This window comes from Oncorhynchus clarkii, unplaced genomic scaffold (genome assembly GCF_045791955.1).
Source record: "Oncorhynchus clarkii lewisi isolate Uvic-CL-2024 unplaced genomic scaffold, UVic_Ocla_1.0 unplaced_contig_11132_pilon_pilon, whole genome shotgun sequence".
Lineage (NCBI taxonomy): Eukaryota > Metazoa > Chordata > Actinopteri > Salmoniformes > Salmonidae > Oncorhynchus > Oncorhynchus clarkii.
Genome location: NW_027258010.1, coordinates 1,540 through 145,718, shown reverse-complemented (window position 1 = coordinate 145,718; position 144,179 = coordinate 1,540). Strand labels below are relative to the sequence as shown.

The 144,179-nt window shown below is 42.3% G+C and overlaps 1 protein-coding gene across 2 annotated transcripts; it reads right to left on the bottom strand.

Moving 5' to 3' along the window:
• Window positions 1–46,868: 46,868 nt before the first annotated feature.
• Window positions 46,869–142,443, bottom strand: LOC139394483 (ATP-binding cassette sub-family C member 12-like). 2 transcript variants are annotated; one of them, XR_011629827.1, is made up of 30 exons: window positions 142,271–142,443; window positions 140,546–140,693; window positions 140,187–140,423; window positions 138,328–138,501; window positions 137,763–137,910; window positions 113,358–113,506; window positions 111,765–111,872; window positions 110,771–111,019; window positions 108,596–108,667; window positions 108,282–108,406; window positions 97,083–97,155; window positions 95,174–95,377; window positions 89,317–89,442; window positions 88,707–88,800; window positions 88,306–88,374; window positions 87,341–87,430; window positions 85,995–86,098; window positions 84,500–84,682; window positions 82,169–82,395; window positions 80,082–80,219; window positions 76,202–76,391; window positions 58,538–58,627; window positions 57,943–58,132; window positions 57,087–57,246; window positions 54,022–54,100; window positions 53,475–53,588; window positions 52,087–52,251; window positions 51,423–51,561; window positions 49,191–51,345; window positions 46,869–48,679 (listed from the first exon to the last, which is right to left on the bottom strand). XR_011629827.1 is itself a non-coding variant. In XM_071142557.1 (28 exons), the coding sequence occupies exons 1-28, from the start codon at window positions 142,405–142,407 to the stop codon at window positions 51,469–51,471; spliced, it is 3,936 nt and encodes a 1,311-aa protein (XP_070998658.1). In that variant the 5' UTR covers window positions 142,408–142,443; the 3' UTR covers window positions 51,365–51,468. The 2 variants fall into 2 exon arrangements, 1 of the variants encoding a protein (XP_070998658.1); XM_071142557.1 differs by lacking the exons at window positions 46,869–48,679; window positions 49,191–51,345 and having other exon boundaries at window positions 51,365–51,561.
• Window positions 142,444–144,179: the final 1,736 nt, after the last annotated feature.

The window sequence follows — 144,179 nt, the reverse complement described above, 5'->3', positions numbered from 1 at the left end:
ATCAGGTCCCAAAATCGACCCCTCTGTGGGACACCTTTAGTGACATCCAGGTAACTTGACACCATCCTGTCAGATGCCACTATATATATACAGAAGTATGTGGACACCCTTTCAAATGAGTGGATTCGTGGCTGAACGGGAAGTGGATAGGTCACACAAGTTGACAGAATGAGACCAGCGAGTGCTGAAGTTTGTAGCGTGTAAAAATCATCTGTCCTCGGGTTGCAACACTCCACTACCGAGTTCCAAACTGCCCCTGGAAGCAACGTCAGCACAAGAACTGTTCGTCGAGAGCTTCATGAAATGCCAAGCGTTGGCTGGAGTGGTGTAAAGCTCGCTGCCATTAGACTTTGAAACAGTGGAAACGATTTCTCTGGAGGGATGAATCATGCTTCACCATCTGGCAGTCCGACAGACTAATCTGGGTTTGGCAGATGCCAGGAGAACGCTACCTGCCCAAATGCATAGTGCCCACTGTAAAGTTTGGTGGAGGTGGAATAATAGTCTGGGGTTGCTTTTCATTGGTTCGGGCTCCTTAGTTCCAGTGAAGGGAAATCTCAAAGCCCTTTCCTGTTTCAGCATGACAATACCCCCGTGCACAAAGCGAGGTCCATACAGAAATGCTTTGTTGAGATCGGAGTGGAAGAAGTTGACTGGCCAGGACAGAGCCCTAACCTCAACCCCATTGAACACCTTTGAGATGAATTGGAACGCCGACTGCGAGCCAGGCCTAATCGCTCAACATCAGTGCCCGACCTCACTAATGCTCTTGTGGCTGAATGGAAGCAAGTCCCCTCAGCAATGTTCCAACATCTAGTGGAAAGCCTTCCCAGAAGAGAGGAGGCTGTTATAGCAGCAATGGAGGGGACCAACTCCATATTAATGCCCATGATTTTGGAATGAGATGTTCGACGAGCAGGTGTCCGCATATTTTTGGTCATGAAGTGTCGTTCTCGAAACTACTTGCCTGGTCGAGGCACATTTCAGACAACCTTTGAATGAGTACGGGGATTTTGGACAGTATCTAAGGCTTTTATAAGCACAGCGATTCCTATGATCTCTTTGTACACATAATTTAAGTCAAGAGTAGTAGCTGAAAGAGTTTTGTGTCTAAACTCACGCGGACATTAAGATTAACATTTGAAGTTTAAAAAATGAATAAAAGTTCTTCGCTGAGAGTTTGCCAGTGATTCTAATATTTGTATTTTTTTTGCAAGGCAAGATAGTTTAGAAATAGGGCTGTGTGAGGTTGTATCTGTCCCAACAGTATAGATTCTGTCCAACTCTCCATCATTCCTGCTCAACACTGCGTGTGTTGCATTGTGTCGGCTAGAACCCCAAAGACCAAACATCAACTCAAACATCACGTCTAGGCCAAACAGGGGCATTGCAACAGATCTCTCTCTCTCTCTCTTTCTACATCTCTTTTTCGCTCTCTCTCTCCCTGTTCTCCAACCATCTCCCTTGGCTTCCCTCTGTCCTCTCCTCCCTCTCCCTCTCTGAGGAGGGCAGGGGCCCCCGGGCTGCGTTGTGCATTGTGGGTGCGTTGAGCAATCTGGAAGCGTGCTGGGTCCGTGCTGGGTCCGTGGCGTGTCCTGGCCTCGTGCTGCCTGGCCCTGTGTGGCCCTCTCTGGCCCTAGACCTGCTCCCTCCCTGTCTCCCTACCTCCCTACCTCCCTGTCTCCCTGTCTCCCTGTCTCCCTGCCTCCCTGTCTCCCTGTCTCCCTCCCTGTCTCCCTCCCTGTCTCCCTGTCTCCCTCCCTGTCTCCCTGTCTCCCTGTCTCCCTGCCTCCCTGTCTCCCTGCCTCCCTGTCTCGCTGTCTCCCTGCCTCCCTGTCTCCCTGCCTCCCTGTCTCCCTGCCTCCCTGTCTCCCTGTCTCCCTGCCTCCTGTCTCCCTCCCTGTCTCCCTGTCTCCCTGTCTCCCTGCCTCCCTGTCTGCCTGCCTCCCTGCCTCCCTGTCTCCCTGTCTCCCTCTCTGTCTCCCTGTCTCCCTCCCTGTCTCCCTGTCTCCCTGTCTCCCTGTCTCCCTCCCTGTCTCCCTGCCTCCCTGTCTCCCTGTCTCCCTGCCTCCCTGTCTCCCTGTCTCCCTGCCTCCCTGTCTCCCTGCCTCCATGTCTCCCTGTCTCCCTGCCTCCCTGTCTCCCTGCCTCCCTGTCTCCCTGCCTCCCTGTCTGCCTGCCTCCCTGTCTCCCTCCCTGTCTCCCTGTCTCCCTGCCTCCCTGTCTCCCTGTCTCCCTGTCTTCCTGTCTCCCTGCCTCCCTACCTCCCTGTCTACCTGCCTCCCTGCCTCCCTGTCTCCCTGCCTCCCTGCCTCCCTCCCTGCCTCCCTGTCTCCCTGCCTCCCTGTCTCCGTGCCTCCCTGTCTCCCTGCCTCCCTGTCTCCCTCCCTGTCTCCCGGCCTCCCTGTCTCTCTGTCTCCCTGCCTGGCTGGCTAAACAGCCCTCCGTCGGTCTGTCTGAACTCTCCACCAGTTGTTGCAGGGAGACTCGGGAGGCTTGGTCTGGACACCTCTCTCTCTCTCTCTCTCTCTCTCTGTCTGTCTGCCAGTGTCTGTTCCTATGTGTGTAACTCTGACCCCAGCGAGGTCGGATGAGGCTGGGCTGGATGCCCTGGCACCCCTTTCAGACATACCTCTGCAGGATGCTGTCCTGACCTTTCCATCGTCCATCCATGGCCTGGCTGGGACTCTCTGTTTACAGGGCTGGATGAGGGGAGGGGTGAGGGGGGAGGAGGTGGTGAGGGTGCGAGTGGTTAGGAGGAAGTAAATCACGCCTTGGCGTCGCGTTATCAGGGTTCCAGTCAACTCCCCTCCACCCCTTCTTTCTCCACCCTCTCTCCTCATTCGCCAAGGGATTATAGCCCTGGTACAACTCGATGCAGATTTGGAGGGCAGAAGTCATGGCTGTGTCTGACAAGTCCATTAGTGATGCTGTGGAATTCTGCAGGGGATTCCATCCTGATATGACTGATTCTAGAATGTGTGGAGAGAGAGAGTGTGTAGTGTGGACTGAGGGAGGGAGGGAGGGAGGGAGGGAGGGAGGGAGGGAGGGAGGGAGGGAGGGAAGATGCCGTGTCAGCTAGCGGGCACTAGGGGAGAGACGGGGGCGCTAATACAACGGGACGTGGTTGATGAAGGCCTCTTATATCTTCATCATCTTCAGCTTACTGAGGTTAAATAGATCATAGTGTGGGGACAGAAAGAACACTGCTCACAATCAAAATAATTCACATTTATTTGGCATGATCATAATCTTTAATCGGTACATTTTGTCAAAGCAAAAAACTCATGACCGTAGTACTTTCTATCCGTTTACTCTGCCTTCTCTACCTCATTGCTCAAATATTTGAAAATGCAAGATAAATGTTATAAGGAGAACATGAGAACACCTTCTTGTCCTTTCGATAACCCTGAACTAGACCATTACATGCCTCCTCAATGGGACCCTACGTCCTACGTAGTGCGCTACTTTTGACCAGAGTCTTCTGCGTCCTGGTCAACAGTGGTTCACTACGTACGTAACAGGTTGCCATTCTTGACACTACATTCAGGTTCACACAGATACCTTTTTATCTGCTCTTATCTTAATTAAACATTTGGCTACGTTATCCTGCTGTCGTCACGGTAACCTTTGACTTCACCGTAAGTCTGAGTTAGTCATGAATAAAACAACGTGTCCCACTTCAGTGCTTCAGTACAACTGACCCAGCCACGGCTCAAACAGTCACCCAGCCACGGCTCAAATAGTCACTCAGCCACGGCTCAAACAGTCACCCAGCCACGGCTCAAACAGTCACTCAGCCACGGCTCAAACAGTCACTCTGCCACGGCTCAAACAGTCACTCAGCCACGGCTCAAACAGTCACTCAGCCACGGCTCAAATAGTCACTCAGCCACGGCTCAAACAGTCACCCAGCCACGGCTCAAATAGTCACTCAGCCACGGCTCAAATAGTCACCCAGCCACGGCTCAAACAGTCACTCAGCCACGGCTCAAAAACTCACTCAGCCATGGCTCAAACAGTCACTCAGCCACGGCTCAAACAGTCAGCCAGCCACGGCTCAAACAGTCACCCAGAAACGGCTCAAATAGTCACTCAGCCACGGCTCAAATAGTCACCCAGGCACAGCTCAAATAGTCACTCAGCCACGGCTCAAACAGTCACCCAGCCACGGCTCAAACAGTCACCCAGTTACAGGTGAAACAGTCACTCAGCCACGGCTCAAACAGTCACTCAGCCACGGCTCAAACAGTCACTCTGCCACGGCTCAAACAGTCACTCAGCCACGGCTCAAACAGTCACTCAGCCACGGCTCAAATAGTCACTCAGCCACGGCTCAAACAGTCACCCAGCCACGGCTCAAATAGTCACTCAGCCACGGCTCAAACAGTCACTCAGCCACGGCTCAAACAGTCAGCCAGCCACGGCTCAAACAGTCACCCAGAAACGGCTCAAATAGTCAATCAGCCACGGCTCAAATAGTCACCCAGGCACAGCTCAAATAGTCACTCAGCCACGGCTCAAACAGTCACCCAGCCACGGCTCAAACAGTCACCCAGTTCCAGGTGAAACAGTCACTCAGCTACGGCTCAAATAGTCACTCAGCCACGGCTCAAACAGTCAGCCAGCCACGGCTCAAACAGTCACCCAGAAACGGCTCAAATAGTCAATCAGCCACGGCTCAAATAGTCACCCAGGCACAGCTCAAATAGTCACTCAGCCACGGCTCAAACAGTCACCCAGCCACGGCTCAAACAGTCACCCAGTTCCAGGTGAAACAGTCACTCAGCTACGGCTCAAATAGTCACTCAGCCACGGCTCAAACAGTCACCCAGCCATGGCTCAAACAGTCACTCAGCCACGGCTCAAACAGTCACCCAGCTACGGCTCAAACAGTCACTCAGCCACGGCTCAAACAGTCACTCAGCCACTGCTCAAACAGTCACCCAGCTACGGCTCAAACAGTCACTCAGCCACGGCTCAAACGGTCACTCAGCCACGGCTCAAATAGTCACCCAGCCACGGCTCAAATAGTCACTCAGCCACAGCTCAAACAGTCACCCAGCCACGGCTCAAATAGTCACTCAGCCACGGCTCAAATAGTCACCCAGCCACGGCTCAAACAGTCACTCAGCCACGGCTCAAAAACTCACTCAGCCATGGCTCAAACAGTCACTCAGCCACGGCTCAAACAGTCAGCCAGCCACGGCTCAAACAGTCACCCAGAAACGGCTCAAATAGTCACTCAGCCACGGCTCAAATAGTCACCCAGCCACGGCTCAAACAGTCACTCAGCCACGGCTCAAAAACTCACTCAGCCATGGCTCAAACAGTCACTCAGCCACGGCTCAAACAGTCAGCCAGCCACGGCTCAAACAGTCACCCAGAAACGGCTCAAATAGTCACTCAGCCACGGCTCAAATAGTCACCCAGGCACAGCTCAAATAGTCACTCAGCCACGGCTCAAACAGTCACCCAGCCACGGCTCAAACAGTCACCCAGTTACAGGTGAAACAGTCACTCAGCCACGGCTCAAACAGTCACTCAGCCACGGCTCAAACAGTCACTCTGCCACGGCTCAAACAGTCACTCAGCCACGGCTCAAACAGTCACTCAGCCACGGCTCAAATAGTCACTCAGCCACGGCTCAAACAGTCACCCAGCCACGGCTCAAATAGTCACTCAGCCACGGCTCAAACAGTCACCCAGCCACGGCTCAAACAGTCACTCAGCCACGGCTCAAAAACTCACTCAGCCATGGCTCAAACAGTCACTCAGCCACGGCTCAAACAGTCACTCAGCCACGGCTCAAACAGTCACTCAGCCACGGCTCAAACAGTCAGCCAGCCACGGCTCAAACAGTCACCCAGAAACGGCTCAAATAGTCAATCAGCCACGGCTCAAATAGTCACCCAGGCACAGCTCAAATAGTCACTCAGCCACGGCTCAAACAGTCACCCAGCCACGGCTCAAACAGTCACCCAGTTCCAGGTGAAACAGTCACTCAGCTACGGCTCAAATAGTCACTCAGCCACGGCTCAAACAGTCACCCAGCCATGGCTCAAACAGTCACTCAGCCACGGCTCACACAGTCACTCAGCCACGGCTCAAACAGTCACCCAGCTACGGCTCAAACAGTCACTCAGCCACGGCTCAAACAGTCACTCAGCCACTGCTCAAACAGTCACCCAGCTACGGCTCAAACAGTCACTCAGCCACGGCTCAAACGGTCACTCAGCCACGGCTCAAATAGTCACCCAGCCACGGCTCAAATAGTCACTCAGCCACAGCTCAAACAGTCACCCAGCCACGGCTCAAATAGTCACTCAGCCACGGCTCAAACGGTCACTCAGCCACGGCTCAAATAGTCACCCAGCCACGGCTCAAATAGTCACTCAGCCACAGCTCAAACAGTCACCCAGCCACGGCTCAAATAGTCACTCAGCCACGGCTCAAACGGTCACTCAGCCACGGCTCAAATAGTCACCCAGCCACGGCTCAAATATTCACTCAGCCACGGCTCAAATAGTCACCCAGCCACGGCTCAAATAGTCACCCAGCCACTGCTCAAATAGTAATCAGCCACGGCTCAAACAGTCACTCAGCCACGGCTCAAACAGTCACACAGCCACGGCTCAAATAGTCACTCAGCCACGGCTCAAACGGTCACTCAGCCACGGCTCAAATAGTCACCCAGCCACGGCTCAAATAGTCACTCAGCCACGGCTCAAACAGTCACTCAGCCACGGCTCAAATAGTCACCCAGCCACGGCTCAAATAGTCACTCAGCCACGGCTCAAATAGTCACCCAGCCACTGCTCAAATAGTAATCAGCCACGGCTCAAACAGTCACTCAGCCACGGCTCAAACAGTCACACAGCCATGGCTCAAATAGTCACTCAGCCACGGCTCAAACGGTCACTCAGCCACGGCTCAAATAGTCACCCAGCCACGGCTCAAATAGTCACTCAGCCACGGCTCAAACAGTCACTCAGCCACGGCTCAAATAGTCACCCAGCCACGGCTCAAATAGTCACTCAGCCACGGCTCAAATAGTCACCCAGCCACTGCTCAAATAGTAATCAGCCACGGCTCAAACAGTCACTCAGCCACGGCTCAAACAGTCACACAGCCATGGCTCAAATAGTCACTCAGCCACGGCTCAAACGGTCACTCAGCCACGGCTCAAATAGTCACCCAGCCACGGCTCAAATAGTCACTCAGCCACGGCTCAAACAGTCACCCCTCCACGGCTCAAATAGTCACCCAGCCACGGCTCAAATAGTCACTCAGCCACGGCTCAAACGGTCACTCAGCCACTGCTCAAATAGTCACCCAGCCACGGCTCAAATAGTCACTCAGCCACAGCTCAAATAGTCACCCAGCCACGGCTCAAATAGTCACCCAGCCACTGCTCAAATAGTAATCAGCCACGGCTCAAACAGTCACTCAGCCACGGCTCAAACAGTCACACAGCCATGGCTCAAATAGTCACCCAGCCACGGCTCAAACAGTCACCCAGCCACAGCTCAAACAGCCACTCAGCCATGGCTCAAACAGTCACTCAGCCACGGCTCAAACAGTCACTCAGCCACAGCTCAAACAGTCACTCAGCCACGGCTCAAACAGGCACTCAGCCACGGCTCAAACAGTCACCCAGCCACGGCTCAAACAGTCATCCAACTACAGCTGAAACAGTCACCCAGATACAGCTCAAACAGTCACCCAGCTACAGGTGAAACAGTCAGTCAACTACAGCTGAAACAGTCGTCCAACTACAGCTGAAACAGTCATCCAACTACAGCTGAAACAGTCATCCAACTACAGCTGAAACAGTCATCCAACTACAGCTGAAACAGTCATCCAACTACAGCTAAAACAGTCACCCAGCCACGGCTCAAATAGTCACCCAGCCACGGCTAAAATAGTCACCCAGCCACGGCTCAAATAGTCAACCAGTCACGGCTCAAATGGTCACTCAGCCACGGCTCAAACGGTCACTCAGCCACGGCTCAAATAGTCACCCAGCCACGGCTCAAATAGTCACTCAGCCTCGGCTCAAATAGTCACCCAGACACGGCTCAAATAGTCACCCAGCCACGGCTCAAATAGTCACTCAGCCACGGCTCAAACAGTTACTCAGCCACGGCTCAAACAGTCACCCAGCCATGGCTCAAATAGTCACCCAGCCACGGCTCAAATAGTCACTCAGCCACAGCTCAAATAGTCACCCAGCCACGGCTCAAATAGTCACCCAGCCACGGCTCAAATAGTCACTCAGCCCCGGCTCAAATAGTCACTCAGCCACGGCTCAAATAGTCACTCAGCCACGGCTCAAATAGTCACCCAGCCACGGCTCAAATAGTAACTCAGCCACGGCTCAAATAGTCACTCAGCCACGGCTCAAATAGTCACTCAGCCACGGCTCAAATAGTCACTCAGCCACGGCTCAAATAGTAACTCAGCCACAGCTCAAACAGTCACCCAGCCACAGCTCAAATAGTCACCCAGCCACGGCTCAAATAGTCACTCAGCCACGGCTCAAACAGTCACCCAGCCACGGCTCAAATAGTCACTCAGCCACGGCTCAAACAGTCACCCAGCCACAGCTCAAATAGTCACTCAGCCACAGCTCAAACAGTCACCCAGCCACGGCTCAAACAGTCACCCAGCCATGGCTCAAATAGTCACCCAGCCACGGCTCAAATAGTCACTCAGCCCCGGCTCAAATAGTCACTCAGCCACGGCTCAAATAGTCACTCAGCCACGGCTCAAATAGTCACCCAGCCACGGCTCAAATAGTAACTCAGCCACGGCTCAAATAGTCACTCAGCCACGGCTCAAATAGTCACTCAGCCACGGCTCAAATAGTCACTCAGCCACGGCTCAAATAGTAACTCAGCCACAGCTCAAACAGTCACCCAGCCACGGCTCAAATAGTCAACCAGCCACGGCTCAAATAGTCACTCAGCCACGGCTCAAACAGTCACCCAGCCACAGCTCAAACAGTCACCCAGCCACGGCTCAAACAGTCACTCAGCCACGGCTGAAATAGTCACCCAGCCACGGCTCAAATAGTAACTCAGCCACTGCTCAAATAGTCACTCAGCCACGGCTCAAATAGTCACTCAGCCACGGCTCAAATAGTCACTCAGCCACGGCTCAAATAGTAACTCAGCCACAGCTCAAACAGTCACCCAGCCACGGCTCAAATAGTCACCCAGCCACGGCTCAAATAGTCACTCAGCCACGGCTCAAACAGTCACCCAGCCACGGCTCAAATAGTCACTCAGCCACGGCTCAAACAGTCACCCAGCCACAGCTCAAATAGTCACTCAGCCACAGCTCAAACAGTCACCCAGCCACGGCTCAAACAGTCACTCAGCCACAGCTCAAACAGTCACCCAGCCACGGCTCAAATAGTCACCCAGCCACGGCTCAAATAGTCACTCAGCCACGGCTCAAACAGTCACCCAGCCACGGCTCAAACAGTCACCCAGCCACGGCTCAAACAGTCACCAAGCCACGGCTCAAACAGTCACTCAGCCACAGCTCAAACAGTCACCCAGTTACAGGTGAAACAGTCACTCAGCCATGGCTCAAACGGTCACCTAGCCACGGCTCAAACAGTCACCCAGCCACAGCTCAAACAGTCACCCAGTTACAGGTGAAACAGTCACTCAGCCACGGCTCAAACAGTCACTCAGCCACGGCTCAAACGGTCACCCAGCCACGGCTCAAACGGTCACCCAGCCACGGCTCAAACAGTCACCCAGCCACGGCTCAAATAGTCACTCAGCCACGGCTCAAACAGTCACTCAGACACGGCTCAAACGGTCACCCAGCCACGGCTCAAACGGTCACCCAGCCACGGCTCAAACGGTCACCCAGCCACGGCTCAAACAGTCACCCAGCCACGGCTCAAATAGTCACTCAGCCACGGCTCAAATAGTCAAGCAGCCACAGCTCAAATAGTCACTCAGCCACGGCTCAAACTGTCACTCAGCCACTGCTCAAACGGTCACCCAGCCACGGCTCAAATAGTCACTCAGCCACTGTTCAAACAGTCACCCAGCCACGGCTCAAACAGTCACCCAGTTACAGGTGAAACAGTCACCCAGCCACGGCTCAAACAGTCACACAGTTACAGGTGAAACAGTCACCCAGCCACGGCTCAAACAGTCACCCAGTTACAGGTGAAACAGTCACCCAGCCACGGCTCAAACAGTCATCCAACTACAGCTCAAACAGTCACCCAGCTACAGGTGAAACAGTCAGTCAACTACAGCTGAAACAGTCGTCCAACTACAGCTGAAACAGTCATCCAACTACAGCTGAAACAGTCATCCAACTACAGCTGAAACAGTCATCCAACTACAGCTAAAACAGTCATCCAACTACAGCTGAAACAGTCATCCAACTACAGCTGAAACAGTCATCCAACTACAGCTGCTGAAACAGTCACCCAGGCACAGCTCAAACAGTCACCCAGCCACAGCTCAAACAGTCACCCAGCTACAGGTGAAACAGTCAGTCGACTACAGCTGAAACAGTCATCCAACTACAGCTGAAACAGTCATCCAACTACAGCTGAAACAGTCATCCAACTACAGCTGAAACAGCCATCCAACTACAGCTGAAACAGTCATCCAACTACAGCTGAAACAGTCATCCAACTACAGCTGAAACAGTCATCCAACTACAGCTGAAACAGTTGTCCAACTACAGCTGACACAGTCATCCAACTACAGCTGAAACAGTCATCCAACTACAGCTGACACAGTCATCCAACTACAGCTGACACAGTCACCCAGCTACAGGTGAAACAGTCATCCAACTACAGCTGAAACAGTCATCCAACTACAGCTGAAACAGTCATCCAACTACAGCTGAACCAGTCATCCAACTACAGCTGAAACAGTCATCCAACTACAGCTGAAACAATCGTCCAACTACAGCTGAAACAGTCATCCAACTACAGCTGAAACAGTCATCCAACTACAGCTGAAACAGCCATCCAACTACAGCTGAAACAGTCATCCAACTACAGCTGAAACAGTCATCCAACTACAGCTGAAACAGTCATCCAACTACAGCTGAAACAGTTGTCCAACTACAGCTGACACAGTCATCCAACTACAGCTGAAACAGTCATCCAACTACAGCTGACACAGTCATCCAACTACAGCTGACACAGTCACCCAGCTACAGGTGAAACAGTCATCCAACTACAGCTGAAACAGTCATCCAACTACAGCTGACACAGTCATCCAACTACAGCTGACACAGTCATCCAACTACAGCTGACACAGTCATCCAACCACAGCTGAAACAGTCATCCAACTACAGCTGAAACAGTCATCCAACTACAGCTGAAACAGTCATCCAACTACAGCTGACACAGCCAGCCAGCTACAGTTGAAACAGTCATCCAACTACAGCTGAAACAGTCATCCAACTACAGCTGACACAGCCAGCCAGCTACAGTTGAAACAGTCATCCAACTACAGCTGACACAGCCAGCCAGCTACATCTGAAACAGACTGAATCCACTTGCCTGGGAAATACTGAGTCAGGGTTTGGAATGGTCACCTCTGATATGGCTGAATGGAGGGGAGACTGACTGGCTAAGGAGGCTTCTTTTTAAAAATGTATTACTATTTAACCTTTAACCTTTAACCTTTAACTAGGCCATGGGATGACTCAGAGCCACGGGATCTATAGTAAAACAGCTAATCAGTGTCAAAGTCTCTCAGTGGCTCACCGGCATGTTCTGTGTCTACAGTGGTTGTGGAAACTGCCATCTTCCTGGATCCACAGGGGCAGGGATAAATTAGTTTGGGTTTCCACTAGTTCCCACAGACACAAAGTCGAAATTGGCTATGTCATAAAAATTTATGAAAACAAAAATGTGCTTTTGGGTCTTAATTTAAGGTTAGGGTTAAACATGAGGTTAGCCATGTGTGGTTAAGGTTAGGGAGAGGTGTATAATCCACATTTAAGAAGAGAACATTTTAGAAATAGGTGTGGTTTATGACTTTGTGGCTGTGGTAACTAGTGAGAACCCTGAGGTGGGAAGTTCTGTAAGGCGTGACGGGTAGAACACCCCTGGCCATGTGGTAATGTCATGTGATCACCTCGTAAGGTATAGCCGACCAATCCCAGCACAGCATTTGGGGAAGATTGTTCTCGTTCTTTTTCCCAGCGTGGAAACCTACTGTAAACCTACTTGACTCCGGACACAGGGCAGCTGGGTCTCAGCCCACCAGTGTAAAGTCCACTAGATTCATCAGGAATTGGTCATGGGGAACATCAGCTGCTGTGTTTGACACCTGTTCTGTGTCTCATTATGACATCATCACCCCATCAGGGAGAGTTTACAGCATCTCTCACCAGGTGAGTCAGAATTAAAGTCCCCAATGGCACCCTATTCCCTATATAGTGCACTACATGGCACCTTATTCCCTATATAGTGCCCTACATGACACCCTATTCCCTATATAGTGCACTACATGGCACTCTATTGCCTATTTAGTGCACTACATGGCACCCTATTCCCTATCTAGTGCATAGAGTGCCAGAGCCCTATGGGGAATAGAGTGCCAGAGCCCTATGGGGAATAGAGTGCCAGAGCCCTATGGGGAATAGAGTGCCAGAGCCCTACGGGGAATAGAGTGCCAGAGCCCTATGGGGAATAGAGTGCCAGAGCCCTGTGGGGAATAGAGTGCCAGAGCCCTATGGGGAATAGAGTGCCAGAGCCCTATGGGGAATAGAGTGCCAGAGCCCTACGGGGAATAGAGTGCCAGAGCCCTATGGGGAATAGAGTGCCAGAGCCCTATGGGGAATAGAGTGCCAGAGCCCTGTGGGGAATAGAGTGCCAGAGCCCTACGGGGAATAGAGTGCCAGAGCTCTATGGGGAATAGAGTGCCAGAGCCCTATGTGGAATAGAGTGCCAGAGCCCTATGGGGAATAGCGTGCCAGAGCCCTATGGGGAATAGAGTGCCAGAGCCCTACGGGGAATAGAGTGCCAGAGCCCTATGGGGAATAGAGTGCCAGAGCTCTGTGGGGAATAGAGTGCCAGAGCCCTATGGGGAAAAGAGTGCCAGAGCCCTATGGGGAATAGAGTGCCAGAGCCCTACGGGGAATAGAGTGCCAGAGCCCTATGGGGAATAGAGTGCCAGAGCCCTATGGGGAAAAGAGTGCCAGAGCCCTATGGGGAATAGAGTGCCAGAGCCCTATGGGGAATAGAGTGTCAGAGCCCTATGTGGAATAGAGTGCCAGAGCCCTGTGGGGAATAGAGTGCCAGAGCCCTACGGGGAATAGAGTGCCAGAGCCCTATGTGGAATAGAGTGCCAGAGCCCTGTGGGGAATAGAGTGCCAGAGCCCTATGGGGAATAGAGTGCCAGAGCCCTATGGGGAATAGAGTGTCAGAGCCCTATGTGGAATAGAGTGCCAGAGCCCTGTGGGGAATAGAGTGCCAGAGCCCTACGGGGAATAGAGTGCCAGAGCCCTGTGGGGAATAGAGTGCCAGAGCCCTATGGGGAATAGAGTGCCAGAGCCCTATGGGGAAAAGAGTGCCAGAGCCCTATGGGGAATAGAGTGCCAGAGCCCTATGGGGAATAGAGTGTCAGAGCCCTATGTGGAATAGAGTGCCAGAGCCCTGTGGGGAATAGAGTGCCAGAGCCCTACGGGGAATAGAGTGCCAGAGCCCTATGGGGAATAGCGTGCCAGAGCCCTACGGGGAATAGAGTGCCAGAGCCCTATGGGGAATAGAGTGCCAGAGCCCTACGGGGAATAGAGTGCCAGAGCCCTACGGGGAATAGAGTGCCAGAGCCCTACGGGGAATAGAGTGCCAAAGCCCTACGGGGAATAGAGTGCCAAAGCCCTATGTGGAATAGAGTGCCAGAGCCCTACGGGGAATAGAGTGCCAGAGCCCTATGGGGAATAGAGTGCCAGAGCCCTACGGGGAATAGAGTGTCAGAGCCCTGTGGGGAATAGAGTACCAGAGCCCTATGGGGAATAGAGTGTCAGAGCCCTATGGGGAATAGAGTGCCAGAGCCCTATGGGGAATAGAGTGCCAGAGCCCTACGGGGAATAGAGTGTCAGAGCCCTATGGGGAATAGAGTGCCAGAGCCCTATGTGGAATAGAGTGCCAGAGCCCTACGGGGAATAGAGTGCCAGAGCCCTATGGGGAATAGCGTGCCAGAGCCCTACGGGGAATAGAGTGCCAGAGCCCTATGGGGAATAGAGTGCCAGAGCCCTACGGGGAATAGAGTGTCAGAGCCCTATGGGGAATAGAGTGCCAGAGCCCTATGGGGAATAGAGTGCCAGAGCCCTATGGGGAATATAGTGCCAGAGCCCTATGGGGAATAGAGTGCCAGAGCCCTACGGGGAATAGAGTGTCAGAGCCCTATGGGGAATAGAGTGTCAGAGCCCTATGGGGAATAGAGTGCCAGAGCCCTACGGGGAATAGAGTGCCAGAGCCCTACGGGGAATAGAGTGCCAGAGCCCTACGGGGAATAGAGTGGCAGAGCCCTATGGGGAATAGCGTGCCAGAGCCCTTTGGGGAATAGAGTGCCAGAGCCCTATGGGGAATAGAGTGCCAGAGCCCTATGGGGAATATAGTGCCAGAGCCCTATGTGGAATAGAGTGGCAGAGCCCTATGGGGAATAGAGTGCCAGAGCCCTATGGGGAATAGAGTGCCAGAGCCCTATGGGGAATAGAGTGCCAGAGCCCTATGGGGAATAGAGTGCCAGAGCCCAACGGGGAATAGAGTGTCAGAGCCCTATGGGGAATAGAGTGCCAGAGCCCTATGGGGAATATAGTGCCAGAGCCCTATGGGGAATAGAGTGCCAGAGCCCTACGGGGAATAGAGTGTCAGAGCCCTATGGGGAATAGAGTGCCAGAGCCCTATGGGGAATATAGTGCCAGAGCCCTATGGGGAATAGAGTGCCAGAGCCCTATGGGGAATAGAGTGTCAGAGCCCTATGGGGAATAGAGTGCCAGAGCCCTATGGGGAATATAGTGCCAGAGCCCTATGGGGAATAGAGTGCCAGAGCCCTATGGGGAATAGAGTGTCAGAGCCCTATGGGGAATAGAGTGCCAGAACCCTATGGGGAATAGAGTGTCAGAGCCCTATGGGGAATAGAGTGCCAGAGCCCTACGGGGAATAGAGTGCCAGAGCCCTACGGGGAATAGAGTGCCAGAGCCCTACGGGGAATAGAGTGTCAGAGCCCTACGGGGAATAGAGTGTCAGAGCCCTGTGGGGAATAGAGTGCCAGAGCCCTATGGGGAATAGAGTGTCAGAGCTCTCTATTGAGAGTAAGAATAGTAGAATACAAAAGGTGACATTTCTAAATGCAGTTGTGATTGATACATTTTCTCTTGTTATGTCAGTCAGTGACAGGCACTAAATTAGCCATGTCAGCTAGGCATTATTAGATTGGTAAATTAATCTAGCCTGCTACCTAAACTTGTAGTAATCATGCCAGAATACTGACCAGGCAGGAGCCCTGACCTCCAGGGGCCCTGACCTCCAGGGGCCCTGACCTCCAGGGACCCTGACCTCCGGGGGCCCTGACCTCCGGGGGCCCTGACCTCCGGGGACCCTGACCTCCGGGGACCCTGACCTCTGGGGGCCCTGACCTCCGGGCGCCCTGACCTCCGGGGACCCTGACCTCCGGGGACCCTGACCTCCGGGGGCCCTGACCTCCGGGCGCCCTGACCTCCAGGAACCCTGACCTCCGGGAGCCCTGACCTCCAAAAAAAAAAGAAGTTTGGGGTGACTTAAAAATGTCCTTGTTTTTGAAAGAAAATGTTAAAAAATTGGGGGGTCAAATTAAAATAACATCAAATTGATCAGAAATACGGTGCAGACATTGTTAATGTTGTAAATGAATATTGTAGCTGGAAACGGCTGATTTTTAATGGAATATCTACATAGACATACAGAGGCCCATTATCACCAACCATCACTCCTGTGACCTTTAGACCAGTTGAGTATCTGGAGCATCAGCATTTGTGGGTTCAATTACAGGCTCAAAATGGCCAAAAAACTTGTCAGTTTATTCTTGTTCTGAGAAATTCCATGTGAGAAATTGCCAAGAAACTGAAGATCTCGTACAAAGCTGTGTACTACTCCCTTCACAGAACAGAAGAAACTGGCCCTAACCAGAATAGAAAGAAGAGTGGGAGGCCCCGGTGCACAACTGAGCAAGAGGACAAGTACATTAGAGTGTCACGTTTGAGAAACAGATGCCTCACAAGTCCTCAACTGGCAGCTTTATTAAATAGTACCTGCAAAATACCAGTCTCAACGTCAACAGTGAAGAGGCGACTCCGGGATGCTGGCCTTCTAGGAAGAGTTCTTCTGTCCAGTCTCAACGTCAACAGTGAAGAGGTGACTCCGGGATGCTGGCCTTCTAGGAAGAGTTCTTCTGTCCACTCTCAACGTCAACAGTGAAGAGGCGACTCCGGGATGCTGGCCTTCTAGGCAGAGTTCCTCTGTCCAGTCTCAACGTCAATAGTGAAGAGGTGACTCTGGGATGTTGGCCTTCTAGGCAGAGTTCCTCTGTCCAGTCTCAACGTCAACAGTGAAGAGGTGACTCTGGGATGCTGGCCTTCTAGGCAGAGTTCCTCTGTCCAGTCTCAACGTCAACAGTGAAGAGGTGACTCCGGGATGCTGACCTCCTAGGCAGAGTTCCTCTGTCCAGTCTCAACGTCAACAGTGAAGAGGAGACTCCAGGATGCTGGCCTTCTAGGCAGAGTTCCTCTGTCCAGTCTCAACATCAACAGTGAAGAGGTGACTCCGGGATGCTGGCCTTCTAGGCAGAGGTCCTCTGTCCAGTCTCAACGTCAACAGTGAAGAGGTGACTCCGGGATGCTGGCCTTCTAGCCAGAGTTCCTCTGTCCAGTCTCAACGTCAACAGTGAAGAGGCGACTCCAGGATGCTGGCCTTCTAGGCAGAGTTCCTCTGTCCAGTGTCTGTGTTCTTTTGCCCATCTTCATCTTTTATTTTTATTGGCCAGTCTGAGATATGGCTTTTTAGCAACTCTGCCTAGAAGGCCAGCATCCCAGAGTCTGGTTATGACTTGGTCACTAGGAAGACTACTGTTTATACCACTGGTTTATAACTATAGATGTAGAAGGGTGAATGGTCTTTAACTGTGGGATATCACCACTAGATGGCAGACCATGTTACTAGATATTAATGTCTATATCACCAACAGGTGGCAGACCATGTTACTACCTATTAAGGTCTATATCACCACTAGATGGCAGACCATGTTACTACATATTAATGTCTGTATCACCACTAGGTGGCAGACCATGTTACTACATATTAATGTCTACATCACCACTAGGTGGCAGACCATGTTACTACCTATTAAGGTCTATATCACCACTAGGTGGCAGACCATGTTACTACCTATTAAGGTCTATATCACCACTAGGTGGCAGACCATGTTACTACCTATTAAGGTCTATATCACCACTAGGTGGCATACCATGTTACTACATATTAATGTCTATATCACCACTAGGTGGCAGACCATGTTACTACATATTAATGTCTATATCACCACTAGATGGCAGACCATGTTACTACATTTTAATGTCTATATCACCACTAGATGGCAGACCATGTTACTACTTAATGTCTATTTCACCACTAGATGGCAGACCATGCTACTACATATTAATGTCTATATCACCACTAGGTGGCAGACCATGTTACTACATATTAATGTCTATATCACCACTAGGTGGCAGACCATGTTACTACATATTATATATTTTATTTGAATGAATACTTTTGCAAGCCACTGTACATTAAACTTGCCAGCGTATTAATTAACTAGCTCTGCTAGGATGAGTAAAGGGTCAGAGTGAGGTGTTCTCTCATTTGTGTTATGAAGTAGCTAGCAAGCTTGCCAACGTTAGCTTGGGTGCTTGACTGCCGTTGTGAGGTCAGAATGCTCAAATCATCCCTACTCCGCGGCCCGAGCGTCCAGTGTGTGCTCCGAGACTACAGACAATCAAACACTACAGACAATCTGACAACGCTCTGAATTTACAAACAGACAATCTGACAACGCTCTGAATTTACAAACAGACAATCTGACAACGCTCTGAATTTACAAACAGACAATCTGACAACGCTCTGAATTTACAAACAGACAATCTGACAACGCTCTGAATTTACAACCGCACTTTGGCACTCCATATTGAATTTAAGAACACACCTAAAGTCGTAAAATGTCTAGCTAGTAGCTTGTAACGCTAACTAGCTAGAAAGAGGTTGCATAGCAACAGCATCAACTTCCGGTAGACAGGCGAAGAGCTAGAACGCTCAACTGAAAGCATACTGTTCGTTTACAGTATACTAAAATTAACTAATAGTGTATAGTATGTAGTATATACTCATTACGTATGTAGTATACAGTAAATTAGTATGAGTATTCAAACACAGCTTAGGTCTTTATGAATGATTGAACTGAAAGAATATGACCTATGACCCCGGAAAGGGTGGGACCTAATACAATATCCAAAGTAACATGCTCTGACGCCATCCAACTAGAAATGACTAATTCTTTTAACAGGCCAAATACACTGAAAAGGCCCACTAATGTGCTATAATACCCATAAGGCCCACTAACGTGCTATAAGACCCATAAGGCCCACTAACGTGCTATAAGACCCACAAGCCATTAGACTCCTGAACAGCTAATCAAACGGCCCCATTAGACTCCTCTGTAACGCTGCTGCTGCTCTCTGTTTATAATCTATATGCACAGTCACTTTAACTCTACCTACATACTGTATTACCTCGACTAACCGGTGTCCCCTTGTATAAAGCCTCGCTATTGTAATTTTACTGCTGCTGTTTAATTATTTCTTACTTTTATTTTCTATTTTTTATTTTTTACTTATCTATTTTTTGCCTTAACTTCTTAAAGCTGGTTGTTGGTTAAGGGCCTGTAAGTAAGAATTTCACTGTAAGGTCTACTACACGTGGCAAATGAAACTGTATTTTTATTTGATGTGATTAGTTTGATCCCTAATGGTCGACTGACTGGTCGTTAATGTGGATAGACTCCTTAAGAAGCCACAGGGGTTTAGTTTAATCCCTAATGGTCAACTGACTGGTCGTTAATGTGGATAGACTCCTTAAGAAGCCACAGGGGTTTAGTTTGATCCCTAATGGTCGACTGACTGGTCGTTAATGTGGATAGACTCCTTAAGAAGCCACAGGGGTTTAGTTTGATCCCTAATGGTCGACTGACTGGTCGTTAATGTGGATAGACTCCTTAAGAAGCCACAGGGGTTTAGTTTGATCCCTAATGGTCGACTGACTGGTCGTTAATGTGGATAGACTCCTTAAGAAGCCACAGGGGTTTAGTTTGATCCCTAATGGTCGACTGACTGGTCGTTAATGTGGATAGACTCCTTAAGAAGCCACAGGGGTTTAGTTTAATCCCTAATGGTCGACTGACTGGTCGTTAATGTGGATAGACTCCTTAAGAAGCCACAGGGGTTTAGTTTGATCCCTAATGGTCGACTGACTGGTCGTTAATGTGGATAGACTCCTTAAGAAGCCACAGGGGTTTAGTTTGATCCCTAATGGTCGACTGACTGGTCGTTAATGTGGATAGACTCCTTAAGAAGCCACAGGGGTTTAGTTTGATCCCTAATGGTCGACTGACTGGTCGTTAATGTGGATAGACTCCTTAAGAAGCCACAGGGGTTTAGTTTAATCCCTAATGGTCGACTGACTGGTCGTTAATGTGGATAGACTCCTTAAGAAGCCACAGGGGTTTAGTTTAATCCCTAATGGTCGACTGACTGGTCGTTAATGTGGATAGACTCCTTAAGAAGCCACAGGGGTTTAGTTTGATCCCTAATGGTCGACTGACTGGTCGTTAATGTGGATAGACTCCTTAAGAAGCCACAGGGGTTTAGTTTAATCCCTAATGGTCGACTGACTGGTCGTTAATGTGGATAGACTCCTTAAAGAAGCCACAGGGGTTTAGTTTAATCCCTAATGGTCGACTGACTGGTCGTTAATGTGGATAGACTCCTTAAGAAGCCACAGGGGTTTAGTTTGATCCCTAATGGTCGACTGACTGGTCGTTAATGTGGATAGACTCCTTAAGAAGCCACAGGGGTTTAGTTTAATCCCTAATGGTCTACTGACTGGTCGTTAATGTGGATAGACTCCTTAAGAAGCCACAGGGGTTTAGTTTAATCCCTAATGGTCGACTGACTGGTCGTTAATGTGGATAGACTCCTTAAGAAGCCACAGGGGTTTAGTTTGATCCCTAATGGTCGACTGACTGGTCGTTAATGTGTATAGACTCCTTAAGAAGCCACAGGGGTTTAGTTTAATCCCTAATGGTCGACTGACTGGTCGTTAATGTGGATAGACTCCTAAAGAAGCCACAGGGGTTTAGTTTGATCCCTAATGGTCGACTGACTGGTCGTTAATGTGGATAGACTCCTTAAGAAGCCACAGGGGTTTAGTTTGATCCCTAATGGTCGACTGACTGGTCGTTAATGTGGATAGACTCCTTAAGAAGCCACAGGGGTTTAGTTTGATCCCTAATGGTCGACTGACTGGTCGTTAATGTGGATAGACTCCTTAAAGAAGCCACAGGGGTTTAGTTTAATCCCTAATGGTCGACTGACTGGTCGTTAATGTGGATAGACTCCTTAAAGAAGCCACAGGGGTTTAGTTTGATCCCTAATGGTCGACTGACTGGTCGTTAATGTGGATAGACTCCTTAAGAAGCCACAGGGGTTTAGTTTGATCCCTAATGGTCGACTGACTGGTCGTTAATGTGGATAGACTCCTTAAGAAGCCACAGGGGTTTAGTTTAATCCCTAATGGTCGACTGACTGGTCGTTAATGTGGATAGACTCCTTAAGAAGCCACAGGGGTTTAGTTTAATCCCTAATGGTCGACTGACTGGTCGTTAATGTGGATAGACTCCTTAAGAAGCCACAGGGGTTTAGTTTAATCCCTAATGGTCGACTGACTGGTCGTTAATGTGGATAGACTCCTTAAGAAGCCACAGGGGTTTAGTTTAATCCCTAATGGTCGACTGACTGGTCGTTAATGTGGATAGACTCCTTAAGAAGCCACAGGGGTTTAGTTTAATCCCTAATGGTCGACTGACTGGTCGTTAATGTGGATAGACTCCTTAAGAAGCCACAGGGGTTTAGTTTAATCCCTAATGGTCGACTGACTGGTCGTTAATGTGGATAGACTCCTTAAGAAGCCACAGGGGTTTAGTTTAATCCCTAATGGTCGACTGACTGGTCGTTAATGTGGATAGACTCCTTAAGAAGCACCAAACGGCCTTCAGAGGGACCCAGTGCAGGGATGAAACACAGACGGCTTCCAAAACACATGGACATGGTTTCCACATGTATGGGTTAGAGGTCACAGCAGATAAAGAAGACAAGGAGGGAGAGACAGACAGAGAGAGACAGAGAGGGAGAGAGAACGAGAGAGAGAGTGAGATAGAGGGATAGAGAGAGAGAGAGAGAAAGCGAGAATAGAGAGAGAGAGTTGGAGAGAGACAGAGAGAGAGAGAAATAGAGAGAGAGAGAGACAGAGACAGAGAGGGAGCGGGAGAGAGAGAGAGACAGACAGACAGAGCGAGAGAGACAGAGAGAGAGAGAGAAATATAGAGAGAGACAGAGACAGAGACAGAGAGAGAGAGAGAGAGAGAGAGAGAGAGAGAGAGAGAGAGAGAGAGAATATATAGAGAGAGAGAGGTCACAGCAGAGCACAACCAGGCATCAGATATCCATCACTCTGATACCATTTGTTCCTGTGTGTCTGGCAGAGACAGACCTGATTATGACAGAAGTAGCGAACTCTAGCAGTACCCCCCCTTATGGAAGAGATAGGCTGCTTCAGAAGTAGTGCACTATATAGGGGAAAAGGGTGTCATTTGGGATGCGGACCATACTCGCGCAGTCATTCAACTGATGAGGAAAGATACCGAGTCAACGTCTCTCATACGACTAGAGATTACACATGTTATACTGCCTTTAGCTGTTCACTATCTGTTCTTTGACACACTATCAGTTGGGAGAAATATCTCGTTTTTAGTCTAGAGATCCCAACGCACTGTGTTGAGATGGTGTGTGTGGACAGATTGATGCATTATCTCTGGCTTTAATCCAGTGGGGTAAATTCATGCTTCTGGATTGTGTACTGGTTGTCATGGTGACTGTGCCCCCTTGGCGATCGCATCAACTGAACAGTCCTTCCCTGTACAGGTGGGAGTCAGTAAACAACCAAAATCAACCCTGTTGCCCTCTGCCCACAGAACCCCAGCCTGTAGGGCCAAGGTTAGGGGACGGTTGTTGGTACTGAACATGTACTGTATGTCAGAATAAATAGAGGGAGATGGAGGGAGATGGATGGAGATGGAGGGAGATGGATGGAAATGGAGGGGTTAGGGGAGATGGAGGGAGATGGAGGGAGATGGAGGGGGTGGGGAAGATGGAGGGAGATGGAGGGAGATGGATGGAGATGGAGGGAGATGGATGGAGATGGAGGGAGATGGAGGGAAATGGAGGGAGATGGAGGGAAATGGAGGGGTTGGGGGAGATGGAGGGAGATGGATGGAGATGGAGGGAGATGGAGGGAAATGGAGGGGTTGGGGGAGATGGAGGGAGATGGATGGAGATGGACAGAGATGGAGGGAGATGGATGGAGATGGATGGGGATGGAGGGAGATGGATGGGGATGGAGGGAGATGGATGGAGATGGATGGGGATGGAGGGAGATGGAGGGGGTGGGGGAGATGGAGGGAGATGGAGGGAGATGGATGGAGATGGATGGAGATGGATGGAGATGGATGGGGATGGAGGGAGATGGAGGGGGTGGGGAAGATGGAGGGGGTGGGGGAGATGGAGGGAGATGGAGGGAAATGGAGGGAGATGGAGGGGGTGGGGGAGATGGAGGGAGATGGAGGGAAATGGAGGGAGATGGATGGAGATGGATGGAGATGGAGGGAGATGGATGGAGATGGATGGGGATGGAGGGAGATGGATGGGGATGGAGGGAGATGGATGGAGATGGATGGGGATGGAGGGAGATGGAGGGGGTGGGGGAGATGGAGGGAGATGGAGGGAGATGGATGGAGATGGATTGGGGTGGATGGAGATGGATGGGGATGGAGGGAGATGGAGGGGGTGGGGAAGATGGAGGGGGTGGGGGAGATGGAGGGAGATGGAGGGAAATGGAGGGAGATGGAGGGGTTGGGGGAGATGGAGGGAGATGGATGGAGATGGAGGGAGATGGATGGAGATGGAGGGAGATGGAGGGAGATGGAGGGAGATGGAGGGGGTGGGGGAGATGGAGGGAGATGGAGAGGGTGAGTGAGATGGAGGGAGATGGATGGAGATGGAGGGGGTGGGGGAGATGGAAGGAGATGGAGGGAGATGGATGGTGATGGATGTAGATGGATGGGGATGGAGGGAGATGGATGGTGATGGATGGAGATGGAGGGGGTGGGGAAGACAGATGGAGATGGAGGGAGATGGAGAGAGATTGATGGAGATGGAGGGAGATGGATGGAGATGGACGGAGATGGAGGGAAATGGAGGGGGTGGGGGAGATGGAGGGAGATGGATGGAGATGGACGGAGATGGAGGGAGATGGATGGAGATGGATGGGGATGGAGGGAGATGGATGGGGATGGAGGGAGATGGATGGAGATGGATGGGGATGGAGGGAGATGGAGAGGGTGGGGGAGATGGAAGGAGATGGAGGGAGATTGATGGAGATGGATGGGGGTGGAGGGAGATGGAGTGGGTGGGGAAGATGGAGGGGGTGGGGGAGATGGAGGGAGATGGAGGGAAATGGAGGGAGATGGAGGGGGTGGGGGAGATGGAGGGAGATGGATGGAGATGGAGGGAGATGGAGGGAGATGGAGGGAGATGGAGGGGGTGGGGAAGATGGAGGGGGTGGGGGAGATGGAGGGAGATGGATGGAGATGGAGGGGGTGGGGGAGATGGAGGGAGATGGAGGGAGATGGAGAGATGGAGGGAGATGGATGGTGATGGATGTAGATGGATGGGGATGGAGGGAGATGGATGGTGATGGATGGAGATGGAGGGGGTGGGGAAGATGGATGGAGATGGAGGGAGATGGCGGGAGATGGATGGAGATGGAGGGAGATGGAGGGAGATGGATGGAGATGGATGGGGATGGAGGGGGTGGGGAAGATGGATGGAGATGGAGGGAGATGGAGGGAGATGGATGGAGATGGATGGAGATGGAGGGAGATGGAGGGAGATGGATGGAGATGGATGGAGATGGATGGAGATGGAGGGGGTGGGGGAGATGGAGGGAGATGGAGGAGATGGATGGAGATGGATGGAGATGAATGGAGATGGAGAGGGTGAGGGAGATGGATGGTGAGGGAGATGGTGTGTGTGTGTGTGTGTGTGTGTGTGTGTGTGTGTGTGTGTGTGTGTGTGTGTGTGTGTGTGTGTGTGTGTGTGTGTGTGTGTGTGTGTGTGTGTGCGTGTGTGTGAAGACAACAGGCCTGTGTCATCTGGTACAGGGAGACAAATGAAATTAGAGTTTGAATGATCCTCAGGTCCAACTGCATGCTAAGACAAGACAGACAGACAGACAGAGAGACGGACGGACAAGACAGACAGACAGACAGACAGACAGAGTGCTGGGCTTTGTGGGGTGGCTGTAAACTCACCACGAAACATTGCGATCTGAGCACCACACACACACACACACATCATACATGCACACACACACAAACACACACCCTGTGTGAAGAGCTGTGATCTGATCTGCCCCGGGAATGATCTCTGCGTTACCGTGGCAACACGTCAACACAGTCAAAAGAATAAAGCAGTAGAGGTGTTTTGTAATTCTTTATGTCTCCAACAGACAGATCCCCAGCTATCTACCATCCCAGATACCACTATCTACCATCCAGCTACCACTATCTACCATCCAGCTACCACTATCTACCATCCCAGAAACAACTATGTACCATCCAGCTACCACTATCTACCATCCCAGAAACAACTATGTACCATCCAGCTACCACTATCTACCATCCCAGAAACAACTATGTACCATCCAGCTACCACTATCTACCATCCCAGAAACCACTATGTACCATCCAGCTACCACTATCTACCATCCCAGATACCACTATCTACCATCCCAGATACCACTATCTACCATCAAGATACCACTATCTACCATCCAGCTACCACTATCTACCAGCCCAGATACCACTATCTACCATCCAGCTACCACTATCTACCATCCAGATACCACTATCTACCAACCCAGATACCACTATGTACCATCCAGCTACCACAATCTACCATCCCAGATACCACCATGTACCATCCAGCTACCACAATCTACCATCCAGATACCACTATCTACCAACCCAGATACCACTATGTACCATCCAGCTACCACAATCTACCATCCCAGATACCACCATGTACCATCCAGCTACCACAATCTACCAGTCCAGATACCACTATCTACCAGCCCAGATACCACTATCTACCACCCGAGATACCACCATGTACCATCCAGATACCACTATCTACCATCCCAGATACCACTATCTACCATCCCAGATACCACTATCTACCATCCCAGATACCACTATCTACCATCCCAGATACCACTATCTACCATCCAGCTACCACTATCTACCATCCCAGATACCACTATCTACCATCCCAGATACCACTATCTACCATCCAGCTACCACTATCTACCATCCAGCTACCACTATCTACCATCCCAGATACCACTACCTACCATCCAGCTACCACTATGTACCATCCAGCTACCACTACCTACCATCCAGCTACCACTATCTACCATCCCAGAAACAACTATGTACCATCCAGCTACCACTATCTACCATCCCAGAAACCACTATGTACCATCCAGCTACCACTATCTACCATCCCAGATACCACTATCTACCATCCCAGATACCACTATCTACCATCCAGATACCACTATCTACCATCCAGCTACCACTATCTACCAGCCCAGATACCACTATCTACCATCCAGCTATCACTATCTACCATCCAGATACCACTATCTACCAACCCAGATACCACTATGTACCATCCAGCTACCACAATCTACCAGTCCAGATACCACTATCTACCAGCCCAGATACCACTATCTACCACCCGAGATACCACCATGTACCATCCAGATACCACTATCTACCATCCCAGATACCACTATCTACCATCCCAGATACCACTATCTACCATCCCAGATACCACTATCTACCATCCCAGATACCACTATCTACCATCCAGCTACCACTATCTACCATCCCAGATACCACTATCTACCATCCCAGATACCACTATCTACCATCCAGCTACCACTATCTACCATCCAGCTGCCACTATCTACCATCCCAGATACCACTACCTACCATCCAGCTACCACTATGTACCATCCAGCTACCACTACCTACCATCCAGCTACCACTATCTACCATCCCAGATACCACTATGTACCATCCCAGATACCACTATCTACCATCCCAGATACCACTATCTACCATCCCAGATACCACTATCTACCATCCCAGCTACCACTATCTACCACCCCAGATAACACTATCTACCATCCAGCTACCACTACCTACCATCCAGCTACCACTATCTACCATCCCAGATATCACTATCTACCATCCCAGCTACCACTATCTAGCACCCCAGATAACACTATCTACCATCCAGCTACCACTACCTACCATCCCAGATACCACTACCTACCATCCAGCTACCACTATCTACCATCCCAGATACCACTATCTACCATCCCAGATACCACTATCTACCATCCCAGATACCACTATCTACCATCCCAGATACCACTATCTACTATCCAGCTACCACTATCTACCATCACAGCTACCATTATCTACCAGTCCAGCTACCACTATCTGCCATCCCAGATACCACTATGTACCATCCCATATACCACTATCTACCATCCCAGCTACCACTATCTACCATCCCGGCTACCACTATCTACCATCCCGGCTACCACTATCTACCATCCCAGATAACACTATCTACCATCCCAGATACCACTATCTACCATCCAGCTACCACTATCTACCATCCCAGCTACCACTATCTACCAGTCCAGCTACCACTATCTACCATCCCAGATACCACTATCCCAGATACCACTATCTACCAGCCCAGATACCACTATCTACCATCCCAGCTACCACTATCTACCATCCCAGCTACCATTATCTACCAGTCCAGCTACCACTATCTACCATCCCAGATACCACTATGTACCATCCCATATACCACTATCTAACATCCAGCTACCACTATCTACCATCCCAGCTACCACTATCTACCATCCCGGCTACCACTATCTACCATCCCAGATAACACTATCTACCATCCCAGATACCACTATCTACCATCCAGCTACCACTATCTACCATCCCAGCTACCACTATCTACCAGTCCAGCTACCACTATCTACCATCCCAGATACCACTATCCCAGATACCACTATCTACCAGCCCAGATACCACTATCTACCATCCCAGCTACCACTATCTACCACCCAGCTACCACTATCTACCATCCCAGATACCACTATCCCAGATACCACTATCTACCAGCCCAGCTACCACTATCTACCAGTCCAGCTACCACTATCTACCATCCCAGATACCACTATCCCAGATACCACTATCTACCAGTCCAGCTACCACTATCTACCAGCCCAGCTACCACTATCTACCAGTCCAGCTACCACTATCTACCATCCCAGATACCACTATCCCAGATACCACTATCTACCAGCCCAGATACCACTATCTACCATCCCAGCTACCACTATCTACCATCCAGCTACCACTATTTACTGTTTGGGAGCTGTACCCAGGAAGGTACAGAAAACTATACTTTGATGGGTGCTTACATTTGTCCTATTACTTGTGAATTTCACGTGTGAGTTTCTTGAATATACCAACTCCCCCTGAGAGTGGGGTCACGGCCAGGGTCACCGTTGTCCAGTGCCCCTGGAGCACTAAGGGTTAGGTGCCTTGCTAAAGTGCACATTGACAGATTTCTCACCTTGTTGGCTGCGGGATTCAAACTGGCAACCTTTCTTTTACTGGCCCAACGCATTGTTGTTAGGATGGAAGAGTAATGACGAGACCCCTGGTGTAATCTGTATCAGGCTCTATCTCCCTGTAGGGGACGTTGATAGGATAGAGAGGTAATGAAGAGACCCCTGATGTAATCTGCATCAGGCTCTATCTCCCTGTAGGCGACGTTGATAGGATAGAGAGGTAATGACGAGACTCCTGGTGTAATCTGTATCAGGCTCTATCTCCCAGTAGGGGGCATTGATAGGATAGAGAGGTAATGAAGAGACCCCTGGTGTAATCTGTATCAGGCTCTATCTCTCTGTAGGGGGCGTTGATAGGATAGAGTGGTAATGAAGAGACCCCTGGTGTAATCTGTATCAGGCTCTATCTCCCTGTAGGGGGCGTTGATAGGATAGAGAGGTAATGAAGAGACCCCTGGTGTAATCTGTATCAGGCTCTATCTCCCTGTAAGGGACGTTGATAGGATAGAGAGGTAATGAAGAGACCCCTGGTGTAATCTGTATCAGGCTCTATCTCCCTGTAGGGGACGTTGACAGGATAGAGAGGTAATGAAGAGACCCCTGGTGTAATCTGTATCAGGCTCTATCTCCCTGTAGGGGACGTTGATAGGATGGAGAGGTAATGAAGAGACCCCTGGTGTAATCTGTATCAGGCTCTATCTCCCTGTAGGGGACGTTGATAGGATAGAGAGGTAATGAAGAGACCCCTGGTGTAATCTGTATCAGGCTCTATCTCCCTGTAGGGGGCATTGATAGGATAGAGAGGTAATGAAGAGACCCCTGGTGTAATCTGTATCAGGCTCTATCTCCCTGTAGGGGGCGTTCATAGGATTGAGTAGTCATGAAGAGACCCCTGGTGTAATCTGTATCAGGCTCTATCTCCCTGTAGGGACGTTGATAGGATGGAGAGGTAATGAGAGGTCATTGTTTCTCTGATTGGTAATCTATTGTATTATACATTCAGGTCATTACTGTGGAGGTCCCTGTCTACTACTGTGTTAATATGTAGCTGTTGTCCAATATCTAGACAGAGGGGTCTAATAATGGCCCTGGATAGAGCCTCTCCGTCTGTCTCTCTGCCTGCCTTCCAAAATGGCACCCTATTCCCTATACTGTGCACTACTTCTGACCAGGGCTCTGGTGTAAAGTCGTGCACTATGTCGGTAGTAGGGTTCCATTTGGGACAGAACCTCTGGGTTTACCCAGCGTCTGTTTGCTCAGGTTAAATATTGTCTGAAGGACTAGTGGAGACTAATGTGGTTTATCACAGAACCCTGGGCCTGGGCTGATTCTTTGGCAGTTTGTGTGTGTGTGTGTGTGTGCGTGCGTGCGTGTGTGCGTGTGTGTGTGTGTCTGTGTGACGGTGTCAGAGTGTATCCACTGGACATGCTACAGAACAGGGTCCTATTGGTCCACTGGACATGCGACAGAACACAGTCCTATTGGTCCAGTGGACATGCTACAGAACAGGGTCCACTGGACATGCTACAGAACAGGGTCCTATTGGTCCACTGGACATGCTACAGAACAGGGTCCACTGGACATGCTACAGAACAGGGTCCCATTGGTCCACTGGACATGCTACAGAACAGGGTCCCATTGGTCCACTGGACATGCTACAGAACACAGTCCTATTGGTCCATTGTGACACCTGGTCCTTCTTGTCGAAGACTTAGAGTTATTCCTCAAAACAAGTGAAAACACTTTCCCAGAAAGCCTGACTTAAGTCCCCAATGACTGCCATCCTTGATAAAAAAATAAAATAATAATAATAATAATAAATAATTCTAAGGACATTGTTAAATAATATAGAACTAGTAGAGAACTAGTAGAGAGCTCCCTTCCAGACTATTCTATCAACGGGACCTGAATAGAACTGGACCAGCTCTCTTCCAGACTATTCTATCAACGGGACCTGAATAGAACTGGACCAGCTCCCTTCCAGACTATTCTATCAACGGGACCTGAATAGAACTGGACCAGCTCTCTTCCAGACTATTATATCAACGGAACCTGAATAGAACTGGACCAGCTCCCTTCCAGACTATTATATCAACGGAACCTGAATAGAACTGGACCAGCTCCCTTCCAGACTATTCTATCAACGGAACCTGAATAGAACTGGACCAGCTCCCTTCCAGACTTTTCTATCAACGGGACCTGAAGAACTGGACCAGCTCCCTTCCAGACTATTCTATCAACGGGACCTGAAGAACTGGACCAGCTCCCTTCCAGACTATTCTATCAACGGGACCTGAAGAACTGGACCAGCTCCCTTCCAGACTTTTCTATCAACGGGACCTGAAGAACTGGACCAGCTCCCTTCCAGACTATTCTATCAACGGGACCTGAAGAACCGGACCAGCTCCCTTCCAGACTTTTCTATCAACGGGACCTGAAGAACTGGACCAGCTCCCTTCCAGACTATTCTATCAACGGGACCTGAAGAACTGTAATATTCTATGTTTCTTTAGATTCGTAGCTAAACAAAGGACATGGGATAATAAATATCTGGCTTGTTTTTCCATGCGTGGTCAAGACCGGATGGCAGGCTCAGGTAAGGTTAAGGGGGAGGGGCGGTGTCTCTTTGTTAACAACAGCCTCAGGTAAGGTTAAGGGGGAGGGGGGGTGTCTCTTTGTTAACAACAGCCTCAGGTAAGGTTAAGGGGGAGGGGCGGTGTCTCTTTGTTAACAACAGCCTCAGGTAAGGTTAAGGGGGAGGGGGGGTGTCTCTTTGTTAACAACAGCCTCAGGTAAGGTTAAGGGGGGAGGGGGGGTGTCTCTTTGTTAACAACAGCCTCAGGTAAGGTTAAGGGGGAGGGGGGGTGTCTCTTTGTTAACAACAGGCTCAGGTAAGGTTAAGGTTAAGGGGGAGGGGGGGTGTCTCTTTGTTAACAACAGCCTCAGGTAAGGTTAAGGGGGAGGGGGGGTGTCTCTTTGTTAACAACAGCCTCAGGTAAGGTTAAGGGGGAGGGGGGGTGTCTCTTTGTTAACAACAGCCTCAGGTAAGGTTAAGGGGGAGGGGGGGTGTCTCTTTGTTAACAACAGCCTCAGGTAAGGTTAAGGGGGGAGGGGGGGTGTCTCTTTGTTAACAACAGCCTCAGGTAAGGTTAAGGGGGAGGGGGGGTGTCTCTTTGTTAACAACAGGCTCAGGTAAGGTTAAGGTTAAGGGGGAGGGGGGGTGTCTCTTTGTTAACAACAGCCTCAGGTAAGGTTAAGGGGGAGGGGGGGTGTCTCTTTGTTAACAACAGCCTCAGGTAAGGTTAAGGGGGAGGGGGGGTGTCTCTTTGTTAACAACATCCTCAGGTAAGGTTAAGGGGGAGGGGGGGTGTCTCTTTGTTAACAACAGCCTCAGGTACGGTTAAGGGGGAGGGGGGGGTGTCTATGTTAACAACAGCCTCAAGTAAGGTTAAGGGGGAGGGGGGGTGTCTCTGTTAACAACAGCCTCAAGTAAGGTTAAGGGGGGGGGGGTGTCTATGTTAACAACAGCCTCAGGTAAGGTTAAGGGGGAAGGGGCGTGTCTCTTTGTTAACAACAGCCATAAGTAAGGTTAAGGAGGGAGGGGGGGTGTCTCTTTGTTAACAACAGCCTCAGGTAAGGTTAAGGGGGAGGGGGGGGGGGTGTCTCTGTTAACAACAGCCTCAGGTAAGGTTAAGGGGGAGGGGGGTGTCTCTTTGTTAACAACAGCCTCAGGTAAGGTTAATGGGGAGGGGGGTGTCTCTTTGTTAACAACAGCCTCAGGTAAGGTTAAAGGGGAGGTGGGTGTCTCTTTGTTAACAACAGCCTCAGGTAAGGTTAAGGGGGAGGGGGGGTGTCTCTTTGTTAACAACAGCCTCAGGTAAGGTTAAGGGGGAGGGGGGTGTCTCTTTGTTAACAACAGCCTCAGGTAAGGTTAAGGGGGATGGGGGTGTCTCTTTGTTAACAACAGCCTCAGGTAAGGTTAAGGGGGGAGGGGGGTGTCTCTTTGTTAACAACAGCCTCAGGTAAGGTTAAAGGGGAGGGGGGGTGTCTCTTTGTTAACAACAGCCTCAGGTAAGGTTAAAGGGGAGGTGGGTGTCTCTTTGTTAACAACAGCCTCAGGTAAGGTTAAGGGGGGAGGGGGGTGTCTCTTTGTTAACAACAGCCTCAGGTAAGGTTAAGGGGGAGGGGGGGGGTCTCTTTGTTAACAACAGCCTCAGGTAAGGTTAAGGGGGAGGGGGGTGTCTCTTTGTTAACAACAGCCTCAGGTAAGGTTAAGGGGGAGGGCGGGTGTCTCTTTGTTAACAACAGCCTCAGGTAAGGTTAAGGGGGGGGGGGGTCTCTTTGTTAACAACAGCCTCAGGTAAGGTTAAGGGGGAGGGGGGGTGTCTCTTTGTTAACAACAGCCTCAGGTAAGGTTAAGGGGGGGGGGGTGTCTCTTTGTTAACAACAGCTTCAGGTAAGGTGAAGGGGGGGGGGGTGTCTCTTTGTGAACAACAGCCTCAGGTAAGGTTAAGGGGAGGGGGGGGGTGTCTCTTTGTTAACAACAGCCTCAGGTAAGGTTAAGGGGGAGGGGGGTGTCTCTTTGTTAACAACAGCCTCAGGTAAGGTTAAGGGGGATGGGGGTGTCTCTTTGTTAACAACAGCCTCAGGTAAGGTTAAGGGGGGAGGGGGGTGTCTCTTTGTTAACAACAGCCTCAGGTAAGGTTAAGGGGGAGGGGGGGGGGTCTCTTTGTTAACAACAGCCTCAGGTAAGGTTAAGGGGGAGGGGGGGTGTCTCTTTGTTAACAACAGCCTCAGGTAAGGTTAAGGGGGAGGGCGGGTGTCTCTTTGTTAACAACAGCCTCAGGTAAGGTTAAGGGGGGGGGGGGGTCTCTTTGTTAACAACAGCCTCAGGTAAGGTTAAGGGGGAGGGGGGGTGTCTCTTTGTTAACAACAGCCTCAGGTAAGGTTAAGGGGGGGGGGGGGGTGTCTCTTTGTTAACAACAGCTTCAGGTAAGGTGAAGGGGGGGGGGGTGTCTCTTTGTGAACAACAGCCTCAGGTAAGTTTAAGGGGAGGGGGGGGTGTCTCTTTGTTAACAACAGCCTCAGGTAAGGTTAAAGGGGAGGTGGGTGTCTCTTTGTTAACAACAGCCTCAGGTAAGGTTAAGGGGGAGGGGGGTGTCTCTTTGTTAACAACAGCCTCAGGTAAGGTTAAGGGGGAGGGGGGGTGTCTCTTTGTTAACAACAGCCTCAGGTAAGGTTAAGGGGGAGGGCGGGTGTCTCTTTGTTAACAACAGCCTCAGGTAAGGTTAAGGAGGGGGGGGGTCTCTTTGTTAACAACAGCCTCAGGTAAGGTTAAGGGGGAGGGGGGGTGTCTCTTTGTTAACAACAGCCTCAGGTAAGGTTAGGGGGGGGGGGTGTCTCTTTGTTAACAACAGCCTCAGGTAAGGTTAAGGGGGATGGGGGTGTCTCTTTGTTAACAACAGCCTCAGGTAAGGTTAAGGGGGGAGGGGGGTGTCTCTTTGTTAACAACAGCTTCAGGTAAGGTGAAGGGGGGGGGTGTCTCTTTGTGAACAACAGCCTCAGGTAAGGTTAAGGGGGAGGGGGGGTGTCTCTTTGTTAACAACAGCCTCAGGTAAGATTAAGGGGGGGGGGTGTCTCTTTGTTAACAACAGCCTCAGGTAAGGTTAAGGGGGAGGGGGGGTGTCTCTTTGTTAACAACAGCCTCAGGTAAGGTTAAGGGGGAGGGCGGGTGTCTCTTTGTTAACAACAGCCTCAGGTAAGGTTAAGGGGGGTCTCTTTGATAACAACAGCCTCAGGTAAGGTTAAGGGGGAGGGGGGGTGTCTCTTTGTTAACAACAGCCTCAGGTAAGGTTAAGGGGGGGGGGGGTCTCTTTGTTAACAACAGCCTCAGGTAAGGTTAAGGGGGATGGGGGTGTCTCTTTGTTAACAACAGCCTCAGGTAAGGTTAAGGGGGGAGGGGGGTGTCTCATTGTTAACAACAGCTTCAGGTAAGTTGAAGGGGGGAGGGGGGTGTCTCTTTGTTAACAACAGCCTCAGGTAAGGTTAAGGGGGGGGGGGGTGTCTCTTTGTTAACAACAGCCTCAGGTAAGGTTAAGGGGGAGGGGGGGTGTCTCTTTGTTAACAACAGCCTCAGGTAAGGTTAAGGGGGGGGGTGTCTCTTTGTTAACAACAGCCTCAGGTAAGGTTAAGGGGGATGGGGGTGTCTCTTTGTTAACAACAGCCTCAGGTAAGGTTAAGGGGGGTGTCTCTTTGTTAACAACAGCCTCAGGTAAGGTTAAGGGGGATGGGGGTGTCTCTTTGTTAACAACAGCCTCAGGTAAGGTTAAGGGGGGAGGGGGGTGTCTCTTTGTTAACAACAGCTTCAGGTAAGTTGAAGGGGGGGGGTTGTCTCTTTGTGAACAACAGCCTCAGGTAAGGTTAAGGGGAGGGGGGGTGTCTCTTTGTTAACAACAGCCTCAGGTAAGGTTAAGGGGGAGGGGGGGTGTCTCTTTGTTAACAACAGCCTCAGGTAAGGTTAAGGGGGATGGGGGTGTCTCTTTGTTGACAACAGCCTCAGGTAAGGTTAAAGGGGGGGGGGGTGTCTCTTTGTTAACAACAGCCTCAGGTAAGGTTAAGGGGGAGGGGGGAGGGTGTCTCTTTGTTAACAACAGCCTCAGGTAAGGTTAGGGGGGGGGGTGTCTCTTTGTTGACAACAGCCACAGGTAAGTTTAAGGGGGAGGGGGGGGTGTCTCTTTGTTAACAACAGCCTCAGGTAAGGTTAAGGGGGAGGGGGGGTGTCTCTGTTAACAACAGCCTCAGGTAAGGTTAAGGGGGGGGGGGGGGGTGTCTCTTTGTTAACAACAGCCTCAGGTAAGGTTAAGGGGGAGGGGGGGTGTCTCTTTGTTAACAACAGCCTCAGGTAAGGTTAAGGGGGAGGGGGGGTGTCTCTTTGTTAACAACAGCCTCAGGTAATGTTAAGGGGGAGGGGGGGGTGTCTCTTTGTTAACAACAGCCTCAGGTAAGGTTAAGGGGGAGGGGGGGTGTCTCTTTGTGAACAACAGCCTCAGGTAAGGTTAAGGGGGGAGGGGGGTGTCTCTTAGTTAACAACAGCCTCAGGTAAGGTTAAGGGGGAGGGGGGTGTCTCTTTGTTAACAACATCCTCAGGTAAGGTTAATGGGGAGGGGGGTGTCTCTTTGTTAACAACAGCCTCAGGTAAGGTTAAGGGGGAGGGGGGTGTCTCTTTGTTAACAACAGCCTCAGGTAAGGTTAAGGGGGGGGTGTCACTTTGTTAACAACAGCCTCAGGTAAGGTTAAGGGGGAGGGGGGGTGTCTCTTTGTTAACAACAGCCTCAGGTAAAGTTAAGGACTGTTTCGCCAACACTAACTGGAATACGTTCCAGGATTCTGCCGATAACATTTAGGTGTTTACCAACATCAGTCACCGGCTTCAATAATAAGTGCATCGACAACATAATCCACACCAGTGACCGTACGTACATATCCCAACCAGAAGCCCTGGATTACAGGCAACCTCTGCACTGAGCTAAAGGCTAGAGCTGCCCCTTTCAAAGGAGCGGGAGACTAAGCCTAGTTATCGTTACTCATTGTGTATTTATTCCTTGTGTTATTATCTTTCTATAATTTTTCTATATGTCTAACTGCATTGTTAGGAAAGCAAGCATTTTTATTTGAAACGTTGATTTGATTTGTGATATGCACACCAGACTCCAGACATGCTTAGTCTCTGGCTTGGGGACTCGGCAGATGCTTGACAGGGTAGCAGGGTAGAGGTGCTGGGGAGGAGGGGGCAGGGCAGGAGGCTGTGTTGAGTAGACCATACATCAGCACTTTTTACTGGGCACAGATCTATCTATCTCCTATCTCTCCAGCCAGCCATAACTGGGGTCCAGAGTCCAAGGACAAACCCACTGTCTGTCTGTATGGTGTCCCTGCTTTGCCCCAGACACAGAAGTGTAGATTCTCTCTCTCTTCCTCTTTATCTTTCTCTCTCTCTCTCTCTTTCTCTCGCTCTTGCTCTCTCTCTCTCTATATTTCTCTCCCTCTCCCCTCTGCCTCTCTCTGTCTCTCCCTCTCCCCTCTAACTCTCTCTGTCTCTCTCTCCAGTCTCTCTCTCACCCAGTCAGAAGTCTGGCAGCTGAAAGGGGACAGAGGGGAGGGAGGGAGGCTGTTGCAGGGAGGACTGTTGGAGGGAGGGTGGATGGATGGAGCAGCGGGGGGTGTTGACCTCAATGAAGAGTGGCCAGGGCCACTATTTCAATATCTCGTCATGGCCAGCAGAGTCAGATGGCTTCCAGCTGGATAGGACCGGGTAGAGCAGCCTGGTTCAGTCCTCAGCTCTCCAGACTTTAGTCCTTCTATCATAACTAACCAGGCCCCAGTGGTCCTTCTATCATATCTAACCAGGGCCCAGTGGTCCTTCTATCATATCTAACCATGGCCCAGTGGTCCTTCTATCATATCTAACCAGGGCCCAGTGGTCCTTCTATCATATCTAACCAGGGCCCAATGGTCTGCAGCCTTTAGTCCTTCTATCATATCTAACCAGGGCCCAGTGGTCTGCAGCCTTTAGTTCTTCTATCATATCTAACCAGGGCCGAGTGGTCTGCAGCCTTTAGTCCTTCTATCATATCTAACCAGGGCCCAGTGGTCTACAGCCTTTAGTCCTTCTATCATATCTAACCAGGGCCCAGTGGTCCTTCTAACATATCTAACCAGGGCCCAGTGGTCCTTCTATCATATCTAACCAGGGCCCAGTGATCTGCAGCCTTCAATCCTTCTATCATATCTAACCAGGGTCCAGTGGTCATTCTATCATATCTAACCAGGGCCCAGTGGTCTACAGCCTTTAGTCCTTCTATCACATCTAACTAGGGCCCAGTGGTCCTTCTAACATATCTAACCAGGGCCCAGTGGTCTGCAGCCTTTAGTTCTTCTATCATATCTAACCAGGGCCCAGTGGTCCTTCTATCATATCTAACAAGGGCCCAGTGGTCTCCAGCCTATAGTCCTTCTATCATATCTAACCAGGGCCCAGGGGTCTGCAGCCTTTAGTCCTTCTATCATATCTAACCAGGGCCCAGTGGTCTACAGCCTTTAGTCCTTTTATCATATCTAACCAGGGCACAGTGGTCCTTCTAACATATCTAACCAGGGCCCAGTGGTCTGCAGCCTTTAGTCCTTCTATCATATCTAACCAGGGCCCAGTGGTCCTTCTATCATATCTAACCAGGGCCCAGTGGTCTGCAGCCTTTAGTCCTTATATCATATCTAACCATGGCCCAGTGGTCCTTCTATCATATCTAACCAGTGCCCAGTGGTCTGCAGCCTTTAGTCCTTCTATCATATCTAACCAGGGACCAGTAGTCCTTCTATCATATCTAACCAGGGCCCAGTGGTCTGCAGCCTTTAGTCCTTCCATCATATCTAACCAGGGCCCAGTGGTCCTTCTATCATATCTAACCAGGACCCAGTGGTCCTTCTATCATATCTAACCAGGGACCAGTGGTCCTTCTATCATATCTAAACAGGGCCCAGTGGTCCTTCTATCATAACTAAACAGGGCCCAGTGCTCCACCTCTTTCAGTACATGTCCTCTACTACCTCGTACAGTACATGTCCTCTACTACCTCTTACAGTACATGTCCTCTACTACCTCTTACAGTACATGTCCTCTACTACCTCTTAGAGTACATGTCCTCTACTTCTGCACCTCGTACAGTACATGTCCTCTACTACCTCTTACAGTACATGTCCTCTACTACCTCTTACAGCACATGTCCTCTGCTACTTCTGACAGTACATGTCCTCTACTACCTTCTTACTGTACATGTCCTCTACTACCTCGTACAGGACATGTCCTCTACTACCTCTTACAGTACATGTCCTCTACTACCTCGAACAGTACATGTCCTCTACTACCTCTTACAGTACATGACCTCTACTACCTCTTACAGTACATGTCCTCTACTACCTCTTACAGTACATGTCCTCTACTTCTCCACCTCTTACAGTACATGTCCTCTACTACCTCGTACAGTACATGTGCTCTATATCTCCACCTCGTACAGTACATGTCCTCTACTACCTCGTACAGTACATGTCCTCTACTACCTCGTACAGTACATGTCCTCTACCACCTCGTACAATACATTTCCTCTATTTCTCCACCTCGTACAGTACATGTCCTCTACAACCTCTTACAGTACATGTCCTCTACTACCTCGTGCAGTACATGTCCTCTACTACCTCGTACAGTACATGTCCTCTACTACCTCTTAGAGTACATGTCCTCTACTACCTCTTACAGTACATGTCCTCTACTACCCCTTAGAGTACATGTCCTCTACTTCTCCACCTCGTACAGTACATGTCCTCTACTACCTCTTACAGAACATGTCCTCTACTTCTCCACCTCTTACAGTACATGTACTCTACTACCTCGTACAGTACATGTCCTCTATTTCTCCACCTCGTACAGTACATGTCCTCTACTACCTCTTACAGAACATGTCCTCTACTTCTCCACCTCTTACAGAACATGTCCTCTACTTCTCCACCTCTTACAGTACATGTCCTCTACTACCTCTTACAGAACATGTCCTCTACTTCTCCACCTCTTACAGTACATGTCCTCTACTACCTCGTACAGTACATGTCCTCTATTTCTCCACCTCGTACAGTACATGTCCTCTATTTCTCCACCTCTTACAGTACATGTCCGCTACTACCTCTTACAGTACATGTACTCTACTTCTCCACCTCTTACAGTACATGTCCCCTACTTCTCCACCTCTTACAGTACATGTCCCCTACTTCTCCACCTCTTACAGTACATGTCCTCTACTACCTCTTAGAGTACATGTCCTCTACTACCTCTTACAGTACATGTCCTCTACTACCACTTACAGTACATGTCCTCTACTACCTCTTACAGTACATGTCCTCTACTACCTCTTACAGTACATGTCCTCTACTACCTCGTACAGTACATGTCCTCTACTACCTCTTAGAGTACATGTCCTCTACTTCTCCACCTCTTACAGTACATGTCCTCTACTACCTCTTAGAGTACATGTCCTCTACTACCTCTTACAGTACATGTCCTCTACTACCTCTTACAGTACATGTCCTCTACTACCTCTTACAGTACATGTCCTCTACTACCTCGTACAGTACATGTCCTCTACTACCTCTGACAGTACATGTCCTCTACTACCTTCTTACTGTACATGTCCTCTACTACCTCGTACAGTACATGTCCTCTACTACCTCTTACAGTACATGTCCTCTACTACCTCGAACAGTACATGTCCTCTACTACCTCTTACAGTACATGTCCTCTACTACCTCTTACAGTACATGTCCTCTACTTCTCCACCTCTTACAGTACATGTCCTCTACTACCTCGTACAGTACATGTCCTCTATATCTCCACCTCGTACAGTACATGTCCTCTACTACCTCGTATAGTACATGTCCTCTACTACTTCGTACAGTAAATGTCCTCTACCACCTCGTACAGTACATGTCCTCTATTTCTCCACCTCGTACAGTACATGTCCTCTACTACCTCTTACAGTACATGTCCTCTACTACCTCGTGCAGTACATGTCCTCTACTACCTCTTACAGTACATGTCCCTACTACCTCTTACTGTACATGTCCTCTACTACCTCTTACAGAACATGTCCTCTACTACTTCGTACAGTACATGTCCTCTACTACCTCTTACAGAACATGTCCTCTACTTCTCCACCTCTTACAGTACATGTCCTCTACTACCTCGTACAGTACATGTCCTCTATTTCTCCACCTCGTACAGTACATGTCCTCTATTTCTCCACCTCTTACAGTACATGTCCGCTACTACCTCTTACAGTACATGTCCTCTACTTCTCCACCTCTTACAGTACATGTCCCCTACTTCTCCACCTCTTACAGTACATGTCCTCTACTACCTCTTAGAGTACATGTCCTCTACTACCTCTTACAGTACATGTCCTCTACTACCTCTTACAGTACATGTCCTCTACTACCTCGTACAGTACATGTCCTCTACTACCTCTTAGAGTACATGTCCTCTACTACCTCTTACAGTACATGTCCTCTACTACCTCTTAGAGTACATGTCCTCTAGTTCTCCACCTCTTACAGTACATGTCCTCTACTACCTCTTACAGTACATGTCCTCTACTACCTCTTACAGTACATGTCCTCTACTACCTCGTACAGTACATGTCCTCTACTACCTCTTACAGTACTTGTCCTCTACTACGTCAGAGTACATGTCCTCTACTACCTCTTACAGTACATGTCCTCTAGTACTACAGGTGTTTTTGGGTCTCATTTTTAAACTATAAAAAAAACCTGGCACATAGTGACCCGTGATCTCAACTCTCCTCAGTCCTAAATACACAACCTCCTGGAATAGAGCTCTATAATCCATGACTGTTGACCTCCTACAGTTCATCTGATTCTACAGTAGGCTGTGCTATTTCACAGGACTTTGAGCAGATGGCAGGTTACGGTTAGGTTAGACCGTATATGAGATTAAGCAGTAAGGTTACGGTTAGGTTAGATCGTATATGAGATTAAGCAGTAAGGTTACGGTTAGGTTAGACCGTATATGAGATTAAGCAGTAAGGTTACGGTTAGGTTAGACCGTATATGAGATTAAGCAGTAAGGTTACGGTTAGGTTAGACCGTATATGAGATTAAGCAGTAAGGTTACGGTTAGGTTAGACCGTATATGAGATTAAGCAGTAAGGTTACGGTTAGGTTAGACCGTATATGAGATTAAGCAGTAAGGTTACGGTTAGGTTAGACCGTATATGAGATTAAGCAGTAAGGTTACGGTTAGGTTAGACCGTATATGAGATTAAGCAGTGAGGTTACAGTTAGATTAGACCGTATATCATCAGATTATCATCAGATTACGCAGTGAGGTTAGACTGTATATCAGATTACTAATACATGTCCTCATCCTGATTACGCAGTGAGGTTACAGTTGTCATCAGATTACTAATACATGTCCTCATCCTGATTAAACAGTGAGGTTAGACTGTATATCAGATTACTAATACATGTCCTCATCCTGATTAAACAGTGAGGTTAGACTGTATATCAGATTACTAATACATGTCCTCATCCTGATTAAACAGTGAGGTTAGACTGTATATCAGATTACTAATACATGTCCTCATCCTGATTACGCAGTGAGGTTACAGTTGTCATCAGATTACTAATACATGTCCTCATCCTGATTACGCAGTGAGGTTAGACTGTATATCAGATTACTAATACATGTCCTCATCCTGATTACGCAGTGAGGTTACAGTTGTCATCAGATTACTAATACATGTCCTCATCCTGATTAAACAGTGAGGTTAGACTGTATATCAGATTACTAATACATGTCCTCATCCTGATTAAACAGTGAGGTTAGACTGTATATCAGATTACTAATACATGTCCTCATCCTGATTACGCAGTGAGGTTACAGTTGTCATCAGATTACTAATACATGTCCTCATCCTGATTATGCAGTGAGGTTACAGTTGTCATCAGATTACTAATACATGTCCTCATCCTGATTAAACAGTGAGGTTAGACTGTATATCAGATTACTAATACATGTCCTCATCCTTGTACAATAGACTGTGTCTCAATGTGACTCTCCTGGTTAAATAAACATTAAATAACATTTCATGATTGAGGGATGAAGATTCGTCTGAGGGTTGATCTGAGGTTTGAGTTGAGGATTGGACTGGGGATTGGACTGGGGATTGGACTGGGGATTGGACTGGGGATTGGCCTGGGGATTGGACTGGGGATTAGACTGGGGATTGGACTGGGGATTGGACTGGGGACTGGACTGGGGAATGGACTGGGGATTGGACTGGGGAGTGGACTGGGGAATGGACTGGGGATTGGACTGGGGATTGGACTGGGGAGTGGACTGGGGATTGGACTTGGGATTGGACTGGGGATTGGACTGGGGAGTTGACTGGGGAGTGGACTGGGGAGTGGACTGGGGAGTGGACTGGGGAGTGGACTGGACTAACAGGCCACTATCCTCTTGTCTCTGTGTGACTGCTTCCCAATCTGCACCTGATTCCCTAACTGGATTACTTTTGACCAAGGACCATAGGGCTCTTGTTAAAGTAGTGCACTATATAGGGAATATGGCTCTGGTCTATAGTAGTACCACTATATAGGGAATAGTGCTCTGGTCTATAGTAGTACCACTATATAGGGAATAGGGCTCTGGTCTATAGTTCTACCACTATATAGCAAACATGGTGCCAATTGGGACACAGAGATACAATGCTGAGGCCTTGTCCTTTCCAGAGAATGTTTGGAAAGACTCTCGGCAGGCCAACTGTAATACACAGCTCAGAATAAGAGACTCACATTGGTCAATGATTTACAGTTCAACCAGCCCACAGAGGAGACAGGGAGAGTGTTTTATAAAAGTTGAATTAGTTTTTAGCCCAACAGAGGTTGGTAAAACAGCTCAGGGACTACAAATCACACGTTTGTCTTGGCTCTGTTCATTGAAATTAGGTGGAAATAGTCAAAACAACACATAGTGTTTTACAACAGGATCTGTGAGTTTTGGTTTTGAAGCTGTTTAAATGGTTATTAATGTTTAAAACCGTGTCTAATGTTTAAACCGTGTCTAACGTGTGTCAATGTTGGGACGTCAACTTTCTAAAGAGTTTTTTTTGTTGTTGTTTATTTGTGAGGCCGTAGAGAAACGAGAGTTGCAACAGTCCCAATATCTAAATAAAATCCTGTGAAAATGGTCCTCCTGCCCTTCAGCCTCTTCAGCCTTCCTGGACAGTGACCCTCTTGTGTACGGGCTCATACTAAAGACATAGAGGATCCTGTTTACAGATCACTACATAGATGACATGTGGGAGTTCCCTGTAGCTGATCCCAGAATGTGATGCTGAACTAGGTAGACGAGTTCCCAAGTGTGGCTGATCCCAGAATGTGATGCTGAACTAGGTAGAAGAGTTTCCAAGTGAGGCTGATCCCAGAATGTGATGCTGAACTAGGTAGACGAGTTCCCAAGTGTGGCTGATCCCAGAATGTGATGCTGAACTAGGTAGAAGAGTTTCCAAGTGAGGCTGATCCCAGAATGTGATGCTGAACTAGGTAGACGAGTTCCCAAGTGTGGCTGATTCCTGAATGTGATGCTGAACTAGGTAGAAGAGTTCCCAAGAGTGGCTGATCCCAGAATGTGATGCTGAACTAGGTAGAAGAGTTTCCAAGTGAGGCTGATCCCAGAATGTGATGCTGAACTAGGTAGAAGAGTTCCCAAGTGTGGCTGATCCCAGAATGTAATGCTGAACTAGGTAGAAGAGTTTCCAAGTGAGGCTGATCCCAGAATGTGATGCTGAACTAGGTAGAAGAGTTCCCAAGTGTGGCTGATCCCAGAATGTGGTGCTGAACGAGGTAGACGAGTTCCCAAGTGAGGCTGATCCCAGAATGTGATGCTGAACTAGGTAGACGAGTTCCCAAGTGTGGCTGATCCCAGAATGTGATGCTGAACGAGGTAGAAGAGTTCCCAAGTGAGGCTGATCCCAGAATGTGATGCTGAACGAGGTAGAAGAGTTCCCAAGTGTGGCTGATCCCAGAACGTGATGCTGAACGAGGTAGACGAGTTCCCAAGTGTGGCGGATCCCAGAATGTGATGCTGAACTAGGTAGAAGAGTTCCCAAGTGTGGCTGATCCCAGAATGTGATGCTGAACTAGGTAGAAGAGTTCCCAAGTGTGGCTGATCTCAGAATGAAATGCTGAACTAGGTAGAAGAGTTCCCAAGTGTGGCTGATCCCAGAATGTGATGCTGAACTAGGTAGAAGAGTTCCCAAGTGTGGCTGATCCCAGAATGTGATGCTGAACTAGGTAGAAGAGTTTCCAAGTGAGGCTGATCCCAGAATGTGATGTTGAACTAGGTAGACGAGTTCCTAAGTGTGGCTGATCCCAGAATGTGATGCTGAACTAGGTAGAAGAGTTCCCAAGTGTGGCTGATCCCAGAATGTGATGCTGAACTAGGTAGAAGAGTTCCCAAGAGTGGCTGATCCCAGAATGTGATGCTGAACTAGGTAGAAGAGTTCCCAAGTGTGGCTGATCCCAGAATGTGATGCTGAACTAGGTAGAAGAGTTTCCAAGTGAGGCTGATCCCAGAATGTGATGCTGAACGAGGTAGAAGAGTTCCCAAGTGTGGCTGATCCCAGAATGTGATGCTGAACTAGGTAGAAGAGTTCCCAAGTGTGGCTGATCCCAGAATGTGATGCTGAACTAGGTAGAAGAGTTTCCAAGTGAGGCTGATCCCAGAATGTGATGCTGAACTAGGTAGAAGAGTTTCCAAGTGTGGCTGATCCCAGAATGTGATGCTGAACTCAATAGAGTTCCTGGTACAACTCTTCTCTCGTCTTCAACCACCATGCTGTGTGCTTTACACTTCAATGCATCAACACATTACAGCTCGTTTCATCACTTGGCATCTGAACATGATGAAATCCTATTGCAACACACTACAGTAGATTTGAAGGGAGGCAGGGACCCCTGGTGGCCAATCGGTGACACTTCAGGCAGTACAGTATAACAGGATACTATGGGATAGTCCCAAATGTCACCTTGTAGTGTACAACTTATAAGCAGAGGCCTATGGGGTGCTATTTTGGGACAGTAACTAGAATCAGTCATGCTGTATATATTACTTATGAGATGCTTATATCAAAAGGGATTTACACCTGCATTGCTTGCTGTTTGGGGTTTTAGGCTGGGGTTTCTGTACAGCACTTTGAGATATCATCTGATGTAAGAAGGGCTTTATAAATACATTTGATTTGATTTACAGTGCCGTGGGAGAATACATTGATTGTGAGTGTATGTAATCCCTGCAAGAATTGAAGTCACAACCTTGGCTTTGCTAGAACCACAATGTTACCAGCTGAGCCACAACAGGTCTATCATAAACATTGCGTGAAAGTGCAGAGGTGCACTACTGCAAACTGTTTATGACCAGCGATCAGAACCGCCAGTCCACTTTATCCCTCACAGTACGGAGGTTTATACTGACACCAGCGCTGTAGAATCAGGTCACCTCTAGTGATCTGACACCAGCTCTGTAGAATCAGGTCACCTCTAGTGGTCTGACACCAGCTCTGTAGAATAAGGTGACCTCTAGTGTTTTAATGACACCAGCTCTGTAGAATCAGGTCACCTCTAGTGTTCTAATGACACCAGCTCTGTAGAATCAGGTCACCTCTAGTGTTCTGACAATAGCTCTGTAGAATCAGGTCACCTATAGTGGTCTGACACCAGCTCTGTAGAATCAGGTCACCTCGAGTGATCTGACACCAGCTCTGTATAATCAGGTCACCTCTAGTGATCTGACACCAGCTCTGTAGAATCAGGTCACCTCTAGTGGTCTGACACCAGCTCTGTAGAATCAGGTCACCTCTAGTGTTCTAATGACACCAGCTCTGTAGAATCAGGTAACCTCTAGTGTTCTAATGACACCAGCTCTGTAGAATCAGGTCACCTCTAGTGGTCTGACACCAGCTCTGTATAATCAGGTCACCTCTAGTGTTCTAATGACACCATCTCTGTAGAATCAGGTCTCCTCTAGTTATCTGACACCAGCTCTGTAGAATCAGGTCACCTCTAGTGATCTGAAACCAGCTCTGTAGAATCAGGTCACCTCTAGTGTTCTAATGACACCAGCTCTGTAGAATCAGGTCACCTGTAGTGTTCTGACACCAGCTCTGTAGAATCAGGTCACCTCTAGTGTTCTGACACCAGCTCTGTAGAATCAGGTCACCTCTAGTGTTCTAATGACACCAGCTCTGTAGAATCAGGTCACCTCTAGTGGTCTGACACCAGCTCTGTAGAATCAGGTCACCTCTAGTGGTCTGACACCAGCTCTGTAGAATCAGGTCACCTCTAGTGTTCTAATGACACCAGCTCTGTAGAATCAGGTCACCTCTAGTGGTCTGACACCAGCTCTGTAGAATCAGATAACCTCTAGTTGTCTGACACCAGCTCTGTAGAATCAGGTCACCTCTAGTGATCTGACACCAGCTCTGTAGAATCAGGTCACCTCTAGTGATCTGAAACCAGCTCTGTAGATTCAGGTCACCTCTAGTATTCTGACACCAGCTCTGTAGAATCAGGTCACCTGTAGTGGTCTGACACCAGCTCTGTAGAATCAGGTCACCTCTAGTGTTCTAATGACACCAGCCCTGTAGAATCAGGTCACCTCTAGTGTTCTAATGACACCAGCTCTGTAGAATCAGGTCACCTCTAGTGGTCTGACACCAGCTCTGTAGAATCAGGTCACCTCTAGTGGTCTCACACCAGCTCTGTAGAATCAGGTCACCTCTAGTGTTCTAATGACACCATCTCTGTAGAATCAGGTCTCCTCTAGTGGTCTGACACCACCTCTGTAGAATCAGGTCACCTCTAGTGGTCTGACACCAGCTCTGTAGAATCAGGTCACCCTCTAGTATTCTAATGACACCAGCTCTGTAGAATCAGGTCACCCTCTAGTATTCTAATGACACCAGCTCTGTAGAATCAGGTCACCCTCTAGTATTCTAATGACACCAGCTCTGTAGAATCAGGTCACCCTCTAGTATTCCTAATGATTGTAGTTCGGTCATTGTTCCAAGTTAAAATATTAGTCTTTCCAAGTTTGAGTTGTGCTTTATTGAGGTAAATCAGCATAATTATAACGTGTATTTTGCATATTGTAATCAAATAACACAGTAGTGTGTGTTAGATGGAAGAGTTACATATTCTCAGACTCATCCACAAACAATCCCATGAGATTTAATAAATGTAATTTAATTAATGTATTTTAAACCATCCATCCAGTAGATATATATAGATATATAGATATGTACAGACGGTTTATGTTTGGTTGCATTTAATACCGCGTTCCCTACTTTTATCTTTCACACTTTCAACATAAACGTTAAAATCAGAGACCAAAATAAATAAATAAATACACTTTGAATAAGTTTCGGAGATGAAGACACGTAACATTTCATTTCACCACGTATAATAGTAACGTAATAATCATCATTAGTTCTGCAGGAATCTGTGCCTCTATACATGAGAATGAGATGTCACTGTGACATTCGCTTTACCTAGCCTGGCTACCAGACCTGCTTGTAGCTGTTATTCCACTCATTTGACAAGCAGTGGCAAGGAGTGGAATGACAGCACAAACAGGCCTGGTACCCAGGCTAACATTCACCTAGGATTATCAAAAAATAAATCCTCTTTACTGCCTGTTTTCACTGCTGTGAATCATATAAAAGACAAAGTGCTGGGAATCATATAAAATACAAAGTGCTGTGAATCATATAAAAGACAAAGTGCTGGGAATCATATAAAATACAAAGTGCTGGGAATCATATAAAATACAAAGTGCTGGGAATCATATAAAAGACAACGTTCTGGGAATCATGTAAAAGACAACGTTCTGGGAATCAAATACAAGACAAAGTGCTGTGAATCAAATACAAGACAACCTGTTAACCTGCTGGGAATCATATAAAAGACAAAGTGCTGTGAATCAAATACAAGACAACCTGTTAACCTGCTGGGAATCATATAAAAGACAAAGTGCTGTGAATCAAATAAACGTTACTGCTGTTTTGTTGTTTCATAATGGTGTTACAGCTGTTTTGTTGTTTCATAATGGTGTTACTGCTGTTTAGTCACTTCATAATGGTGTTACCGCTGTTTAGTCACTTCATAATGGTGTTACTGCTGTTTTGTTGTTTCATAATGGTGTTACAGCTGTTTTGTTGTTTCATAATGGTGTTACTGCTGTTTTGTCACTTCATAATGGTGTTACTGCTGTTTTGTTGTTTCATAATGGTGTTACTGCTGTTTTGTTACTTCATAATGGTGTTACTGCTGTTTTGTTGTTTCATAATGGTGTTACTGCTGTTTTGTTGTTTCATAATGGTGTTACTGCTGTTTTGTCACTTCATAATGGTGTTACTGCTGTTTTGTTGTTTCATAATGGTGTTACTGCTGTTTTGTTACTTCATAATGGTGTTACAGCTGTTTTGTTGTTTCATAATGGTGTTACTGCTGTTTTGTTACTTCATAATGGTGTTACAGCTGTTTTGTTGTTTCATAATGGTGTTACTGATGTTTTGTTGTTTCATAATGGTGTTACTGCTGTTTTGTTACTTCATAATGGTGTTACAGCTGTTTTGTTGTTTCATAATGGTGTTACTGCTGTTTTGTTGTTTCATAATGGTGTTACAGCTGTTTTGTTGTTTCATAATGGTGTTACTGCTGTTTTGTCACTTCATAATGGTGTTACTGCTGTTTTGTTGTTTCATAATGGTGTTACTGCTGTTTTGTTACTTCATAATGGTGTTACAGCTGTTTTGTTGTTTCATAATGGTGTTACTGCTGTTTTGTTACTTCATAATGGTGTTACAGCTGTTTTGTTGTTTCATAATGGTGTTACTGATGTTTTGTTGTTTCATAATGGTGTTACTGCTGTTTTGTTACTTCATAATGGTGTTACTGATGTTTTGTTGTTTCATAATGGTGTTACTGCTGTTTTGTCACTTCATAATGGTGTTACTGCTGTTTTGTTGTTTCATAATGGTGTTACTGCTGTTTTGTTGTTTCATAATGGTGTTACTGATGTTTTGTTGTTTCATAATGGTGTTACTGATGTTTTGTTGTTTCATAATGGTGTTACTGCTGTTTTGTAGTTTCATAATGGTGTTACTGTTGTTTAGTCACTTCATAATGGTGTTACTGCTGTTTTGTTGTTTCATAATGGTGTTACTGCTGTTTTGTCACTTCATAATGGTGTTACTGCTGTTTTGTCACTTCATAATGGTGTTACCGCTGTTTAGTCACTTCATAATCGTGTTACTGCTGTTTTGTTGTTTCATAATGGTGTTACTGCTGTTTAGTCACTTCATAATGGTGTTACCGCTGTTTTGTCACTTCATAATGATGTTACCGCTGTTTAGTCACTTCATAATGGTGTTACTGCTGTTTTGTCACTTCATAATGGTGTTACTGCTGTTTAGTTGTTTCATAATGGTGTTACTGCTGTTTTGTAGTGTCATAATGGTGTTACTGCTGTTTTGTCACTTCATAATGGTGTTACTGCTGTTTTGTCACTTCATAATGGTGTTACTGCTGTTTTGTCACTTCATAATGGTGTTACTGCTGTTTTGTCACTTCATAAGGGTGTTACTGCTGTTTTGTTGTTTCATAATGGTGTTACTGCTGTTTTGTTGTTTCATAATGGTGTTAGAGCTGTTTTGTTGTTTCATAATGGTGTTACTGCTGTTTTGATGTTTCATAATGGTGTTACTGCTGTTTTGTCACTTGATAATGGTGTTACTACTGTTTTGTCACTTCATAATGGTGTTACTGCTGTTTTGTCACTTCATAATGGTGTTACTGCTGTTTTGTCACTTCATAATGGTGTTACTGCTGTTTTGTCACTTCATAATGGTGGTACTGCTGTTTTGTTACTTCATAATGGCGTTACTGCTGTTTTGTTGTTTCATAATGGTGTTACTGCTGTTTTGTCACTTCATAATGGTGTTACTGCTGTTTTGTTACTTCATAATGGTGTTACTGCTGTTTTGTTGTTTCATAATGGTGTCACTGCTGTTTTGTCACTTCATAATGGTGTTACTGCTGTTTTGTTGTTTCATAATGGTGTTACAGCTGTTTTGTTGTTTCATAATGGTGTTACTGCTGTTTTGTTACTTCATAATGGTGTTACAGCTGTTTTGTTGTTTCATAATGGTGTTACTGCTGTTTTGTCACTTCATAATGGTGTTACTGCTGTTTTGTTACTTCATAATGGTGTTACTGCTGTTTTGTTGTTTCATAATGGTGTCACTGCTGTTTTGTCACTTCATAATGGTGTTACTGCTGTTTTGTTGTTTCATAATGGTGTTACTTCTGTTTTGTAGTGTCATAATGGTGTTACTGTTGTTTTGTCACTTCATAATGGTGTTACTGCTGTTTTGTAGTGTCATAATGGTATTACTGTTGTTTTGTCACTTCATAATGGTGTTACTGCCTAATACAGCTTCCTTAGTCAATGCTAGCATGACGCTAATGCCCTAGGCTTTAGGTATGCACGCGCACGTGTGTGTGTGTGTGTGTGTTTGCATATGTTTGTGTGGATAAGCGTGAGTGCAGGCACATGCACATTCATGTGTGTCCATGGAAAACAGAGAAAGCGTTGAGGGGTGGGGTGGTCCGACAATTAAGGACAGGTGGTGGGCGGAGACTTCAGATGGGGGTGTGTCCAGACATCATATGGGGGTGTGTCCAGACTTCATATGGGGGTGTGTCCAGACTTCATATGGGGGTGTGTCCAGACTGCAGATGGAGATGTGACCAGACTTCAGATGGAGGTGTGTCTAGACTGCAGATGGAGGTGTGTCCAGACTACAGGTGGAGGTGTGTCCAGACTACAGATGGAGGTGTGACCAGACCCATGGGGGTGTGTCCAGACTGCAGATGGAGGTGTGACCAGACTCATGGAGGTGTGTCCAAACTGCAGATGGAGGTGTGACCAGACTTCAGATGGAGGTGTGACCAGATTGCAGATGGAGGTGTGTCCAGACTACAGATGGAGGTGTGACCAGACTGCAGATGGAGGTGTGACCAGACTACAGATGGAGGTGTGTCCAGACTTCAGATGGAGGTGTGACCAGACCTCAGATGGAGGTGTGTCCAGACTCATGGGGGTGTGACCAGACTACAGATTGAGGTGTGTCCAGACTACAGATGGAGGTGTGTCCAGACTCATGGAGGTGTGACCAGACTGCAGATGGAGGTGTGACCAGACTTCAGATGGAGAAGATGGAGGTGTGTCCAGACTGCAGATGGAGGTGTGTCCAGACTCATGGGGGTGTGTCCAGACTGCAGATGGAGGTGTGTCCAGACTGCAGATGGAGGTGTGTCCAGACTCATGGGCGGGTGACTAGACTGCAGATCGAGGTGTGTTCAGACTGCAGATGGAGGTGTGTCCAGACCTGGGCCAGACTCATGGGGGTGTGTCCAGACTGCAGATGGGGGTGTGTCCAGACCTGGGCCAGACTCATGGGGGTGTGTCCAGACTGCAGATGGGGGTGTGTCCAGACCTGGGCCAGACTCATGGGGGTGTGTCCAGACTACAGATGGGGGTGTGTCCAGACTACAGATGGGGGTGTGTCCAGACTGCAGATGGAGGTGTGTCCAGACTACATATGGGGGTGTGTCCAGGCTCATGTGTTGACGGTGTTGGCTGCAGTCAGGAGAGCTGCAAACTGAGAATCTGGTCTCTGCATCAGGACCTCTGGACTGTCACACTCAACCACCTGCCAGGTGGACACAGAACACACAGACACACACACAGAACACACACACAGAACACACACACAGAACACACACACAGAACACACACACAGAACACACACACAGAACACACACAACACACAGAACACAAACACAGAACACACACACACGCACAGAACACACAGAACACACACACACAGAATACACACACAGAACACACAAACAGAACACACACACACATATATCTCAGTTCATTTATACATCAGTGTATCTCCTCTCAGTCTATCAATATTCACCAATGTTTAGTTTGTTTTGAAACCTGTCTGTCTGTCTGTCCGTCTGTGTGTGTGTGTGTGTGTGTGTGTGTGTGTGTGTGTGTCTGTGTGTGTGTCTGTGTGTGTGTCTGTGTGTGTGTCTGTGTGTGTGTCTGTGTGTGTGTCTGTGTGTGTCTGCGTGTGTGTGTCTGTGTGTGTGTGTGTCTGTGTGTGTCCGTGTGTGTGTGTGTCTGTGTGTGTGTGTGTGTGTGTGTGTGTGTGTGTATAGCCTACCCTTCCGGCGTCCATGACCAGTATACGATCTGACTCCAGGACAGTGTTAATGCGGTGAGCGATAGTGAGCATGGTACAGTCCTGGAACGCGTCTCTGATGGTGTGCTGGATCAGAGAGTCCGTCTCTGAGTCGATCGACGCCGTCGCCTCGTCCAACAAGATGATCTGAGAAAGAGGAGGAGAGACCAGGCTAATGTGTCATTCAGGTTACTAGGATACCAGCTGTGTAGTCTTGAAAGAGGAGGAGAGACCAGGCTAACGTGTCATTCAGGTTACTAGGATACCAGCCGTGTAGTCTTGAAAGAGGAGGAGAGACCAGGCTAACGTGTCATTCAGGTTACTAGGATACCAGCTGTGTAGTCTTGAAAGAGGAGGAGAGACCAGGCTAACGTGTCATTCAGGTTACTAGGATACCAGCTGTGTAGTCTTGAAAGAACAGGAGAGACCAGGCTAACGTGTCATTCAGGTTACTAGGATACCAGCTGTGTAGTCTTGAAAGAGGAGGAGAGACCAGGCTAACGTGTCGTTCAGGTTACTAGGATACCAGCTGTGTAGTCTTGAAAGAGGAGGAGAGACCAGGCTAACGTGTCGTTCAGGTTACTAGGATACCAGCTGTGTAGTCTTGAAAGAGGAGGAGAGACCAGGCTAACGTGTCATTCAGGTTACTAGGATACCAGCTGTGTAGTCTTGAAAGAGGAGGAGAGACCAGGCTAACGTGTCGTTCAGGTTACTAGGATACCAGCTGTGTATTCTTGAAAGAGGAGGAGAGACCAGGCTAACGTGTCATTCAGGTTACTAGGATACCAGCTGTGTAGTCTTGAAAGAGGAGGAGAGACCAGGCTAACGTGTCGTTCAGGTTACTAGGATACCAGCTGTGTAGTCTTGAAAGAGGAGGAGAGACCAGGCTAACGTGTCATTCAGGTTACTAGGATACCAGCTGTGTAGTCTTGAAAGAGGAGGAGAGACCAGGCTAACGTGTCATTCAGGTTACTTGGAAACCAGCTGTGTAGTCTTGAAAGAGGAGGAGAGACCAGGCTAACGTGTCATTTAGGTTACTAGGATACCAGCTGTGTAGTCTTGAAAGAGGAGGAGAGACCAGGCTAACGTGTCGTTCAGGTTACTAGGATACCAGCTGTGTAGTCTTGAAAGAGGAGGAGAGACCAGGCTAACGTGTCGTTCAGGTTACTAGGATACCAGCTGTGTAGTCTCGCAACGCCATCCTTCCAGGTCTGGAAGAGGCTTGGAAATCGAGGCTAGGTAACTATGTCAATTAGGTAGTAAATACCTGGTCATTTCTGGACCGTAAAATCCATTTTCCTGGGATACGATACGGCTAGCTGTATGTACATCGTATGTTGCTGTAAGAGGAGATCTTTCTGTGAGCTGACCTTGGAGTTTCGTAGCAGTGCTCTGGCCATACACATCAGCTGTCTCTCTCCTACAGAGAAGTTCTCTCCATTTTCCACTACCTCCGACTGCAGCTTCTCAGGGAGACTGGAGATCTGAGACACACAGAGGGACGTGGCGTTGTCGGTATCATCATGAACGTGATGGTCAACATCGTCATCATCGTCATCATCATCACCACCACCATCATCATCACCACCAACATCATCACCATCACCACCATCATCATCATCACCACCACCATCATTATAACCATCATTATCATCATCGCCATCATAACCAACATTAGCATTATCATCAACTTTATCACTGTCATCATCACCATTATCATAATCACCATGATCATCACCACCATAATCATCACCATCATAATCACCACCATCATAATCACCATGATCATCAGACAACAGACAGTAAACCAGGTTCCCATAGAGTCAGACAACCTACAGTAAACCAGGTCCCCATAGAGTCAGACAACCTACAGTAAACCAGGCCTCATGTAATGGTCCCCATAGAGGCTGTACGTACTGTGTGTTTCATGAAGGTCTTATCCAGAGCAGACCAGATGTCCTCATCACTATAGTTGTTGAAAGGATCCAGATTATACCTGCAGCAGGGGAACAAGTCACATTGTAGAGACACAGTAACACAGGTTGACAGAGAGGTCATACCTGGAGAAACTAGTCCTGAACCCAGTCAGATAGAGACACAGTAATACAGGTTGACAGAGAGGTCATACCTGGAGAAACTAGTCCTGAACCCAGTGAGATAGAGACACAGTAATACAGGTTGACAGAGAGGTCATACCTGGGAGGAAAGACCTTGGACCATTGTTACTCTAACTTCCGCGACGCATATAAGGCCCTGCCCCGCCCCCCTTTCGGAAAAGCTGACCACGACTCCATTTTGTTGATCCCTGCCTACAGACAGAAACTAAAACAAGAGGCTCCCACGCTGAGGTCTGTCCAACGCTGGTCCGACCAAGCTGACTCCACACTCCAAGACTGCTTCCATCACGTGGACTGGGAGATGTTTCGTATTGCGTCAGATAACAACATTGACGAATACGCTGATTCGGTGTGCGAGTTCATTAGAACGTGCGTTGAAGATGTCGTTCCCATAGCAACGATTAAAACATTCCCTAACCAGAAACCGTGGATTGATGGCAGCATTCGTGTGAAACTGAAAGCGCGAACCACTGCTTTTAATCAGGGCAAGGTGTCTGGTAACATGACCGAATACAAACAGTGCAGCTATTCCCTCCGCAAGGCTATCAAACAAGCTAAGCGCCAGTACAGAGACAAAGTAGAATCTCAATTCAACGGCTCAGACACAAGAGGCATGTGGCAGGGTCTACAGTCAATCACGGACTACAGGAAGAAACCCAGCCCAGTCACGGACCAGGATGTCTTGCTCCCAGGCAGACTAAATAACTTTTTTGCCCGCTTTGAGGACAATACAGTGCCACTGACACGGCCTGCAACGAAAACATGCGGTCTCTCCTTCACTGCAGCCGAGGTGAGTAAGACATTTAAACGTGTTAACCCTCGCAAGGCTGCAGGCCCAGATGGCATCCCCAGCCGCGCCCTCAGAGCATGCGCAGACCAGCTGGCCGGTGTGTTTACGGACATATTCAATCAATCCCTATACCAGTCTGCTGTTCCCACATGCTTCAAGAGGGCCACCATTGTTCCTGTTCCCAAGAAAGCTAAGGTAACTGAGCTAAATGACTACCGCCCCGTAGCACTCACATCCGTCATCATGAAGTGCTTTGAGAGACTAGTCAAGGACCATATCACCTCCACCCTACCTGACACCCTAGACCCACTCCAATTTGCTTACCGCCCAAATAGGTCCACAGACGATGCAATCTCAACCACACTGCACACTGCCCTAACCCATCTGGACAAGAGGAATACCTATGTGAGAATGCTGTTCATCGACTACAGCTCGGCATTCAACACCATAGTACCCTCCAAGCTCGTCATCAAGCTCGAGACCCTGGGTCTCGACCCCGCCCTGTGCAACTGGGTACTGGACTTCCTGACGGGCCGCCCCCAGGTGGTGAGGGTAGGCAACAACATCTCCTCCCCGCTGATCCTCAACACTGGGGCCCCACAAGGTTGCGTTCTGAGCCCTCTCCTGTACTCCCTGTTCACCCACGACTGCGTGGCCACGCACGCCTCCAACTCAATCATCAAGTTTGCGGACGACACAACAGTGGTAGGCTTGATTACCAACAACGATGAGACGGCCTACAGGGAGGAGGTGAGGGCCCTCGGAGTGTGGTGTCAGGAAAACAACCTCACACTCAACGTCAACAAAACTAAGGAGATGATTGTGGACTTCAGGAAACAGCAGAGGGAACACCCCCCTATCCACATCGATGGAACAGTAGTGGAGAGGGTAGCAAGTTTTAAGTTCCTCGGCATACACATCACAGACAAACTGAATTGGTCCACTCACACAGACAGCATCGTGAAGAAGGCGCAGCAGCGCCTCTTCAACCTCAGGAGGCTGAAGAAATTTGGCTTGTCACCAAAAGCACTCACAAACTTCTACAGATGCACAATCGAGAGCATCCTGGCGGGCTGTATCACCGCCTGGTATGGCAACTGCACCGCCCTCAACCGTAAGGCTCTCCAGAGGGTAGTGAGGTCTGCACAACGCATCACCGGGGGCAAACTACCTGCCCTCCAGGACACCTACACCACCCGATGTCACAGGAAGGCCATAAAGATCCTCAAGGACATCAACCACCCGAGCCACTGCCTGTTCACCCCGCTATCATCCAGAAGGCGAGGTCAGTACAGGTGCATCAAAGCTGGGACCGAGAGACTGAAAAACAGCTTCTATCTCAAGGCCATCAGACTGTTAAACAGCCACCACTAACACTGAGTGGCTGCTGCCAACACACTGACACTGACTCAACTCCAGCCACGTTAATAATGGGAATTGATGGGAAATGATGTAAATATATCACTAGCCACTTTAAACAATGCTACCTTATATAAATGTTACTTACCCTACATTATTCATCTCATACGCATACGTATATACTGTACTCTATATCATCGACGGTATCCTTATGTAATACATGTATCACTAGCCACTTTATACTATACTATGCCACTTTGTTTACATACTCATCTCATTTGTACATACTGTACCCGATACCATCTACTGTATCTTGCCTATGCTGCTCTGTACCATCACTCATTCATATATCCTTATGTACATATTCTTTATCCCCTTACACTGTGTACAAGACAGTAGTTTGGAATTGTTAGTTAGATTACTTGTTATTACTGCATTGTCGGAACTAGAAGCACAAGCATTTCGCTACACTCGCATTAACATCTGCTAACCATGTGTATGTGACAAATAAAATTTGATTTGATTTGATTTGATTTGATTTGATTTGGAGAAACTAGTCCTGAACCAGTGGTATTACCTGGTCTATGCAGTCTGTTTCTATAGGTGACTAGTGTACTGTGTAGACAGTGGTATTACCTGGTCTTTGCAGTCTGTTTCTATAGGTGACTAGTGTACTGTGTAGCAGTCTGTGTCTGTGTAACAGACAGTGCTATTACCTGACTGTGCCGATGAATAGGACAGGGTCCTGGGGGATGACTGATAGTTTACTGCGGAGGTCCTCCAGGCCGATAGCGCTGGTGTCCACCCCATCTATGAAGATAGTCCCTGCAGCTGGTTCCACCAGGCGGAACAGGGCCACTCCTAAAGAAGACTTCCCTGTTGGGTGACATATAATATCCAGGCTATATACAGCACATCCAGGTTATATACAACACATCCAGGTTATATACAGGTTATATACTGAAAAATAGCTGTGCAGTGACGCTCCCCATACAACCTGACAGAGTTTGAGAGGATCTGCAGAGAACAATGGGAGAAACTCCCCAAATACAGGTGTGCCAAGTTTGTAGCGTCATACCCAAGAAGACTCCAGGCTGGAATCTCTGCCAAAGGTGCTTCAACAAAGTACTGAGTAAAGGGTCTGAATACTGATGGAAATGTTATATTTCAGTGTTTTACTATTAATACATTTGCAAAAATGTCTAAAAACCTGTTTTTCCTTTGTAATTCTAGAGTATTGTGATGTCATTAAGGGGTATTGTGATGTCATTAAGGGGCATTGTGATGTCATTATGGAGTATTGTGTGTAGATTGGTCAAGGGAAAAAAAACGATTTAATACATTTTTAGAACAAGGTTGTAATGTAACAAAATGTGGTCTGAATACTTTCCAAATGCCACTATATATCGCAATGACAATGTTCACTGTGGTGTTTCATGTTAACATTATGACAGTGAGTAGGTGGTCTAAACTGAGGCCTTATCTGTGAAATACAGTTAGCCACCAGCAGCAGGCAAAGACACATAGTACAGACAAGTTCAACTCTGACAATGAGTTGGACTGAGGTCTTACCGGAGCCTGTCCTCCCCACGATGCCCAGCTTCTCCCTGGGCTGGATGTTGAGCTGGAGTCCGTCGAGCACGATGGGGGTGTTCGCTCTGTACCTCATCGTGTAGTCCTTAAAGGAGATGGCCCCTTTATGAGGCCAACCCTCTGGGATGAGGGCGTCTTTAACTCTCCTGGGAGCCTCAGAGACACAACCCTGGACAGAAACATGATTATAACAGACAACATTCTGGATGCCTCAGAGACAGAACCCTGGACAGAAACATGATTATAACAGACAACATTCTGGATGCGTCAGAGACACAACCCTGGACAGAAACATGATTATAACAGACAACATTCTGGATGCGTCAGAGACACAACCCTGGACAGAAACATGATTATAACAGACAACATTCTGGACGCCTCAGAGACACAACCCTGGACAGAAACATGATTATAACAGACAACATTCTGGATGCCTCAGAGACACAACCCTGGACAGAAACATAAACGCCTCAGAGACACAACCCTGGACAGGAGAATAACAGTGTATTAAAAGGTCATGAAGACGGTAAGACATTATTTGTGTATTCGAGTTAGAAAGTGTTGACGTTCTCACCTCGATGTACTCCTGTAGTCTCTCCACTGACAGGAACTTGGCCTCCAGCTCCGTAGACAGCCTTACAACATACTGGAGCATACCTGTCAACTGGACAACAGATAACACAAAACACAGGCAACAAACTCCATCACAACTGGTAATCTGACAACTCTTACCTGTAGGTTTACTGTTAGAATACTAGAGGGCAGCATTGAGTCATATTGATCATTGACAGGCCTCAAGATCTGTCGCTCCACCTGTACTTAACTGTCAGTGAAATAGTCTATACTGGGAGCGCAATAATGAACGCAACATGGAAAGGAAGCTACATGAAACAACAGAGATACACACTACAGTTATAACCACGTACACTCTACCTGTATGGTGTATTAGACTCTACCTGTATGGAGTATTAGACTACCTGTATGGTGTATTAGACTCTACCTGTATGGTGATTTAGTCCCTACCTGTATGGTGTATTAGACTCTACCTGTATGGTGTATTAGACTCTATATTAGACTCTACCTGTATGGTGTATTAGACTCTACCTGTATGGTGTATTAGACTCTACCTGTATGGTGTATTAGACTCTACCTGTATGGAGTATTAGACTCTATATTAGACTCTACCTGTATGGTGTATTAGACTCTACCTGTATGGTGATTTAGACTCTACCTGTATGGAGTATTAGACTCTATATTAGACTCTACCTGTATGGTGTATTAGACTCTACCTGTATGGTGTATTAGACTCTACCTGTATGGTGTATTAGACTCTACCTGTATGGTGTATTAGACTCTACCTGTATGGAGTATTAGACTCTACCTGTATGGAGTATTAGACTCTACCTGCATGGTGTATTAGACTCTATATTAGACTCTACCTGTATGGTGATTTAGACTCTACATGTATGGAGTATTAGACTCTACCTGTATGGAGTATTAGACTCTACCTGCATGGTGTATTAGACTCTATATTAGACTCTACCTGTATGGTGATTTAGACTCTACATGTATGGAGTATTAGACTCTACCTGCATGGTGTATTAGACTCTATATTAGACTCTACCTGTATGGTGATTTAGACTCTACATGTATGGAGTATTAGACTCTACCTGCATGGTGTATTAGACTCTATATTAGACTCTACCTGTATGGTGATTTAGACTCTACATGTATGGAGTATTAGACTCTACCTGTATGGAGTATTAGACTCTACCTGCATGGTGTATTAGACTCTATATTAGACTCTACCTGTATGGTGATTTAGACTCTACCTGTATGGTGTATTAGACTCTACCTGTATGGAGTATTAGACTCTACCTGTATGGAGTATTAGACTCTATATTAGACTCTACCTGTATGGTGATTTAGACTCTACCTGTATGGAGTATTAGACTCTATATTAGACTCTAAACGTATGGAGTACTAGACTCTACATTAGACTCTACCTGTATGGTGTATTAGACTCTACGTGTATGGTGTATCATACTCTACATTAGACTCTACCTGTATGGAGTACTAGACTCTACATTAGACTCTACCTGTATGGTGTATCAGACTCTACATTAGACTCTACCTGTATGGTGTATCAGACTCTACATTAGACTCTACCTGTATGGAGTACTAGACTCTATATTAGACTCTAAACGTATGGAGTATTAGACTCTACATTAGACTCTACCTGTATGGTGTATTAGACTCTACCTGTATGGAGTATTAGACTCTACCTGTATGGTGTATTAGACTCTACCTGTATGGTGTATTAGACTCTACCTGTATCGTGTATTAGACTCTACCTGTATGGTGTATTAGACTCTACCTGTATGGAGTACTAGACTCTACATTAGACTCTACCTGTATGGAGTACTAGACTCTACATTAGACTCGACCTGTATGGAGTACTAGACTCTACATTAGACTCTACCTGTATGGTGTATTAGACTCTACCTGTAAAGTGTATTAGACTCTACCTGTTTAGTGTATTAGACTCTACCTGTATGGTGTATTAGACTCTACCTGTATGGAGTATTAGACTCTACTTGTATGGTGTATTAGACTCTACCTGTATGGTGTATTAGACTCTACCTGTATGGTGTATTAGACTCTACCTGTATGGTGTATTAGACTCTACCTGTATGGTGTATTAGACTCTACCTCTATGGAGTACTAAACTCTACATTAGACTCTACCTGTATGGTGTATTAGACTCTACCTGTATGGTGTATTAGACTCTACCTGTATGGTGTATTAGACTCTACCTGTATGGTGTATTAGACTCTACCTGTATGGTGTATTAGACTCTACCTGTATGGTGTATTAGACTCTACCTGTATGGAGTATTAGACTCTATATTAGACTCTACCTGTATGGAGTATTAGACTCTACCTGTATGGAGTATTAGACTACCTGTATGGAGTACTAGACTCTACCTGTATGGTGTATTAGACTCTACATTAGACTCTACCTGTATGGAGTATTATACTCTATATTAGACTCTACCTGTATGGTGTATTAGACACTACCTGTATGGTGCATTAGACTCTATATTAGACTCTACCTGTATGGAGTACTAGACTCTACCTGTATGGTGTATTAGACTCTACATTAGACTCTACCTGTATGCAGTATTAGACTCTACCTGTATGGTGCATTAGAATCTACCTGTATGGTGCATTAGAATCTACCTGTATGGTGTATTAGACTCTACCTGTATGGTGTATTAGACTCTACCTGTATGGTGTATTAGACTCTACCTGTATGGTGTATTAGACTCTACCTCTATGGAGTACTAGACTCTACCTGTATGGTGTATTAGACTCTACCTGTATGGTGTATTAGACTCTACCTGTATGGTGTATTAGACTCTACCTGTATGGTGTATTAGACTCTACCTGTATGGTGTATTAGACTCTACCTGTATGGTGTATTAGACTCTACCTGTATGGTGTATTAGACTCTACCTGTATGGTGTATTAGACTCTACCTGTATGGTGTATTAGACTCTACCTGTATGGTGTATTAGACTCTACCTGTATGGTGTATTAGACTCTACCTGTATGGTGTATTAGACTCTACCTCTATGGAGTACTAAACTCTACATTAGACTCTACCTGTATGGTGTATTAGACTCTACCTGTATGGTGTATTAGACTCTACCTGTATGGTGTATTAGACTCTACCTGTATGGTGTATTAGACTCTACCTGTATGGTGTATTAGACTCTACCTGTATGGTGTATTAGACTCTACCTGTATGGTGTATTAGACTCTACCTGTATGGAGTATTAGACTCTATATTAGACTCTACCTGTATGGAGTATTAGACTCTACCTGTATGGAGTATTAGACTACCTGTATGGAGTACTAGACTCTACCTGTATGGTGTATTAGACTCTACATTAGACTCTACCTGTATGGAGTATTATACTCTATATTAGACTCTACCTGTATGGTGTATTAGACACTACCTGTATGGTGCATTAGACTCTATATTAGACTCTACCTGTATGGAGTACTAGACTCTACCTGTATGGTGTATTAGACTCTACATTAGACTCTACCTGTATGCAGTATTAGACTCTACCTGTATGGTGCATTAGAATCTACCTGTATGGTGCATTAGAATCTACCTGTATGGTGTATTAGACTCTACCTGTATGGTGTATTAGACTCTACCTGTATGGTGTATTAGACTCTACCTGTATGGTGTATTAGACTCTACCTGTATGGTGTATTAGACTCTACCTCTATGGAGTACTAGACTCTACCTGTATGGTGTATTAGACTCTACCTGTATGGTGTATTAGACTCTACCTGTATGGTGTATTAGACTCTACCTGTATGGTGTATTAGACTCTACCTGTATGGTGTATTAGACTCTACCTGTATGGTGTATTAGACTCTACCTGTATGGTGTATTAGACTCTACCTGTATGGTGTATTAGACTCTACCTGTATGGTGTATTAGACTCTACCTGTATGGTGTATTAGACTCTACCTGTATGGTGTATTAGACTCTACCTGTATGGTGTATTAGACTCTACCTCTATGGAGTACTAAACTCTACATTAGACTCTACCTGTATGGTGTATTAGACTCTACCTGTATGGTGTATTAGACTCTACCTGTATGGTGTATTAGACTCTACCTGTATGGTGTATTAGACTCTACCTGTATGGTGTATTAGACTCTACCTGTATGGTGTATTAGACTCTACCTGTATGGTGTATTAGACTCTACCTGTATGGAGTATTAGACTCTATATTAGACTCTACCTGTATCGAGTATTAGACTCTACCTGTATGGAGTATTAGACTACCTGTATGGAGTACTAGACTCTACCTGTATGGTGTATTAGACTCTACATTAGACTCTACCTGTATGGAGTATTATACTCTATATTAGACTCTACCTGTATGGTGTATTAGACTCCACCTGTATGGTGTATTAGACTCTACCTTTATGGTGTATTAGACTCTACCTTTATGGTGTATTAGACTCTACCTGTATGGTGTATTAGACGCTACCTGTATGGTGTATTAGACTCTACCTGTATGGTGTATTAGACTCTACCTGTATGGTGTATTAGACTCTACCTGTATGGTGTATTAGACTCTACCTGTATGGTGATTTAGACTCTACCTGTAGGGTGATTTAGACTACCTGTATGGTGTATTAGACGCTACCTGTATGGTGTATTATACTCTACCTGTATGGTGTATTAGACTCTACCTGTATGGTGTATTAGACTCTACCTGTATGGTGTATTAGACTCTACCTGTATGGTGTATTAGACTCTACCTGTATGGTGTATTAGACTCTATATTAGACTCTACCTGTATGGTGATTTAGACTCTACCTGTATGGAGTATTAGACTCTACCTGTATGGTGTATTAGACGCTACCTGTATGGTGTATTAGACTCTACCTGTATGGAGTATTAGACTCTACCTGTATGGAGTATTATACTCTATATTAGACTCTACCTGTATGGTGTATTAGACTCTACCTGTATGGTGTATTAGACTCTATATTATACTCTACCTGTATGGTGATTTAGACTCTACCTGTATGGAGTATTATACTCTACCTGTATGGTGTATTAGACTCTACCTGTATGGTGTATTTGACTCTACCTGTATGGAGTATTAGACTATCTGTATGGTGTATTAGACTCTACCTGTATGGTGTATTAGACTCTACCTGTATGGAGTATTAGACTCTACCTGTATGGAGTATTAGACTATCTGTATGGTGTATTAGACTCTACCTGTATGGAGTATTAGACTCTATATTAGACTCTACCTGTATGGTGATTTAGACTCTACCTGTATGGAGTATTAGACTCTACCTGTATGGAGTATTAGACTCTATATTAGACTCTACCTGTATGGAGTATAATACTCTATATTAGACTCTACCTGTATGGTGTATTAGACTCTACCTGTATGGTGTATTAGACTCTACCTGTATGGAGTATTAGACTCTATATTAGACTCTACCTGTATGGTGATTTAGACTCTACCTGTATGGTGTATTAGACTCTACCTGTATGGAGTATTAGACTCTATATTAGACTCTACCTGTATGGTGATTTAGACTCTACCTGTATGGTGTATTAGACTCTACCTGTATGGAGTATTAGACTCTACCTGTATGGAGTATTAGACTCTACCTGTATGGAGTATTAGACTCTACCTGTATGGAGTATTAGACTCTACCTGTATGGAGTATTAGACTCTACATTAGACTCTACCTGTATGCAGTATTAGACTCTACCTGTATGGTGCATTAGAATCTACCTGTATGGTGCATTAGAATCTACCTGTATGGTGTATTAGACTCTACCTGTATGGTGTATTAGACTCTACCTGTATGGTGTATTAGACTCTACCTGTATGGTGTATTAGACTCTACCTCTATGGAGTACTAAACTCTACATTAGACTCTACCTGTATGGTGTATTAGACTCTACCTGTATGGTGTATTAGACTCTACCTGTATGGTGTATTAGACTCTACCTGTATGGTGTATTAGACTCTACCTGTATGGTGTATTAGACTCTACCTGTATGGTGTATTAGTCTCTACCTGTATGGTGTATTAGACTCTACCTGTATGGTGTATTAGACTCTACCTGTATGGTGTATTAGACTCTACCTGTATGGTGTATTAGACTCTACCTGTATGGTGTATTAGACTCTACCTCTATGGAGTACTAAACTCTACATTAGACTCTACCTGTATGGTGTATTAGACTCTACCTGTATGGTGTATTAGACTCTACCTGTATGGTGTATTAGACTCTACCTGTATGGTGTATTAGACTCTACCTGTATGGTGTATTAGACTCTACCTGTATGGTGTATTAGACTCTACCTGTATGGTGTATTAGACTCTACCTGTATGGAGTATTAGACTCTATATTAGACTCTACCTGTATCGAGTATTAGACTCTACCTGTATGGAGTATTAGACTACCTGTATGGAGTACTAGACTCTACCTGTATGGTGTATTAGACTCTACATTAGACTCTACCTGTATGGAGTATTATACTCTATATTAGACTCTACCTGTATGGTGTATTAGACTCCACCTGTATGGTGTATTAGACTCTACCTTTATGGTGTATTAGACTCTACCTTTATGGTGTATTAGACTCTACCTTTATGGTGTATTAGACTCTACCTGTATGGTGTATTAGACGCTACCTGTATGGTGTATTAGACTCTACCTGTATGGTGTATTAGACGCTACCTGTATGGTGTATTAGACTCTACCTGTATGGTGTATTAGACTCTACCTGTATGGTGTATTAGACTCTACCTGTATGGTGTATTAGACTCTACCTGTATGGTGATTTAGACTCTACCTGTATGGTGATTTAGACTCTACCTGTATGGTGTATTAGACGCTACCTGTATGGTGTATTATACTCTACCTGTATGGTGTATTAGACTCTACCTGTATGGTGTATTAGACTCTACCTGTATGGTGTATTAGACTCTACCTGTATGGTGTATTAGACTCTACCTGTATGGTGTATTAGACTCTATATTAGACTCTACCTGTATGGTGATTTAGACTCTACCTGTATGGAGTATTAGACTCTACCTGTATGGTGTATTAGACGCTACCTGTATGGTGTATTAGACTCTACCTGTATGGAGTATTAGACTCTACCTGTATGGAGTATTATACTCTATATTAGACTCTACCTGTATGGTGTATTAGACTCTACCTGTATGGTGTATTAGACTCTATATTATACTCTACCTGTATGGTGATTTAGACTCTACCTGTATGGAGTATTATACTCTACCTGTATGGTGTATTAGACTCTACCTGTATGGTGTATTAGACTCTACCTGTATGGAGTATTAGACTATCTGTATGGTGTATTAGACTCTACCTGTATGGTGTATTAGACTCTATATTAGACTCTACCTGTATGGTGATTTAGACTCTACCTGTATGGAGTATTAGACTCTACCTGTATGGAGTATTAGACTCTATATTAGACTCTACCTGTATGGAGTATAATACTCTATATTAGACTCTACCTGTATGGTGTATTAGACTCTACCTGTATGGTGTATTAGACTCTACCTGTATGGAGTATTAGACTCTATATTAGACTCTACCTGTATGGTGATTTAGACTCTACCTGTATGGTGTATTAGACTCTACCTGTATGGAGTATTAGACTCTATATTAGACTCTACCTGTATGGTGTATTAGACTCTATATTAGACTCTACCTGTATGGTGATTTAGACTCTACCTGTATGGTGATTTAGACTCTACCTGTATGGTGTATTAGACTCTACCTGTATGGTGTATTAGACTCTACCTGTATGGAGTATTAGACTCTACCTGTATGGAGTATTAGACTCTACCTGTATGGAGTATTAGACTCTATATTAGACTCTACCTGTATGGTGATTTAGACTCTACATGTATGGAGTATTAGACTCTACCTGTATGGAGTATTAGACTCTACCTGTATGGTGTATTAGACTCCACCTGTATGGTGTATTAGACTCTACCTGTATGGAGTATTAGACTCTATATTAGACTCTACCTGTATGGAGTATTAGACTACCTGTATGGAGTATTAGACTACCTGTATGGAGTACTAGACTCTACCTGTATGGTGTATTAGACTCTACATTAGACTCTACCTGTATGGAGTATTATACTCTACATTAGACTCTACCTGTATGGAGTATTAGACTCTACCTGTATGGTGTATAAGACTCTACCTGTATGGTGTATTAGACTCTACCTGTATGGTGTATTAGACTCTACCTGTATGGTGTATTAGACTCTACCTGTATGGTGTATTAGACTCTACCTGTATGGTGTATTAGACTCTACCTGTATGGTGATTTAGACTCTACCTGTATGGTGTATTAGACTCTACCTGTATGGTGTATTAGACTCTACCTGTATGGTGTATTAGACTCTACCTGTATAGTGTATTAGACTCTACCTGTATGGTGTATTAGACTCTACCTGTATGGTGTATTAGACTCTACCTGTATGGTGTATTAGACTCTACCTGTATGGTGTATTAGACTCTACCTGTATGGTGTATTAGACTCTACCTGTATGGAGTACTAGACTCTACATTAGACTCTACCTGTATGGAGTACTAGACTCTACCTGTATGGTGTATTAGACTCTACCTGTAAAGTGTATTAGACTCTACCTGTATGGAGTACTAGACTCTACATTAGACTCTACCTGTATGGAGTACTAGACTCTACCTGTATGGTGTATTAGACTCTACCTGTAAAGTGTATTAGAATCTACCTGTATGGTGTATTAGACTCTACCTGTATGGTGTATTAGACTCTACCTGTATGGAGTACTAGACTCTACATTAGACTCTACCTGTATGGTGTATTAGACTCTACCTGTAAAGTGTATTAGACTCTACCTGTATGGTGTATTAGACTCTACCTGTATGGTGTATTACACTCTACCTGTATGGAGTATTACACTCTACCTGTATGGAGTATTAGACTCTACCTGTATGGTGTTTTAGACTCTACCTGTATGGTGTATTAGACTCTACCTGTATGGTGTATTAGACTCTACCTGTATGGTGTATTAGACTCTACCTCTATGGAGTACTAGACTCTACATTAGACTCTACCTGTAAAGTGTATTAGACTCTACCTGTATGGTGATTTAGACTCTACCTGTATGGTGATTTAGACTCTACCTGTATGGTGTATTAGACTCTACCTGTATGGTGTATTAGACTCGACCTGTATGGTGTATTAGACTCGACCTGTATGGTGTATTAGACTCGACCTGTATGGTGTATTAGACTCTATATTAGACTCTACCTGTATGGAGTATTAGACTCTACCTGTATGGAGTATTAGACTACCTGTATGGAGTACTAGACTCTACCTGTATGGTGTATTAGACTCTACATTAGACTCTACCTGTATGGAGTATTAGACTCTACCTGTATGGAGTATTAGACTCTACTTGTATGGTGTATTAGACTCTACCTGTATCGTGTACTAGACTCTACCTGTATGGAGTATTAGACTCTACCTGTATGGTGTATCAGACTCTACATTAGACTCTACCTGTATGGAGTATTAGACTCTATATTAGACTACCTGTATGGAGAATTAGACTCTACCTGTATGGAGTACTAGACTCTACCTGTATGGTGTATAAGACTCTACATGTATGGTGTATTAGACTCTACATTAGACTTTAAACGTATGGTGTATCAGACTCTACATTAGACTCTACCTGTATGGAGTACTAGACTCTACATTAGACTCTACCTGTATGGAGTACTAGATTCTACATTAGACTCTACCTGTATGGACTATTAGACTCTACCTGTTTAGTATTAGACTCTACCTGTATGGAGTATTAGACTCTACCTGTATGGTGTATTAGACTCTACCTGTATTTAGTACTAGACTCTACCTGTATGGATTACTAGACTCTACATTAGACTCTACCTGTATGGTGTATCAGACTCTACCTGTATGGTGTATTAGACTCTACCTGTATGGTGTATTAGACTCTACCTGTATGGTGATTTAGACTCTACCTGTATGGTGATTTAGACTCTACCTGTATGGTGTATTAGACGCTACCTGTATGGTGTATTATACTCTACCTGTATGGTGTATTAGACTCTACCTGTATGGTGTATTAGACTCTACCTGTATGATGATTTAGACTCTACCTGTATGGTGTATTAGACGCTACCTGTATGGTGTATTAGACTCTATCTGTATGGAGTATTAGACTCTACCTGCATGGAGTATTATACTCTATATTAGACTCTACCTGTATGGTGTATTAGACTCTACCTGTATGGTGTATTAGACTCTATATTATACTCTACCTGTATGGTGATTTAGACTCTACCTGTATGGAGTATTATACTCTACCTGTATGGTGTATTAGACTCTACCTGTATGGAGTATTATACTCTATATTAGACTCTACCTGTATGGTGATTTAGACTCTACCTGTATGGTGTATTAGACTCTACCTGTATGGTGTATTAGACTCTATATTAGACTCTACCTGTATGGTGATTTAGACTCTACCTGTATGGAGTATTATACTCTATATTAGACTCTACCTGTATGGAGTATTAGACTCTACCTGTATGGTGTATTAGACTCTACCTGTATGGTGTATTAGACTCTACCTGTATGGTGTATTAGACTCTACCTGTATGGTGTATTAGACTCTACCTGTATGGTGTATTAGACTCTACCTGTATAGTGTATTAGACTCTACCTGTATGGTGTATTAGACTCTACCTGTATGGTGTATTAGACTCTACCTGTATGGTGTATTAGACTCTATATTAGACTCTACCTGTATGGTGTATTAGACTCTACCTGTATGGTGTATTAGACTCTACCTGTATGGTGTATTAGACTCTACCTGTATGGAGTATTAGACTATCTGTATGGTGTATTAGACTCTACCTGTATGGTGTATTAGACTCTATATTAGACTCTACCTGTATGGTGATTTAGACTCTACCTGTATGGAGTATTAGACTCTACCTGTATGGAGTATTAGACTCTATATTAGACTCTACCTGTATGGAGTATAATACTCTATATTAGACTCTACCTGTATGGTGTATTAGACTCTACCTGTATGGTGTATTAGACTCTACCTGTATGGAGTATTAGACTCTATATTAGACTCTACCTGTATGGTGATTTAGACTCTACCTGTATGGTGTATTAGACTCTACCTGTATGGAGTATTAGACTCTATATTAGACTCTACCTGTATGGTGTATTAGACTCTATATTAGACTCTACCTGTATGGTGATTTAGACTCTACCTGTATGGTGTATTAGACTCTACCTGTATGGAGTATTAGACTCTACCTGTATGGAGTATTAGACTCTACCTGTATGGAGTATTAGACTCTACCTGCATGGTGTATTAGACTCTATATTAGACTCTACCTGTATGGTGATTTAGACTCTACCTGTATGGAGTATTATACTCTACCTGTATGGTGTATTAGACTCTACCTGTATGGAGTATTATACTCTATATTAGACTCTACCTGTATGGTGATTTAGACTCTACCTGTATGGTGTATTAGACTCTACCTGTATGGTGTATTAGACTCTATATTAGACTCTACCTGTATGGTGATTTAGACTCTACCTGTATGGAGTATTATACTCTATATTAGACTCTACCTGTATGGAGTATTAGACTCTACCTGTATGGTGTATTAGACTCTACCTGTATGGTGTATTAGACTCTACCTGTATGGTGTATTAGACTCTACCTGTATGGTGTATTAGACTCTACCTGTATGGTGTATTAGACTCTACCTGTATGGAGTATTAGACTATCTGTATGGTGTATTAGACTCTACCTGTATGGTGTATTAGACTCTATATTAGACTCTACCTGTATGGTGATTTAGACTCTACCTGTATGGAGTATTAGACTCTACCTGTATGGAGTATTAGACTCTATATTAGACTCTACCTGTATGGAGTATAATACTCTATATTAGACTCTACCTGTATGGTGTATTAGACTCTACCTGTATGGTGTATTAGACTCTACCTGTATGGAGTATTAGACTCTATATTAGACTCTACCTGTATGGTGATTTAGACTCTACCTGTATGGTGTATTAGACTCTACCTGTATGGAGTATTATACTCTATATTAGACTCTACCTGTATGGTGTATTAGACTCTATATTAGACTCTACCTGTATGGTGATTTAGACTCTACCTGTATGGTGATTTAGACTCTACCTGTATGGAGTATTAGACTCTACCTGTATGGAGTATTAGACTCTATATTAGACTCTACCTGTATGGAGTATAATACTCTATATTAGACTCTACCTGTATGGTGTATTAGACTCTACCTGTATGGTGTATTAGACTCTACCTGTATGGAGTATTAGACTCTATATTAGACTCTACCTGTATGGTGATTTAGACTCTACCTGTATGGTGTATTAGACTCTACCTGTATGGAGTATTATACTCTATATTAGACTCTACCTGTATGGTGTATTAGACTCTATATTAGACTCTACCTGTATGGTGATTTAGACTCTACCTGTATGGTGTATTAGACTCTACCTGTATGGAGTATTAGACTCTACCTGTATGGAGTATTAGACTCTACCTGTATGGAGTATTAGACTCTACCTGCATGGTGTATTAGACTCTATATTAGACTCTACCTGTATGGTGATTTAGACTCTACATGTATGGAGTATTAGACTCTACCTGTATGGAGTATTAGACTCTACCTGTATGGTGTATTAGACTCCACCTGTATGGTGTATTAGACTCTACCTGTATGGAGTATTAGACTCTATATTAGACTACCTGTATTGAGTATTAGACTACCTGTATGGAGTATTAGACTACCTGTATGGAGTACTAGACTCTACCTGTATGGTGTATTAGACTCTACATTAGACTCTACCTGTATGGAGTATTATACTCTACATTAGACTCTACCTGTATGGTGTATTAGACTCTATATTAGACCCTACCTGTATGGAGTATTAGACTCTACCTGTATGGTGTATAAGACTCTACCTGTATGGTGTATTAGACTCTACCTGTATGGTGTATTAGACTCTACCTGTATGGTGTATTAGACTCTACCTGTATGGTGTATTAGACTCTACCTGTATGGTGTATTAGACTCTACCTGTATGGTGTATTAGACTCTACCTGTATGGTGATTTAGACTCTACCTGTATGGTGTATTAGACTCTACCTGTATGGTGTATTAGACTCTACCTGTATGGTGTATTAGACTCTACCTGTATGGTGTATTAGACTCTACCTGTATGGTGTATTAGACTCTACCTGTATGGTGTATTAGACTCTACCTGTATGGTGTATTAGACTCTACCTGTATGGAGTATTAGACTCTATATTAGACTCTACCTGTATGGTGATTTAGACTCTACCTGTATGGTGTATTAGACTCTACCTGTATGGAGTATTAGACTCTATATTAGACTCTACCTGTATGGTGTATTAGACTCTATATTAGACTCTACCTGTATGGTGATTTAGACTCTACCTGTATGGTGTATTAGACTCTACCTGTATGGAGTATTAGACTCTACCTGTATGGAGTATTAGACTCTACCTGTATGGAGTATTAGACTCTACCTGCATGGTGTATTAGACTCTATATTAGACTCTACCTGTATGGTGATTTAGACTCTACCTGTATGGAGTATTATACTCTACCTGTATGGTGTATTAGACTCTACCTGTATGGAGTATTATACTCTATATTAGACTCTACCTGTATGGTGATTTAGACTCTACCTGTATGGTGTATTAGACTCTACCTGTATGGTGTATTAGACTCTATATTAGACTCTACCTGTATGGTGATTTAGACTCTACCTGTATGGAGTATTATACTCTATATTAGACTCTACCTGTATGGAGTATTAGACTCTACCTGTATGGTGTATTAGACTCTACCTGTATGGTGTATTAGACTCTACCTGTATGGTGTATTAGACTCTACCTGTATGGTGTATTAGACTCTACCTGTATGGTGTATTAGACTCTACCTGTATGGTGTATTAGACTCTACCTGTATGGTGTATTAGACTCTACCTGTATGGTGTATTAGACTCTACCTGTATGGTTTATTAGACTCTATATTAGACTCTACCTGTATGGTGTATTAGACTCTACCTGTATGGTGTATTAGACTCTACCTGTATGGTGTATTAGACTCTACCTGTATGGAGTATTAGACTATCTGTATGGTGTATTAGACTCTACCTGTATGGTGTATTAGACTCTATATTAGACTCTACCTGTATGGTGATTTAGACTCTACCTGTATGGAGTATTAGACTCTATATTAGACTCTACCTGTATGGAGTATAATACTCTATATTAGACTCTACCTGTATGGTGTATTAGACTCTACCTGTATGGTGTATTAGACTCTACCTGTATGGAGTATTAGACTCTATATTAGACTCTACCTGTATGGTGATTTAGACTCTACCTGTATGGTGTATTAGACTCTACCTGTATGGAGTATTATACTCTATATTAGACTCTACCTGTATGGTGTATTAGACTCTATATTAGACTCTACCTGTATGGTGATTTAGACTCTACCTGTATGGTGATTTAGACTCTACCTGTATGGAGTATTAGACTCTACCTGTATGGAGTATTAGACTCTATATTAGACTCTACCTGTATGGAGTATAATACTCTATATTAGACTCTACCTGTATGGTGTATTAGACTCTACCTGTATGGTGTATTAGACTCTACCTGTATGGAGTATTAGACTCTATATTAGACTCTACCTGTATGGTGATTTAGACTCTACCTGTATGGTGTATTAGACTCTACCTGTATGGAGTATTATACTCTATATTAGACTCTACCTGTATGGTGTATTAGACTCTATATTAGACTCTACCTGTATGGTGATTTAGACTCTACCTGTATGGTGTATTAGACACTACCTGTATGGAGTATTAGACTCTACCTGTATGGAGTATTAGACTCTACCTGTATGGAGTATTAGACTCTACCTGCATGGTGTATTAGACTCTATATTAGACTCTACCTGTATGGTGATTTAGACTCTACATGTATGGAGTATTAGACTCTACCTGTATGGAGTATTAGACTCTACCTGTATGGTGTATTAGACTCCACCTGTATGGTGTATTAGACTCTACCTGTATGGAGTATTAGACTCTATATTAGACTACCTGTATGGAGTATTAGACTACCTGTATGGAGTATTAGACTACCTGTATGGAGTACTAGACTCTACCTGTATGGTGTATTAGACTCTACATTAGACTCTACCTGTATGGAGTATTATACTCTACATTAGACTCTACCTGTATGGTGTATTAGACTCTATATTAGACCCTACCTGTATGGAGTATTAGACTCTACCTGTATGGTGTATAAGACTCTACCTGTATGGTGTATTAGACTCTACCTGTATGGTGTATTAGACTCTACCTGTATGGTGTATTAGACTCTACCTGTATGGTGTATTAGACTCTACCTGTATGGTGTATTAGACTCTACCTGTATGGTGTATTAGACTCTACCTGTATGGTGATTTAGACTCTACCTGTATGGTGTATTAGACTCTACCTGTATGGTGTATTAGACTCTACCTGTATGGTGTATTAGACTCTACCTGTATGGTGTATTAGACTCTACCTGTATGGTGTATTAGACTCTACCTGTATGGTGTATTAGACTCTACCTGTATGGTGTATTAGACTCTACCTGTATGGAGTATTAGACTCTATATTAGACTCTACCTGTATGGAGTATTAGACTCTACCTGTATGGAGTATTAGACTACCTGTATGGAGTACTAGACTCTACCTGTATGGTGTATTAGACTCTACATTAGACTCTACCTGTATGGAGTATTATACTCTACATTAGACTCTACCTGTATGGTGTATTAGACTCTACCTGTATGGTGTATAAGACTCTACCTGTATGGTGTATTAGACTCTACCTGTATGGAGTACTAGACTCTACCTGTATGGAGTACTAGACTCTACATTAGACTCTACCTGTATGGAGTACTAGACTCTACATTAGACTCTACCTGTATGGTGTATTAGACTCTACCTGTAAAGTGTATTAGACTCTACCTGTATGGTGTATTAGACTCTACCTGTATGGTGTATTAGACTCTACCTGTATGGAGTACTAGACTCTACATTAGACTCTACCTGTATGGTGTATTAGACTCTACCTGTAAAGTGTATTAGACTCTACCTGTATGGTGTATTAGACTCTACCTGTATGGTGTATTACACTCTACCTGTATGGAGTATTACACTCTACCTGTATGGAGTATTACACTCTACCTGTATGGTGTTTTAGACTCTACCTGTATGGTGTATTAGACTCTACCTGTATGGTGTATTAGACTCTACCTGTATGGTGTATTAGACTCTACCTCTATGGAGTACTAGACTCTACATTAGACTCTACCTGTATGGTGTATTAGACTCTACCTGTATGGAGTATTAGACTCTATATTAGACTCTACCTGTATGGAGTATTAGACTCTACCTGTATGGAGTATTAGACTACCTGTATGGAGTACTAGACTCTACCTGTATGGTGTATTAGACTCTACATTAGACTCTACCTGTATGGAGTATTAGACTCTACCTGTATGGAGTATTAGACTCTACCTGTATGGTGTATTAGACTCTACCTGTATCGTGTACTAGACTCTACCTGTATGGAGTATTAGACTCTACATTAGACTCTACCTGTATGGTGTATCAGACTCTACATTAGACTCTACCTGTATGGAGTATTAGACTCTACCTGTATGGAGAATTAGACTCTACCTGTATGGAGTACTAGACTCTACCTGTATGGTGTATAAGACTCTACATGTATGGTGTATTAGACTCTACATTAGACTTTAAACGTATGGTGTATCAGACTCTACATTAGACTCTACCTGTATGGAGTACTAGACTCTACATTAGACTCTACCTGTATGGAGTACTAGATTCTACATTAGACTCTACCTGTATGGACTATTAGACTCTACCTGTTTAGTATTAGACTCTACCTGTATGGAGTATTAGACTCTACCTGTATGGTGTATTAGACTCTACCTGTATTTAGTACTAGACTCTACCTGTATGGATTACTAGACTCTACATTAGACTCTACCTGTATGGTGTATTATACTCTACCTGTATGGTGTATTAGACTCTACCTGTATGGTGTATTATACTCTACCTGTATGGTGTATTAGACTCTACCTGTATGGTGTATTAGACTCTACCTGTATGGTGTATTAGACTACCTGTATGGTGTATTAGACTCTACCTGTATGGTGTATTAGACTCTTTATTAGACTCTACCTGTATGGTGTATTAGACTCTACCTGTATGGTGTATTAGACTCTACCTGTATGGTGATTTAGACTCTACCTGTATGGTGTTTTAGACTCTACCTGTATGGAGTATTAGACTCTACCTGTATGCTGTATTAGACTCTACCTGTATGGTGTATTAGACTCTACCTGTATGGTGTATTATACTCTACCTGTATGGTGTATTATACTCTACCTGTATGGTGTATTCGACTCTACCTGTATGGTGTATGACAGCGCCAGGCCCTTCATAGCAGGGCTGATGGTATCAGGAGAACTGAGCACCACGAACAGAGCCACCAGCAGAGTGACTGAGGCAGACAGAAAGTCCAGCCAGAAGGACAGCCAGCGTGTCCCACAGTTAAACAACAGGAAGTGGTTGGAGTTGTTGTCGCTCATCTCCTTAAATCTGGAGAACAATGCACAACGGTGTTGACTGTCATTATTTTTAATCTTCATTTATTTGAGTTATTTCCCCCAGGTAGATGACACCCTGGTCAGACCAAGTTTTTTCCCCAGGTAGATGACACCCTGGTCAGACCAAGTTATTTCCCCAGGGTAGATGAAACCATGGTCAGACCAAGTTATTTCCCCAGGTAGAGGACACCCTGGTCAGACCAAGTTATTTCCCCGGGTAGAGGACACCATGGTCAGTCCAAGCTATTTCCCCAGGTAGAGGAAACCCTGGTCAGACCAAGTTATTTCTCCAGGTAGAGGAAACCATGGTCAGACCAAGTTATTTCCCCCAGGTAGAGGACACCCTGGTCAGACCAAGTTATTTCCCCAGGTAGATGAAACCATGGTCAGACCAAGTTATTTCCCCAGGTAGATGAAACCATGGTCAGACCAAGTTATTTCCCCAGGTAGATGAAACCATGGTCAGACCAAGTTATTTCCCCCAGGTAGAGGACACCATGGTCAGACCATGTTATTTCCCCAGGTAGAGGACACCATGGTCAGACCAAGTTATTTCCCCAGGTAGAGGACACCATGGTCAGACCAAGTTATTTCCCCAGGTAGATGACACCATGGTCAGACCAAGTTATTTCCCCAGGTAGATGAAACCATGGTCAGACCAAGTTATTTCCCCAGGTAGATGAAACCATGGTCAGACCATGTTATTTCCCCAGGTAGAGGACACCATGGTCAGACCAAGTTATTTCCCCAGGTAGATGAAACCCTTGTCAGACCAAGTTATTTCCCCAGGTAGAGGACACCATGGTCAGACCAAGTTATTTCCCCAGGTAGATGACACCCTGGTCAGACCAAGTTATTTCCCCAGGTAGAGGACACCATGGTCAGACCAAGTTATTTCCCCAGGTAGATGACACCCTGGTCAGACCAAGTTATTTCCCCAGGTAGATGAAACCCTGGTCAGACCAAGTTATTTCCCCAGGTAGAGGACACCATGGTCAGACCAAGTTATTTCCCCAGGTAGATGACACCCTGGTCAGACCAAGTTATTTCCCCAGGTAGAGGACACCATGGTCAGACCAAGTTATTTCCCCAGGTAGATGACACCCTGGTCAGACCAAGTTATTTCCCCAGGTAGATGAAACCATGGTCAGACCAAGTTATTTCCCCAGGTAGATGAAACCATGGTCAGACCAAGTTATTTCCCCAGGTAGAGGACACCATGGTCAGACCAAGTTATTTCCCCAGGTAGAGGACACCATGGTCAGACCAAGTTATTTCCCCAGGTAGATGAAACCCTGGTCAGACCAAGATATTTCCCCAAGTAGACGACACCATGGTCAGACCAAGTTATTTCCCCAGGTAGATGACACCATGGTCAGACCAAGTTATTTCCCCAGGTAGATGACACCATGGTCAGACCATGTTATTTCCCCAGGTAGAGTTAATCATATGTATGTTTTTAACTAGCATCGGTCTGCATTGTTGGAATGTATATATATATATATATACAGTGGGGAGAACAAGTATTTGATACACTGACGATTTTGCAGGTTTCCCTACAAAAGCCTGTAGAGGTCTGTAATTTTTATCATAGGTACACTTCAACTGTGAGAGACGGAATCTAAAACAAAAATCCAGAAAATCACATTGTATGATTTTTAAGTAATTCGTTTGCATTTTATTGCATGACATAAGTATTTGATCACCTACCAACCAGTAAGAATTCTGGCTCTCACAGACCTGTTAGTTTTTCTTTAAGAAGCCCTCCTGTTCTCCACTCATTACCTGTATTAACTGCACCTGTTTGAACTCGTTACCTGTATAAAAGACACCTGTCCACACACTCAATCAAACAGACTCCAACCTCTCCACAATGGCCAAGACCAGAGAGCTGTGTAAGGACATCAGGGATAAAATTGTAGACCTGCACAAGGCTGGGATGGGCTACAGGACAATAGGCAAGCAGCTTGGTGAGAAGGCACCAACTGTTGGTGCAATTATTAGAAAATGGAAGAAGTTCAAGATGACGGTCAATCACCCTCGGTCTGGGGCTCCATGCAAGATCTCACCTCGTGGGGCATCAATGATCATGAGGAATGTGAGGGATCAGCCCAGAACTACACGGCAGGACCTGTTCAATGACCTGAAGAGAGCTGGAACCACAGTCTCAAAGAAAATCATTAGTAACACACTACGCCGTCATGGATTAAAATCCTGCAGCGCACGCAAGGTCCCCCTGCTCAAGCCAGCGCATGTCCAGGCCCATCTGAAGTTTGCCAATGACCATCTGGATGATCCAGAGGAGGAATGGGAGAAGGTCATGTGGTCTGATGAGTCAAAAATAGAGCTTTTTGGTCTAAACCACTTGCCGTGTTTGGAGGAAGAAGAAGGATGAGTACAACCCCAAGAACACCATCCCAAACGTGAAGCATGGAGGTGGAAACATCATTCTTTGGGGATGCTTTTCTGCAAAGGGGGCATGACGACTGTACCGTATTGAGGGGAGGATGGATGGGGCCATGTATCGCGAGATCTTGGCCAACAACCTCCTTCCCTCAGTAAGAGCATTGAAGATGGGTCGTGGCTGGGTCTACCAGCATGATAACGACCCGAAACACACAGCCAGGGCAACTAAGGAGTGGCTCCATAAGAAGCATCTCAAGGTCCTGGAGTGGCCTAGCCAGTTTCCAGACCTGAACCCAATAGAACATCTTTGGAGGGAGCTGAAAGTCTGTATTGCCCAGCGACAGCCCCAAAACCTGAAGGATCTGGAGAAGGTCTGTATGGAGGAGTGGGCCAAAATCCCTGCTGCAGTGTGTGCAAACCTGATCAAGAACTACAGGAAACGTATGATCTCTGTAATTGCAAACAAAGGTTTCTGTACCAAATATTAAGTTCTGCTTTTCTGATGTATCAAATACTTATGTCATGCAATAAAATGCAAATGAATTACTTAAAAATCATGCAATGTGATTTTCTGGATTTTTTTTTTTAAATTCCGTCTCTCACAGTTGAATTGTACCTATGATAAAAATGACAGACCTCTACATGCTTTGTAAGTAGGAAAACCTGCAAAATCAGCAGTGTTTCAAATACTTGTTCTCCCCACTGTATGTTTTAACTAGGATCTGTCTGCATTGTTGGAATGGTAATATGTGATATAATATGTATATTTATTTTAGGGTCAGGGTCAGGGTTAGGGTCAGGGTTAGGGTCAAGGTCAGGGTTAGGGTCAGGGTCAGGGTTAGGGTCAGGGTTATGGTTAGGGTCAGGGTCAGGGTTATGGTTAGGGTCAGGGTTAGTGTCAGGGTTAGTGTCAGGGTTAGGGTTAGGGTCAGGGTCAGGGTTAGGAGACATGTCTTACTGCTGGATGTACTGCTCTCTCTTGTTGTAGTGTCAGGGTCAGGGTCAAGGTCAGGGTTAGGGTCATGGTCAGGGTCAGGGTTAGGGTCAGGGTCAGGATTAGGGTCAGGTTCAGGGTTAGGGTCAGGGTCAGGGTCAGGGTTAGGAGACATGTCTTAATGCTGGATGTATTGCTCTCTCTTGTTGTAGGGTCAGGGTTAGGGTCAGGGTCAGGGTCAGGGTTAGGAGACATGTCTTAATGCTGGATGTACTGCTCTCTCTTGTTGTAGGGTCAGGGTTAGGGTCAGGGTCAGGGTCAGGGTTAGGAGACATGTCTTACTGCTGGATGTACTGCTCTCTCTTGTTGTAGGCGTGGATGGTAGTGAGGCCCTGGATGGTGGAGGTGGTCAGGGAGATCCAGGGGGAACGACTCACGTTCTCCATCCTCTTCATCTCTCTGATGCTCCTCTGGAATATACTGTGGAGATATCACACAGGACTCAGAACACACCACACAGGACTCAGAACACACCACACAGGACTCAGAACACAACACACAGGACTCAGAACACAACACACAGGACTCAGAACACAACACACAGGACTCAGAACACAACACACAGGACTGACTGTATGACCAAACTGACAGTATGTCACCCTGGGTAAATGACCAAACTGACTGTATGTCACCCTGGGTTAATGACCGATCTGACTATATGTCACCCTGGGTAAATGACCAAACTGACTGCATGTCACCCTGGGTAAATGACCGATCTCACTGCATGTCACCCTGGGTAAATGACCAAACTGACAGCATGTCACCCTGGGTAAATGACCGGTCTGACTGCATGTCAATGACGTTGGCCTGGTGGTAGGTTTTTGGCAGTTATAAATACCTCTCCCCCCTTTTTCCTCTCTCGACCCTACTGATGTGACACTTGAAAAATCCCTTGGTTAACATAGAGATTCTGGGAACATCAGAAGGTGGGGGGAAATGAACTATATTCTGGTAATCTGACCAATTGAACATTTACGGTAGTACTTAATGAATATGATGTCAGTTTGGTTGTCATCTGAGACATTCTCATCAATGACAAGATGACATAAACTCTACAGTGGAAAGTCTACACATTGTAGTTATCGGATTCACATGGAATTGTTGTTCAATTTAAATGTTTGAATATAAAATTATTGGTGAAAAGATGAAATGTTATTTTAGCTTCCAAATTAGAGATTTGGGTTTTCATAAGGTTAGGGCTCTGCTCAATCAGTGGCCCGCTCCTGTGAAGGGACATGGGCTATAAAACTTTTCAGACACACCCTTCTCGCTCCACTATATAAAGCCTTGCCGAAAATGTAACCTCCTGTTCCAAGGATGTGAGGACGACGGTCCATATGTTAAAAGAACTAACATGTCAACTACAGAACTAAGCCAACCTCAGCGTGAGCTTTGGTTGTGAATGGGATGAACTTTGAACTCTTATTCACTACAGAAGTGATACCTCCTAGCCTTTGAGTTAGCAACAGCAGCTGCAAATGCGGGCTAGGAAAGAACAGACAGAGTATCCCGTCTACCACACAACAACGTTACTACAACGTACCCAATTTACCACCAGAGACATTCTTCAAAGGACAAAGGACTCGGTTGGGCAACACGGCCTTCCATCTACCACTAATCTATTGAAGCGCAGCTCAGAGTAAATATTTATTACATTTTCCTTTTCCAAATGGGTGGTAATTTAGAATGCATAAGATCCTGTATTTACGATAGAGACATCGCTTCTCCCTTTGTTCCTCAGTCTTCCCGCTCTTTCACTCAAACCCAGCCCCCTTTTTCTTTGTGTAACCAGCTGTCATATCTGTTCTGCCCACTAGGGACGTTTTCCTTCATGATATAATTTGTAATCAAGGTATGATTCATTCTGTGTATATGTAATTCTGTGTGATTAGTTAGGTATTTAGTAAATAAACAATTAAACCCAATGTTGTATTGCTGATTCAACCTTTTAGCCAGGGTTCATGAAGATAACCAAGAATTTACAACTTTCAGATGAGACTGAAATAAGGTGACGATTAATATTGACTGCTATTGATGTAAAATATTACTAGGTCTTTAAGAGTTTAATCAGAAGATAACAGCTCTATAAATATTCTTTTGTGGTGCCCTGACTTTCTAGTTAATTACATTTACATGATTAGCTCAATCAGGTAATATTAATTACAGTGAAAGGATTTTATAGAATAGCATGTCATATCACTTAATCCGGCATAGCCAAAGACACGACATCTCCCTGGGTAAATGACCAAACTGACTGTATGTCACCCTGGGTAAATGACCAAGCTAACAGTATGTCACCCTGGGTAACTGACCAAGCTGACTGTATGTCACCCTGGGTGTGTAAACTGTAAAGATGCCGGTGTACTCACTAGAGTATGAGTGTGAAGATGGCTCCCAGCAGCGTGATGGCGATGAGTAGGGGAGGGAACACGGCTGAGATGGTGACGATGGTGTAGGTGACCATCAGGCAGAACTGCAGGAAGTTTTCCATGTTGAAGGGCAGCATGGTATCCACCTCATCCTGGTCCTTGGAAAATCGGTTCACCATACGTCCTGTTGGGGTGGTGTCAAAGAAACTCATGGGGCTGTTCAGGATCTACGACACAGACAGGACCCAAGGGTTAGGGTGATGAGAGGACTGGATCTACGACACAGACAGGACCCAGGGGTTAGGGTGATGAGAGGACTGGATCTACGACACAGACAGGACCCAGGGGTTAGGGTGATGAGAGGACTGGATCTACGACACAGACAGGACCCAAGGGTTAGGGTGATGAGAGGACTGGATCTACGACACAGACAGGACCCAGGGGTTAGGGTGATGAGAGGACTGGATCTACGACACAGACAGGACCCAGGGGATAGGGTGATGAGAGGACTGGATCTACGACACAGACAGGACCCAGGGGATAGGGTGATGAGAGGACTGGATCTACGACACAGACAGGACCCAGGGGTTAGGGTGATGAGAAGACTGGATCTACGACACAGACAGGACCCAAGGGTTAGGGTGATGAGAGGACTGGATCTACAACACAGACAGGACCCAGGGGATAGGGTGATGAGAGGGCTGGATCTACGACACAGACAGGACCCAAGGGTTAGGGTGATGAGAGGACTGGATCTACGACACAGACAGGACCCAAGGGTTAGGGTGATGAGAGGGCTGGATCTACGACACAGACAGGACCCAAGGGTTAGGGTGATGAGAGGACTGGATCTACGACACAGACAGGACCCAAGGGTTAGGGTGATGAGAGGGCTGGATCTACGACACAGACAGGACCCAAAGGTTAGGGTGATGAGAGGACTGGATCTACGACACAGACAGGACCCAAGGGTTAGGGTGATGAGAGGACTGGATCTACGACACAGACAGGACCCAAGGGTTAGGGTGATGAGAGGACTGGACCTACGACACAGACAGGACCCAGGGGATAGGGTGATGAGAGGATTGGATCTACGACACAGACAGGACCCAGGGGATAGGGTTAGGGTGATGAGAGGACTGGATCTACGACACAGACAGGACCCAAGGGTTAGGGTGATGAGAGGACTGGATCTACGACACAGACAGGACCCAAGGGTTAGGGTGATGAGAGGACTGGATCTACGACACAGACAGGACCCAAGGGTTAGGGTGATGAGAGGACTGGATCTACGACACAGACAGGACCCAGGGGATAGGGTGATGAGAGGGTGATGATAGGGTGATGACAGGGTGATGATAGGGTGATGAGAGTATTGATGAGAGGGTGATGAGAGGGTGATGAGAGGGTGATGAGAGGGTGATGAGAGGGTGATGAGAGGGTGATGAAACACAACGCTACTGAAAGAGCTTCATGACATACACTACCTTTCAAAAGTTTGGGGTCACTTAGAAATGTCCTTGTTTTTTTAAAGAAAAGCACTTTTTTTTTCTCCAATAAAATAACATCAAATTGATCAGAAATACAGTGTAGACATTGTTAATGTTGTAAATTACTATTGTAGCTGGAAAAGGCAGATTTTTTATGGAATATCTATTATCAGCAACCACCATTCCTGTGTTAGCTAATCAAAGTTTATCATTTTAAAAGGCTAATTGATCATTAGAAAACCCTTTCGCAATTACGTTAGCACATCTGAAAACTGTTGTTCTGATTAAAGAAGCAATAAAACTGGCCTTCTTTAGACTAGTTCTGATGCTCCAGTATCTGGAGCATCAGCATTTTGTGGGTTTGATTACAGGCTCAAAATGGCCAATGGCTTTTCTTTCAAAAACAAAGGAAATTTCTAAGTGACTCCAAACTTTTGAATAGTAGTGTATATCTTCAGAGACCTATCCACTGCTAATATGTAAAGTTGCATGACTCATGGGGTTGCCCAGGGCCTGAACCCCAGACAGTCCAGGGTGTATACGGTTCTTTATATCCCAAAGTAAAGGTACAACACCAACCCAGCTATTTGTTGTGGAACAAGACAGGGATGTCCCCTCTCCCCTCTCCTCTTCCAAGATTCAATGCTATGGAATTCCTCATCAATAACGTTTGGTGATCATCCCTCACAGTCCCTCTCCCTCGTCCTTTTCAATACAATTGACAAGAGTGGTGTTGTGTGGTAGTGTGATTGATAACAGTGGTGTTGTGTGGTAGTGTGATTGATAACAGTGATGTTGTGTGGTAGTGTGATTGATAACAGTGGTGTTGTGTGGTAGTTACGTTTCTGAACATGGTGTCGTGTAGCTTGGAGGATGCGTGCAACGTGACTTTGGTGAAAGAGTAGCCCTTGATGAAGCTGAAGACCAGCATGGCCACCACCACCAGGCCGTAAATCATCTGGTAGAAGCTCAGGTCAGGGTTCAGGGAGATGTTCCCTGCGGTGGAATTCGACACAATCGCTGTCTGAAATCACACGTTAAAGAGCCCGTTCGTTAATATATGGCTTAGTTACTGCGTAAGGTACTAAGAATGTTTTAACTAGTCTATAAAAACATAAGCAGAATGTTCTGTTACATGTTGTACTTGTGCTAGCCACAGATGTAATCTGATCTGCTAAAATAGGACAAACTGTTGATACAATTGAGAATTTTTTGGGAAAACCAATCGCAGCGCTCCAATAGATAGCAACTGTCGTCGAGTCCAACATCTCGGACAAGCTCACGTTTCAAATGCATGAAAGCCAGTAGGGGAAAAGTGGCAGAAAACACTGAGTTTTCTTCAAAACATAAATAGTTTAAACTGCGAAATAATTTAACACCAGGCGGTACTTGCTACTGTGATTCCTGAAATGCCAAGCCTGTTGACATTAGTCTTTTTTTAAATCCGAAATTATACTTTCGTTACATTGTTTGCTAGCTCTGCTGGTTAGCTAACGCTCAGTCTCATTGACCACCAAACTTTGATAACACTAGCTAGCCACTCAATATAACATGTTTTAAACTAAATATATGTTAGCTAGCTAAGTTAGCCATGTTATGAACACAACTCTCATCTGCTATCATCATGATGCAAATTTGAGAGCAACAGTTAGCTTCCAAAAGCGGTTATAGCTTTGACTGCTTGCTGACAGTGAATTCAGAGCCGGTCAGCGGCCAGCAGCAAAACAAAACATCATTTTCCCAGGTTTCCCGTGAATAAATTGTAGTACCAGTCCATTACAACATACCCACGTGTCTTCTGATTAACAAGGGTTTCACTTCATCTGGGTAAAATCATCGTCATTGTAAGGGGGATTTCTCCAGTGGTTTGAGTGATGAATTGGTCTTCATCATCGTCATCATCGTCATTGTAAGGGGGATTTCTCTAGTGGTTTGAGTGGTGAATTGGTCTTCATCACTGTAAGGGGATTTTCCCAGTGGTTTGAGTGATGAATTGGTCTTCATCATCGTCATTGTAAGGGGGATTTTCCCAGTGATTTGAGTGATGAATTGGTCATCATCATCGTCATTGTAAGGGGGATTTTCCCAGTGATTTGAGTGATGAATTGGTCATCATCATCGTCATTGTAAGGGGGATTTCTCCAGTGGTTTGAGTGATGAATTGGTCATCATCATCATTGTAAGGGGGATTTCTCCAGTGGTTTGAAAGATGAATTGGTCTTCCAAAGAAAATGTTGTCAGAGGTTGCAATAGTAACCAAAGGGGGCATGGGCCTAGCGAAGGGTCAATTGACAAACATTTGAAAACATAAGGAAAAGTCACTACAGTAGACTTACCCCTGATCCCTGCTCCAGCCAGTAGCTGAGCCACCAGTTGCTGAAGGCAGTGGTCCCCACCAAGCAGATGAAGATGATGATGATGAGAGACAGCAGTATGTACCCTGGAGACCAGAGACACCAGAGGTGAGACCAGAGGAGAGAAAAGATCAGAGACCAGACGAGAGACCAGAGGGGAGAGGAGAGACCAGATGAGAGAGTATAGACCAGAGGAGAGAAAAGAGATGAGAGACCAGAGACCAGGCGAGAGACCAGAGGGGAGAGGAGAGACCAGAGGAGAGAAAATATGAGAGACCAGAGGAGAGAGGAGAGACCAGATGAGAGAGGAGAGACCAGATGAGAGAGGAGAGACCAGAGGAGAGAAAATATGAGACCAGAGACCAGACAAGAGACGAGAGGAGAGAAAATATGAGAGATCAGAGACAATTGTAAATGAGAACTTGTTCTTAACTAGCTTACCTGGTTAAATAAAGGAGAAAAAAAACAAGAAAAAATATCAAGAGGAGAGACCAGATGAGAGAGGAGAGACCAGATGGGAGAGGAGAGGGGAGACCAGAGGAGAGACCAGAGGAGAGACGAGAGGAGAGAGGAGAGGAGAGACCAGAGGAGAAAGGAGAGACCAGAGGAGAGACCAGAGGAGAAAACAGAGCAGAGACCAGAGGAGAGAGGAGAGACTAGAGGAGAGACCAGAGGAGAGACAAGAGGAGAGACCAGAGGAGAGACCAGAGGAGACACAAGAGGAGAGACTAGAGGAGAGACCAGAGGAGAGAGGAGAGACTAGAGGAGAGACCAGAGGAGACACCAGAGGAGAGACCAAAGGAGAGGGGAGAGAACAGAGGAGAGACCAGAGGAGACACCAGAGGAGAGACCAAAGGAGAGGGGAGAGGAGAGACCAAAGGAGAGAGGAGAGACTAGAGGAGACACCAGAGGAGACACCAGAGACAAGAGGAGACACCAGAGGTGAGACCAAAGGAGAGGGGAGAGTCCAGAGGAGAGACCAGAGGAGAGACCAAAGGAGAAGGGAGAGACTAGAGGAGAGACCAGAGGAGACACCAGAGGAGAGAGGAGAGGGGAGACCAGAGAAGAGACCAGTGGAGAGATCAGAGGAGAAACCAGAGAGAAGAAAGACCAGAGGAGACACCATAGGAGAGACCAGAGGAGAGAGGAGAGACCAGAGGAGAGAGGGGAGACCATACAAGAGACCAGAGGAGAGAGGAGAGACCATACAAGAGACCAGAGGAGAGAGGAGAGACCTAACCTCCTGCAGCTTTACAGTACTGGTGGTAGGTCAGGGTTAACTCGGGGTTAAGGTTCAGAGTGTGGTGTGTGTAAGGTGTGTTTCTAACCTCCTGCAGCTTTACAGTACTGGTGGTAGGTCCTCCAGGCAACAGAACCCTCCTGAGAACCCTCCTGAGTCACCAGCTGGTCCTTGGACTCTACCAGACAACAACAACAACAACTATCAACAAACAACTATCAACAGACAACATCAACATCAACATCAACCATAATAAACAACAACAACAAATACCAACAGGCATCATCAACAGCAACAGCAACAACAACAACCATAATAAACAACAACAACCATAATAAACAACAACAACCATAATAAACAACAAAAAAATATAAACAGGCATCATCAACAACAACATAATAAACAACAACCATAATAAACAACAACAACCATAATAAACAACAACAACAACAAATATCAACAGACATCATCAACAGCAACATCAACAACAACAACCATCATGTTGATGGAATGAATTGATTTGTTCATTTAAAATGTCACACAGTGTACAGCCATAATGATACTTCATGAGGATTGGAGGGCTAACATTACAGCCATAATGATACTTCATGAGGATTGGAGGGCTAACATTACAGCCATAATGATACTTCATGAGGATTGGAGGGCTAACATTACAGCCATAATGATACTTCATGAGGATTGGAGGGCTAACATTACAGCCATAATGATACTTCATGAGGATTGGAGGGCTAACATTACAGCCATAATTATACTTCATGAGGATTGGAGGGCTAAAATTACAGCCATAATGATACTTCATGAGGATTGGAGGGCTAACATTACAGCCATAATGATACTTCATGAGGATTGGAGGGCTAAAATTACAGCCATAATGATACTTCATGAGGATTGGAGGGCTAACATTACAGCCATAATGATACTTCATGAGGATTGGAGGGCTAACATTACAGCCATAATGATACTTCATGAGGATTGGAGGGCTAACATTACAGCCATAATGATACTTCATGAGGATTGGAGGGCTAAAATTACCGCTGACGTCACGTGATACCTCCCGACTTCCTCCCGACTCGTCCGGTTTCTCATCAGACATGTCAAAAGCTGTCGGAGAGAAAAACAGACGAGACGTAAATCCCCAGTAATGACGCACAACAGACCTTTTAACGCAGAGCTACATATAAGAATGTAGTGTATGAAACAAGACACGAGAACAAAAACCTTTTGTTTCCAATTGCATTTACATACAGGACGTGAGAACAGACCGTGTCTATGTTGAGATATGAATGGATCTCTAGTTTATCATACATACAGGACGTGAGAACAGACCGTGTCTATGTTGAGATATGTATGGATCTCTAGTTTATCATACATACAGGATGTGTCAACAGACCGTGTCTATGTTGAGATATGTATGGATCTCTAGCTTATCAAACCTGGGTTAGCTAGTCCTTTTCCCTTGTGATCATCCAGGTTCTTCTCCTTCGTGTCGATGGGGTCTGGTTGTGTCGGCTGCTCCTCAGGTTGTTCCTAACGTACAGGATTAAGTGATATACATTAATAATGTGGGAGAAATATATTTATCTCTCGAGAGTCTTGACAATACAGTATACGACTGTGTATTTGATGTTTTGTGTGGAAAACCCAGACTGGACATAGTCTCCTTCAGGTGGACTGATCCTAATAAACTAGACTAAAACATGATATCTAGACTGGACATAGTCTCCTCTGGATGGAGTGATCCTAACGATGTTCTTGGATAGTGATTGAATTTCACTTGTTGCCGTAGTCAATGAATAATTAAACATGACAGTTCCTCTTGGCTCCACCCTTACGGACTGTATCTATTGGCTCTGAAACCAGAGGTAGTGATGGATAACGGGAGATCTTACCTGTATCTATTGGCTCTGAAACCAGAGGTAGAGATGGATAACGGGAGATCTTACCTGTATCTATTGGCTCTGAAACCAGAGGTAGAGATGGATAACGGGAGATCTTACCTGTATCTATTAGCTCTGAAACCAGATGGATAACGGGAGATCTTACCTGCATCTGGAAGTTGTTGATCATCTGTGCGTACCGGCCTTTAGCTTTCATCAGAGCTTTGTGTGTCCCTGCCTCCTTTATCTTTCCACTCTCCAACACCAGTATCTCATCACAGAACTCCAGATACTGATACACACAAAGACAGATAGAGAGGGGGAGGAAGAGAGAGAGAGAGGGGGGGAGGAAGAGAGAGAGAGACAAAGAGAGAGAGAGAGAGAAAGAGAGAGAGAGAGGGGAATAGTAACGTTAATAACTTGAGGAGGGGAGAGAGGATATCCCTGTTGCGACCTTTTGCCACATTTCAGGCTTCAAACATAAACATATAAAACTGTATTTTTTTGTGAAGAATCAACAACAAGTGGGACACAATCATGAAGTGGAACGACATTTATTGGATATTTCAAACTTTTTTAACAAATCAAAAACTGAAAAATTGGGCGTGCAAAATTATTCAGCCCCCTTAAGTTAATACTTTGTAGCGCCACCTTTTGCTGCGATTACAGCTGTAAGTCGCTTGGGGTATGTCTCTATCAGTTTTGCACATCGAGAGACTGAAATTTTTTCCCATTCCTCCTTGCAAAACTGCTCGAGCTCAGTGAGGTTGGATGGAGAGCATTTGTGAACAGCAGTTTTCAGTTCTTTCCACAGATTCTCGATTGGATTCAGGTCTGGACTTTGACTTGGCCATTCTAACACCTGGATATGTTTATTTTTGAACCATTCCATTGTAGATTTTGCTTTATGTTTTGGATCATTGTCTTGTTGGAAGACAAATTTCCGTCCCAGTCTCAGGTCTTTTGCAGACTCCATCAGGTTTTCTTCCAGAATGGTCCTGTATTTGGCTCCATCCATCTTCCCATCAATTTTAACCATCTTCCCTGTCCCTGCTGAAGAAAAGCAGGCCCAAACCATGATGCTGCCACCACCATGTTTGACAGTGGGGATGGTGTGTTCAGCTGTGTTGCTTTTACTCCAAACATAACGTTTTGCATTGTTGCCAAAAAGTTCAATTTTGGTTTCATCTGACCAGAGCACCTTCTTCCACATGTTTGGTGTGTCTCCCAGGTGGCTTGTGGCAAACTTTAAACAACACTTTTTATGGATATCTTTAAGAAATGGCTTTCTTCTTGCCACTCTTCCATAAAGGCCAGATTTGTGCAATATACGACTGATTGTTGTCCTATGGACAGAGTCTCCCACCTCAGCTGTAGATCTCTGCAGTTCATCCAGAGTGATCATGGGCCTCTTGGCTGCATCTCTGATCAGTCTTCTCCTTGTATGAGCTGAAAGTTTAGAGGGACGGCCAGGTCTTGGTAGATTTGCAGTGGTCTGATACTACTTTCTGTTACGGATACAGGTATCCTGTGTCTGTGTGTATCCTGTGTGTGTTTCTTTTCTCTCCTTCTCCCCTCACAGGTGAAAATCATTACTCCCCAATCAGTCAACAATCAACCCATCAATCAGAAGACACACCTCCTCCTGTTTCCTACCCTATCACAGTTCCTTCCCCATGGTTTAAAAACCCCATCATTTGTTTGTTCAGAAGCTCAATCTTTTTGTAATGCCATGTTGGTAGATCTCTGCTCTTGATAGATTTCAGTAGCTCAATCTTTGTAATGCCATGCTGGTAGAACTCTGCTCTATATAGATTTCTAGCTTAATCTCTTTGTAAATGCCATGTTTGTAGACCTCTGTTTTGCACGCGCTCTCTGTGTATTAATTAACCTCTCTTTTGTTTGAGCACCTCCATAGCACTTTGTCATCACCTGTGAGTATTGTTTTGGTTATGGTGTTTGTTTGTTGCTGGTGGGAAAAGGGGAAACCAAGACAAGTCGCCCATGGGCATACACTACCCGTAGGTAAACTTTGTTAAAAACACTAGTTAGAACTGGGTGGACCACCCACTGTATTTTTGGTTAGTTAGCTGTTGTTGAAATAGGCTAGTCTAGCTTAGGGGTGTTTTTGCATATTTGTTTCTTTCCTTGGGTCCAGCTCAGCCCCTTTTCCTGCTCTCCCCCCCATTACCGTGTGTTTTACAATAAACCCTGAGTTTGACGGTATTATTTCAGTTGTCCTGGTTATTTCGTTCACACGTACTTTGTCACAATTATAATTTACATGAGTTATGTTACGCGTCTCATTACCATCCCCCCTAGACTGTCGGGCCAAAAAGGGATTCGTAACACTTCCATTTCAATATTATCGCTTGCACAGTGCTCCTTGGGATGTTTAAAGATTGGGAAATCTTTTTGTATCCAAATCCGGCTTTAAACTTCTTCACAACAGTATCTCGGACCTGCCTGGTGTGTTCCTTGTTCTTCATGAGGCTCTCTGCGCTTTTAACGGACCTCTGAGACTATCACAGTGCAGGTGCATTTATAAAGAGACTTGATTACACACAGGTGGATTGTATTTATCATCATTAGTCATTTAGGTCAACATTGGATCATTCAGAGATCCTCACTGAACTTCTGGAGAGAGTTTGCTGCACTGAAAGTAAAGGGGCTGAATAATTTTGCACGCCCAATTTTTCAGTTTTTGATTTGTTAAAGTTTGAAATATCCAATAAATGTCGTTCCACTTCATGATTGTGTCCCACTTGTTGATTCTTCACAAAAAAATACAGTTTTATATCTTTATGTTTGAAGCCTGAAATGTGGCAAAAGGTCGCAAAGTTCAAGGGGGCCGAATACTTTCGCAAGGCACTGTATACCTTCAAATCAGTGGATTCAGCTATTTCAGCCACACTCGCTGCTGAGAGGTGTACAACATCGAGCACACAGCCATGCAATCTCCATAGACAAAGGCAGTAAAATAGCCTTACTGGAGAGCTCAGTGGCTTTCAACGTGGCACCGCCAATAGGATGCCACCTTTCCAACAAGTCAGTTCATAAAATTCCTGCCCTGCTAGAGCTGCCCCCGGCCAACTGGTAAGTGCTGTTATTGTGAAGTTGAAACGTCTAGGAGCAACAACGGCTCGACCGTGAAGTGGTAGGCCACACAAGCTCACAGAACTGGACCGCCGAGTGCTGAAGTGCATTGCGCGTAAAAAGCACCTGTCCTCGGTTGCAACACTCACTACTGAGTTACAAACTGCCTCTGGAAGCAACGTCAGCACAATAACTGTTCGTCGGGAGCTTCATGAAATGGGTTTCCGTGGCCGAGCAGCCGATTGATTTTCAGCCCCTTAGTTCCAGTGAAGGGAAATCTTAATGCTACAGACATTCTAGACCGGATTTTCCACAAACATAAAACGTTGTATCCAGGACAAAAATAGAATTACTTTTTGCAGTATTAGTTTAGTGTCTTGTTGCAAACAGGAGGCATGTTTTGGAATATTTTTATTCTGTACAGACTTCCTTCTTTTCACTCTGTTAATTATGTTCGTATTGTGGAGTAACTACAATGTTGTTGATCCATCCTCAGTTCTCTCCTATCACAGCCATGAAACTCTAACTGTTTTAAAGTCACCATTGGTGACTGAGCGGTTTCCTTCCTCTCAGGCAACTGAGTTAGGAAGGATGCCTGTATCTTCGTAGTGACTGGGTGTATTGATACACCATCCAAAGTGTAATTAATAACTTCACCAACCTCAAAGGGAAATTCAATGTCTGCTTTTTTTATTTTATTTTTTATCCATCTACCAATAGGTGACGTTCTCCACGAGGCATTGGAAAAACTACCTGTTCTTTGCGGTTGAATCTATGTTTGAAATTCAGGGACCTGGCGGATAATTGTATGTGTGGGGTACGGAGATGAGCTAGTCATTTATTTCGCACACATAGAGTCCATGCAATTTATTATGTGATTTGTTAAGTTCATTTTGTACTCCTGAATTTATTTAGACTTGCCATAACAAAGAGATTGAATACTTATTGACTCAAGACATTTCAATTTTAATTTATAATTAATTAGTAAAAAATTCAGAAAAAACATAACTCTACTTTGATATTATGGGATATTGTGTGTAGGCCAGTAACAAACAAGCTAAATGTATTTATATTTTAAATTCAGGCTGCAAAAAAGTCAAGTTAACCAAATACTGTATCCACCCGGACAATCTGCATGGACCCTTTTTACACTAACTCTTGTCTCATCACATACACTGCTGCTACTGTTTATTATCTATCCTGCTTAGTCACTTTATCCCTACCTATATGTACACATCTACCTCAACTACCTCGTACCACTACACATTGACTCAGTACTGGTACTTCCTGTATATAGCCAAGTTAATACCTCGTACCCCTGCACATTGACTCAGTACTGGTACTTCCTGTATATAGCCATGTTATTTCCTCGTACCCCTGAACATTGACTCAGTACTGGTACTTCCTGTGTATAGCCATGTTATTACCTCGTACCCCTGAACATTGACTCAGTACTGGTACCCAGTGTATATAGCCATGTTATTACCTGGTACTTCCTGTATATAGCCATGTTATTACCTGGTACTTCCTGTATATAGCCATGTTATTACCTCGTACCCCTGTACATTGACTCAGTACTGGTACCCAGTGTATATAGCCATGTTATTACCTCGTACCCCTGCACATTGACTCAGTACTGGTAGCCAGTGTATACAGCCATGTTATTACCTCGTACCTGTGTACATTATACAGCCATGTTATTGCCTCGTACCCCTGTACATTGACTCAGTACAGGTACTTCCTGTATATAGCCATGTTATTACCTCGTACCCCTGTACATTGACTCAGTACTGGTAGCCAGTGTATACAGCCATGTTATGACCTCGTACCCCTGCACATCGACTCAGTACTGGTACCCAGTGAATACAGCCATGTTATGACCTCGTACCCCTGCCCATTGACTCAGTACTGGTACCCAGTGTATACAGCCATGTTATCGTTATTCATTGTGGATTTATTCCTCATGTCATTATCTTCTATAATTTTCTAAAAATGTTCTCTGCATTGTTGGGAAGTCAGCATTTCACTGTTAGTCTACACCTGTTGTTTTACGAAGCATGTGACCAATACATTGGATTGGATTGGTTCTCCACCCTGTTGTTTTACGAAGCATGTGACCAATACATTGGATTGGATTGGTTCTCCACCCTGTTGTTTTACGAAGCATGTGACCAATACATTGGATTGGTTCTCTACCCTGTTGTTTTACGAAGCATGTGACCAATACATTGGATTGGATTGGTTCTCTACCCTGTTGTTTTACGAAGCATGTGACCAATACATTGGATTGGATTGGTTCTCTACCCTGTTGTTTTACGAAGCATGTGACCAATAGATTGGATTGGTTCTCTACCCTGTTGTTTTACGAAGCATGTGACCAATACATTGGATTGGATTGGTTCTCCACCCTGTTGTTTTACGAAGCATGTGACCAATACATTGGATTGGATTGGTTCTCCACCCTGTTGTTTTACGAAGCATGTGACCAATACATTGGATTGGATTGGTTCTCCACCCTGTTGTTTTACGAAGCATGTGACCAATACATTGGATTGGATTGGTTCTCCACCCTGTTGTTAGGGAGTTTCTGGAGGCAAAACTCTGGATATTTTTTTATTCCTACCGGTTTTTCCATAATTCCTGGTCGAAGGATTCCCAGGTGAAAGATTCCCGCTCCTTATTCTCTCCTATATTTCCACCGAGAATCCTTCCAGAACAGAAACTCTGAAAATAACCTGTGAACTCTGGGAGAAGTTTTTGCAACCCTAGGTTCTGAACACACCATGAATACACCCAAGAGTGACAAGGCTACAAGGTCTTTAAATTATATAAAGACAAAGATGCAATTAAAGACTGCACATTCCTAAACGAGTGAGATAATCAAGGGAAACGTAACTGTAAGCTCGTAACCAGCAGTGACTCCCTACCTGTAGTTGATGGGTGACCAGGATAATACTCTTCCCCTTCAGGGTCTTCTTGATACACTCCTCAAAGATGTGTTTCCCTACGTGGGCGTCCACCGCAGACAGAGGGTCGTCCAGCAGGATAATGTCTTTGTTGGAGTAGACCGCTCTGGCCAGACTGATCCTCTGCTTCTGACCCCCAGACAGGTTCAGGCCTCGCTCACCTATCTACAGAACCAGCAATACAACCCAGTCAGACCAGAACAGGTTCAGACATCACTCACCTATCTACAGAACCAGCAATACAACCCAGTCAGAACAGAACAGGTTCAGACATCACTCACCTATCTACAGGACCTCATATATATAATAGACTTAAACAAGCTCTCTAGGTTTCGGCCCTGTTCATCTATCTACAGAGAAACCCAGACGCTACCGACTAGGTTTCAGCCCTGTTCATCTATCTACAGAGAAACCCAGACACTACCGACTAGGTTTCGGCCCTGTTCATCTATCTACAGAGAAACCCAGACGCTACCGACTAGGTTTCGGCTCTGTTCATCTATCTACAGAGAAAACCCAGTCGGTAGCGTCCAGGTTTGGGCCCTGTTCATCTATCTACAGAGAAAACCCAGTAGGTAGCATCCGGGTTCGGGCCCTGTTCATCTATCTACAGAGAAAACCCAGTCGGTAGCGTCCAGGTTTGGGCCCTGTTCATCTATCTACAGAGAAAACCCAGTCGGTAGCGTCCAGGTTCGGGCCCTGTTCATCTATCTACAGAGAAAACCCAGTAGGTAGCATCCGGGTTCGGGCCCTGTTCATCTATCTACAGAGAAAACCCAGTCGGTAGCGTCCAGGTTTGGGCCCTGTTCATCTATCTACAGAGAAAACCCAGTCGGTAGCGTCCAGGTTCGGGCCCTGTTCATCTATCTACAGAGAAAACCCAGTCGGTAGCGTCCGGGTTTTGGCCCTGTTCATCTATCCACAGAGAAAACCTAGTCGGTAGCGTCTGGGTCTGGGCCCTGTTCATCTATCTACAGAGAAAACCCAGTCGGTAGCGTCCAGGTTTGGGCCCTGTTCATCTATCTACAGAGAAAACCCAGTCGGTAGCGTCCAGGTTCGGGCCCTGTTCATCTATCTACAGAGAAAACCCAGTCGGTAGCGTCCGGGTTTGGGCCCTATTCATCTATCTACAGAGAAAACCTAGTTGGTAGCGTCAGGGTCTGGGCCCTGTTCATCTATCTACAGAGAAAACCTAGTTGGTAGCGTCTGGGTCTGGGCCCTGTTCATCTATCTACAGAGAAAACCCAGTCGGTAGCGTCCAGGTTCGGGCCCTGTTCATCTATCTACAGAGAAAACCCAGTCGGTAGCGTCTGGGTTTGGGCCCTATTCATCTATCTACAGAGAAAACCTAGTTGGTAGCGTCTGGGTCTGGGCCCTGTTCATCTATCTACAGAGAAAACCTAGTCGGTAGCGTCTGGGTCTGGGCCCTGTTCATCTATCTACAGAGAAAACCTAGTCGGTAGCGTCTGGGTCTGGGCCCTGTTCATCTATCTACAGAGAAAACCCAGTCGGTAGCGTCCAGGTTCGGGCCCTGTTCATCTATCTACAGAGAAAACCCAGTCGGTAGCGTCTGGGTTTGGGCCCTATTCATCTATCTACAGAGAAAACCTAGTTGGTAGCGTCTGGGTCTGGGCCCTGTTCATCTATCTACAGAGAAAACCTAGTTGGTAGCGTCTGGGTCTGGGCCCTGTTCATCTATCTACAGAGAAAACCCAGTCGGTAGCGTCCAGGTTCGGGCCCTGTTCATCTATCTACAGAGAAAACCCAGTCGGTAGCGTCCAGGTTCGGGTCGTTATTTGAAAGTCAAAAGACGTTCTGAGCTCAAGAATCAACTGAACGACTCAAACCCTGGATATACGTGAGCCCTTACCTCAGTTTTATCGCCATAGGGAAGAATAGCCAGATCTGGTATCAGGCTACAGGCACTGATGACTTTGTCATACCTTTACGAAATACAAAAATGTGCAATAATTATTAAGACATTAAGACATTCATTCATTCATTCAGGAGAACAGCATGGTTATCAGGGATTCATTCAGGAGAACAACATGGGTAATCAGGGATTCATTCATTCAGAGGAACAACATGATTATCAGGGATTCATTCATTCAGGAGAACAACATGGTTATCAGGGATTCATTCAGGAGAACAACATGGTTATCAGGGATTCATTCATTCTGGAGAACAACATGGTTATCAGGGATTCATTCAGGAGAACAACATGGTTATCAGGGATTCATTCAGGAGAACAACATGGTTATCAGTGATTCATTCATTCAGGAGAACAACATGGTTATCAGGGATTCATTCATTCAGGAGAACAACATGGTTATCAGGGATTCATTCATTCAGGAGAACAACATGGTTATCAGGGATTCATTCATTCAGGAGAACAACATGGTTATCAGGGATTCATTCATTCAGGAGAACAACATGGTTATCAGGGATTCATTCATTCAGGAGAACAACATGGTTATCAGGGATTCATTCAGGAGAACAACATGATTATCAGGGATTCATTCAGGAGAACAACATGGTTATCAGGGATTCATTCAGGAGAACAACATGGTTATCAGGGATTCATTCAGGAGAACAACATGGGTTATCAGGGATTCATTCATTCTGGAGAACAACATGGTTATCAGGGATTCATTCATTCAGGAGAACAACATGGTTATCAGGGATTCATTAATTCAGGAGAACAACATGGGTTATCTGGGATTCATTCAGGAGAACAACATGGTTATCAGGGATTCATTAAGGAGAACAACATGGTTATCAGGGATTCATTCAGGAGAACAACATGGTTATCAGGGATTCTATCTGGTGAACAACATGGATTATCAGGGATGTGATATTATAACATCTATGTGATGTTGCATGTTAGCACTCAGTTTCGATAGCGGTCTTGTTTGTTTGTTTGTTTGTTTGTTTAGTGTACTTCGTGTTTTTTGTCACTCTTTAAAAGTACGTATTCACACCACGCTGCTCTTTGGTCTCCTCACTATGACGATTGTGACAATTGCCTGGCAGGTAAAGTAAAGGAGAACAGACCACAGTAACATTACCTGGCCAGCTAAAGTAAAGGAGAACAGACCACAGTAGCATTACCTGGCCAGGTAAAGTAAAGGAGAACAGACCACAGTAACATTACCTGGCCAGGTAAAGTAAAGGAGAACAGACCACAGTAACATTACCTGGCCAGGTAAAGTAAAGGAGAACAGACCACAGTAACATTACCTGGCCAGGTAAAGTAAAGGAGAACAGTAACAGTAACATTACCTGGCCAGGTAAAGTAAAGGAGAACAGACCACAGTAAAATTACCTGGCCAGGTAAAGTAAAGGAGAAAAGACCATAGTAACATTACCTGGCCAGGGAAGTAAAGGAGAACAGACCAGAGTAACATTACCTGGTCAGGTAAAGTAAAGGAGAACAGACCACAGTAACATTACCTGGCCAGGTAAAGTAAAGGAGAACAGACCACAGTAACATTACCTGGCAGGTAAAGTAAAGGAGAACAGACCAGAGTAGCATTACCTGGCCAGGTAAAGTAAAGGAGAACAGACCACAGTAACATTACCTGGCCAGGTAAAGTAAAGGAGAACAGACCACAGTAACATTACCTGGCCAGGTAAAGTAAAGGAGAACAGACCACAGTAACATTACCTGGCCAGGTAAAGTAAAGGAGAACAGACCACAGTAACATTATCTGGCCAGGTAAAGTAAAGGAGAACAGACCACAGTAACATTACCTGGCCAGGTAAAGTAAAGGAGAACAGACCAGAGTAACATTACCTGGCAGGTAAAGTAAAGGAGAACAGACCACAGTAACATTACCTGGCCAGGTTAAAGTAAAGGAGAACAGATCACAGTAACATTACCTGGCCAGGTAAAGTAAAGGAGAACAGACCACGGTAACATTACCTGGCCAGGTAAAGTAAAGGAGAACAGACCATAGTAACATTACCTGGCAGGTAAAGTAAAGGAGAACAGACCACAGTAACATTACCTGGTCAGGTAAAGTAAAGGAGAACAGACCACAGTAACATTACCTGGCCAGGTAAAGTAAAGGAGAACAGACCACAGTAACATTACCTGGCCAGGTAAAGTAAAGGAGAACAGACCACAGTAACATTACCTGGCCAGGTAAAGTAAAGGAGAACAGACCACAGTAACATTACCTGGCAGGTAAAGTAAAGGAGAACAGATCACAGTAACATTACCTGGCCAGGTAAAGTAAAGGAGAACAGACCAGAGTAACATTACCTGGCAGGTAAAGTAAAGGAGAACAGACCACAGTAACATTACCTGGCCAGGTAAAGTAAAGGAGAACAGACCATAGTAACATTACCTGGCCAGGTAAAGTAAAGGAGAACAGACCATAGTAACATTACCTGGCCAGGTAAAGTAAAGGAGAACAGACCACAGTAACATTACCTGGCAGGTAAAGTAAAGGAGAACAGACCATAGTAACATTACCTGGCCAGGTAAAGTAAAGGAGAACAGACCACAGTAACATTACCTGGCCAGGTAAAGTAAAGGAGAACAGACCACAGTAACATTACCTGGAAGGTAAAGTAAAGGAGAACAGACCACAGTAACATTACCTGGCAGGTAAAGTAAAGGAGAACAGACCACAGTAACATTACCTGGCCAGGTAAAGTAAAGGAGAACAGACCACAGTAACATTACCTGGCAGGTAAAGTAAAGGAGAACAGATCACAGTAACATTACCTGGCCAGGTAAAGTAAAGGAGAACAGACCAGAGTAACATTACCTGGCAAGGTCAAGTAAAGGAGAACAGACCAGAGTAACATTACCTGGCCAGGTAAAGTAAAGGAGAACAGACCATTGTAACATTACCTGGCCAGGTAAAGTAAAGGAGAATAGACCATAGTAACATTACCTGGCCAGGTTAAAGTAAAGGAGAACAGACCACAGTAACATTACCTGGCCAGGTAAAGTAAAGGAGAACAGACCACAGTAACATTACCTGGCAGGTAAAGTAAAGGAGAACAGACCACAGTAACGTTACCTGTCCAGGTAGAGTAAAGGAGAACAGACCACAGTAACATTACCTGGCCAGGTAAAGTAAAGGAGAACAGACCACAGTAACATTACCTGGCAGGTAAAGTAAAGGAGAACAGACCACAACAACATTACCTGGCAGGTAAAGTAAAGGAGAACAGACCACAGTAACATTACCTGGCAGGTAAAGTAAAGGAGAACAGACCACAGTAACATTACCTGGCCAGGTAAAGTAAAGGAGAACAGACCACAGTAACATTACCTGGCAGGTAAAGTAAAGGAGAACAGACCACAGTAACATTACCTGGCAGGTAAAGTAAAGGAGAACAGACCACAGTAACATTACCTGGCAGGTAAAGTAAAGGAGAACAGACCACAGTAACATTACCTGGCAGGTAAAGTAAAGGAGAACAGACCACAGTAACATTACCTGGCCAGGTAAAGTAAAGGAGAACAGACCACAGTAACATTACCTGGCCAGGTAAAGTGAAGGAGAACAGTAACATTACCTGGCCAGGTAAAGTAAAGGAGAACAGACCATAGTAACATTACCTGGCCAGGTAAAGTAAAGGAGAACAGACCACAGTAACATTACCTGGCCAGGTAAAGTAAAGGAGAACAGACCATAGTAACATTACCTGGCAGGTAAAGTAAAGGAGAACAGACCACAGTAACATTACCTGGTCAGGTAAAGTAAAGGAGAACAGACCACAGTAACATTACCTGGCCAGGTAAAGTAAAGGAGAACAGACCACAGTAACATTACCTGGCCAGGTAAAGTAAAGGAGAACAGACCACAGTAACATTACCTGGCAGGTAAAGTAAAGGAGAACAGACCACAGTAACGTTACCTGTCCAGGTAGAGTAAAGGAGAACAGACCACAGTAACATTACCTGGCCAGGTAAAGTAAAGGAGAACAGACCACAGTAACATTACCTGGCAGGTAAAGTAAAGGAGAACAGACCACAACAACATTACCTGGCAGGTAAAGTAAAGGAGAACAGACCACAGTAACATTACCTGGCAGGTAAAGTAAAGGAGAACAGACCACAGTAACATTACCTGGCCAGGTAAAGTAAAGGAGAACAGACCACAGTAACATTACCTGGCAGGTAAAGTAAAGGAGAACAGACCACAGTAACATTACCTGGCAGGTAAAGTAAAGGAGAACAGACCACAGTAACATTACCTGGCAGGTAAAGTAAAGGAGAACAGACCACAGTAACATTACCTGGCAGGTAAAGTAAAGGAGAACAGACCACAGTAACATTACCTGGCCAGGTAAAGTAAAGGAGAACAGACCACAGTAACATTACCTGGCCAGGTAAAGTGAAGGAGAACAGTAACATTACCTGGCCAGGTAAAGTAAAGGAGAACAGACCATAGTAACATTACCTGGCCAGGTAAAGTAAAGGAGAACAGACCACAGTAACATTACCTGGCCAGGTAAAGTAAAGGAGAACAGACCATAGTAACATTACCTGGCAGGTAAAGTAAAGGAGAACAGACCACAGTAACATTACCTGGTCAGGTAAAGTAAAGGAGAACAGACCACAGTAACATTACCTGGCCAGGTAAAGTAAAGGAGAACAGACCACAGTAACATTACCTGGCCAGGTAAAGTAAAGGAGAACAGACCACAGTAACATTACCTGGCCAGGTAAAGTAAAGGAGAACAGACCACAGTAACATTACCTGGCAGGTAAAGTAAAGGAGAACAGATCACAGTAACATTACCTGGCCAGGTAAAGTAAAGGAGAACAGACCAGAGTAACATTACCTGGCAGGTAAAGTAAAGGAGAACAGACCACAGTAACATTACCTGGCAGGTAAAGTAAAGGAGAACAGACCATAGTAACATTACCTGGCCAGGTAAAGTAAAGGAGAACAGACCACAGTAACATTACCTGGCCAGGTAAAGTAAAGGAGAACAGACCACAGTAACATTACCTGGCCAGGTAAAGTAAAGGAGAACAGACCACAGTAACATTACCTGGCCAGGTAAAGTAAAGGAGAACAGTAACAGTAACATTACCTGGTCAGGTAAAGTAAAGGAGAACAGACCACAGTAAAATTACCTGGCCAGGTAAAGTAAAGGAGAAAAGACCATAGTAACATTACCTGGCCAGGTAAAGTAAAGGAGAACAGACCATAGTAACATTACCTGGCAGGTAAAGTAAAGGAGAACAGACCACAGTAACATTACCTGGTCAGGTAAAGTAAAGGAGAACAGACCACAGTAACATTACCTGGCCAGGTAAAGTAAAGGAGAACAGACCACAGTAACATTACCTGGCCAGGTAAAGTAAAGGAGAACAGACCACAGTAACATTACCTGGCCAGGTAAAGTAAAGGAGAACAGACCACAGTAACATTACCTGGCAGGTAAAGTAAAGGAGAACAGATCACAGTAACATTACCTGGCCAGGTAAAGTAAAGGAGAACAGACCAGAGTAACATTACCTGGCAGGTAAAGTAAAGGAGAACAGACCAGAGTAACATTACCTGGCCAGGTAAAGTAAAGGAGAACAGACCACAGTAACATTACCTGGCCAGGTAAAGTAAAGGAGAACAGACCACAGTAACATTACCTGGCCAGGTAAAGTAAAGGAGAACAGACCACAGTAACATTACCTGGCCAGGTAAAGTAAAGGAGAACAGTAACAGTAACATTACCTGGCCAGGTAAAGTAAAAGAGAACAGACCACAGTAAAATTACCTGGCCAGGTAAAGTAAAGGAGAAAAGACCATAGTAACATTACCTGGCCAGGTAAAGTAAAGGAGAACAGACCATAGTAACATTACCTGGCAGGTAAAGTAAAGGAGAACAGACCACAGTAACATTACCTGGTCAGGTAAAGTAAAGGAGAACAGACCACAGTAACATTACCTGGCCAGGTAAAGTAAAGGAGAACAGACCACAGTAACATTACCTGGCCAGGTAAAGTAAAGGAGAACAGACCACAGTAACATTACCTGGCCAGGTAAAGTAAAGGAGAACAGACCACAGTAACATTACCTGGCAGGTAAAGTAAAGGAGAACAGATCACAGTAACATTACCTGGCCAGGTAAAGTAAAGGAGAACAGACCAGAGTAACATTACCTGGCAGGTAAAGTAAAGGAGAACAGACCATAGTAACATTACCTGGCAGGTAAAGTAAAGGAGAACAGACCACAGTAACATTACCTGGCCAGGTAGAGTAAAGGAGAACAGACCACAGTAACATTACCTGGCCAGGTAAAGTAAAGGAGAACAGACCATAGTAACATTACCTGGCCAGGTAAAGTAAAGAAGAACAGACCATAGTAACATTACCTGGCCAGGTAAAGTAAAGGAGAACAGACCACAGTAACATTACCTGGCAGGTAAAGTAAAGGAGAACAGACCATAGTAACATTACCTGGCGAGGTAAAGTAAAGGAGAACAGACCACAGTAACATTACCTGGCCAGGTAAAGTAAAGGAGAACAGACCACAGTAACATTACCTGGCCAGGTAAAGTAAATGAGAACAGACCACAGTAACATTACCTGGCCAGGTAAAGTAAATGAGAACAGACCACAGTAACATTACCTGGCCAGGTAAAGTAAAGGAGAACAGACCACAGTAACATTACCTGGCCAGGTAAAGTAAAGGAGAACAGACCACAGTAACATTACCTGGCAGGTAAAGTAAAGGAGAACAGACCACAGTAACATTACCTGGCCAGGTAAAGTAAAGGAGAACAGACCACAGTAACATTACCTGGCCAGGTAAAGTAAAGAAGAACAGACCACAGTAACATTACCTGGCCAGGACAAGTAAAGGAGAACAGACCACAGTAACATTACCTGGCCAGGTAAAGTAAAGGAGAACAGACCAGAGTAACATTACCTGGCCAGGTAAAGTAAAGGAGAACAGACCATTGTAACATTACCTGGCCAGGTAATGTAAAGGAGAATAGACCATAGTAACATTACCTGGCCAGGTTAAAGTAAAGGAGAACAGACCACAGTAACATTACCTGGCAGGTAAAGTAAAGGAGAACAGACCACAGTAACATTACCTGGCCAGGTAAAGTAAAGGAGAACAGACCACAGTAACATTACCTGGCAGGTAAAGTAAAGGAGAACAGACCACAGTAACGTTACCTGTCCAGGTAGAGTAAAGGAGAACAGACCACAGTAACATTACCTGGCCAGGTAAAGTAAAGGAGAACAGACCACAGTAACATTACCTGGCAGGTAAAGTAAAGGAGAACAGACCACAATAACATTACCTGGCAGGTAAAGTAAAGGAGAACAGACCACAGTAACATTACCTAGCAGGTAAAGTAAATGAGAACAGACCACAGTAACATTACCTGGCCAGGTAAAGTAAAGGAGAACAGACCACAGTAACATTACCTGGCAGGTAAAGTAAAGGAGAACAGACCACAGTAACATTACCTGGCAGGTAAAGTAAAGGAGAACAGACCACAGTAACATTACCTGGCAGGTAAAGTAAAGGAGAACAGACCACAGTAACATTACCTGGCCAGGTAAAGTAAAGGAGAACAGACCACAGTAACATTACCTGGCCAGGTAAAGTGAAGGAGAACAGTAACATTACCTGGCCAGGTAAAGTAAAGGAGAACAGTAACAGTAACATTACCTGGCCAGGTAAAGTAAAGGAGAACAGACCATAGTAACATTACCTGGCCAGTTAAAGTAAAGGAGAACAGACCACAGTAACATTACCTGGCCAGGTAAAGTAAAGGAGAACAGACCATAGTAACATTACCTGGCAGGTAAAGTAAAGGAGAACAGACCACAGTAACATTACCTGGCCAGGTAAAGTAAAGGAGAACAGACCACAGAAACATTACCTGGCCAGGTAAAGTAAAGGAGAACAGACCACAGTAACATTACCTGGCCAGGTAAAGTAAAGGAGAACAGACCACAGTAACATTACCTGGCAGGTAAAGTAAAGGAGAACAGATCACAGTAACATTACCTGGCCAGGTAAAGTAAAGGAGAACAGACCAGAGTAACATTACCTGGCAGGTAAAGTAAAGGAGAACAGACCACAGTAACATTACCTGGCAGGAAAAGTAAAGGAGAACAGACCATAGTAACATTACCTGGCCAGGTAAAGTAAAGGAGAACAGACCACAGTAACATTACCTGGCCAGGTAAAGTAAAGGAGAACAGACCACAGTAACATTACCTGGCCAGGTAAAGGAGAACAGACCACAGTAACATTACCTGGCCAGGTAAAGTAAAGGAGAACAGACCACAGTAACATTACCTGGCCAGGTAAAGTAAAGGAGAACAGACCACAGTAACATTACCTGGCCAGGTAAAGTAAAGGAGAACAGACCACAGTAACATTACCTGGCCAGGTAAAGTAAAGGAGAACAGACCACAGTAACATTACCTGGCAGGTAAAGTAAAGGAGAACAGACCACAGTAACATTACCTGGAAGGTAAAGTAAAGGAGAACAGACCACAGTAACATTACCTGGCAGGTAAAGTAAAGGAGAACAGACCACAGTAACATTACCTGGCCAGGTAAAGTAAAGGAGAACAGACCACAGTAACATTACCTGGCCAGGTAAAGTAAAGGAGAACAGACCACAGTAACATTACCTGGCCAGGACAAGTAAAGGAGAACAGACCACAGTAACATTACCTGGCAGGTAAAGTAAAGGAGAACAGACCATAGTAACATTACCTGGCAGGTAAAGTAAAGGAGAACAGACCACAGTAACATTACCTGGCCAGGTAAAGTAAAGGAGAACAGACCACAGTAACATTACCTGGCCAGGTAAAGTAAAGGAGAACAGACCACAGTAACATTACCTGGCAGGTAAAGTAAAGGAGAACAGACCATAGTAACATTACCTGGCCAGGTAAAGTAAAGGAGAACAGACCACAGTAACATTACCTGGCCAGGTAAAGTAAAGGAGAACAGACCACAGTAACATTACCTGGCAGGTAAAGTAAAGGAGAACAGACCACAGTAACATTACCTGGCCAGGTTAAAGTAAAGGAGAACAGACCACAGTAACATTACCTGGAAGGTAAAGTAAAGGAGAACAGACCACAGTAACATTACCTGGCAGGTAAAGTAAAGGAGAACAGACCACAGTAACATTACCTGGCCAGGTAAAGTAAAGGAGAACAGACCACAGTAACATTACCTGGCCAGGTAAAGTAAAGGAGAACAGACCACAGTAACATTACCTGGCCAGGACAAGTAAAGGAGAACAGACCACAGTAACATTACCTGGCCAGGTAACGTAAAGGAGAACAGACCAGAGTAACATTACCTGGCCAGGTAAAGTAAAGGAGAACAGACCATTGTAACATTACCTGGCCAGGTAAAGTAAAGGAGCAGAGACCATAGTAACATTACCTGGCCAGGTTAAAGTAAAGGAGAACAGACCACAGTAACATTACCTGGCCAGGTAAAGTAAAGGAGAACAGACCACAGTAACATTACCTGGCAGGTAAAGTAAAGGAGAACAGACCACAGTAACGTTACCTGTCCAGGTAGAGTAAAGGAGAACAGACCACAGTAACATTACCTGGCCAGGTAAAGTAAAGGAGAACAGACCACAGTAACATTACCTGGCAGGTAAAGTAAAGGAGAACAGACCACAATAACATTACCTGGCAGGTAAAGTAAAGGAGAACAGACCACAGTAACATTACCTGGCCAGGTAAAGTAAAGGAGAACAGACCATAGTAACATTACCTGGCCAGGTAAAGTAAAGGAGAACAGACCATAGTAACATTACCTGGCCAGGTAAAGTAAAGGAGAACAGACCACAGTAACATTACCTGGCAGGTAAAGTAAAGGAGAACAGACCATAGTAACATTACCTGGCCAGGTAAAGTAAAGGAGAACAGACCACAGTAACATTACCTGGCCAGGTAAAGTAAAGGAGAACAGACCACAGTAACATTACCTGGCCAGGTAAAGTAAAGGAGAACAGACCACAGTAACATTACCTGGCAGGTAAAGTAAAGGAGAACAGACCACAGTAACATTACCTGGCAGGTAAAGTAAAGGACAACAGACCACAGTAACATTACCTGGCCAGGTAAAGTAAAGGAGAACAGACCACAGTAACATTACCTGGCCAGGTAAAGTGAGGAGAACAGTAACATTACCTGCCAGGTAAAGTAAAGGAGAACAGACCATAGTAACATTACCTGGCAGGTAAAGTAAAGGAGAACAGACCACAGTAACATTACCTGGCCAGGTAAAGTAAAGGAGAACAGACCACAGTAACATTACCTGGCCAGGTAAAGTATAGGAGAACAGACCACAGTAACATTACCTGGCAGGTAAAGTAAAGGAGAACAGACCACAGTAACATTACCTGGCAGGTAAAGTAAAGGAGAACAACAGGCCACAGTAACATTACCTGGTCAGGTAAAGTAAAGGAGAACAGACCACAGTAACATTACCTGGCCAGGTAAAGTAAAGGAGAACAGACCACAGTAACATTACCTGGCCAGGTAGAGTAAAGGAGAACAGACCACAGTAACATTACCTGGCCAGGTAGAGTAAAGGAGAACAGACCACAGTAACATTACCTGGCCAGGTAAAGTAAAGGAGAACAGACCACAGTAACATTACCTGGCAGGTAAAGTAAAAGAGAACAGACCACAGTAACATTACCTGGCAGGTAAAGTAAAGGAGAACAGACCACAGTAACATTACCTGGCCAGGTAAAGTAAAGGAGAACAGACCACAGTAACATTACCTGGCCAGGTAAAGTAAAGGAGAACAGACCACAGTAACATTACCTGGCCAGGTAAAGTAAAGGAGAACAGACCAGAGTAACATTACCTGGCCAGGTAAAGTAAAGGAGAACAGACCAGAGTAACATTACCTGGCCAGGTAAAGTAAAGGAGAACAGACTACAGTAACATTACCTGGCCAGGTAAAGTAAAGGAGAACAGACCACAGTAACATTACCTGGCCAGGTAAAGTAAAGGAGAACAGACCACAGTAACATTACCTGGCCAGGTAAAGTATAGGAGAACAGTAACAGTAACACTACCTGGTCTGGTTGAAGGGTTCCCCCATCAAGATATTGTCTTGGACCGTACCGTGGAAGATCCAGGCCTGCTGGGAAACGTAGGCAAACTCTCCGTCTGCTGTGACTGAACCATGCTGCAGGTGCATCTGAGGAACATATCACGCAACGCAAAACATTACTTAATACACTTTCTGGAAGAATCTTTGGATGAGACCATTCATTTGACCATGTCTGCCAATTTTCAGTCATAGTGATGCCTTTATTCTATGTGGCATGTATTGTTTGTATACGTGAACATTTAACTGATAAGTGGTAACAAACACTTTGAAGCAAACCTGTTCTAAGATGCTCGATATCAGCGATGTCTTCCCACTTCCCACGTTGCCACAGATACCAAGCAGGTTTCCCTAAAAAGGCAAACAGTCATCAGTAATCAATCACATAACTCCGACCCCTGCTTACCTCATCTAACTCTGACCCCTGCTTACCTCATCTAACTCCGACCCCTGCTTACCTCATCTAACTCTGACCGCTGCTTACCTCCTCTAACTCTGACCGCTGCTTACCTCCTCTAACTCTGACCGCTGCTTACCTCCTCTAACTCTGACCGCTGCTTACCTCATCTAACTCTGACCCCTGCTTACCTCATCTAACTCTGACCCCTGCTTACCTCATCTAACTCTGACCCCGGCTTACCTCATCTAACTCTGACCCCGGCTTACCTCATCTAACTCTGACCCCGGCTTACCTCATCTAACTCTGACCCCGGCTTACCTCATCTAACTCTGACCCCTGCTTACCTCATCTGACTCTGACCCCTGCTTACCTCATCTAACTCTGACCCCTGCTTACCTTATCTTAACTCTGACCCCTGCTTACCCCACCTAACCCAGACCGCACTCACCCGATCTCACCCAATCAAAAGCCCTTTCTAACCCAGACCCCATCTCACCCAATCAAAAGCCCTATCTAACCCAGACCCCACTCACCCCATCTAACCCAATCAAAAGCCCTATCTAACCCAGACCCCAATCACCCCATCTCACCCAATCAAAAGCCCTATCTAACCCAGACCCCACTCACCCTATCTCACCCAATCAAAAGCCCTATCTAACCCAGACCCCATCTCACCCAATCAAAAGCCCTATCTAACCCAGACCCCATCTCACCCAATCAAAAGCCCTATCTAACCCAGACCCCACTCACCCCATCTCACCCAATCAAAAGCCCTATCTAACCCAGACCCCACTCACCCCATCTCACCCAATCAAAAGCCCTATCTAACCCAGACCCCACTCACCCCATCTCACCCAATCAAAAGCCCTATCTAACCCAGACCCCACTCACCCCATCTAACCCAATCAAAAGCCCTATCTAACCCAGACCCCACTCACCCCATCTAACCCAATCAAAAGCCCTATCTAACCCAGACCTCATCTCACCCAATCAAAAGCCCTATCTAACCCAGACCCCACTCACCCCATCTAACCCAATCAAAATCTCTATCTAACCCAGACCTCATCTCACCCAATCAAAAGCCCTATCTAACCCAGACCCCACTCACCCCATCTAACCCAATCAAAAGCCCTATCTAACCCAGACCCCATCTAACCCAATCAAAAGCCCTATCTAACCCAGACCCCATCTAACCCAATCAAAAGCCCTATCTAACCCAGACCCCATCTCACCCAATCAAAAGCCCTATCTAACCCAGACCCCATCTCACCCAATCAAAAGCCCTATCTAACCCAGACCCCAATCACCCCATCTCACCCAATCAAAAGCCCTATCTAACCCAGACCCCACTCACCCCATCTCACCCAATCAAAAGCCCTATCTAACCCAGACCCCACTCACCCCATCTCACCCAATCAAAAGCCCTATCTAACCCAGACCCCACTCACCCCATCTAACCCAATCAAAAGCCCTATCTAACCCAGACCCCATCTCACCCAATCAAAAGCTCTATCTAACCCAGACCCCACTCACCCCATCTAACCCAATCAAAAGCCCTATCTAACCCAGACCTCATCTCACCCAATCAAAAGCCCTATCTAACCCAGACCCCACTCACCCCATCTAACCCAATCAAAATCTCTATCTAACCCAGACCTCATCTCACCCAATCAAAAGCCCTATATAACCCAGACCCCATCTCACCCAATCAAAAGCCCTATCTAACCCAGACCCCACTCACCCCATCTAACCCAATCAAAAGCCCTATCTAACCCAGACCCCATCTAACCCAATCAAAAGCCGTATCTAACCCAGACCCCGCTCACCCCATCTCACCTAATCAAAAGCCCTATCTAACCCAGACCTCATCTCACCCCATCTAACCCAATCAAAAGCCCTATCTAACCCAGACCCCACTCACCCCATCTCACCCAATCAAAAGCCCTATCTAACCCAGACCCCGCTCACCCCATCTCACCTAATCAAAAGCCCTATCTAACCCAGACCTCATCTCACCCAATCATAAGCCCTATCTAACCCCAACCAGCACCTACCTTAGGCAGGTTGAAGGAGATGTTTCTCAGGGTGGGCTTGGCCTCGGTCTTGCCCGGTGTGTGAGTCCCATTCTGGCCCTGTGGTTCCACCTTCTCTCCGTTCAGAGAGGCTGTGGTGCCTGGTGCCGTAGTGGTTGTCTGTCCTTCAGGCCTGGCCCAGGTGAATGTTGCCTTCTCCATGACCAGGGCCGAGGAGGACCCATGTCTCTGGACCAGGTACGAGTCTGGGTTCTGTGTCATCAGCAGTTTCTACACACACACACACAGAGAGTGGACACGCACACGCACACGCACACACACACACAGAGAGTGGACACGCACACACACACACACACGCACACACACATACACAACCCCCCTCCCCCCCACACACAGAGTGAACACGCACACACACACACATACACAACCCCCCCCCCCACACAGAGTGGACACGCACACACACATACACAACCCCCCCCCCCACCCCCCACACACACACACACAGAGTGGACACGCACACGCACGCACACACACACATGCACAACCCCCCACACACACACAAGCAGGCACACACATGCGCAGGCACGCACACACCCACATACACCCCCCACACACACACACGCATGCATACACATATACACAACCCCCCCCCCCCCCCCCCCGCCCACACACACATACACACACAAGCAGGCACACACACACACACACACAAACACATACACCCCCCCCACCCCCCACACACGCAGGCACACACGCAGGCACACACACACACACACACAAATAATCACAAATGTAAACATGTAGATTTAGACACATACAAAGTACACAAACCCCCACACACACACAGTAAGCACACACACACAGTAAACACACACACACACAGTAAACACACAGAGCTTATCTTCATGCTACAAAGAGACTGATAACAGAAATGCTTAGGACACATGTGCTTCATGATATACAGTAAGAGGATGAAGTTGATTATTGATCATGTTTTAAAGGAGAGGAGGCTCACCTTTAGCCGGGCTAGCGATACCAGTCCCTCGGCTATGGCTTTGACAGAGAACGGCAGCAAACCCAGGGAGAATCGCATGGAGTTAAAGATGGCGATTGTGGTAAAAGCCTGGTAAAAACAAGATGGCGATTATGGTAACAGCCTGGTAAAAACAAGATGGCGATTAGGGTAACAGCCTGGTAAAAACAAGATGACGATTATGGTAACAGCCTGGTAAAAACAAGATGGCGATTAGGGTAACAGCCTGGTAAAAACAAGATGACGATTAGGGTAACAGCCTGGTAAAAACAAGATGGCGATTAGGGTAACAGCCTGGTAAAAACAAGATGGCGATTAGGTATTAGGACCAGGTATTAGGACCAGGTATTAGGACCAGGTATTAGGACCAGGTATTAGGACCAGGTATTAGGACCAGGTATTAGGACTAGGTATTAGGACTAGGTCTAGGTATTAGGACTAGGTCTAGGTATTAGGTCTAGGTATTAGGACTAGGTCTAGGTATTAGGACTAGGTATTAAGACTAGGTCTAGGTATTAGGACTAGGTCTAGGTATTGGGACCAGGTATTAGGTCTAGGTATTAGGACTAGGTCTAGGTATTAGGACTAGGTATTAGGACTAGGTCTAGGTATTAGGACTAGGACCAGGTATTAGGACCAGGTATTAGGACCAGGTATTAGGTATTAGGACTAGGTATTAGGACTTGGACTAGGTATTAGGTCTAGGTATTAGGACTAGGTATTAGGACTAGGTATTAGGACTAGGTATTAGGACTAGGTATTAGGACTAGGTATTAGGACTAGGTATTAGGACTAGGTATTAGGACCAGGTATTAGGACCAGGTATTAGGACCAGGTATTAGGACCAGGTATTAGGACCAGGTATTAGGACCAGGTATTAGGACCAGGTATTAGGACCAGGTATTAGGACTAGGTATTAGGACTAGGTATTAGGACTAGGTCTAGGTATTAGGACTAGGTATTAGGACTAGGTCTAGGTATTAGGACTAGGTATTAGGACTAGGACTAGGTATTAGGACTAGGTATTAGGACTAGGTATTAGGACTAGGTATTAGGACTAGGTTTTAGGACTAGGTATTAGGTCTAGGCATTTGGATTAGGCATTAGGTCTATGTATTAGGACTAGGTATTAGGACTAGGCATTAGGACTAGGTATTAGGTCTAGGTATTAGGTCTAGGTATTAGGTCTAGGTATTAGGTCTAGGTATTAGGTCTAGGTATTAGGTCTAGGTATTAGGTCTAGGTATTAGGTCTATGTATTAGGTCTAGGTATTAGGATTAGGTATTAGGACAAGGTAGTAAGACTAGGTATTAGGACTAGGTATTAGATCTAGATATTAGGACTAGGAATTAGGTCTATGTATTAGGTCTAGGTATTAGGACAAGGTATTAGGACAAGGTATTAGGACAAGGTATTAGGACTAGGTATTAGGACTAGGCATTAGGACAAGGTATTTGGACAAGGTATTTGGACTAGGCATTAGGTCTAGGTATTAGGTCTAGGTATTAGGTCTAGGTATTAGGACTAGGCATTAGGACTAGGCATTAGGACTAGGCATTAGGTATACTACTCACTTCCGAGGAGCTTAGGGGCAGGCCCATCAGGGTGTGGACTACGAAGGTGAGGATGGTTGCCAGGGTGGGGATGATGGTTGTGATGGAGGAGTTGATACTCTGGATGTAGCCAGCCATCTCCAGCAGCTGCTTCTCATTCTTCCTGATGTCTGATGGGGAAACACAGGACGGCAGATATGGAATGTGTCCAAAATGGATCCCTATTCCCTTTATATGGCACTATATCCAAACACACTGTATACACTGTAAACAACGCTCTAGTAAAGATTTATACCAAATGTTCTAGAACTCTAATAATATACTAGTAGGTACAGTGACTCTAGAACTCTAATAATATACTAGTATGTACAGTGACTATAGAACTCTAATAATATACTAGTATGTACAGTGACTATAGAACTCTAATAATATACTAGTATATACAGTGACTATAGAACTCTAATAATATACTAGTATATACAGTGACTATAGAACTCTAATAATATACTAGTATGTACAGTGACTATAGAACTCTAATAATATACTAGTATGTACAGTGACTATAGAACTCTAATAATATACTAGTATGTACAGTGACTATAGAACTCTAATAATATAGAACTCTAATAATATACTAGTATGTACAGTGACTATAGAACTCTAATAATATAGAACTCTAATAATATACTAGTATGTACAGTGACTATAGAACTCTAATAATATACTAGTATGTACAGTGACTATAGAACTCTAATAATATACTAGTATGTACAGTGACTATAGAACTCTAATAATATAGAACTCTAATAATATACTAGTATGTACAGTGACTATAGAACTCTAATAATATAGAACTCTAATAATATACTAGTATGTACAGTGACTATAGAACTATATTAATATACTAGTATGTACAGTGACTATAGAACTCTAATAATATACTAGTATGTACAGTGACTATAGAACTCTAATAATATACTAGTATGTACAGTGACTATAGAACTCTAATAATATAGAACTCTAATAATATACTAGTATGTACAGTGACTATAGAACTCTAATAATATACTAGTATGTACAGTGACTATAGAACTCTAATAATATAGAACTCTAATAATATACTAGTATGTACAGTGACTATAGAACTCTAATAATATAGAACTCTAATAATACACTAGTATGTACAGTGACTATAGAACTCTAATAATATACTAGTATATACAGTGACTATAGAACTCTAATAATATACTAGTATATACAGTGACTATAGAACTCTAATAATATACTAGTATGTACAGTGACTATAGAACTCTAATAATATACTAGTATGTACAGTGACTATAGAACTCTAATAATATACTAGTATGTACAGTGACTATAGAACTCTAATAATATAGAACTCTAATAATATACTAGTATGTACAGTGACTATAGAACTCTAATAATATAGAACTCTAATAATATACTAGTATGTACAGTGACTATAGAACTCTAATAATATACTAGTATGTACAGTGACTATAGAACTCTAATAATATACTAGTATGTACAGTGACTATAGAACTCTAATAATATAGAACTCTAATAATATACTAGTATGTACAGTGACTATAGAACTCTAATAATATAGAACTCTAATAATATACTAGTATGTACAGTGACTATAGAACTATATTAATATACTAGTATGTACAGTGACTATAGAACTCTAATAATATACTAGTATGTACAGTGACTATAGAACTCTAATAATATACTAGTATGTACAGTGACTATAGAACTCTAATAATATAGAACTCTAATAATATACTAGTATGTACAGTGACTATAGAACTCTAATAATATACTAGTATGTACAGTGACTATAGAACTCTAATAATATAGAACTCTAATAATATACTAGTATGTACAGTGACTATAGAACTCTAATAATATAGAACTCTAATAATACACTAGTATGTACAGTGACTATAGAACTATATTAATATACTAGTATGTACAGTGACTATAGAACTCTAATAATATACTAGTATGTACTGTGACTATAGAACTCTAATAATATACTAGTATATACAGTGACTATAGAACTATATTAATATACTAGTATGTACAGTGACTATAGAACTCTAATAATATACTAGTATGTACAGTGACTATAGAACTCTAATAATATACTAGTATATACAGTGACTATAGAACTATATTAATATACTAGTATGTACAGTGACTATAGAACTCTAATAATATAGAACTCTAATAATATAGAACTCTAATAATATACTAGTATGTACAGTGACTATAGAACTATAATAATATAGAACTCTAATAGTATAGAACTCTAATAATATACTAGTATGTACAGTGACTATAGAACTATATTAATATACTGGTATATACAGTGACTATAGAACTCTAGTAATATACTAGTATGTACAGTGACTATAGAACTCTAATAATATACTAGTATGTACAGTGACTATAGAACTCTAATAATATAGAACTCTAATAATATACTAGTATGTACAGTGACTATAGAACTCTAATAATATACTAGTATGTACAGTGACTATAGAACTATATTAATATACTAGTATATACAGTGACTATAGAACTCTAATAATATACTAGTTAGTACAGTGACTATAGAACTCTAATAATATAGAACTCTAATAATATACTAGTATGTACAGTGACTATAGAACTCTAATAATATACTAGTATATACAGTGACTATAGAACTCTAATATACTAGTATGTACAGTGACTATAGAACTCTAGTAATATACTAGTATGTACAGTGACTATAGAACTCTAATAATATACTAGTATGTACAGTGACTACAGAACTCTAATAATATAGAACTCTAAAAATGTACTAGTATGTACAGTGACTATAGAACTCTAATAATATAGAACTCTAATAATATACTAGCATGTACAGTGACTATAGAACTCTAATGATATACTAGTATGTACTGTGACTATAGAACTCTAATAATATAGAACTCTAATAATATACTAGTATGTACAGTGACTATAGAACTATAATAATATACTAGTATGTACAGTGACTATAGAACTCTAATAATATACTAGTATGTACAGTGACTATAGAACTCTAATAATATACTAGTATGTACAGTGACTATAGAACTATATTAATATACTAGTATGTACAGTGACTATAGAACTCTAATAATATACTAGTTAGTACAGTGACTATAGAACTCTAATAATATAGAACTCTAATAATATACTAGTATGTACATTGACTATAGAACTCTAATAATATACTAGTATATACAGTGACTATAGAACTCTAAAAATATACTAGTATGTACAGTGACTATAGAACTCTAGTAATATACTAGTATGTACAGTGACTATAGAACTCTAATAATATACTAGTATGTACAGTGACTACAGAACTCTAATAATATAGAACTCTAATAATGTACTAGTATGTACAGTGACTATAGAACTCTAATAATATAGAACTCTAATAATATACTAGTATATACAGTGACTATAGAACTCTAATAATATACTAGTATGTACAGTGACTATAGAACTCTAGTAATATACTAGTATGTACAGTGACTATAGAACTCTAATAATATACTAGTATGTACAGTGACTATAGAACTCTAATAATATACTAGTATGTACAGTGACTATAGAACTATATTAATATACTAGTATGTACAGTGACTATAGAACTCTAATAATATACTAGTATGTACAGTGACTATAGAACTCTAATAATATACAAGTATGTACAGTGACTATAGAACTCTAATAATATAGAACTCTAATAATATACTAGTATGTACAGTGACTATAGAACTCTAATAATATACTAGTATGTACAGTGACTATAGAACTCTAATAATATACTAGTATGTACAGTGACTATAGAACTCTAATAATATAGAACTCTAATAATATACTAGTATGTACAGTGACTATAGAACTATATTAATATACTAGTATGTACAGTGACTATAGAACTCTAATAATATACTAGTATGTACAGTGACTATAGAACTATATTAATATACTAGTATGTACAGTGACTATAGAACTCTAATAATATACTAGTATGTACAGTGACTATAGAACTCTAATAATATAGAACTCTAATAATATACTAGTATGTACAGTGACTATAGAACTCTAATAATATAGAACTCTAATAATATACTAGTATGTACAGTGACTATAGAACTCTAATAATATACTAGTATGTACAGTGACTATAGAACTCTAATAATATAGAACTCTAATAGTACACTAGTATGTACAGTGACTATAGAACTATATTAATATGCTAGTATGTACAGTGACTATAGAACTCTAATAATATACTAGTATGTACTGTGACTATAGAACTCTAATAATATACTAGTATATACAGTGACTATAGAACTATATTAATATACTAGTATGTACAGTGACTATAGAACTCTAATAATATACTAGTATGTACAGTGACTATAGAACTCTAATAATATACTAGTATATACAGTGACTATAGAACTATATTAATATACTAGTATGTACAGTGACTATAGAACTCTAATAATATAGAACTCTAATAATATAGAACTCTAATAATATACTAGTATGTACAGTGACTATAGAACTATAATAATATAGAACTCTAATAGTATAGAACTCTAATAATATACTAGTATGTACAGTGACTATAGAACTATATTAATATACTGGTATATACAGTGACTATAGAACTCTAGTAATATACTAGTATGTACAGTGACTATAGAACTCTAATAATATACTAGTATGTACAGTGACTATAGAACTCTAATAATATAGAACTCTAATAATATACTAGTATGTACAGTGACTATAGAACTCTAATAATATACTAGTATGTACAGTGACTATAGAACTATATTAATATACTAGTATATACAGTGACTATAGAACTCTAATAATATACTAGTGTATACAGTGACTATAGAACTATATTAAAATACTAGTATGTACTGTGACTATAGAACTCTAATAATATACTAGTATATACAGTGACTATAGAACTATATTAATATACTAGTATGTACGGTGACTATAGAACTCTAATAATATACTAGTATGTACAGTGACTATAGAACTCTAATAATATACTAGTATATACAGTGACTATAGAACTATATTAATATACTAGTATGTACAGTGACTATAGAACTCTAATAATATAGAACTCTAATAATATAGAACTCTAATAATATACTAGTATGTACAGTGACTATAGAACTATAATAATATAGAACTCTAATAGTATAGAACTCTAATAATATACTAGTATGTACAGTGACTATAGAACTATATTAATATACTGGTATATACAGTGACTATAGAACTCTAGTAATATACTAGTATGTACAGTGACTATAGAACTCTAATAATATACTAGTATGTACAGTGACTATAGAACTCTAATAATATAGAACTCTAATAATATACTAGTATGTACAGTGACTATAGAACTATATTAATATACTAGTTAGTACAGTGACTATAGAACTCTAATAATATAGAACTCTAATAATATACTAGTATGTACAGTGACTATAGAACTCTAATAATATACTAGTATATACAGTGACTATAGAACTCTAATATACTAGTATGTACAGTGACTATAGAACTCTAGTAATATACTAGTATGTACAGTGACTATAGAACTCTAATAATATACTAGTATGTACAGTGACTACAGAACTCTAATAATATAGAACTCTAAAAATGTACTAGTATGTACAGTGACTATAGAACTCTAATAATATAGAACTCTAATAATATACTAGTATGTACAGTGACTATAGAACTCTAATAATATACTAGTATGTACAGTGACTATAGAACTCTAATAATATACTAGTATGTACAGTGACTATAGAACTATATTAATATACTAGTATGTACAGTGACTATAGAACTCTAATAATATACTAGTTAGTACAGTGACTATAGAACTCTAATAATATAGAACTCTAATAATATACTAGTATGTACATTGACTATAGAACTCTAATAATATACTAGTATGTACAGTGACTATAGAACTCTAGTAATATACTAGTATGTACAGTGACTATAGAACTCGAATAATATACTAGTATGTACAGTGACTACAGAACTCTAATAATATAGAACTCTAATAATGTACTAGTATGTACAGTGACTATAGAACTCTAATAATATAGAACTCTAATAATATACTAGCATGTACAGTGACTATAGAACTCTAATAATATACTAGTATGTACAGTGACTATAGAACTCTAATAATATACTAGTATGTACAGTGACTATAGAACTATATTAATATACTAGTATGTACAGTGACTATAGAACTCTAATAATATACTAGTATGTACAGTGACTATAGAACTCTAATAATATAGAACTCTAATAATATACTAGTATGTACAGTGACTATAGAACTCTAATAATATACTAGTATGTACAGTGACTATAGAACTCTAATAATATACTAGTATGTACAGTGACTATAGAACTCTAATAATATAGAACTCTAATAATATACTAGTATGTACAGTGACTATAGAACTCTAATAATATAGAACTCTAATAATACACTAGTATGTACAGTGACTATAGAACTATATTAATATACTAGTATGTACAGTGACTATAGAACTCTAATAATATACTAGTATGTACTGTGACTATAGAACTCTAATAATATACTAGTATATACAGTGACTATAGAACTATATTAATATACTAGTATGTACAGTGACTATAGAACTCTAATAATATACTAGTATGTACAGTGACTATAGAACTCTAATAATATACTAGTATATACAGTGACTATAGAACTATATTAATATACTAGTATGTACAGTGACTATAGAACTCTAATAATATAGAACTCTAATAATATAGAACTCTAATAATATACTAGTATGTACAGTGACTATAGAACTATAATAATATAGAACTCTAATAGTATAGAACTCTAATAATATACTAGTATGTACAGTGACTATAGAACTATATTAATATACTGGTATATACAGTGACTATAGAACTCTAGTAATATACTAGTATGTACAGTGACTATAGAACTCTAATAATATACTAGTATGTACAGTGACTATAGAACTCTAATAATATAGAACTCTAATAATATACTAGTATGTACAGTGACTATAGAACTATATTAATATACTAGTATATACAGTGACTATAGAACTCTAATAATATACTAGTATATACAGTGACTATAGAACTATATTAAAATACTAGTATGTACAGTGACTATAGAACTCTAATAATATACTAGTTAGTACAGTGACTATAGAACTCTAATAATATAGAACTCTAATAATATACTAGTATGTACAGTGACTATAGAACTCTAATAATATACTAGTATATACAGTGACTATAGAACTCTAATATACTAGTATGTACAGTGACTATAGAACTCTAGTAATATACTAGTATGTACAGTGACTATAGAACTCTAATAATATACTAGTATGTACAGTGACTACAGAACTCTAATAATATAGAACTCTAAAAATGTACTAGTATGTACAGTGACTATAGAACTCTAATAATATAGAACTCTAATAATATACTAGCATGTACAGTGACTATAGAACTCTAATGATATACTAGTATGTACTGTGACTATAGAACTCTAATAATATAGAACTCTAATAATATACTAGTATGTACAGTGACTATAGAACTATAATAATATACTAGTATGTACAGTGACTATAGAACTCTAATAATATACTAGTATGTACAGTGACTATAGAACTCTAGTAATATACTAGTATGTACAGTGACTATAGAACTCTAATAATATACTAGTATGTACAGTGACTACAGAACTCTAATAATATAGAACTCTAATAATGTACTAGTATGTACAGTGACTATAGAACTCTAATAATATAGAACTCTAATAATATACTAGCATGTACAGTGACTATAGAACTCTAATAATATACTAGTATGTACAGTGACTATAGAACTCTAATAATATACTAGTATGTACAGTGACTATAGAACTATATTAATATACTAGTATGTACAGTGACTATAGAACTCTAATAATATACAAGTATGTACAGTGACTATAGAACTCTAATAATATAGAACTCTAATAATATACTAGTATGTACAGTGACTATAGAACTCTAATAATATACTAGTATGTACAGTGACTATAGAACTCTAATAATATACTAGTATGTACAGTGACTATAGAACTCTAATAATATAGAACTCTAATAATATACTAGTATGTACAGTGACTATAGAACTATATTAATATACTAGTATGTACAGTGACTATAGAACTCTAATAATATACTAGTATGTACAGTGACTATAGAACTATATTAATATACTAGTATGTACAGTGACTATAGAACTCTAATAATATACTAGTATGTACAGTGACTATAGAACTCTAATAATATACTAGTATGTACAGTGACTATAGAACTATATTAATATACTAGTATGTACAGTGACTATAGAACTCTAATAATATACTAGTTAGTACAGTGACTATAGAACTCTAATAATATAGAACTCTAATAATATACTAGTTAGTACAGTGACTATAGAACTCTAATAATATAGAACTCTAATAATATACTAGTATGTACAGTGACTATAGAACTCTAATAATATACTAGTATATACAGTGACTATAGAACTCTAATAATATACTAGTATGTACAGTGACTATAGAACTCTAGTAATATACTAGTATGTACAGTGACTATAGAACTCTAATAATATACTAGTATGTACAGTGACTACAGAACTCTAATAATATAGAACTCTAATAATGTACTAGTATGTACAGTGACTATAGAACTCTAATAATATAGAACTCTAATAATATACTAGCATGTACAGTGACTATAGAACTCTAATAATATACTAGTATGTACTGTGACTATAGAACTCTAATAATATAGAACTCTAATAATATACTAGTATGTACAGTGACTATAGAACTATAATAATATACTAGTATGTACAGTGACTATAGAACTCTAATAATATACTAGTATGTACAGTGACTATAGAACTCTAATAATATACTAGTATGTACAGTGACTATAGAACTATATTAATATACTAGTATGTACAGTGACTATAGAACTCTAATAATATACTAGTATGTACAGTGACTATAGAACTCTAATAATATACTAGTATGTACAGTGACTATAGAACTATATTAATATACTAGTATATACAGTGACTATAGAACTATATTAATATACTATTATGTACAGTGACTATAGAACTCTAATAATATAGAACTCTAATAATATAGAACTCTAATAATATAGAACTCTAGTAATATACTAGTATGTACAGTGACTATAGAACTATAATAATATACTAGTATGTACAGTGACTATAGAACTCTAATAATATACTAGTATGTACAGTGACTATAGAACTCTAATAATATACTAGTATGTACAGTGACTATAGAACTATATTAATATACTAGTATGTACAGTGACTATAGAACTCTAATAATATACTAGTTAGTACAGTGACTATAGAACTCTAATAATATAGAACTATAATAATATACTAGTATGTACATTGACTATAGAACTCTAATAATATACTAGTATATACAGTGACTATAGAACTCTAATAATATACTAGTATGTACAGTGACTATAGAACTCTAGTAATATACTAGTATGGACAGTGACTATAGAACTCTAATAATATACTAGTATGTACAGTGACTACAGAACTCTAATAATATAGAACTCTAATAATGTACTAGTATGTACAGTGACTATAGAACTCTAATAATATAGAACTCTAATAATATACTAGCATGTACAGTGACTATAGAACTCTAATAATATACTAGTATGTACAGTGACTATAGAACTCTAATAATATACTAGTATGTACAGTGACTACAGAACTCTAATAATATAGAACTCTAATAATGTACTAGTATGTACAGTGACTATAGAACTCTAATAATATAGAACTCTAATAATATACTAGCATGTACAGTGACTATAGAACTCTAATAATATACTAGTATGTACTGTGACTATAGAACTCTAATAATATAGAACTCTAATAATATACTAGTATGTACAGTGACTATAGAACTATAATAATATACTAGTATGTACAGTGACTATAGAACTCTAATAATATAGAACTCTAATAATATACTAGTATGTACAGTGACTATAGAACTCTAATAATATACTAGTATATACAGTGACTATAGAACTCTAATAATATACTAGTATGTACAGTGACTATAGAACTCTAGTAATATACTAGTATGTACAGTGACTATAGAACTCTAATAATATACTAGTATGTACAGTGACTACAGAACTCTAATAATATAGAACTCTAATAATGTACTAGTATGTACAGTGACTATAGAACTCTAATAATATAGAACTCTAATAATATACTAGCATGTACAGTGACTATAGAACTCTAATAATATACTAGTATGTACTGTGACTATAGAACTCTAATAATATAGAACTCTAATAATATACTAGTATGTACAGTGACTATAGAACTATAATAATATACTAGTATGTACAGTGACTATAGAACTCTAATAATATACTAGTATGTACAGTGACTATAGAACTATATTAATATACTAGTATGTACAGTGACTATAGAACTCTAATAATATACTAGTATGTACAGTGACTATAGAACTCTAATAATATACTAGTATGTACAGTGACTATAGAACTATATTAATATACTAGTATGTACAGTGACTATAGAACTCTAATAATATACTAGTATGTACAGTGACTATAGAACTATATTAATATACTAGTATATACAGTGACTATAGAACTATATTAATATACTATTATGTACAGTGACTATAGAACTCTAATAATATAGAACTCTAATAATATAGAACTCTAATAATATAGAACTCTAATAATATACTAGTATGTACAGTGACTATAGAACTATAATAATATACTAGTATGTACAGTGACTATAGAACTCTAATAATATACTAGTATGTACAGTGACTATAGAACTCTAATAATATACTAGTATGTACAGTGACTATAGAACTATATTAATATACTAGTATGTACAGTGACTATAGAACTCTAATAATATACTAGTTAGTACAGTGACTATAGAACTCTAATAATATAGAACTCTAATAATATACTAGTATGTACATTGACTATAGAACTCTAATAATATACTAGTATATACAGTGACTATAGAACTCTAATAATATACTAGTATGTACAGTGACTATAGAACTCTAGTAATATACTAGTATGTACAGTGACTATAGAACTCTAATAATATACTAGTATGTACAGTGACTACAGAACTCTAATAATATAGAACTCTAATAATGTACTAGTATGTACAGTCACTATAGAACTCTAATAATATAGAACTCTAATAATATACTAGCATGTACAGTGACTATAGAACTCTAATAATATACTAGTATGTACAGTGACTATAGAACTCTAATAATATACTAGTATGTACAGTGACTATAGAACTATATTAATATACTAGTATGTACAGTGACTATAGAACTCTAATAATATAGAACTCTAATAATATACTAGTATGTACAGTGACTATAGAACTATATTAATATACTAGTATGTACAGTGACTATAGAACTCTAATAATATACTAGTATGTACAGTGACTATAGAACTATATTAATATACTAGTATGTACAGTGACTATAGAACTCTAATAATATACTAGTATGTACAGTGACTATAGAACTCTAATAATATACTAGTATGTACAGTGACTATAGAACTATATTAATATACTAGTATGTACAGTGACTATAGAACTCAAATAATATACTAGTTAGTACAGTGACTATAGAACTCTAATAATATACTAGTTAGTACAGTGACTATAGAACTCTAATAATATAGAACTCTAATAATATACTAGTATGTACAGTGACTATAGAACTCTAATAATATACTAGTATATACAGTGACTATAGAACTCTAATAATATACAGTATGTACAGTGACTACAGAACTCTAATAATATAGAACTCTAATAATGTACTAGTATGTACAGTGACTATAGAACTCTAATAATATAGAACTCTAATAATATACTAGCATGTACAGTGACTATAGAACTCTAATAATATACTAGTATGTACTGTGACTATAGAACTCTAATAATATAGAACTCTAATAATATACTAGTATGTACAGTGACTATAGAACTATAATAATATACTAGTATGTACAGTGACTATAGAACTATATTAATATACTAGTATATACAGTGACTATAGAACTATATTAATATACTATTATGTACAGTGACTATAGAACTCTAATAATATAGAACTCTAATAATATAGAACTCTAATAATATACTAGTATGTACAGTGACTATAGAACTATATTAATATACTAGTATGTACAGTGACTATAGAACTCTAATAATATACTAGTATGTACAGTGACTATAGAACTATATTAATATACTAGTATATACAGTGACTATAGAACTATATTAATATACTATTATGTACAGTGACTATAGAACTCTAATAATATAGAACTCTAATAATATAGAACTCTAATAATATAGAACTCTAATAATATACTAGTATGTACAGTGACTATAGAACTATAATAATATACTAGTATGTACAGTGACTATAGAACTCTAATAATATACTAGTATGTACAGTGACTATAGAACTCTAATAATATACTAGTATGTACAGTGACTATAGACCTATATTAATATACTAGTATGTACAGTGACTATAGAACTCTAATAATATACTAGTTAGTACAGTGACTATAGAACTCTAATAATATAGAACTCTAATAATATACTAGTATGTACATTGACTATAGAACTCTAATAATATACTAGTATATACAGTGACTATAGAACTCTAATAATATACTAGTATGTACAGTGACTATAGAACTCTAGTAATATACTAGTATGTACAGTGACTATAGAACTCTAATAATATACTAGTATGTACAGTGACTACAGAACTCTAATAATATAGAACTCTAATAATGTACTAGTATGTACAGTCACTATAGAACTCTAATAATATAGAACTCTAATAATATACTAGCATGTACAGTGACTATAGAACTCTAATAATATACTAGTATGTACAGTGACTATAGAACTCTAATAATATACTAGTATGTACAGTGACTATAGAACTATATTAATATACTAGTATGTACAGTGACTATAGAACTCTAATAATATAGAACTCTAATAATATACTAGTATGTACAGTGACTATAGAACTATATTAATATACTAGTATGTACAGTGACTATAGAACTCTAATAATATACTAGTATGTACAGTGACTATAGAACTATATTAATATACTAGTATGTACAGTGACTATAGAACTCTAATAATATACTAGTATGTACAGTGACTATAGAACTCTAATAATATACTAGTATGTACAGTGACTATAGAACTATATTAATATACTAGTATGTACAGTGACTATAGAACTCAAATAATATACTAGTTAGTACAGTGACTATAGAACTCTAATAATATACTAGTTAGTACAGTGACTATAGAACTCTAATAATATAGAACTCTAATAATATACTAGTATGTACAGTGACTATAGAACTCTAATAATATACTAGTATATACAGTGACTATAGAACTCTAATAATATACAGTATGTACAGTGACTATAGAACTCTAGTAATATACTAGTATGTACAGTGACTACAGAACTCTAATAATATAGAACTCTAATAATGTACTAGTATGTACAGTGACTATAGAACTCTAATAATATAGAACTCTAATAATATACTAGCATGTACAGTGACTATAGAACTCTAATAATATACTAGTATGTACTGTGACTATAGAACTCTAATAATATAGAACTCTAATAATATACTAGTATGTACAGTGACTATAGAACTATAATAATATACTAGTATGTACAGTGACTATAGAACTCTAATAATATACTAGTATGTACAGTGACTATAGAACTCTAATAATATACTAGTATGTACAGTGACTATAGAACTATATTAATATACTAGTATGTACAGTGACTATAGAACTCTAATAATATACTAGTATGTACAGTGACTATAGAACTCTAATAATATACTAGTATGTACAGTGACTATAGAACTATATTAATATACTAGTATGTACAGTGACTATAGAACTCTAATAATATACTAGTATGTACAGTGACTATAGAACTATATTAATATACTAGTATGTACAGTGACTATAGAACTATATTAATATACTATTATGTACAGTGACTATAGAACTCTAATAATATAGAACTCTAATAATATAGAACTCTAGTAATATACTAGTATGTACAGTGACTATAGAACTCTAATAATATACTAGTATATACAGTGACTATAGAACTATATTAATATACTATTATGTACAGTGACTATAGAACTCTAATAATATAGAACTCTAATAATATAGAACTCTAGTAATATACTAGTATGTACAGTGACTATAGAACTCTAATAATATACTAGTATATACAGTGACTATAGAACTCTAATAATATACTAGTATGTACAGTGACTATAGAACTCTAGTAATATACTAGTATGTACAGTGACTCTAGAACTCTAATAATATACTAGTATGTACAGTGACTATAGAACTCTAATAATATACTAGTATGTACAGTGACTACAGAACTCTAATAATATAGAACTCTAATAATATACTAGTATGTACAGTGACTATAGAACTCTAATATAGAACTCTAATAATATACTAGCATGTACAGTGACTATAGAACTCTAATAATATACTAGTATGTACTGTGACTATAGAACTCTAATAATATACTAGTATGTACTGTGACTATAGAACTCTAATAATATACTAGTATGTACAGTGACTATAGAACTCTAATAATATACTAGTATGTACAGTGACTATAGAACTATATTAATATACTAGTATATACAGTGACTATAGAACTATATTAATATACTATTATGTACAGTGACTATAGAACTCTAATAATATAGAACTCTAATAATATAGAACTCTAATAATATAGAACTCTAGTAATATACTAGTATGTACAGTGACTATAGAACTCTAATAATATACTAGTATATACAGTGACTATAGAACTATATTAATATACTATTATGTACAGTGACTATAGAACTCTAATAATATAGAACTCTAATAATATAGAACTCTAATAATATAGAACTCTAGTAATATACTAGTATGTACAGTGACTATAGAACTCTAATAATATACTAGTATATACAGTGACTATAGAACTCTAATAATATACTAGTATGTACAGTGACTATAGAACTCTAGTAATATACTAGTATGTACAGTGACTCTAGAACTCTAATAATATACTAGTATGTACAGTGACTATAGAACTCTAATAATATACTAGTATGTACAGTGACTACAGAACTCTAATAATATAGAACTCTAATAATATACTAGTATGTACAGTGACTATAGAACTCTAATATAGAACTCTAATAATATACTAGCATGTACAGTGACTATAGAACTCTAATAATATACTAGTATGTACTGTGACTATAGAACTCTAATAATATAGAACTCTAATAATATACTAGTATGTACAGTGACTATAGAACTCTAATAATATACTAGTATGTACAGTGACTATAGAACTCTAATAATATACTAGAATGTACAGTGACTATAGAACTCTAGTAATATACTAGTATGTACAGTGACTCTAGAACTCTAATAATATACTAGTATGTACAGTGACTATAGAACTCTAATAATATACTAGTATGTACAGTGACTACAGAACTCTAATAATATAGAACTCTAATAATATACTAGTATGTACAGTGACTATAGAACTCTAATAATATAGAACTCTAATAATATACTAGCATGTACAGTGACTATAGAACTCTAATAATATACTAGTATATACAGTGACTATAGAACTCTAATAATATACTAGTATGTACAGTGAATATAGAACTCTAATAATATACTAGTATGTACAGTGACTACAGAACTCTAATAATATAGAACTCTAATAATATACTAGTATGTACAGTGACTATAGAACTCTAATAATATACTAGTATGTACAGTGAATATAGAATTATAATAATATACTAGTATGTACAGTGACTATAGAACTATAATAATATACTAGTATGTACAGTGACTATAGAACTATATGAATATACTAGTATGTACAGTGACTATAGAACTCTAATAATATAGAACTCTAATAATATACTAGTATGTACAGTGACTATAGAACTCTAATAATATAGAACTCTAATAATATACTAGTATGTACAGTGACTATAGAACTCTAATAATATACTAGTATGTACAGTGACTCTAGAACTCTAATAATATACTAGTATGTACAGTGACTCTAGAACTCTAATAATATACTAGTATGTACAGTGACTCTAGAACTCTAATAATATACTAGTATATACAGTGACTATAGAACTCTAATATTATACTAGTATGTACAGTGACTCTAGAACTCTAATAATATACTAGTATGTACAGTGACTATAGAACTCTAATAATATACTAGTATGTACAGTGACTACAGAACTCTAATAATATAGAACTCTAATAATATACTAGTATGTACAGTGACTATAGAACTCTAATAATATAGAACTCTAATAATATACTAGCATGTACAGTGACTATAGAACTCTAATAATATACTAGTATGTACTGTGACTATAGAACTCTAATAATATAGAACTCTAATAATATACTAGTATGTACAGTGACTATAGAACTATAATAATATACTAGTATGTACAGTGACTATAGAACTCTAATAATATACTAGTATGTACTGTGACTATAGAACTCTAATAATATACTAGTATGTACAGTGACTATAGAACTCTAATAATATACTAGTATATACAGTGACTATAGAACTCTAATAATATACTAGTAGGTACAGTGACTATAGAACTCTAATAATATACTATACAGTGACTACAGAACTCTAATAATATAGAACTCTAATAATATACTAGTATGTACAGTGACTACAGAACTCTAATAATATAGAATTCTAATAATATACTAGTATGTACAGTGACTATAGAACTCTAATAATATAGAACTCTAATAATATACTAGTATGTACAGTGACTATAGAACTCTAATAATATAGAACTCTAATAATATACTAGTATGTACAGTGACTATAGAACTCTAATAATATACTAGTATGTACAGTGACTCTAGAACTCTAATAATATACTAGTATGTACAGTGACTCTAGAACTCTAATAATATACTAGTATGTACAGTGACTATAGAACTCTAATAATATACTAGTATATACAGTGACTATAGAACTCTAATATTATACTAGTATGTACAGTGACTATAGAACTCTAATAATATACTAGTATGTACAGTGACTCTAGAACTCTAATAATATACTAGTATGTACAGTGACTATAGAACTCTAATAATATACTAGTATGTACAGTGACTACAGAACTCTAATAATATAGAACTCTAATAATATACTAGTATGTACAGTGACTATAGAACTCTAATAATTTAGAACTCTAATAATATACTAGTATGTACAGTGACTATAGAACTCTAATATTATACTAGTATGTACAGTGACTATAGAACTCTAATAATATACTAGTATGTACAGTGACTATAGAACTCTAATAATATACTAGTATGTACAGTGACTCTAGAACTCTAATAATATACTAGTATGTACAGTGACTATAGAACTCTAATAATATAGAACTCTAATAATATACTAGTATGTACAGTGACTATAGAACTCTAATAATATACTAGTATGTACAGTGACTATAGAACTCTAATAATATACTAGTATGTACAGTGACTACAGAACTCTAATAATATAGAACTCTAATAATATACTAGTATGTACAGTGACTATAGAACTCTAATAATATAGAACTCTAATAATATACTAGCATGTACAGTGACTATAGAACTCTAATAATATAATAGTATGTACTGTGACTATAGAACTCTAATAATATAGAACTCTAATAATATACTAGTATGTACAGTGACTATAGAACTATAATAATATACTAGTATGTACAGTGACTATAGAACTCTAATAATATACTAGTATGTACTGTGACTATAGAACTATAATAATATACTAGTATGTACAGTGACTATAGAACTCTAATAATATACTAGTATGTACAGTGACTATAGAACTCTAATAATATACTAGTATGTACAGTGACTATAGAACTCTAATAATATACTAGTATGTACATTGACTATAGAACTCTAATAATATACTAGTATATACAGTGACTATAGAACTCTAATAATATACTAGTATGTACAGTGACTATAGAACTCTAATAATATACTAGTATATACAGTGACTATAGAACTCTAATAATATACTAGTATGTACATTGACTATAGAACTCTAATAATATACTAGTATATACAGTGACTATAGAACTCTAATAATATACTAGTATATACAGTGACTATAGAACTCTAATAATATACTAGTATATACAGTGACTATAGAACTCTAATAATATACTAGTATATACAGTGACTATAGAACTCTAATAATATACTAGTATGTACAGTGACTATAGAACTCTAATAATATAGAACTCTAATAATATAGAACTCTAATAATATAGAACTCTAATAATATACTAGAATATACATTGACTATAGAACTCTAATAATATACTAGTATATACAGTGACTATAGAACTCTAATAATATACTAGTATGTACTGTGACTATAGAACTCTAATAATATACTAGTATGTACTGTGACTATAGAACTCTAATAATATACTAGTATGTACAGTGACTATAGAACTCTAATAATTGAGAACTCTAATAATATACTAGTATATACAGTGACTATAGAACTCTAATAATATACTAGTATGTACAGTGACTATAGAACTCTAATAATATACTAGTATATACAGTGACTATAGAACTCTAATAATATACTAGTATGTACAGTGACTATAGAACTCTAATAATATACTAGTATATACAGTGACTATAGAACTCTAATAATATACTAGTATGTACAGTGACTATAGAACTCTAATAATTGAGAACTCTAATAATATACTAGTATATACAGTGACTATAGAACTCTAATAATATACTAGTATGTACAGTGACTATAGAACTCTAATAATATACTAGTATATACAGTGACTATAGAACTATAATAATATACTAGTATATACAGTGACTATAGAACTCTAATAATATACTAGTATATACAGTGACTATAGAACTCTAATAATATACTAGTATGTACAGTGACTATAGAACTCTAATAATATACTAGTATATACAGTGACTATAGAACTCTAATAATATACTAGTATGTACAGTGACTATAGAACTCTAATAATATACTAGTATGTACAGTGACTATAGAACTCTAATAATATACTAGTATATACAGTGACTATAGAACTCTAATAATATACTAGTATATACAGTGACTATAGAACTCTAATAATATAGAACTCTAATAATATACTAGTATATACAGTGACTATAGAACTCTAATAATATACTAGTATGTACAGTGACTATAGAACTCTAATAATATACTAGTATATACAGTGACTATAGAACTATAATAATATACTAGTATATACAGTGACTATAGAACTATATTAATATACTAGTATGTACAGTGACTACAGAACTCTAATAATATACTAGTATATACAGTGACTATAGAACTCTAATAATATAGAACTCTAATAATATACTAGTATATACAGTGACTATAGAACTCTAATAATATACTAGTATATACAGTGACTATAGAACTCTAATAATATAGAACTCTAATAATATACTAGTATATACAGTGACTATAGAACTCTAATAATATACTAGTATGTACAGTGACTATAGAACTCTAATAATATACTAGTATGTACAGTGACTATAGAACTATAATAATATACTAGTATGTACAGTGACTATAGAACTCTAATAATATACTAGTATATACAGTGACTATAGAACTATATTAATATACTAGTATGTACAGTGACTATAGAACTCTAATAATATACTAGTATATACAGTGACTATAGAACTATAATAATATACTAGTATGTACAGTGACTATAGAACTCTAATAATATACTAGTATATACAGTGACTATAGAACTATATTAATATAGAACTCTAATAATATAGAACTATATTAATATACTAGTATGTACAGTGACTATAGAACTCTAATAATATACTAGTATATACAGTGACTATAGAACTATAATAATATACTAGTATGTACAGTGACTATAGAACTCTAATAATATACTAGTATATACAGTGACTATAGAACTATAATAATATACTAGTATATACAGTGACTATAGAACTATAATAATATACTAGTATGTACAGTGACTATAGAACTCTAATAATATACTAGTATCTACAGTGACTATAGAACTATAATAATATACTAGTATGTACAGTGACTATAGAACTATAATAATATACTAGTATGTACAGTGACTATAGAACTCTAATAATATACTAGTATCTACAGTGACTATAGAACTCTAATAATATACTAGTATCTACAGTGACTATAGAACTATAATAATATACTAGTATGTACAGTGACTATAGAACTCTAATAATATACTAGTATATACAGTGACTATAGAACTCTAATAATATACTAGTATGTACAGTGACTATAGAACTCTAATAATATACTAGTATCTACAGTGACTATAGAACTATAATAATATACTAGTATGTACAGTGACTATAGAACTATAATAATATACTAGTATGTACAGTGACTATAGAACTCTAATAATATACTAGTATGTACAGTGACTATAGAACTCTAATAATATACTAGTATGTACAGTGACTATAGAACTCTAATAATATACTAGTATGTACAGTGACTATAGAACTATAATAATATACTAGTATATACAGTGACTATAGAACTATAATAATATACTAGTATCTACAGTGACTATAGAACTCTAATAATATACTAGTATGTACAGTGACTATAGAACTATAATAATATACTAGTATCTACAGTGACTATAGAACTATAATAATATACTAGTATATACAGTGACTATAGAACTATAATAATATACTAGTATCTACAGTGACTATAGAACTCTAATAATATACTAGTATGTACAGTGACTATAGAACTCTAATAATATACTAGTATGTACAGTGACTATAGAACTATAATAATATACTAGTATGTACAGTGACTATAGAACTCTAATAATATACTAGTATATACAGTGACTATAGAACTATATTAATATACTAGTATGTACAGTGACTATAGAACTCTAATAATATACTAGTATATACAGTGACTATAGAACTATAATAATATACTAGTATGTACAGTGACTATAGAACTCTAATAATATACTAGTATATACAGTGACTATAGAACTATATTAATATAGAACTCTAATAATATAGAACTATATTAATATACTAGTATGTACAGTGACTATAGAACTCTAATAATATACTAGTATATACAGTGACTATAGAACTATAATAATATACTAGTATGTACAGTGACTATAGAACTCTAATAATATACTAGTATATACAGTGACTATAGAACTATAATAATATACTAGTATGTACAGTGACTATAGAACTCTAATAATATACTAGTATCTACAGTGACTATAGAACTATAATAATATACTAGTATGTACAGTGACTATAGAACTCTAATAATATACTAGTATATACAGTGACTATAGAACTCTAATAATATACTAGTATGTACAGTGACTATAGAACTCTAATAATATACTAGTATCTACAGTGACTATAGAACTATAATAATATACTAGTATGTACAGTGACTATAGAACTATAATAATATACTAGTATGTACAGTGACTATAGAACTCTAATAATATACTAGTATGTACAGTGACTATAGAACTCTAATAATATACTAGTATGTACAGTGACTATAGAACTCTAATAATATACTAGTATGTACAGTGACTATAGAACTATAATAATATACTAGTATATACAGTGACTATAGAACTATAATAATATACTAGTATCTACAGTGACTATAGAACTCTAATAATATACTAGTATGTACAGTGACTATAGAACTATAATAATATACTAGTATCTACAGTGACTATAGAACTATAATAATATACTAGTATATACAGTGACTATAGAACTATAATAATATACTAGTATCTACAGTGACTATAGAACTCTAATAATATACTAGTATGTACAGTGACTATAGAACTATAATAATATACTAGTATCTACAGTGACTATAGAACTCTAATAATATACTAGTATATACAGTGACTATAGAACTCTAATAATATACTAGTATGTACAGTGACTATAGAACTCTAATAATATACTAGTATGTACAGTGACTATAGAACTCTAATAATATACTAGTATATACAGTGACTATAGAACTCTAATAATATACTAGTATGTACAGTGACTATAGAACTCTAATAATATACTAGTATGTACAGTGACTATAGAACTCTAATAATATACTAGTATATACAGTGACTATAGAACTCTAATAATATACTAGTATGTACAGTGACTATAGAACTCTAATAATATACTAGTATATACAGTGACTATAGAACTCTAATAATATACTAGTATATACAGTGACTATAGAACTCTAATAATATACTAGTATATACAGTGCCTATAGAACTCTAATAATATAGAACTCTAATAATATACTAGTATATACAGTGACTATAGAACTCTAATAATATACTAGTATATACAGTGACTATAGAACTCTAATAATATACTAGTATATACAGTGACTATAGAACTCTAATAATATACTAGTATATACAGTGACTATAGAACTCTAATAATATACTAGTATATACAGTGACTATAGAACTCTAATAATATACTAGTATATACAGTGACTATAGAACTCTAATAATATACTAGTATATACAGTGACTATAGAACTCTAATAATATACTAGTATATACAGTGACTATAGAACTCTAATAATATACTAGTATGTACAGTGACTATAGAACTCTAATAATATACTAGTATATACAGTGCCTATAGAACTCTAATAATATAGAACTCTAATAATATACTAGTATATACAGTGACTATAGAACTCTAATAATATACTAGTATATACAGTGACTATAGAACTCTAATAATATACTAGTATATACAGTGACTATAGAACTCTAATAATATACTAGTATATACAGTGACTATAGAACTCTAATAATATACTAGTATATACAGTGACTATAGAACTCTAATAATATACTAGTATATACAGTGACTATAGAACTCTAATAATATACTAGTATGTACAGTGACTATAGAACTATAATAATATACTAGTATATACAGTGACTATAGAACTCTAATAATATACTAGTATGTACAGTGACTATAGAACTCTAATAATATACTAGTATATACAGTGCCTATAGAACTCTAATAATATAGAACTCTAATAATATACTAGTATCTACAGTGACTATAGAACTATAATAATATACTAGTATATACAGTGACTATAGAACTCTAATAATATACTAGTATATACAGTGACTATAGAACTCTAATAATATACTAGTATATACAGTGACTATAGAACTATAATAATATACTAGTATATACAGTGACTATAGAACTATAATAATATACTAGTATATACAGTGCCTATAGAACTCTAATAATATACTAGTATGTACAGTGACTATAGAACTATAATAATATACTAGTATGTACAGTGACTATAGAACTATAATAATATACTAGTATATACAGTGACTATAGAACTCTAATAATATACTAGTATATACAGTGCCTATAGAACTCTAATAATATACTAGTATGTACAGTGACTATAGAACTATAATAATATACTAGTATGTACTGTGACTATAGAACTCTAATAATATACTAGTATGTACAGTGACTATAGAACTCTAATAATATACTAGTATGTACAGTGCCTGTAGAAAGTCTACACACCTTTGAACTTTTTTTCAAATATTTCTGCTTTAAAATTACAACTAAAAAGGATTCAAAATAGTTTTTTTCATACAGATCTACACATTACTATATTGTCAGGAAATGGTATTTGGCCAATAAACACCTTCAGTATCCTCTTTAGATACCTTCCTAACACCCTGTGGTGACCCTACTCTTCCTTACCGGTGATTTTCTTCTCGAAGGAGGTTTCCCAGGCATACATCTTGATGAGTTTGATGCAAGTGAGAACCTCGTTCATGGTGCGGACACGAGTGTCTGTGACGCTCACCGCCTTCCTCCTGAACACTTGGATCAGTCTGGCCATGAAAAACTACAGACAACACGACAACATACTGGTCAGTCTGGCCCATGGTAAACTACAGACAACACGACAACATACTGGTCAGTCTGGCCCATGGTAAACTACAGACAACAGAATAGCATACTGGTCAGAGTCAGAGACTCCTATGAGGGTTAGGGTTACTTCCTGTTTGGGGATGAAGATGAGGTAGACAGAACCTCCTATGAGGGTTAGTACCTGTGTGGGGATGGAGATGAGGTAGACAGAGACTCCTATGAGGGTTAGGGTTAGTTCCTGTGTGGGGATGAAGATGAGGTAGACAGAGACTCCTATGAGGGTTAGTACCTGTGTGGGGATGGAGATGAGGTAGACCGAGACTCCTATGAGGGTTAGTACCTGTATGGGGATGAATACGAGGTAGACAGACACTCCTATGAGGGTTAGTACCTGTATGGGGATGAATACGAGGTAGACAGAGACTCCTATGAGGGCAGTGTATCCTAGAGTGTAGCAGGCGTAGATCATACAGGCGGTCAGTAGCACAGGGATACACAGCAGGAAGGTACCAAACAGCACAGCCTCAAACATCCTGTAGCCATCACTGGTCAGCACGTTGATCATCTGGAGGGAGGAGAGGGAGGGACAGAGAGAGGAGAGGGGAAAAAGAGACGAGCGGGGAGAGGGGGAAGAGAAAGAAAGAAAGAGGAGAGAGAGAGAACGGAGAGAGAGAGAGAGAGAGGAGAGGGGAGAGCGAGAGAGAGAGGAGAGAGAAAGAGAGCAGGGGAGAGAAAGAGAAAGGTGAGAGAGGATAGGGAGAGAGAGGGAGGAGAGGAGAAGGAGAGAGCGAGAGAGCAAGAGAGCGAGAGAGGAGAGGGAGAGAGCGAAAGAGAGAGAGAAAGGAGAGAGAGAGAGAGAGGAGAGAGAGAGAGAGAGGAGAGAGAGAGAGAGAGAGAGAGAGAGAGAGAGGAGAGAGAGACAGAGACAGAGAGGAGAGAGAGAGGGGAGAGAGAGAGAGAGAAAGGAGAGAGAACATACGAGCAGGTGAGAATATAAGCTCCTACATGTTGTAGAATTAGAAACATTTGGATTCGGCAAGGACTTATACAGGATACTACCATCCTCAACATAACCTTCACTATGTCACCAGGATATATACAGGATACTACCCTCCACAACACAATGTCACCAGGATATATACAGGATACTACCCTCCACAACACAATGTCACCAGGATATATACAGGATACTACCCTCCACAACACTATGTCACCAGGACATATACAGGATACTACCCTCTACAACACTATGTCACCAGGACATATACAGGATACTACCCTCCACAACACTATGTCACCAGGACATATACAGGATGCTACCCTCTACAACAGAACCTTCACTATGGCACCAGGACATATACAGGATACTACCCTCCACAACACTATGTCACCAGGACATATACAGGATACTACCCTCAACAACACTATGTCACCAGGACATATACAGGAAACTACCCTCTACAACACTATGTCACCAGGACATATACAGGAAACTACCCTCTACAACATAACCTTCACTATGTCACTACCTCCACTCTAACCACTAGGCTACCTGCCGTCCCTCCACTCTAACCACTAGGCTACCTGCCGTCCCTCCACTCTAACCACTAGGGTACCTGCCGCCCCTCCACTCTAACCACTAGTCTACCTGCCTCCCCTCCACTCTAACCACTAGTCTACCTGCCTCCCCTCCACTCTAACCACTAGGCTACCTGCCGCCCCTCCACTCTAACCACTAGTCTACCTGCCACCCCTCCACTCTAACCACTAGTCTTCCTGCCGCCCCTCCACTCTAAGGCACTAGGCTACCTGCCGTCCCTCCACTCTAACCACTAGGCCACCTGCCGCCCCTCCACTCTAACCACTAGTCTACCTGCCGTCCCTCCACTCTAACCACTAGGCTACCTGCCGTCCCTCCACTCTAAGCACTAGTCTACCTGCCTCCCCTTCACTCTAACCACCAGACTACCTACCTCCCCTCCACTCTAACCACTAGACTACCTGCCGTCCCTCCACTCTAACCACTAGACTACCTGCCGCCCCTACACTCCACTCTAACCACTAGACTACCTGCCGTCCCTCCACTCTAACCACTAGACTACCTGCCGCCCCTACACTCCACTCTAACCACTAGACCACCTGCCGTCCCTCCACTCTAACCACTAGTCTACCCTGCCGCCCCACAGTACTGAACCCACAGGAAGGAAAAGAGAACAGGAGAACATCATAATGGTATCTGTGTGACAGTACCTCTCCCACAGAGAGGTTGCTGACGGATCTGAGAGAGATGATCTTCTGGAAGGCGACGACAGAGAAGGCACTCTTCACCCTGATGGCCGTCCTCAAGTTAACAGCCCACAGTAGAGAGGCAAAGAAGGCTTTAGAGAACTCTGAGGTGAACAGAGCCACACACAGACCCACACCGTGGAGCAGAGTAGACGTCCCAGGGGCTTCTGCATAGTTCAGGATCTCATATACCAGAACCGCCTGGAACACACACACACACACACACACACACGCATCAATAAACAGTTGTTGTTTTCTAAACATTCGATAATGTGTTAAATGAATCATCTCTGCAGGAAATGAATCCATTTTGAATCACAGACCGGTCCGATAAACACAGAGAGCGTGAAGAGGATGGAGACGAGGAAGGCCACCAGTAATCGGGTCCTTTGGAAGCGCATGAAGACTCCACCTAAAGAAGCTTTCTCTAGTCCCACCTTAGCTACCTCTTCCTCCCAAAGCCTCTCAAACCTACAGAGGAAGAAGAGTTCATCAAATGCTGTCCTTTTGTTTTGTCACAGACAACACAGAGCTCAACCAAACACGCCGTTGACAAGCACAGGGTGACACGGGGCCAAATAAACAAACATTTAATTATATATTTTGAATTCATATTTAAACAGTTTACTTCCCCATTTATGGGTAAAGGTGATGTGATGTCACATGTTTATGATGAGTAACCCTGACGATGTGACTAAACTCTCACAGATAACACCTTTACCTCAGTGGACTAACCCTGTCTGAAACCCTGACGATGTGACTAAACTCTCACAGATAACACCTTTACCTCAGTGGGCTAACCCTGTCTGAAACCCTGACGATGTGACTAAACTCTCACAGATAACAAATTTTACCTCAGTGGGCTAACCCTGTCTGAAACCCTGACGATGTGACTAAACTCTCACAGATAACACCTTTACCTCAGTGGGCTAACCCTGTCTGAAACCTGAAGAGTTGACTAAACTCTCACTGATAACACCTTTACCTCAGTGGGCTAACCCTGTCTGAAACCTGAAGAGTTGACTAAACTCTCACTGATAACACCTAGGATTTACCTCAGTGGGCTAACCCTGTCTGAAACCTGACGATGTGACTAAACTCTCACAGATAACACCTTAAACCCAGTGGACTAACCCTGTCTGAAACCTGACGATGTGACTAAACTCTCACAGATAACACGTTTACCTCAGTGGGCTAACCCTGTCTGAAACCCTGACGATGTGACTAAACTCTCTCAGATAACACGTTTACCTCAGTGGGCTAACCCTGTCTGAAACCCTGACGATGTGACTAAACTCTCACAGATAACACGTTTACCTCAGTGGGCTAACCCTGTCTGAAACCTGACGATGTGACTAAACTCTCACAGATAACACCTTAAACCCAGTGGACTAACCCTGTCTGAAACCTGACGATGTGACTAAACTCTCACAGATAACACGTTTACCTCAGTGGGCTAACCCTGTCTGAAACCCTGACGATGTGACTAAACTCTCACTGACAACACCTTTACCTCAGTGGGCTAACCCTGTCTGAAACCCTGACGATGTGACTAAACTCTCTCAGATAACACGTTTACCTCAGTGGGCTAACCCTGTCTGAAACCCTGACGATGTGACTAAACTCTCACAGATAACACGTTTACCTCAGTGGGCTAACCCTGTCTGAAACCTGACGATGTGACTAAACTCTCACAGACAACACCTTAAACCCAGTGGGCTAACACAGTCTTTAGCCATGCTAACCTGTGTTCGATACCCAGTCCATTACTCATTCATTGTCATAGACAAACCTTTTCCCATTGACAGATAAGTCCAGGGCTTTAGCTCAGTGGGCTAACATGATTCAAAACCCGGTTGGTTATAGATTCATGGTGCGAGTCCCACATTCACAATGAGTCCCACCTCTTCCCATTGACAGACAATGCCTAGGCATTAGCCCAGTGGGCTAACTAGGGTTAACATAATGAGTCCCACCTCTTCTCATTGACAGACAATGCCTAGGCATTAGCTCAGTGGGCTAACTCGGGTTAACATAATGAGTCCCACCTCTTCCCATTGGTTTCGGCCCCATCATGAGAAGACAGAGACAGGGAGCTCTTGTCCAGTCGGTTCCTGAACAGGCTCCACATCATGGGAGTCATCCAGGCAAACGAGGTGAAGGAGAAGAAGCCCGCATCGTCCATGGGGTTGGACCTGGACAGAGACAGACAACATCAGGGTGCAACAACAATTATACACACTGTTGTATGAAAAGATCCAATCCCATAGAGGGTTATTAGGGGTTAGGGTTATTATGGGTTAGGGGTTAGGGTTATTATGGGTTAGGGGTATTATGGGTTAGGGGTATTATGGGTTAGGGGTATTATGGGTATTACGGGTTAGGGTTATTATGGGTTAGGGTTATTATGGGTTAGGGTTATTATGGGTTAGGGTTATTATGGGTTAGGGTTATTATGGGTTAGGGGTTAGGGGTATTACGGGTTAGGGTTATTATGGGTTAGGGATAGGGTTATTATGGGTTAGGGGTATTACGGGTTAGGGTTATTATGGGTTAGGGATAGGGGTATTATGGGTTAGGGTTATTATGGGTTAGGGTTATTATGGGTTATGGGTTAGGGGTATTATGGGTTAGGGTTATTATGGGTTAGGGTTATTATGGGTTAGGGGTTAGGGTTATTATGGGTTAGGGGTTAGGGTTATAATGGATTAGGGTTATTATGGGTTAGGGTTATTATGGGTTAGGGGTATTATGGGTTAGGGGTATTATGGGTTAGGGGTATTATGGGTTAGGGATAGGGGTATTATGGGTTAGGGGTATTATGGATTAGGGTTATTATGGGTTAGGGTTATTATGGGTTAGGGGTATTATGGGGTAGGGTTATTATGGGTTAGGGGTATTATGGGTTAAAATCAAATCAAATCAAATTTTATTTGTCACATACACATGGTTAGCAGATGTTAATGCGAGTGTAGCGAAATGCTTGTGCTTCTAGTTCCGACAATGCAGTAATAACAAGTAATCTAACTAACAATTCCAAAACTACTGTCTTGTACACAGTGTGAGGGGATAAAGAATATGTACATAAGGATATATGAATGAGTGATGGTACAGAGCAGCATAGGCAAGATACAGTAGATGGTATCGGGTACAGTATGTACAAATGAGATGAGTATGTAAACAAAGTGGCATAGTATAGTATTAAGTGGCTAGTGATACATGTATTACATAAGGATACCGTCGATGATATAGAGTACAGTATATACGTATGCGTATGAGATGAATAATGTAGGGTAAGTAACATTTATATAAGGTAGCATTGTTTAAAGTGGCTAGTGATATATTTACATCATTTCCCATCAATTCCCATTATTAAAGTGGCTGGAGTTGAGTCAGTGTCAGTGTGTTGGCAGCAGCCACTCAGTGTTAGTGGTGGCTGTTTAACAGTCTGATGGCCTTGAGATAGAAGCTGTTTTTCAGTCTCTCGGTCCCAGCTTTGATGCACCTGTACTGACCTCGCCTTCTGGATGATAGCGGGGTGAACAGGCAGTGGCTCGGGTGGTTGATGTCCTTGATGATCTTTATGGCCTTCCTGTGACATCGGGTGGTGTAGGTGTCCTGGAGGGCAGGTAGTTTGCCCCCGGTGATGCGTTGTGCAGACCTCACTACCCTCTGTAGAGCCTTACGGTTGAGGGCGGTGCAGTTGCCATACCAGGCGGTGATACAGCCCGCCAGGATGCTCTCGATTGTGCATCTGTAGAAGTTTGTGAGTGCTTTTGGTGACAAGCCGAATTTCTTCAGCCTCCTGAGGTTGAAGAGGCGCTGCTGCGCCTTCTTCACGATGCTGTCTGTGTGAGTGGACCAATTCAGTTTGTCTGTGATGTGTATGCCGAGGAACTTAAAACTTGCTACCCTCTCCACTACTGTTCCATCGATGTGGATAGGGGGGTGTTCCCT

Bases quoted from the DNA above. Each gene is read 5' to 3' on its own strand.
- LOC139394483 (XM_071142557.1), bottom strand. From the start codon at position 142,407: ATGGACGATGCGGGCTTCTTCTCCTTCACCTCGTTTGCCTGGATGACT. The intron at 88,375-88,706 runs GTTTGATAAGCT...TCTCTCCGACAG, and splicing joins AAAAGGACTAGCTAACCCAG to CTTTTGACATGTCTGATGAG. The intron at 53,589-54,021 runs GTACGTACAGCC...TGTGTGTCTCAG, and splicing joins AGACCTTCATGAAACACACA to ATCTCCAGTCTCCCTGAGAA.